We start from the raw sequence: 144179 nt of genomic DNA, 5'->3' as shown, positions 1-144179 counted from the left end.
AAATTATTTAAGCGGCTCATTGTTTCTTGCTTGGTATCACTGCTGATGCCTCTATTCTTCCCCACCTAGATTGTGAGCCACTTGCACCTTATTGATCATTTTATATGCATCCCAGTGTTGAGTACAAAATAAGCAGTCAGTAAATAGCCCCACTATAAGTGATATGTTCACAAGATGCTATGGGTAGCTGAGAGTCCATAAGAGCCAAAATGTAAAAAAAAAAACCAAAAACCCAACATAAAAGCAATCAGAAACAGATTTCATATGTCATTTTTGTCAGCAGCAGCAGCAGCATCTGTTGATCATTCAGTGAATCAATCGATGGTATTTATTGGGTGCTTACCACGTGTTAGGGCACTGTACTATGGCTTAGGAAAATACTATGCAACAGAGTTGGTAGACGTCATCCCTGCCCATTAAGAACTTACAACTACAGGGGGAGACAGACATTAAAATAGATTAGGAAGAGAGGAAATAGTACATTATAAGAATATTTATGTAAGTATTGTGGGTCTGGGATGAGTATCAAAGGGCTCAGTCAGGAACACAATAAAGTTTATAATCTGTGCAGAGGGGAGGACAGATAGAGGAAATAAAAGGTTTAGTTTGGGAAGACCTCTGGGAGGAGGTGCCAACTTTTCATTTTAATAATTATGGTATTTGTTAAGCGCTTACTAAGTGCCAGGCATTGTTCTACGCACCGGGGTAGACACAAGCTAATCGAGTTGGAAACAGTCCCCGTCCCACATAGGGCTCACAAGTTAATCCCCGTTTTACAGATGAGGGAACTGAGGCACAGAGAAGTTAAGTGATTTGCCCAAAGTCACACAGCAGACAAGTGATGGATCCAGGATTAGAACCCAGGTCCTTCTGACTCCCAGGACCTTGCTCTTTTGAATGTGGGTCGGGGGGAATGGGATGGGTTTTTTGACATATGGGGATTCAGGGGATAAGGTTCTAAGAACTAGTAGGTCACCATTTTAGGGGTGTTCAAACCTGTCTGAAAACTCTCCCGCCTTGATTGAGACCTGGGACGACACCAGAGGCCAGGAGGGAGGGCAGCTCCAGAGCTATGGGGGGGTAACATGGCACCTGTGCTGTGTGCAACGTGTTGGAGAACACGTTCCCTCGAGAACAAATACAGACGAGGGAAAGATCCAGTCCCTGCAGCAGAGGAGCTTACAGCCTAGCGGGCGAGACCAACGGCCACTAAGTGCCCGAGTCTATCACAAAGCAGAGAAAAAGCATGGATAAGAAGGACTGAAACAAAAGTAGTCAATTAAATAAACAGACACATGTGTGCTAAGGTGGCAGGCGAGGCAGTATGGCTAGAAAGTAGAGGAGGTGTTTTTTCAGGAAGGCTTTGGAGGTAGGGAAGTGGTGTGGTTAGCGAATTTGAGAAAGGAAGGTGTTTCACGCCAAAGGAAAAGCGTGATCAATGTGTTGGAAATGTGAGCATTGCTCACTGAGTACATTTAGAAGTTTTGTTTGGGAAAAGCAAAGAGTGTGAACAGGGATGGTGCAGGAGAATAAAATGGATAATTAGGAAGGAGTATGCTGATGGAAAATCAGTGACGCACATTGCCTAGTGGCAAGAGTTTATTTGTCTATCTATTTATAATGTCTGTCTTCCCCCTCTAGGCTGTATGCTCGTTGTGGGCAGGAATGTGTCTGTCTGTTGTTACACTGCACTCTCCCAAGCTCTTAGCATGGTGCTTTGCATGCAGTAAACACTTGATAAATATGATTAAATGGATGAATTAATGAAATAGCACTGGCCAGGGAATGAGATGTGTCATTAGGCCACACTGCTTCTCCCCCAAGTCTTCCTTGTTCCCACTGAGGGTTTAAGGTCGCAAGGCTTTGTGTAACATGATGGCTAAGCTCTTTTGTAATAACTGTGTGAAGTCAAATAGCTTCTTCATCAGGCCCAGCAGTTCTGAGTATTTCCTTGCTTGTAGTAAGAATACTTTCCATGGGCTAACCCATGAAGGCTCTTTATAGAATGATCCTTTCTGCACAGCCCATAGATGACTAAAATCTTGTTAGAAGGCCCATCGTTGAGGAGGAAGTGTGTTTTTTGGTCTGTCCTATTGGAAAAACTGATCTACATGGTCTCTGGAAGGACTACCCACTTTAGAGACCCCATCAACAGTTCTTCATCAATCAATCAATCGTATTGAGTGCTTACTGTGTGCACAGCACTGTACTAAGCGCTTGGGATTCTTCATCAATCAATCAGTCGTATTTATTGAGCGCTTACTGTGTGCAGAGCACTGTACTAAGCGCTTGGGAAGTACAAGTTGTTGTCATTCCCATCTTCATCAACTCCATTCGGGCCAGGGCGAGTGAGGTTTGGTGAGATTTCCAGGCTTCTTCAGTAAGACGCGTTTTAGCCTCTCTCAAGTTAGCACTTTAGTTTTCCCCCCGACCATCATCCCTCAAATACATAAGCCTACTGTTGGGTAGGGACTGTCTCTATATGTTGCCAATTTGTACTTCCCAAGCGCTTGGTACAGTGCCCTGCACATAGTAAGCGCTCAATAAATACGATTGATGATGATAATAAGCCCTTCAAGGCCCTGCTGAGAGCTCACCTCCTCCAGGAGGCCTTTCCAGACTGAGCCCCTTCCTTCCTCTCCCCCTCGTCCCCCTCTCCATCCCCCCATCTTACCTCCCTCCCTTCCCCACAGCACCTGTATATATGTATATATGTTTGTACATATTTTTTTACTCTATTTATTTATTTATTTGATTTATTTGTACATATCTATTCTATTTATTTTATTTTGTTAGTATGTTTGGTCTCTGTCTCCCCCTTTTAGACTGTGAGCCCACTACTGGGTAGGGACTGTCTCTATATGTTGCCAATTTGTACTTCCCAAGTGCTTAGTACAGTGCTCTGCACATAGTAAGCGCTCAATAAATACGATTGATGATGATGATAAGCCCTCATGAAGAGGGGCGGTGGTAAATACATGTCAAACATACCCCGTTGCTCCACTAGGTGGTAGGAGCTTTAAGGAATAATAAGACTTGTCTTCCGAGTTGCATCGACTTGGCAAAGAGCAGCTGAAATGCAAACACGAACGTCCAGTGAAGGACAAGGGTTTTAACTCACATGTGCCTGTGAATCAGGGTTTTAACTCACATGTGCCTGTGAATCGATATGATTACCTTGCCCTGCATTTCCCCCTGTGTAGTGCAGTTTATTCTTCCAGGCAAACAACGCATTAAGAATGTGTTTCAGTCAGGGCATAACGGCCCAACTGCCGAAACTATTTTAATCACAGGTTTTTGAGCGGAAACATATGTGTTCCCTGCCTTTTGGGGAGGGGAAAGGGATGGACACCAGAAATTCAAACAGAGTTACATCTCACCTTTCCCAGTTATTTGAGGGATTTAAAAACACTGGAAAGGGAGGTATGGCAGATGGCACAGGTTTACCGGTCTTCAGCGCTCGGCTTTCTCTGATAATACAGGAAGAATCTGGCCATAAATTCAGCCGTTTGCATTATGCCCCTCCAAAGCGAAGGACACCTGACATCCTAAAGCTCAGTTCTCATTCAAAGCTAGGAATCCACACTAGGACTTGGAGCAGTGTTTGGACGTAGCAGTTGTACTAATATTGGCACCGGATTGGAGCTGAAGCAACTTGAAGGGCAACTAGCAAACCTGTGGCAGATTGAAGGGAAGCAATCATTTTCCTCTGTGTGAGGTTTTAAGTTGAGAAGCATCATGGCATAGTGGATAGAGCGTGAGCCTGGGAAGCAGAAGGTCATGGGTTCTCATCCTGGCTCTGCCACTTGTCTGCTGTGTGACCTTGGACAAGTCACTTCATTTCTCTGTGCATCAGTTACCTCCTCTGCAAAATGGGGATTGAGACTGTGGGTCCCACGTGGAACAGGGACTGTGTCCAACATGATTTGCTTCTGTCCACCCCAGTGCTTAGTACAGTGCCTGGCACATAGTAAACACTTAACAAATACCGCAATTATCATTATTGTTATTCTCTAGTTCTCAGTTACTTCATCTGTAAATGGGGATTGAGACTGTGAGCTCTATGTGGGACAGGGACTGTGTCCAGCCCAATTTGCTTGTATTCATCCCAATGCTTAGTATGGTGCCTCGCAAATAGTAAGCGCTCAACAAATGCCAATACTGTTATTATTATTAAGTCCTTATGTCTCTCACTCATCAGGAAGTGCGTTTTTAGATTGATTCAGCAATTTGACTGTAAACTCCTTGAAGCTAAAAAAACCGCAGCTTTCAATGTTACCATTCACTTCTATTGTACATTCTCCAAGCGCTTAGTACATTGCTCTGCACAAAGTAAGTGCTCAATAAAAACGATTGAATGAATAAGCCATTAGCATGGTGCTTTGCTCAGTAGGTACAGATGAGGACGCAGATGATGATGGTAGTCCTCATCCTGCTCCAGAATGCACAGGGCGTCCTGACATCGTGCAGGACGGTAGCGAGTGTGGTTCTGCTTTCCATCCACTCGAAATAAAAACATCAGTGCCACCTCTTTCTACTGAGCACACCGGCTCCTTGCTGACTCCTGGCAGCATGGTATAGTGGATAGAGCACATGCCTGGGAGTCAGAAGGTCCTAGGTTCTAATCCTGGCTCCACCTCTTGTCTGCTGTATGACCTTAAACAAGTCACCTAACTTCTCTGGGCCTCACTTACCTCATCTGTAAAAAATGGGGATTAAGAATGTGAGCTCCATGTGGGACAGGGGCTGTGTCCAGACTGATTAACTAGTACCAACCCCAGTGCTCAGGATAGTGCTTGGCACGTAGTAAGGGCTTAACAAGTACCGTGATTATTAATACTATCATAGTCATCTGACTGCTTCACTGAAAGAGGAAGGCAGAGCTCTTCCTTACAGCCAGTGAGGAATGGGAACCACCAGTTAACTCCACAAGGTAGAAGTCATCAGGCCTATACAAGAATAATAATAATAATATTAATCATGGTATTTGTGAAGTACTTACTATGTGCCAAGCACTGTACTAAACATGGGGGTAGATACCATTTAATCAAGTAGGACACAGTCCTTGTCCCATACAGGACTTACAGTCCAAGTAGTAGGGAAGAACAGGTATTGAATCCCCATCTTACAGAGATAGAAACAGAGGCACAGAGAAGTTAAGTGACTTGTCCCGGGTCACACAGCAGGTAAATGGTGGAGCCGGGATTAGAATCCAGGTCCCCTGACTTTCAAACCTACGCTCTTTCCACTAGGCCATGCTGCTCTTCAAGACTCTAAGACCCAAGAAGCCGAAACAAATAATAGCCTAGTTCCAAAAGTGTCTGGCATGGTAGGAGCAGAGAAGGAGAGATCCACTGATTGCCATTTTTTCTCTAAATCAGGTGTTTGTGGTTTATTGGATATCAAGGTGCACAGGACCGCTCACTCCTGAGTCATGGCCTCTTGGGATTCCAATGTAACATCAAAATGACGTATCCAATGTGTGTGGCTGCTGAGAAATTAGTCATGATGCTAGCTCCTTGAGAACTATAAGCTTCTTGAGGGCAGGGATCATGTCTACTGTACAACTCTATTGTACCCTCCTAAGCACTTTGCACACATTCAATGTACTCCATAAATGCCATTAATTGACTGAATTTTGAAATGATTTATATCACCCAATTCTGAATGATAAAGCCGTTGCCATAATCCTCTTCTCCTTTCTAGGTCAGATATGCTTTGTGCTCACTGCCTCGCAGGAAGTTTGCAAGCTGTCACAGGAAATCAGCCTTTGGAATGAAGTTTGACAGAGTGGTTTTGCCTTTGCCGGTGTCTTGGGTACCTGGAATTAATATTCATAGGTAAGGAAAAGATCCTCTCCTTTGTTTATAGAATGGTCCATTTTCAGCCGAAAGTGAACTTTTTCATTAAAAAAGAAAAGATTTTGGTCATTCCACTTGGTGAGCCAACTAGACTCACGTTTCCATACTTTTTTAAAAGCTCAAAGAACTAACTAATCATTCGTATTAATCCTTAGGTAAACTGATTTGAGAATGAGGATCAATCAGGTGAATTTATTCTCATTTGTAACTCTATAGTCAGACAGCAATCAATCAATCAATCAATTGTATTTATTGAGCGCTTACTGTGTGCAGAGCACTGTACTAAGCGCTTGGGAAGTACAAGTTGGCAACATATAGAGACAGTCCCTACCCAACAGTGGGCTCACAGTCTAAAAGAAGATTTGGGGGAGAAGGTTTTACAATGAAGTAGTAGTCTCCCCTGGATGTTACATGGAGATTGAGCAAGTAGAAAATCAGCAATGGGGCTAATAATAATAATAATAATAATAATCATGGTATTTGTTAAGGACTTACTATGTGCCCATTGTTGGGTAGGGACCGTCTCTATATGTTGCTGATTTGTACTTCCCAAGCACTTAGTTCAGTGCTCTGCACACAGTAAGCTCTCAATAAATACAGTTGAATGAATGAATGAATGAATATATGCCAAGCACTGTTCTAAGCACTGGGGTAGATACCTATATGTTGCCAACTTGTACTTCCCAAGCGCTTAGTAGAGTGCTCTGCACACAGTAAGCACTCAATAAATACAATTGAATGAATGAATGAATACAGTTTATTCAGGTTGTCCCACATGGGGCTCATAGTCTTCATCCCCAATTTACAGATGAGTTAACCGAGGTACAGAGCAGTTAAGTGACTTGCCCAAAGTCACACAGCTGATAAGTAGCGGAGCCGGGATTAGAACCCACGACCTCCACCTCCCAAGTCCAGGCTCTTTCCACTAAGCCACACTGCTTCTCTAGAATGTCAACCTTCCCAGGGCACAGACAACAGCAGAGTGATGGTGTCCTAACTTTCCTTCCAAACACCTTGTTCAAGAAGTATCTAGCTGAACAGATTGCAACAGTAGCTCTACCCCCCAGGTGCTTTCTTCAGATATTTGCAAATGCCAACAGGCCTCTGGCGTTCTTCAACGACCTCAGCTTTGCTTGAGGGTCTTATCTGTCAGACTCTAGGTGGCTGCTGTTGACTTCCCATCTACCAGCTCTCAGAATCATTTCTGGGCTAGGAGGAGGAGATGTACAGATTTGACCCATAACCTTTTCATTGTCAAAGACTGACTGGGGGTTTCACTTCCTGACTAGCCCCTGACAAGGTCTTAAGAAAAGGAAACAAATCATGAGTTTGGGGCTGATGAGGGCCTCCTGGCTCCCAGGCCAGTCTATCTCTTCCGATGGTGCATTTCTGTGAGAGAAATACTCTGAAAAGATGCAGGCTAGTTTCAGCCCTAGAGGACAATCCTGATGCCGCATTTGTTTCCCTAGACCAGAGTGTCGTGGGGCTGAGGGTGCCCAAGAGATATTGTTTGAGGATGAACTGGAGGAGTATGCTTCTGAGAAGCTCTGGTGTGGGTTTCAATGGAGACAGGGTCTTAGGGAAAAATGCTCGGTCTTGAATATGAAATAAATATGAAATATGAAATAAATGAATGAATATGAAATTTCATATTTTTCAATGAAAAAAATGAATATGAAATAAAAGTCAGTAAACCACCTCAACCCAGAAATCTTCCCTCCAACCTGCAATGTGAATCTCGTTCCAAGAGCAAAGTACGCAGCCAAGGAGGCCGGATGGGAGATCTGCAGTGGGGATTGGAAAAGAGAGTTTTGCCCCGAGTTTGAAGGTGTTATTTTTCCCATGGTTTGATTTGCCTGGCATTCTCTGCCTGACATTTTTTTTTTCCCTTTTCCTTTGCTAGGAAAGGGAGAAGTGAGTAGGGTGAGTTGCTGACGAAGCCAAGAAGGTGCTTGGACCATCTGGGTTTATTGCTTTTGGCTGGTGGGCACGGTGGTGTGGTTTTACTTCCTATTTGCAGAGCCTTTCTAGAAACTGGTGCTCGGCATACTAGCGAGTCCTTCTTGTTGGCATGTAGAAAAGAATCGCAGCATCTCTGAGAGAACATTTGGGAACAATGGCCGTGAAAGGCAGTGAGGCAGTGGACCAGAGGGCAAGTTCCAGTTGAGGAAGAAATCCCCCCGAAACACATGTCTTGGCACCCAACTCAAGGGCAGCTTTTACTTTGGACAGAAAGCCCACAGGTTATTATCCATCTTCTTTGGCCTCCAACACTGGACCATCCATTTCTTAGGCCACTGGGAAGATTAACTCTCAGCTGGCTGAGCTAAACTGTCTCTTCCCCAAATGTTTGAGTGGCCAGCTCCTCTTCCTATGGAAGTCTGACCTGCAGTCACCACTTCATTCCGTGGTCCAAGCTTAGTTCCCCAAATCATTATCTTTCTCAGTATGCAGCTAGCTAGAAAAATATTCATTTCTTGGCCAGATTTTCTATTTTGAAAGCAGAAAATGCCCTAGGAAAAGGTTGAAATGGTTACAGTATTGTATAACTGCCCACTGCCCCACTGTGTTACAAGTCTAACGAAAACAAGAACCACTTATTGGATGCCATAAGCCAAATCTTGAATGTAATCTCAAACTAGAAATGTCTCCAATCTATACAGACAATCTCTCTCTCTCTCTCTCTCTCTCTCTCTCTCTCTCTCTCTCTCTCTCTCTCAATTTCTATAGGGCCATACAAGTGCAGCAAAATGAACAGAGGTAAATGTGTCTATATATTTAACATACTTCTATTTTACCTGTACAATATTTACATGACGATCTAATAGGGAAATATGATTGTAATAATCAGTGCTTTTAACTGGGAGGATTTTGCTGAAATAAAATACTGTCTATATTCAGATAGTAATCTTGTTCCTTTAGTACATGTCGTTCTGCACACGATTCTTTGCCACACACCTTCATGGGGAGGTAAGTGAATTAGCTAGTAATTGGTGCAGAGTGACTTTTGAAAGCCTAGAGGGAGAAGGGAAAGAAATAGGAAAAGGTGGGGGTGGGAGGGTGAAGGGAAAAGAGAATGGGAGGGAGAGGTGAGAATGAATAGGGGAAGAAAGTAAAGGGAGGGAGAGAGAATTCGCTAAGGAGAGCAGCTCCCAAACAAAGACTGAAAAGTACTAATAATTTCTTTGTTAATTCATACGCAAATGAATGCATTATTATTAAATAAAACATAATGAATTTGGCAAATGGAACTATCTTTATTAATACTTGGCTGTTACAGTGTGGGCACATGTCCCTAGAGGTAGGGACAGAGGTCCAAATTTAGGGAAAGGAAAAGGCAAGAAAGGGAGAGAGAACCAAAAGCAGGGAGAGTTCTCTCTAAGTCTCTCTTTCTCTATCTCACAGTCATTCGCAAGCACACACACACACACACACACACACACACACACACACATAGTTATATATATATATATATATAGCCCCATAACAAACCACACCACACAGTGCTGATCTGGCCTACTGAATTTTGGGGAAGTCCCGATGGGCTAGTGCCCATAAGGGCAGTGTTGATTGTTTTGGAGGGGATTAGTGGTGGGACAGAGCTATCTTCAACTGCGGGACTGCCCGGAAACTACAAAGAAGTGCATGTGAGCGATAGCCAGAAAGTAAGGTGCTCCTGCTCTTCAAACTGCCCCTCCTACCCTTCCCACCTCAACCTACTCCATTCAAGTCATGTCCCATGGCCTAGTGAAGGTTTCAGAGGCAGTCTAGTCCTGGGGGCATGCATACAAAAATGCCAAACACATGCACATGCGCATGAACACACATGCACACACTTTCTCAATTGCATTGTAGATATTCTCTGTCTCACGTCACACACACTTCAAACTCAGAAGTACGCACACCCAGATGGCCTTAGCAGAAAAGGAAGACACACAACTAAATGTGCCGTTTTCCCGCTGATAGAAGCCTAACTCCTTGCTGCTACTGCTGAAGAGGTCACTGCTGGCCCCGCTGGGAGGCAGCTCTCAGGGAGAGCGGATCCAAAGTCATCCCCTGGGCCCTTGGTGACCAGCTCCCAGTAACTGCCACGGTGCCCGACCTTCAGCCCACAACACGAGCCAGAAGCCAAACTGCTGGCAGAGGTAGGAGAGGAATGAATGTGGTTCCCTGCTCTTGCTGGATCTCCTGTGCAAGCCTCAGGCAACCTCCCAGCGATACTTAGGCAACCCACAGTCTACAAGTTCGACCAGCCTGCTCAGCAGGGTCAGGACATATTGTGCCTCAGTGGGGTCAGGACATTTTATGCCTCCTGACGTGTCAAATAGTTAGAAAACCATTTGAACCGTAGTGGATTTTCATAAACACCTTTCCTTTTCCTCCAGCAGCCACACGGGCCTGGCCAGAAGAGAGTGACCAGATGGCCTGATTATGGTGGGGATGGCTACATTTTTGGGGTTTCTGTTCCGCCACCCAAGAAGCCTAAGGTAGGACTCCTTTGAGCCCACTGTTGGGTAGGGACTGTCTCTATATGTTGCCAACTTGTACTTCCCAAGCGCTTACTACAGTGCTCTGCACACAGTAAGTGCTCAATAAATATGATTGATTAAGGTGGTGGAAGAGAATGCCCCCTTAGCCACCGTGGTGGGGATGGGGGAGGGAGAGAGGCTCTTCCCACTGCCAAATATTTTGCCAACTTGTACTTCCCAAGTGCTTAGTACAGTGCTCTGCACACAGTAAGTGCTCAATAAATATGATTGATTAAGGTGGTGGAAGAGAATGCCCCCTTAGCCACCGTGGTGGGGAAGGGGGAGGGAGAGAGGCTCTTCCCACTGCCGAATATTCTTCCTACTCTTCCCCAGCGGCAGCTGCCACCACCATAAACATTGTAACTGAACCAAGCTTTCTGGGCTGGTGATAGGATTTTCCAACATAGCTGGAAAAATGCCACCCAGCCAGGCCAGGAAAATTGCATCACTGGGCAGAAAGGGCCAGTTCTGGTGTGGTCGGGCAGCTGGGTGGCCAAGGTGACTGACGGCCTCCAGTCCCCCACTCCTGCCAGGCGCCACTCGCTGACTGGGTCATACTGGTAGGGTTCCTGGGCAACGCTCCCAAAGAAGGGCAAATTCAGGTCTTGCCACTGCTGCTACCACTTGGGCCCTGATCCACGGGCTTCTCTGCTCCTTCTGCCCCCGGGGTCCTGACAAGCCCACAAGCTGGGGATCAGGACAGTCTCCTAGAAGAGCAACAGCAATGGGAGGGGGGAGAGAGAGAGAGAGAGAGAGTGTGTGTGTGTATCATTTCTCTTCCCTCATCTGCTTGTTGCTCACCCTCTCTGCCATTCTCTCTCCCTCTGTTTTCTTTCTCTTTATTTCCTAGTGGAAATAGCACAGGCCTAGGAGTTGGGAGATCTGAGTTCTAATCCTGGCTCCACCATTTGGGAAAATCACTTAACTTCTCCGTTTTTCTGTCCTGTGAGACCCCTATGGGAATGGGTCCAACCTGATTGTCTTGTATCTACTCTAGTGCTTAGTGCAGTGCCTGTCACATAATACACACTTCACAAATACCATTAATATTATTATTATCATTACTCTTTCTCTCTGTCTCCCCATTTCATTATCTCTCAAGCTCTCTGCATTTCTGTCTTTCCTTCTTTTTCAGGGACCATATGTTTTGGACGCTTCCTGATCCCACTCCTGTCCTAATTCCCATTAATCTGGTTACCTCACTCCAAAAACTGGAGATAAACAGAAGCAAGGCCAGAGAGTAGCAGCAGTGGCACTAATGGTAATAGTGTTTATTGAGCACCTAGTGTGTGCAGAACACTGTATTAAAAAACAATGCACAGGTGTCCTCCTGGGGCTCATAATGTACATATTATGTACATATCTATTCTATTTATTTTATTTTGTTAGTATGTTTGGTTTTGTTCTCTGTCTCCCCCTTTTAGACTGTGAGCCCACTGTTGGGTAGGGACTGTCTCTATATGTTGCCAACTTGTACTTCCCAAGCGCTTAGTACAGTGCTCTGCACACAGTAAGCGCTCAATAAATACAATTGATGATGATGATGATAATGTAAGGATAAGGTTGAGAGGTGTTTGGGGACGGACACATTAGCGAAGAAGAAATAAAAATTTAAAAATTGCATAAAAGAGAAAGACCCTCAGAGTCTCTCAGTGGCTGGAACACTGACCCTTAGTCAAACCAGCCCAATCAGTGGTATTTATCGAGTGCTTTCTGTGCACAGAACCCTGTGCTAAAGGCTTGAGAAAATATGTTACGACAGAGTTGATAGATGCATTCCCCGTCCACAGTCAATCAATCCTATTTATTGAGTGCTTACTGTGTGCAGAGCACTGTATTAAGCACTTGGGAGAGTACACTATAACAGTATAACAGACACACTCCCTGCCCACAGTGAGCTTCCAGTCCAGAGATCTTTCCTTTTGGAGGCCAAATATTTACCGTCTCTGTCACGTTTCTTCTCCAATCAGTGCTCCGACTTGCTAGGGCGGCAATTTGAGTGCCCACATCCTGTGGGCCAGGCTGGGGGCTGCTACCAGAGAGGTCGGCTGCCCACCGTTAGAATTATCCCTACAGTGAGCTGTTTTGTAGTAGTAAGCATCCCCTGGCTGTTCAGTACGCTGTACTAGAATGTAAGCTCATAGGAGGCAAGAATCATGCCTACCAACCCTATTGGTACTCTCCCATGCACTTAGAAATAATAACTGTGATATTAGAAGCAGCGTAGCTCAATGGAAAGAGTACGGGCCTGGGATTCAGAGGTCATGGGTTCAAATCCCGGCTCTACTACTTGTCAGCTGTGCGACTTTGGGCACGTCACTTAACTTCTCTGTGTCTGTTACCTCATCTGTAAAATAGAGATTAAGACTGTGAGCCCCATGTGGGACAACTTGATCACCTTGCCTCCCCAGTGCTTAGAACAGTGCTTTGCACATAGTAAGCGCTTAACAAATGTCATCATTATTATTATATTAAGAGCTTATAGTGTACCAAGCACTGAATGAATGCGGGGATAGATCCAAGACAGTCGGGTTAGAAACTGTCTCTGTCCCACTTGGGGCTCACAGTTAAAATAGGAGGGAGATCTCGTATTGAATCATTCATTCATTCATTCAATCACATTTATTGAGCACTTACTGAGTGCAGAGCACTGTACTAAGCTCTTGAAAAGTACAAATCGGTAACATATAGAGACAGTCCCTACCCAACAATGGGCTCACAGTCTAGAAGATCTTTCTAGAAGGAGTCTAGCTCACTCTAGAATCCCCGTTTTGCAGACAAGGAAATTGAAACGTGGAGACTTTGAGTGACTTGCCCAAGATCCCACAGCAGGCAAGTAGAGCATGGGTATGGAAATCACAAGTACCTGGGTTATAATTCTGTCTCCACCACTTATCTTCTGTGTGACCTTCTCTGTACCTCAGTTTCCTCACCTGTAAAAATGGGGATTGACTGTGAGCCACATGTCGGGCAAGGATTGTGTCTAGCCCAGTTTGCTCATATGCGCCCCAGCACTTAGTACAGCACTTGGCACAGAGTAAGCATTTAACAAATGCCGCAGTTATTATTATTATTACTATTGCTGTTATTAAGTGGTGGAGTCAGAATTAGAACTCAGGTCCTCTAACTCCCAGATCCACATTCTTTCCACTAGGCCATACTGCCGCTTAGTTCAGGGCTCTGCAGACGGTAAGCACTAGTAAATACCATTGATTGATTCATTATTAAGCCCTTGGGAAAGAACAGAAGCATGACAAGGATTTCCTTGCCCTTAAGGAGCTCATACCCTAATGGGGAGAGAGACCGAATCACGCCTGGATGCCGGGGCAATCAGCTTCGATCCCAGTGAAAGCGTTTTCTTTATCGGAAGAGGCAAGTTCTCTTCCTAACCTAGAAAGGAAGCAAGGGCAGGAGCCGGAGCTAGGGAATGTCGGCTGACAAGACTGGGATCGTCAGGTGGGGAACCCCATTTTTCTGAAGTGATTCCCTCTCCTGTCGGCCCCCGCCCAGGTAGCTTCTCTTTCAGATGAGGTACAGGGAAACCTGGAGGCCGCTCTTTACGACATCACACTTGGCTACATTTCAGAGATTAATGAACAGCATCATGTCAGGTTTAATGTATTGCACTCGGAGAGTTTACTTTGACGACGCAATCATAAATCCCCTGGGTGGCGAATTACACCTTAAGGACCTGTAGGGTATTTCAGAGAGAAGGAAAGAAGCAAGAATGGCCATAAAATATTAAAAAGTGCCAATTTCGAGAGAAAACTGTAAATTTTCTAGAACATTAGGTTTCAAAAGAAGGATTACACACAGACTAAACAAAGTAGAAGTCATAAAAATTTAAAGACACCACAAAACATAACAAAAATAAGATCCTTTTTAGGTATGACAGAATTCTGAAAGGAAACTTATACCAAATTATGCCACCCAAGCAGAGCCATTAATTAACCTAATGAGAAAATATGTTCCATTTCCATGGGTCTAAGCATGTCAGGAAGCTTTTGACATTTTAAAATGGAAAAAAGAGGCAATTGCACCACTCTGAAAACTTCCAAATGTGAACTTCAGGTTCCCTTAGGTACTGTTGATAACAGTCTCCCTCTGGGGGGATCCAGTAATTGTTGCAGAAGTATAAAATGAATGACAAAAGCAGAGGAAATAAGCAAACAGTATTAGGAGAGAGAGCAGAAATCCTGCTTTTGCTTTCTGGCTTTCTGTCCAGACCAACCCAGACAAAGCATAGTGGGCTGAGCAATTAACTGGTGAATTTGGACAATGTCACTAACTCACTTCATTCCTGCTGCTCTCCCCCGACCTCCCCTCCTTACCAGAAAAAATCCACTTCCGGAGGCGTAAGCCCAGCCTCTGAGTGACCCTGGGCAAATCATTTGGGTCTCAGCCTCTTTCCATCTGGGAAGGAGACACTCGTTTTTCTCTTCTGTTTCACAAAAGTGGTTTCAAGGATCAGTGAGGTAATGTGGATTGAGTGCTTTGAGGTCCTTAGATGAAAGGGGCCACAGGGTCTCTAAAACACACTTGAAAAGGACTTAGTTATCTTTATTCAATTTTCGATTATGGCTACACATCCTGAGTAGCAAAATGCTGCAATCTTGCACTGACTAGGTTCTGATTATAAATGAGAAGCTAATAGTCTTCTGTGCAGATTTTTATCCTTCTGCCGGCTGTTTTCGGGCAAGTTTGCAGAGAGCACATTGGGGTGCGTGAAAACACGGCGTTCGTTCTTGATTTTCAAACTAAGGAGACTCACAGGCTGCCTCTTTTGGGACCTTGAACTTAGCTTTAATTCGACTTTAGGAAGCTGATGGTTCCCACTAAGCAGTCGCTAGAAATTTGGGGGAAGACCGATGAGTAAATAAAGTTACTTTGAGGTTGGTAGGTCTGATATACGTAGATGGGTCCTCTTCTGTTTTCTTACTGGTATCCCTACCCTAGTGCAGAAAGTCAAACACTATAAGAAGAGGAATAGAGAATGTGGGCAAGTGAGGGAGGGCAAGTGAGAGGTAGGAAAAATGAGAAGAGGAACAAGAATATCTGGCAGCTCTCGGGCTCTCCTTGGGTGGTCATTTCTGGTCAGGAGGCCCGGGCAGCAGGGCTGTGACTATTTTGGCCGCCGGACCAACTTAGTTCCTCCTTCTTCTGGAACCACTAGTCTATGTGTAGTGGAACTTACGAAATGGAGACCGGAGATGAAAATTTGGTTTTATGTGAAATCTGAAGTTTCAACATGTCATTGCATGGCAGAGAATCAAATTCCCTCAAACTTTTCTGTATGAATTCTGTAAATAGACTTTCTCTCGGGATATTAAAAAAAAAAACCCAGAAAGTCACTAATTTTGCTTACTCCTAATTCAATTCAGGGCCTCGCTTCTTTAGAGGAACATGAGTGACAAGAGGAGAACATGATGCCTTAAAGAAGGAGTGTGTGCACTCAGGGTCATAAATCCCAAAACCTCTTACCGAAGGAAACCCTCTGGATTCTGGATTGGCCTGCATCAGTATCCTATCTTTGGCATGAGTGAAGTGATGCTGTGCTGATTGGTTAACACTGGAGGTTACCAAGGCCGGGGTATGCAGCTTTCAGATCCAGTATTAATAATAATAATAATAATGATGGCATTTGTTAAGCGCTTACTATGTGCGAAGCACTGTTCTAAGCACTGGGGGGGATACAATGTGATAAAGTTGTCCCACATGGGGCTCACAGTCTTAATCCCCATTTTTACAGATGAGGTAACTGAGGCTCAGAGAAGTTAAGTGACTTGCCCAAGGTCACACAGCAGACTTGTGGTGGAGCTGGGATTTGAACCCATGACCTCTGACTCCAAAGCCCGGGCTCTTTCCACTGAGCCACGCTGCTTCTCTTTGGGTGGTACATAATCCCAGCTTTGCCATTTACCACTGTGTGACCTCTGGGCAGGTCACTTAACTTTTGTGCGCCTCAGTTCCCCAATCTGAAAAATGGGAATTCAATACCTGTTCTCCCTCCTGCTCCCAGCGCCGCCACTTCCGCCACTTGTCAGCTGTGTGACCTTGGGTAAGTCACTTCACTTCTCTGAGCCTCAGTTCCCTCATCTGTAAAATGGGGATTAAGACTGTGAGCCCCACGTGGGACAACCTGATCACCTTGTATCCCCCCCAGTGCTTGGAACAGTGCTTTGCACATAGTAGGCGCTTAACAAATGCCATCATTATTTTTTATTATTATTATTAAACTGCGAGCCCCATGCGGTATAGGGATGTGTCTACCTGATTAACTTGTAATAATAATAATAATAATAATAATTAATAATTATGGTATTTGTTAAGCACTTACTATGTGCCTGGCACTGTATTAAGCAGTGCTTAACAAATACCGCAATAATAATAACAAGCAGCGTGGCTCAGTGGAAAGAGCACGGGCTTTGTAGTCACAGGTCATGGGTTCAAATCCTGACTCTGCCAATTGTCAGCAGTGTGACTTTGGGCAAGTCACTTAACTTCTCTGTGCCTCAGTTACCTCATCTGTAAAATGGGGATGAAGGCTGTGAGCCCCCCGTGGGACAACCTGATCACCTTGTAACCTCCCCAGCGCTTAGAACAGTGCTTTGCACATAGTAAGTGCTTAATAAATGCCATTTAAAAAGCATATTATTTATTATTATTATTATTATTAACACCTTGACCATATAGCTTTTTTTAAGGGTACTTGTTAGGCTAGTTCCATGTGCCAGACACAGTACTAAGCCCTGGGACAGATACAAGCTACAACATACAGATTGGACACAGTTCCTGTCCCGCATGGGTCTATAGTCTAAATTGGAGGGGTAGGTGAGGTAAGTGAGGCACAGAGAATAGTAATAATAATTATTGTACTTGTTAAGGGCTTACTATGTGCCAAGGACTGTACTAAGTTCTGGTGTAGCTACAAGATAGTCATGTTGGACCCAATCCATCTTAAAAGGAGGGAGTAGGATTTAATCTCTATTTTACAGATGAATTTTGCAGAAGTTAAGTGAATTGCCCAAGGTTACACAGCAGACAAGTGGCAGAGCTGGGATTAGAACGAACCCCCATCTTCTGACCCCAGACCCGTGTTCTTTCTACTAGGTCACACTTCTTCCTCAGCTTCATTATGACGCCAAGTAGAAGGGAGAGCCATCTTTGGTAGGTTTCCAATTAGCCTTTAAACAAAGGGGAATTGATACCAATAAATGGTGTAATTAATTCAATAAATTAAACCTAATTAATTCAATAAATGAAACCTAATTGGAGTGGGCTAATGATTAGTGAACTTTACAGCAGAGCGACTTCTTTGCAAATGTGTAAGCATCCCCTTCTTGATGGCACCCAATTCCCCGGAGACAGAGCTTAACCTGCAGGAATGTTTTTGCTCCATTTAGCTTCAAGTTGATAGGAGAAATGTAAATACTTCGTGGGGCTTCGTAGGAGTAGCAGGAGAGAAGGAATCCAGGTGTCCCACATCAAATCACACAACTCCCGTGACTTGGGAATACTAAAGAAAAATTATATGAAAATGAAACGGTTATGATAAGAATGAGTCGGCTGCACACTCTCACCCTGGCTGAAGTTCCTAAAATGTCTGTAGAAGGCTTTTGGAAGTACAACAGAGAGAAGCAGGTAAGATATTTTTTGTTCTGTCCCTTTTAGGTCAAGACCTGAATGTTCTTCTCAGGCATCCCCTCTGGAGCCCCCCAGGTATCCTGAATGCCTAACCTTTTTCCTAGTCCATCACTTCGCGTCCACATTGGAGCTAATCCCAATCCTGCAGCCGGACCCCCCTCCCCAGAGACCACTTTAGGCTCCCTGCTCAGGAAGGCCAGTCCAGCCTTTGCTACTCAAGTGGCCTCTTCTGAGTCCCCTAGGCAACCGGCAACATCACTCACACTGTCTGTTGAGGGCTGAGGCACCAAGGAGGGAAGAGAGGCGAGGGAGCCCTCCTGCCTTGCGGATTCTGACAAAGCAGCGACCACGTTTCGCCCGCGACCAAGCCGTCTTAAATCTGGCTGGTGACTTGTTCTTTCCTCTGAGAAATGTTCAATTCCTGGCGGGAGAATGTTAGCCAAGGATTCTAGCCTCCCTTGGTTTTTGATCTTTGGGTGCCCTGCCCCTCCTTCAGCTTGAGAGTCTGGTTAAACTGCTGGGGAAGTGATGCGGAGTGAATGGCACTCACTTTGGTTCCAGACATGGCTTTCTAATTGGCCCCTTTACACTTCGGATGGAGAGTGCAAGGGCTGGTTCTTAGGGATGCCTGCGACGAAATGAAGCCCGTCTGTCTCCTTAATTAATAGCAGTGTGGTGCCCTCACACAGAGCTCCTCACACAAAGATTCTTTGCAATATTAACCTCCCCATGACTCATCTGTAAACAGGGAAGATATGAGCCGTATATCCCGGACTGAGGCGATGGTAGCTTGGAGCGCTGAGGTCCAGAGTTTCAAATCTAAACTCTAGATGTCTCATCTTCTAGGTCACGCCTGGAGTGATTTTTGGTCTAGCCCTTTCCACCTGGTGTCCGGGGACGATGTCCCAGGGAAAGGTAACTGAGGCTGTAACTGGGCCGTACTCCGTGCCCCTTTGCAGGTGGCCGAATTGTTTAATTGTGAACAATATTAGAATTTGCAACTCGCTGCTGCTTCAGAGAGGGAACAGACAAAACAATCAAAGGCAGAGTGGGATTGTTGAATTGGAATCAGTAGTGATGAGGAGCTGAAGCCATTCTGGACAGGAGTGTGGTGGCAGCTTTAAAGAAATAGCTTTATTTCTACTTATTCTGATGACTTGACACCTGTCCACATGTTTTGTTTTGTTGTCTGTCTCCCCCTTCTAGACTGTGAGCCCATTGTTGGGTAGGGACCATCTTTATATGTTGCCAACTTGTCCTTCCCAAGTGCTTAGTACAGTGCTCTGCACACAGTAAGCGCTCAATAAATACAATTGAATGAATGAATGAATGCAGGCAAGCCATAGAGCTAGTTCAGTGGATAAAAATAGTATTAATAATTGTGACATTTTTTAAGTACTTACTATATGCCGGGCACTGTCCTAAGTGCTGGGGTAAATGCAGGATAACCAGGTTGAACAATTGTGGTATTTGTTAAGCACTTACTATGTGCCAGGCAATGTTCTAAGTGCTGGGGTAGATACAACATAATCAGGTTGGACACAGTCCTTGGCCCACGTGGGGCTCACAGTCTTAATCTCCATTTTACAGATAAGGGAACTGAGAAATGGAGAAGTGAAATGACTTGCTCAAGGTCACATAGCAGACATGTGGCAGAGCTGGGACTAGAACCCAGGTCCTTTTACTCCTGGCCTGTGCTCTATTCACTAGGCCACCCTGCTTCTCTAAATGGATGGAAAATGGCAGGCAATGATGACTGATGCTTCCATTATTAAAAAGCTTTATGCATTGGAATCACCCCCCTCCACCCCCACCCAACGTAGACACGAGAATGAGTATTATCTTGCTCAGTACAGTGCTCTGGACATAGTAAGTGCTCAATAATATACTGTGGGTGATGATTTTGCTGGCCAGATGGGGTACAACAGCTATTGTGTCAGTACTGTTGGAGACCAGAAGCTTCACCTGAAATCCAAAACCATGGATAATTTGGTGATAGCTTAGAGTGGCACCAATGGCTCGGTCCACTTGATTCCCCATGGGGTGCATAAGAACGTTGATTGCAGGTGGCCAGATGTCTTGAGTATATGCTCCCAAGCATATTGTACTCTCCAAAGGATTTAGTACAGTGCTCTGCATTAGGAAGTGCTCAGTAAATACCATGATTGACTGATTGATTGATTGATCCATCCCACTCCCTATTTTAGGTTTTCCAGGATATATTCATGTCCTTAAAAACCTAAAGAAAGAAAAAAGGATAGTTGGCTGAGGGGGGGGGGGTGTGTGGGGTGTGTGTGTGTGTGTGTGTGTGTGTGTGTGTATAACATCCCCACCAGGCACAATCACATGGCAAAGGAGGAGCAGTTGAAAGAGCAGAGAGAGGAGGGAGGCCATAAGTTTCTAGCCTGGGCCATCCTGACTAATTAATCCCCAAACCTATCTGAAAAGTCCAGCGCTTTGGAGGAAGTAAAATGTTCCCTCCGTTCTGCAGCGGTTGTACGTTGTAGTAAGGCCAACAAAGCTGGCCAGCTCTGGAAACACAACCCAACCGGCTGGGTTCTTCCTCCCTCTCTTTGGGGAACCAGAGCAGACACCACCTGGCGAGTGGTTTCTGAGGGAACAACAGGACTCTGCTGGGCAGAGGGAGCCCAGAATATAAGGCCCAGTGCCTCCCATTTCCGGCACACATTTTCATCCTTGGCACTCACTCCCTAGGCGAGGGGCTGGAGCAGAGGTCAGTAGGGGAAGGGGCTGCCCTGATGGGCCCCCAACAGTTCGTCCGGAGAAACCGCCCCTTCTGCCCAAAGGTGAAATTAGCCTGTGTTGAAGTCACTTTTAGTATTAAATTAAGAGGAGAACTTTTGAGGTTATGAGCTGTCCGCAAAGGCCAAACCTCCAACCACTCATTTTATCTTCAGATTGATTCTCTGTCAAGACACTGTCCGCTGCATCACTGCCCCCGATCTTCTTCCTCCTGCGAGGGTTTCACCAATCCCCACTCTCCTCCTCGCCCCCACAGGCTCCCAGAGTCCAACCTTGGGGTCCGCGGGGCTTGGAGGAACGGGCCCTGCCTCTCAGCCCTGGCCCATCCTACCACTCCCAGCAAGGAACTGTTTAAACAAAACAATGTGGGAAGGATTTGCTGTCCTCGTTGTCCCAATTCAAGTGTTCCAAAATCAGAGCGAACGTGCCATGTTATTGCTCCAAACAGGTCCTAGCCTAAAGGGAGGTTTGCTTCAGGGGCACGGCTAGCCTGTGCCCTCTAAAACTAGGATGGCACGGCCTTGGCCTTGGGATTTCACGCTGCATTGATTTGGTCCCTTACTTTTGGGAGGAAGGAATGCAGCATTGCTGGTATCCCCTGTGTGGTGACTGCCTCTCCCTCGGTTACAGCACCTCGAGTGTCTTGTCTTTTAGACTGTGAGCCCACTGTTGGGTAGGGACTGTCTCCATATGTTGCCAACTTGTACTTCCCAAGTGCTTAGTACAGTGCTCTGCACACAGTAAGCGCTCAATAAATACGATTGATTGTAACTGCACTGTCTCTCTAAGGGATCCTGCATGTCTCTGGGCTCAGGGGACTGGTGCCGGCTCTCTGCGTTCAAATGGAGCTCGAGAGAAAGAAAAAGATTTAGGGAGACGTGTTGTAGAAGACATGTAAGCTGTAGACACTGAGCTCCTTGTGGGCAGGGATCGCGTCCTTCCGTTGTGTTGTATTGTGCTTTCCCAAGCATGTAGTACGGTGCTCTATACACAGTAAGCTCTGATTAAATACCATTCCTTCATTCAATCGTATTTATCAAGCATTCACTGTGTGGAGAGCACCGTAGTAAGTGCTTGGGAAGTACAAGTCGGCAAGAGATGGTCCCTACCCAATAACGGGCTATTGATTGATTGATTGATTGAAAGCCCTGGGTTAAGCCAGACAGAATGAAATATAGTACAGCCATTCGAGCTCCCATATGTCTGTCTGACATGAGGTTGAAGATTCCAAAATTAGAAATCCCACAGAACCAAACTCATATAAGAGGCATCACCAGTGCGGCAAAACAGCACATTCCAAAAAAGAGGTGGAGTGTTTGCTTTGTCAGAGGAACAGAGTTGCAATCTGGAAGGTTGCTTAGCTTTTCTTGTGTAGTAATAATAATAATAATGGCATTTATTAAGCACTCACTATGTGCAATGCACTGTTCTAATCGCTGGGGAGGTTACAAGGTGATCAAGTTGTCCCATGTGGGGCTCACAGTCTTCATCCCCATTTTCCAGATGAGGTAACTGAGGCACAGAGAAGTTAAGTAACTTGCTCAAAGTCACACACAGCTGACAATTGGCAGAGCCGGGATTTGAACCCATGACCTCTGACCCCAAAGCCTGTGCTCTTTTCCACTGAGCCACTGCTTCTCTAGCCTGATAGGCAGCCAGGGTGCTTGTTGCGGGACCCCTGGGACTTTCTTTTTTACCAAAGTTGGTAACATTGTGAGTCCAAGTGATAATAAACAAACTCTATGACAAGCGTGCCTGCCTGGTAGAATGTGCAACTCAGCCCCACACTGCCCCAAACAAATGTTTGGAAACAAAATGGGAGTAAATATTACCATTAACTTGGCAGTCATATTGAAGGAGGGAAACAGAATCTTGGCATTTCAGAATACTGAGAATTCTAACTCAGTCTAAAACAATTTATTTGTTTTCTGGGGATGGGTCAATTTAAATAAAGAAATTCCTTAATTCTGATTACTGTCTCTTCGGGACCGTCCATTTTATGGCAATGAATGCCAATTTGGAGTGGGTGCAAATTGCTGATAATCAAATTCAGTTATGCTGAGATTCAAAATATTTCTGATCACCAAGATGTTTTTCTCCAGACCTTCCCACGCTTTGGCTCCTAGGGTCATAACTATGTTGCATTTCAGGGCAATGAAAATCAATGTGACTCAAAGTACCATGTACCCAATACCATATACACAGTAGCAATGCTCAGCCAATTTTAAATTATTACATTTTTTAAAACCTATTTTTACTTTGGCTTGGGCCAGTTTCATTCAGGCCTAGAGATGGGGGACCTATATTAATTTTATTGTGTATTTTAATTTCCCATTCAATGCATTGTGAGGTCTGAAATGGAAATGACCTATTGTTTTCTGCTTTCTTTAGTCAAAGCCCTTTGAGAAGTGCACCTGAAGGCCAAGGCCCTGGAATTTGGGATGGGAAATAGCTGTCCTTGTTTTCATTTGCAAGGTAAGTGCCATCTCTTCATTGATGTCTTTGGGGTAGTATTTTTCCAAATTTTTCAGATTGATTTATGAATGAATATATCATGGTTTGTCTCAGTATTCCTATTGCTTTCTAGTGAAGCATGACTTTTCCTAGTGGTTTTGGCCATTTTTTCCCCTTCTAGATTTCCCCCATTAGACTGCAAGGTCCTTGAGGGCAGGAATTGTGTCTACTAATTCTTCTGAGCTTTCCAAAGTGCTTAGTACAGTCTTCTGTGTAGAGTAAGCATTCAATACATGCCAATGACTAATTCTTAGGTTAGCCATGAAAGAGGACTATCCCATGGATAAAATAGGCAATGCAAGTCCAGGGAAAAGGAAAATTGGGCTTGGGCTTTTCAAAATTCCCTCCATTTTCACAGGACCAAGGCAATGTCACTTTACTGGATAAGGGCTGGGAAGGGCATTGCTCTTTGTGAGGAACACCAGCCAAGTACGCCCAGTGACTCTGAAAAATGCTACCACATTCTGCTGTTGTTTCCCCCCATCTACAGGACACTCCATTCATGTCTCTCCGACTCCTAAGTATTTTCAAATAGTTTGATTTTTAAAACATAATCACCCTAAGTGGATAGACCTGTATCACCTGGATTATACTGCTACAGCTCTACAAATAACAGGGCTTTTCTGGTTGTAATGCAGAGATACGTAAAAGCAGCGAGAAACCTTACTGTGAGGTTGGACCCCTATTTTTTTAGAAAGACACTCAAGTGTTTTGAAATCAGAAATAGGATGCTTATTTTAATTTTTCTGTTTTATCACAATAACCTGTATTTGTAGTCTTCCTTCATTTGAGTTCTCGACTGAGACCCAGCTCATAAGTTTCCTGTTTTTATATACCCCACTGTAGCATTGAGAGATTTAATATAAATTTGAAGCTGGCTTATCTTTCCTTTCACGGGAACACTGTGCCCCAAATTCCAGCCTGCCGATTTTAACTTGACTTTTTTAAAAATAGAGGGCCGAGTGTGCCTTAGCTTAGCCTTAACTGCCCAGAGGGTCCCGCCACTGGTGTCATCGGCCTCTACATCCTAAACTCCTTGGAGGCAGGGAACATATCTACCAACTCTGTTCTATTGTCCTCTCACAAGTGTTTCGTATAGAGCTCTGCACACAGTAAAGATGACTTGATTGACTGATTGATCGATCAGCCACAGCTCATGGCACTGGGGCCTGCCCCTATTGACAGAGGAAGATGCCCCCACCTGCGGGGAAAGGGTCTAAGCAGGCGTAGAGGGCTCTCCCGGCTCTCAGTTGTAATAACAGAAGGACGGGGCACCTCACTGCTCTCCATGCCCCCAGACCAGGGGGACTGGCTCCCACCCGTCTTGTCCTGCTTGCCTTCCACTGCCCTCCTGGCACTGCTAATCAGAACCAAAACCAGATGTTCAAATTCATACACTGTAAGATGGACTCCTGCTGCAGGTTTGCCAGGTCGGGCAAAATAGTTGAGTTAAGAATCAAGGAGGCCCAGGAGCAGTGTAGGGAAGGTTTCCAGCATTTCAGGGATAGATAAGAGGGCCGAGTTTTCAGAGGGCACCAAGTCAATGAGCTTGGGAATGGCAGACTGTTTTCGAGAATTTGGGCATCTTTTCAGCCCCACTCAGAAACTCATATACTTCTTTTACCTCTGCTTGAAAGCTCTCAGGTCTTATCGGAGACTTCAGGTGGGAGTGGGAGTCCAGCCCGGAGGGCTGTGGGGGAAAAACAATGGCTGGGATGAACCTCCCAGATTGATTCTCAGGGAGGCCACTGTCCCCATTGCTCCCACCAGGCTGAAGCCTATGCCAGAAAGTATAGGGATGAGGAAAAGTGGGAGAAAAAAAAAGAGCCGAGGGAGAAGAGGGGTAGGCAGAGTGATATAAACAGAGTGATATAAACAGGGTCCTTTGCCCAGTCGTTAAAAAGAACCTAATCACGTCACACCCGAAGTCTTGGCTTTAAAGCTGGAAGTCCATCTCAGGTGTCAGGGACTGTAGTTAGGCTGTCAAACTTCAAGAATGCCTCTCCTGGAGCCCAAGCAGCCCTGACTCAACTAATGTCTTTGATCAGGGAGTAGAATGTCCATAACTCCTTATGTAAAATTCATGTGCTCTAGGTAAGAGTAATTAAAAGTACCAGTTTAATTATAAGGCTATAAACATGTCAAAGGGATCTGGCAACATCTTACTAAATTACGAGAGTGAACGCAAGTGGTTTCTGATGTTGGCAGAGCCACCCTAAGAACAATATTTATAGTCAGGAGCTACACAGGGTTTTATAGTTTGTTTGGTTCTCATCATATAAAATGCCATGTGTGAGCCTGAACGTAAATCAGATTATGAAAATAGAGGGGAAACGTTTGTCCTTTCTTGTTCCTCTGCCCGCCCTGAACCTCCCCGCTTTTTCTCAAATTCTTCTTCGTGAATGAAGCCAGGAAATCAGAACCACACAGAAAACCTGTTTGAGTCCCCAGGATTTATCTACATTGCAGATCGTGGGTGGGCAGATTGTGTGGGGTGTGTGGTATGTCACTGGGGTTGCGGGGAACCGGCTTCCCCTGGAAATGGCAACGGCTAACTTGGAGCTGTTACGACAAGGAGTGAGGGGGTGGGATTGGAATTGAGGTTCCAAACTGGAAAGGGAAAGCCAGGAGGACAGTGACTTCCCCCACCACAGTTCTCCGGAAAAGACAGATGCCGGCAGGCAGGGCTAGCAGAAGTTAAAAGGATGGAGGCAATTCACGCTGCTCTGTAGCTCCGCTCAGATCATCCCGTAAACATGGAACTGAGAGCCTCGTGGGAACGCAAACACCTTCCCCCCCCAGCGGCCCACGACACCCCCACACCGCAATAGCTGGTCCTTCTCAAACAAAGATTCATAGACCTGATCAAAATGCATTTTACTCTGATTTATCTAGGAAGAAGAGGGCATAGATAAATATATTTTTACTTCCCAAACATAGGTTATTAGCAGCTTTTAAAATCACATTTGCGAGAGCAGATTAGACTTCATACAAATGAAACGGGCATACATTTCCGAGAATATTTTGACTTCCGGGTTTGAATATACGAAAATTACAAAAGGCGAGGTCTGTCGTGAGAAGGAAATGGATGCAGACTGCTTTCAAAATCAAGGTTTATAAAGTCGGCCCGATTTTTAACACTTTAAATGTACTTTAAATTATTTAGCCATAAAAATTTAAAAAAATATTGAAATAAAAATAATTTTAAAAGTAGCACATGTACATTAGATCATAAGATAAAGTTTAATACATTTTTTTTATCAGTTTAAAGGACACAGAACAACACCGATCTAACCGGAACTTCAGGCATGCATTTCCATAAATATATTAAATTAAGAAAAGAAATTATACACTTAAACAACCTTTTGTCTAGAAATCATTAAATCCACAGATTAACAATAAATCCAATTTTATGCATTTACCACTTCAAGATACAACTGTTTCATTTTTCAGATAATACACAAATACACTTGTTAGAATTTATATGCATTATACATATATTATATATTACATAGATAGTGTGTATACATATATAGTGTCTCTACAAGTAAATAAGTTCGTGTAGTATGGTGTGGGTGTGTATGTGTACGATACACACTTATGTACTCTATAGAATATGAACTGGTATTAATCTATGCTGGATCAAAGTTAAAATGGAGGCAGCTTAGTTCCAAATTGTCCCTCATTTCAAATGTCTTTTTGCCTGTTTTATCATCACAACCAGCACGACGCGATAGCCGGGAGATCACTTGTGTTGTTCCATCCAGTGACCAATGTGTTACCTTTATTTGGTTACCCAAATCAGGTGAATTGAAATTGAATCACTAAGGTAAAATGAACTGGAAATAGCTTCAGAGATGGTCTGTTGCTCCCGGCCTCCCCCATTCAGTTCCTGCCTCAATAGCTTCTTCCAACCACTTCCTATATCTCAAAATAGCAACGGTGCGGATAGTCGCAGTTTCTGAAACGACAGCCTAAAGCTAATACTTCCTGAAGGCCTGCAGATATCAGATGCTCATTACCTGCTTGGAAATACAGTGATTTAGAAAACATTCTAAAGAAAATGATACCTAAGATAATCAAGCCAGCTACCTAGAACAAATTCACGAGAGAGGGAAAGACAGAGTCAGGAGACAGATGCAAAACTTTCACTTCAAATTTATAATCGACAGGTTGATTGCTTTTAATCCTAGCAAGCATCGTAGTTTTTCCGTTTCTTAAAACGAATGTGGGTGTTGGTTGTATGCTAGCCGGCTGACTGGCCAAATTTGTTGTCTACAGTCTGGCCTTTTCAAAATGCAGACGATCTCAGGTAATCCCTGGAAATTTTTGACTATAATTTGAAAGTAGATGAAAGTCAAAAACAAAGATAACTGCCTTAATAATCAGAAAATAATCTACTTAGGCCTAACTTGCTTTTATGGATGGCAGTGAAAAGAGCATTGGCTGGGAATCTTGAGACCTCAGTTCAAGTCTTATTTCTACCTCTGATCCGCTATGTGACCTTTGAAGTGTCTCAGTCTCTCTCTGAGCCTGTTTACTTGTCTTTAAATGGGGATACCGTTTATTGTGAGCCCAATGTGGGACAGGGCCAGTGTCAGATCTCATAACTTTCCACATACTTCAATGATTTACCCAAAGTAAGACTTAAAAATGGTATAATTATTATTAATATGGAAGGAAATGATTTACTTGTGGAGGCATCAGAGCCTCCCTTGGGAAAGAAGAACTCACTTTATACTGTAAGCCAATGTTCTCTCCTATCCTGAAATGCAGATTCACTGATTCCAGTATTTGGATCTTGCCCCTGGGCTCGTATTTGCCAGCAGACCCATTCTTGGAACCACATTTTTGGGATGAAAACCAATACATCAGCCAAGCCTCGGGTGAGCTCTCCAACTGTGGAGATACTATACATTGTTGAGGCATATTCTGTCTCATTACGTACACACACATCATGGATTCAGAGCTACATCCATCTTTTATCCCATATGTGACAAACCTTGAAAAAGCTCAAATTGCCAACTTGGTTATATACAGTCAGAAATACTTCAGTGACTCATACTAGGCTTGATTCAATATCTTTTGTGCTTGAGTCAGCAGACATGCTGCCTTGGTAAAGATTACAGGCTGCAGCTATTTGTATTCTCTCTATGCAATTGAGGCCAATGTTTATTGTCTCATTTATTTGTTTTCTTTGGTCCCTTTCCTCATAGGGATGCCAGATTGAAAAATTTATGTAAGGAGAACAAACAATTGCATACCAGCCTGCATTCATTTTAGGGAGAAATTTAACAAAACCCCTTGACTGATATGTGACCAAATCCACCCTCAGCAGACTTGTTTCTGACCAGCCTCGATTAAAACAAAGACCTCAAAAAAACCTCATCCAGTATTGAAATGCTACCCCCACAAGCTCCCTATCTCATTGCTGAGTTCCTTTAAGATAACAATGGTTAAAGGGGCAGGGAAGTTTAGATAGGCTCTGATGCTAATTTTCATTTCTAGGTTTCTTCCTGTTGATTGATTTCCTGTTGCAATCACTTAATTTATTAACTTGAATGTAGACCTCAAAGTCTAAATTAACCTAGGAAGCACAGCGATATAGTAAACTATTTGGAATTGGATGCATACAGTGTTCTCCAGTCTGTGGGTATGTGTAGGTGTGTATTTGTGTGTGTGTGTGAGAGAGAGAGAATGTGAGAGAGAGAGGTACATGAATGGGAGAGCTCTCCAAGTTCATCCCTAAAATCAGGCAAGGAGATATGATACTTTGAAAAGACAGACGTTTTGTCCCCTCTTTTTCCCTCTGGGAGTGACCTCGGATCTTGGAAAGCTTTCTTCACGATTAACTCCAGTTGCTTATGTAAGAGACAGCTGCTAACTCTCCCCACTGTAGCCAAACTCCCTGCCATTGCTGAATTCCAGGGCTTTGAGGCTGCTCTCCCCAAGCTACAGGACGTAGCCAGGGCCGTGCCACCAACTGAGCCTGCTCACACCGCCTTCTTCATGTGATATAGGTTCACCCTGCGACTTTATGCTGCTAGGTCTCGTCACACAGAATTGAATTTGATTTCTAACTAGTGGGATATTTTTCTGTGATACAGATTAATAAGAATGGAACCAATGAACAGCCTACTTTTACTAGGGATTTTGTGAAGATGTCTCTCTTCAGCCCAAGATTTTAGAAGTGGAAGGTGAGGATGAGGGGGGGAGAGACCAAGACAGAGATTAAGATTTTATGAATACGATGTCACTGATCACGAGTAACAACTGTTGTCCAGTGAATCATGGCTATTGGGCTGTAGTTTTCCCTAGCATGTGATTGGTTTTCTGTGTGTTTTCTTTATCTTCTGTTTTGATACAGGAAAAAAAAATTGAGAATTAACTTTGTCAGTAAACTTTGTTAAAGCTGGAATTAATAAGCCAATTAAGACAGAACAGAATGTAACCTCAGGGGTGCCTAAATAATGAGGCTGCCTCTGTATCAATAATAAGGGAGTAAACAATAATTGTGATAATTAGGACAAAAAATCTGATTAAGAACATGCACTTTGGTTTTCAGGAAGAAGAGGGAAGAGTGAAATTTAAAAATGGAATTGTTTGCCAGACCATTTAAGATCAAGGGCCCAGTTACGGGCAGGTGATGCGTATGTGGGTTTTATTTTCTCTTCTTGTTGAGGGAGGTCAAAAATCTGAAAACACTTGAGGTCTGTGTCTCGCTGAAGGCAAAGAATATATTTCAAAAGAGCCAGAGGAAAATATAGTGTCTGGCACTATCTCTTGAGCCTCTTGGTATCCCATTTTTATTTGAATTATTTGTATGTATTGTTTCCTTCTAGTTCCACAAGAACAGGAGCATGTACCTCACAGACTAAGGCTTTTTGCATGTGTGTATAGCTGAGTCTCTACCTGCAAATTATCCAGATCAATCAACTTCTAAAATACACTTTGGCTTTCATTATGCAGATGTGTTCAGCAGATGCATTTCTTTGACCTGCAGTATCTAGATCATTTGGGCCTAATTGAATTTTCTTTGGCTTGGATTATCCAAACAATTTGAATTTATGTGTGGCTCCATGCTGTAACTCCTAAGCCAGAATGCAAGAAGTCTTTGAAATGTTCAGACTCCGGTTTTGGTAGAAGGAGATCCTTAGTAAAATCCCCATTCTTTTCAGTAATCACTCGACATTTTCCCCCCGCTTTTACTATACTCACAGCTGTTCGATGTTTCCACTGAGGGTACCTCTGTTCCATTTTAGATCATGGACTTTGGGAGCTAAAAAAAGAGAGGTCTAATTCCATGTGATGAAATAATTTGTCAGAACTCATATATCTTGCCCTATTCCTACCTTGCCACCAATCATAGACCATTTTCGGTCATTTCCTGGAAACTAGTTTAAAATGTGGATGAAAGAATGGGTCAAATAGATTTGATGAATTAGTGAGTTTAAATGTTTTAATTAGGTATTGATGTATACTTTTCCCCCCAAGCACAGAAAGAAGTGGTTCCAATTACTTGACTTTGTTTTAGGCTAATGTGTGGTTCTTGTGCTCATCCCATTAGAAGAATTTAGTCTTTTATTCTGAAATAATAATTACACCTGGGGCTCACACATGTAAGCAGGCAGTGAAGGCCCAGCTTTCTAGGTCACTTGAAACTTTCAGTGGGGAAAAGCAAAAAACCCCCATATATATATTCATATACATATATATGTATATATATATATATTATGTTTCTATTAAGTTCTGAAATGGCAAATACCAGAACTGGCGTTCAACTCTTTTGGTTGTTGCTGGAAAAATCTGCGAATTTAGAAACCTTGGAGTTCTCTCATTTTGCTAAAAACACTGCATGCCCCTATTGATTTAGCTGAAACTATGAACGGAATAATGTGTAATAAAACTGCACTATTTGACAGATTTAGACAGCTGCCTCATTCACAAGAAGCTCACATTTGGTTAATGTCACCCATCTTGAATAAGGGGAGATTAGATGGTAAGGTCAATTTACAGAAATGGTTGTCAAGACATTTTTTTAATTGTAAAACTTTTTGTGATGGAATTCAGTGGAAGGGCTATGAGGAGAAAGCCAAGGAGACAAAAGGCTGCTATTAACCTACAGATGCAGACTGCTGTGGGGTTCCCTGCAAGATTTGTCACACTGTTAGCCAATGGAATAAGGGTGTGACTAGAAGGGACCACCCCTTTTCTGGGGTAAAAGGGCAATTTGGTCTTCATGCTCATTTAATCCCGAGACTTCTCTGAATAGACTGTCAATTGAATCTAAATTGTGCAAAATTATGCATGCACTTTTTAATGCAGGCTATTGTTCACTAAGCACTGAACCAAGATTTCTCAACCAAATTTCCATTTGGCATGAGGTCACTTGAAACCCAAGCAATCATATACTGAAGGCAAGTCCGGGGTTACCATTCACCCAACCACTCTTTTTTACATTGTCGTTTAGCCACAAGTACCCAACGTGCTTTAGTTTCAGTAGAGAGCTCCAAACTATAATATTGGTTGGTTTTCACTGACCCTCTTTCCCTCTAAAAGTGCAAAATGGGCCTCATTGGAGAAATCAGTCTGCACATTCCAACTACACTACTGTACTCTTTAGGTTCAGGAAGACCGAATAATCTCAGGAACAGCGTGGTGGAATGCTGGTCTCCGAGAAACGCATCTTTCCGGGGTACAAAGAATACTAATCCATTGTGGAAAAAAAAAAAATCACACCATAGAGAACTGACCACTAACTAATATTGTTGACAAAAGACCAACCAGCCTATAGATGTTTGCCGCTAATTTAGGGCTCTCTTTTTTTCCCTTAAATTTAATAACACTATTTCCAGAAAATGCATTGACTAATTAGCCAATGCAGAGGCCTTCTCGGAACCCTTATGAAACAGTTACGCTAATGTCATACTTGGCAATACTTATCGTTTAAAGTACTTTTGAACAACTGACATCATACACAGCCATGACTTGTTAAAAATGAGCTCTTGTCCAGTGAATGTCCATTCGGTGTGAAATCGGTAACACTCTAATCACAAATAGTCTGGTCAGTCCTGCTATGGAGGAAAGCACTCTGCAAACATTTAATGCTGGAATTTTATCACGATTGGTGGTTTTCTTGTTTTTTCATCCGTCGTTAATGATTACATGTTGACACAAGGATACATTGCTAGATTAGATCCACAGCATATTAAAGAGCATGTTCGCTCTCTCACTCCCCGTCATTCCAATTAAGTTGGTGAAAAATGTAACTTTAGTATTTTACAGGACATGGTAAAGCTGTTTCATCTAGGTGATGTCTATATTATAAAAATAAAATAAAATAATATAAATATGTAACATGAACCCAGTGCCCCTTATTAAATAAAATATATGATAAAAAGCAGACCTTCTAGGATGACTGGTTTTGAAATAAGCTGATATAATTTAATTATAATACACTTGAAAACAATCTTGAGAATTAAGCAGGGGTAACCAGATTTCTATGCCAATAAAAGGTAAGTGCATAATAACAATCTGTGATAGAGTACATTGATGAAGGTGAAGGTTACAGTTTACAGCAAGTTGCCCATTTAGAAATGCAGCAGGGAGTTATGAAACATTATCTCATGTTGTCCTTAAATTTTTAAAAGTTACAATTTTTTTTTATTAAATTCATCAGTTTTGCACAGTAATGTTTCAAAACTCCATTTAAAAATTGCTCTACTCTGTTTTTACAGACACAAAATTGTTGGGACGTCAGAGAATCCATTCTGGCAAAATAAAGTTCATCGATAAATTTACAGTGGAAATACTTTGTAAACTACTCTCACAAGGAAATATTTTTTTGAAAATAAAAACACTTGTGGATGTGCGCATGTACATATATATGTACAAACGTGCATACACAGTTTATCTGCACATTCTGAAAATTATTTTTAAATTAATAAAAGTCAATGAAGTCACAGGAACTTGTAGCAGGATAACAGTCTTTTTTTTCTAATGACAGGATTAAAAATAAATGCCCGTTGAAATTGAAATTTCAAATAGTCCCAGAAACTATACAATGTAACTTGTTAGATCCAGCAAATAGGATGTCATGTCTATGATCTGATCAAGAATACCTGCCCTTGTCACTCTTCGGATGTTTCTGTCCACTTGTTCACATTGGGGGCCAAGGTATCCTTTTTTACATAGGCACTTGTTTGGTCTGACACAGACACCTCCATGGCGACAGACTGGCTCACATTTTGCTGGAAAAAAAATGGATGTATTTATATAAAATAAATCCAACTCTTCATCTAACATAGACATGGGAACCATAAAAACTAGGTCATGACACAAAGACGTTCTTTGGTGGTAGTGGTAAACAGGCTAACCGTACACAGGCTCATCCAAAAGTATTTTTTTTTTCCTGACAAAGACAGTCCTGGATGAGAAACAGAAGAAGCAGAATTAACGGGAAAAGTTGGCAATCCCCCAGGGAAAATGCTATGGAAATCCGCTAGGGATTATAGGAACACCCAAATATTTCCAAATATTGTGGGTGGAAGATAAAGGATTTAGATGCTGTGGAAAAATACTCTGGGTGAAATCTGGGGGTCACAGGTTCTATTAAAAAAGCAAGGTTGAAAACCCCTAATTCGGCCAGTCGATTTAGATGCTGTGGAAAAATACTCTGGGTGAAATCGGGGGGTCACAGGAATACAGTTCTATTAAAAAAGAAAGGTTGAAACCCCCTAATTCGGCCAGTCCCCTGTGACACCTGTGCAAAACGGTTTTCAAAGATTATGAAATTACCTGAGTATATCTGTTTACATATTTTTTGAAAAAGATTCTTCCCATAGCCTGCCCATTCCAGGGTATTTGGGGAGAGAATCACCGTTCCTTATTGCAAGACTGTTCTGTGCATGTATTGATCGCCCTGATTAAAAATAATCTGGAACAGTCCAGACTAGGGCATTGGTAAAGCAAGAAGGACCAGTACGCCTGTCCTGGAATGAATTATTGCCAAGTGGATGCTTTGTTCTTCTTTGTTGCTGAGTCCTCTAGACCAGAGACTCCATGGCTGGGCAGGGAGTTATTTGAAGTGTGTCATGTAGAGCCCTCGGGAACCCTAAATCTCTGAGCTTCAGCCACGACCGACTAGGGTCCTGAAACTGCACCAGGCGATTCTGGTCAACATCTAGCTGGGACCAGGAGTCGTCTCATCAGCTTAAGGAGACACCAATGAGCATGTCAGAGCGTGTGTGTGCACTCACCCCCGCCCCCCAACCTACACACAACCCCAGTAGTAGCAGTAATTTCACCCTTTGCATACTGCCTGCCCCTGGGCCCCCAAAGAAGTTCACGAAACAGTGCAATGTGGCTACTTTGCTGGAAGCCCTTAAAGCTCACAGTAGCTGGGAAGAACAGGAAAGAGACTACAAGGACATTTTCCCTAGGACAACGTATTCTTAGTGTCTTCCCCAACCCCAGGTGCAAAAAATCAAGACCAGTGATTCTAACTAAATTCATTTTTCACCCTCTTTTGCACTAATATTTCTTGCCTGATCATCCCTTTGCATATACACTCCAAAGCTAAATGCATCTTTTCATTAACTCAGAAAAAAAACTTCCACATTGTACTCTTGTCATAATTGAGCCTCCCTATAGCTCTTTCAAACATATTTGAGTGCTTACTGTGTACAGAGCACTGTACTAACCTTATGGGAGAGTATAATATAACAAAGTTGGTAGACATGTTCCCTGCCTGTATCATCTCCATCTATAAATGAAATTCAAAGGGTAACCCCCACTCCCTCTCTCGTTACCGGTTTTTAGAATCAGATTGGCAAAAATGGACTTTTCATTGAAAATGGTGAAGATGCTAATTTGAGTAAGCCAAAAGGTTATGTCCTATTCTCCCCTAATATAGGGGAGAGAGAGGCATCTTAAAATGGGGATAACTGTGCCTTGTACTGGAAGGAGAATCACATTCCCCAGCTTAGTTTGCCTAGGGTTATTCACATTGCTCCAGTGTCAGGTTCTCTCTGCTGCCTGCTCAGTTTCTTTCTGCCCTCCAGCATGGCCAAAGCCAGAGCCCCCAAAGCCTTGGTATGCTTGGCTACTTCCTACCCCCTAGGCCTGTTAGATTTTCAGGGTGGCCTCAGGGGCTCCTAGGCTAAGCCCTCAATGGATTGGGGAAGGAATGTGAGAATATGGACTGGAGAGTTGTCTTAGCAACTGCCAATAGGTGACATCCTCTTAGTTCCCCTGGGAGGTACCTGCTGCAGTGTACAAGGATCATCACCTGAAAAACTCACGGATTGGGAAGAAATCACTTGGACTTTCTCTGAAGTGCTGGTCAGTTCACTCATTCATTCAATTGAGCACTTATTGTGTGCAGAGCACTGTACTAAGTGCTTGGGAAGTACAAATCGGCAACATACAGAGAAGGTTCTACCCAACAACGCGTTGGCCTTGTAGCAGCAAATGCAAAATATTACTGATTTGTTAAAAAAAAATCTATATGATGAAATATAGACTGTTTGATTCTATCCACACTGGGATAGGTTCAACTCAGTGCCAGTCAATATGGTGGGCATTGTCGTTGGCTATCACCAGGGGACAGTAAAACCTGTTAACAGTTTTGATGTACTTTCAGAAATAAAGTTCCCCGAAAACTATGTTTGCTCAGTTATACAAATTTCTGAAGATTTCCAAAAGGACATAAGTGCCCCAATTAGATCACTAATCATTTTTGCTGCCTTTCTGAGGTGGTCACAGATCTGAGCTGGACACACAAAGTGAAAAAAAGTGGGAACAGAACAAATGGAAAAACAATGTGTATTTGCCCCGGGGGGCATTGTAGACTTGTCTTTTCATACAAAATTTAGCATTGGGGAATTCAGTTATTATTTGAGTGTGCTGCACTCACTAAGCATGTACAAGCACAAGAGGAGGAAGCTGTGAAATCACGTGAGTTTTCAAGTCCTCTTGCATCTTAGCTGACTGATAGCCACAGAAATGTCATACTATGAATTAGGAATATATGGGGGAACCATTTTAATAGTAGTACAATGCTCAGCACATAGTAAGCATAGCATAAATACCATTTATTGACTGATTACCAATTTTGGTCATCTGTATAAAATGTAACCACGTTTGGTTTCCCCAAGTTTTTTTTTTTTAAAGAATGGCAATCTAGCAGTGCCTGAAATACTCACCAATTCGGCAGAAGTCACCTTCCCAACCTTGATTACAGCAGCATTTTCCAGTAGGGGTGCAATAACCATTCCGACAAAGTCGTGAGCATTCAGATGTCAGTGTCTGGGCAGGCTGAATGGTGATTCTGCATTCTTCTGGAACTAAAGGCCTATAGAAAAAAACATAACAGCTAAATTTGTATTCCTATGGGAAAGTCATTCATGGAAGAGAAGAGAAGCAGCATAGTCTAGTGGATAGAGCACGGATCTAGGTTCTAATGCTGGCTGTGTCACTTGTCTGCTGTGTGACCTTGGTCAAGTCACTTAACTTCTCTGGGCTTCAATGACCTCATCTGTAAAATGAAGATTAGGACTGTGTCCAACCTAATTACCTTGTATGATGATGATGGCATTTATTAAGCACTTACTATGTGCAAAGCACTGTTCTAAGCACTGGGGAGATTACAGAGTGATCAGGTTGTCCCACGGGGGGCTCACAGTCTTCATCCCCATTATACAGATGAGGGAACTGAGGCCCAGAGAAGTTAAGTGACTTGCCCAAAGTCACACAGCTGACAATTGGCGGAGCCGGGATCTATCTACCCCAGCGTTTAGTACAGTGCCTAGCAAATAGTAAGCACTTAACAAATACCATTTTTTTAAATAAGAGAGAGAGAGAGAGAGAGAGAGAGAAACCTGACTTTCACATTTGAAAAAAGGGCAGAAAAAAGATTATTTTTTTTCACTCTGGCTCCCAAAAGTAATTTGAAGTAACCCTTCAGAAGAAATGTTTACAGCTTGATACAAGGAATACATACGGAAAAGAACACACTGGTCTAATGGAAATACACAACAATTTATAGTCACTTGATTAAGAAATGCATAAATAAAGCTTCCACAGAGGCAGGATAACTCTCATCCTCCTAAAAAGATGCTTCTTCCCTAAGGTATTAATAAAAATTCAGCCTTGAAGATAATTTTTAAAATCTTCAAACCAGGAAAGATATACATGTACAATCTCTCAGTCTGCAAATCATTTTCAAAGCAGTGATGTATCTGATGGGAAATAGGACACATAGAAGAATAAAGTTCTGTTGCTATGAGTTACATTTTCAACTGTTCTTAAATCCACTTTGCCCACTGCCGTTTTCTTTTAGGGTCAGAATAATTTATTTCCACGTCTAGGTCCACTAATTTGTGTGACATCCATGAAAGAATAGAAATATTGCTTTAATTCAATACAATTCAGATATGATAAGAGTTAATAGTAGTTAAGGGCTTCTTAATTTTAAATTCCTTCAACTAACAATTTTCCATAATTTCTCACAATTGGGGCATTTATAAAAGAAAAATGATGTTTCAGTGCAACAGCAGGATGGCACGTTATAAACATTTTCCTCCTAAAATGTTGTCACTAGCTGTCAGAACTGGAGTCATTTCCCAGTCTCCGGAAAAAAACGTGCAGTGATACTCTTTTCCATCAGCCACTGTTGCACCGGGCCACACTGTGGTAAAAATGCTCTTTTCATTTGGTGACTATAAACAAGATGCTTTCCCCAAAAAGCAACTGGTCACTAGTGGTAGGATCGGACTGTTTGTTTGTTTTGGGGTTTCTTTTATGGTATGAAGCAATTACTATGTGCCAGTCACTGTACTAAGCACTGGGGTAGATACAAGCTAATCAAGTTGGATGCAGTCCATATCCTGCATGGGGCTCACAGTCTTTATCTCCTTTTAAAGATAAGCTAATTAAGGCATAACAGAGTTAAGTGACTTGCCCAAGGTCACATAGAAGACAAGTGGCTGAGCAGGTATTAGAACCCAAGTCCTGCTGACTCGAAGGCCTGTGCTTTATCCACTAAAGGTGAGTACCACAACAAAGAAAACACAGAGGTGAGAATTAACAGGTCATAAAAGATGAATTACACAACCATTCAGAGATAAACAAAACAATTAAGCCAAATAACTCACTTCCCTGAAGACAAACAACCTTTTTATGTTCCTGTGGCATAAGGATACTGATAAAAAATGTTTCATAATAAAATAGCGGGATTTCAATGATACCTGCAGTTGTTTCATTGGCACATTGAACCGTACAGTTGCAAAAATGCCACGGAAAGTATTTGTTTATTGCACACAAAAGTCCAATATGTACTATCAGAAAATACTGTATTTTCTGCCCTTCATCAAGTAACATACTACCTTAAGGCAATATAAACGTAGCTAGAGACTCAATATAATTCTGTATCCTGCATACACTTTGTAGTTCTATTTCTGGAATGTTAATCCTATGTGGTGGAAATGCCATAAGCAATTTCTTCAAGTAAATATTTTTTTTAATGAGATCCCTTTATCAGGCCCTACTCCCCATCTCCTTTCACCATTTTCTCCCTAAAAGGTCCAGAAAAGGAGAATGTGTTGAGTTTTTTCTATCAGTGCATGTTTCAGTAACTATATAGTGTGAGCTGGCAGATAGCATCATGTGGGCTCTGCCATGGGCCACCATTTCCCTGATCCTGACAGAGTCTTCAGTAAGCCACAATGATACACCAGGTTTGTCATTTATTTCCATGTCAATGACACAACGTGCTTATTTACAACACTTCAACAGTCAACAGTAGCTGTGATTTGAGGAGAGCCTATGGAAGGTGAAGTTGCTAGATCAAGAGATACGATAGAGGGACAGAAGACTTTATTAAACTTTTGTTGTTAAAGAAGCTTTAATAGTCGATTATTGGTTTGAAAAGGCACATAAAATATGATTAAGTGAACTACACAGCAGTTGGAAACAAACAGAGAAAGATTTTGATGGCCCCAGATTAGGGGGTAGATCAGGGGAATGAAAAGGGTTTTGGAACTAGCACTTTTACTCCCAACGCAATGATTTCAATGATATCAATGATTTCAATGATTTCAATGAAGAATGCTCACATTCTTCCCCCGACCTGAAACTTCCTCCCTCCCTTAATATGACAGGCCACAGCTTTTCCCATATTCAGATTCCTAAAATTCTACCTCTTTCAACAAGCCCACCAACCAATTCTAGGGCTTTATTTATACCCATCTTCTCTTAGTCGACTGCACATTCAATTATTTCTTTCGATTACCTCATTTGTAAATATTTTTATCTCTGTCTCCCCAATTACAGTATAAGTTCCATGCAGTCAGGGAATGTGTTACTTCTCCATTTTTTACTTTCCCAGAGATCAGGGCAGTGCACTGCATCCTGTGAGTGCTCGGAATACTATTACTACTACTGCTATTATCCAAAACCACGTTGAACTTGTGGGGAGAGACCACCAGGATTGTGGGGATGTTTCCTAGAACATCCCAGAACATCCTAGAAGGCTAACCAATGTCCAGGAGTGATAGCATCCTGTTCTCTGCTGTCACTCTACCATCACCCTTTCACAATTTTAGGATTTGGTGGAAATCTTCTGACCAGTAATAGAGTGGAGGGAGAGTGAGCTCCACGTGGGACAGGAACTATATCCAACCTATTCTGTACCTACCTCAGGGGTTAGCAAAATGGTTGGCCCATATAAAGTGCTTAACAAATACCACAATTGTTATTATGGGATTGAAAAAAATCTGAAACATCCTCTATCCTCAGGTGTCATGCTGACACTAGGTTCCACAGACGGCTCAGAAAGAGGAGAATGGCTGCTTGTCTTCCTAACGTTTAGTCTACAATGCTTTAAAGCCACTATTGCTAAATAGGCATTGAGCGTTAGACTTATGTGTAGAAAAGAGCCCCAGATAAAGTTTCTAGTGGAAATTGTATCTGTACACAACACCAGGTACTCCTGCCTCTTCCATTTAGTCATTTCTTACTAGCATTTACTGAGCTCCTCTCAGACATTAGAATTGACTTTTAGGAATAAGAAAATAATGATAATAATAATAATGATGATAGTGGTATTTGTTAAGCACTTACTACGTGTCAGGCCTTCTACTACGTGCTGTGGTGGATAGAAGCAAATTGGGTTGGAGACAGTCCTTGACCCACATAGGACTCACAGTCTTAATGCCCATTTTACAGACGAGGTAACTCTCAGTTCCTTAATATATAGTAGTCATACTAGGAAAACAAACTGGATATTTATTTGACATAAACTTAGATGTTTCCCTCATTTGAGTCCACCTTTCTTGGGGAAACTTAAGAATACTCTCATTCGTCATGCCATTTTTCTCAGCAAGTCGACACAGATGGTCTGCGCACATAATGCTTTGGGTCGGGGACAGCACAAATGCTCTGTGGGCCCGGAGACAACGTTCCCCAGCATCAGCAAACATAAAGACAATACAGGGTGAGCAGCTTAAGCCGAAGTTGTTCCCAAGACCCACAGTTCCAGGACTAGAGCACGGGCACTAAAAGCCCCCTCCACTTTCACAATGCCTCTGCTCCATACTCCAGTCCCTGAAGCCTGGAAGTCTTTGGGCCAACCTGGCTGCCTAGACTCCCCTGCCCTTGAGACTCTGGGGCAGCTGCCCTAGTGTTAGCTCACTCTGTTGGGGCTCCAGGTTGGGAAAACAGCTGTAGAGATTTCCTTGAAGCTTTTCGATCAATCGATAGTATTTATTGAGCACTTTCTGAGAGCAGAGCACCGTACTAGGTGCTTGACAGAGTACAATTCAATCGAGTTGGTAGGCTTCAACTACCATCTCTACACGAATGATTTCCAATTTAACCTCTCCAGCCGTGATCTCTGTCCTACTCTGCACTCGTGCATTTCCTCCTGCCTCCAGGACATCCCTACTTGTATGCCCCACTGATGCCTCCAACTTAACATGTCCAAAACATAGCTTCTCGCCTTCCCACCCAAAACCCTGTTCTCTCCCTGGCTTGCCCATCACTGCATACACAGCACCACTATCCTCCCTGTCTCACAAGCCCTCACTGTTGGCATTATCCTCGACATCTCTTTTTCAACCATTAAAACAGTAGCCAAATCCTGCCCTATCATAACCACTAAACTTTTCCCTTTCCATCTAAACTGCTACTATGCTGATCCAAACACGTCATATCTTGCCTTGACTACTGCATCAGCCTCCTTGCTGACCACTTTTGCCACCAGTCCCATTTCCCATTCCAGTCTGTACTTTGCTGCTCAAATCATTTTTCTAAAAAAAGTTCAGCTCATGTCTCCCCACTCCTCAAAAACCTCCAATGGTTGCCCATCCACCTCTGCATCAAACAGAAACACCATACCCTATGCTTTTAAGGCACCCACTGGGCTCTCGCTAGCTTACCTCACCTGGCTGATCTCCTACTACAACACGTTTCACTCCTCTAACACCAACCTATTCAAGGTACCTCAAATTATTCCACTACCGACCCCTTGCCCACATTCTCCCTCTGGCCTGGAATTCCCTCCCCCTCCATAGCCAATAGACCACCACTCTCCCCACCTTCAAAACCATCCTAATGAATCACATCTCCTTTAAGAGGCCTTCCCCAGCTAAGCCCCAGTATACTACTTTGCTTGTGAAATAAGACTATAATTTTAGCACAGGCCGTATATGGGAAGATGCTCCAGGGATGACATCAGGACTAGATGAGATTGTTCTAAGAAGGAAAATGTGGGAAAGAATTCTTTCCCGGAATAAAGAGCTGTTATTGTTCCCCTATAGTATGTTATCATTTTCAAGAGCTTCAGTGAACACGCTGGATCAAGACACATAAGGTTTCTTACTATTCTCTCCCTGGCAACTCCTGGGTCAAGACAGATGACGGTTTCCAGATGCTACAGATCGGTTTTCCAGTGATTCTATCTAGAGATACCATTTAAAAACTAATAATTATTCTTCACGCAGTACTAAATGACCAGTGAAGAACTGAATTCGAGATCCTGGATGCATTGTGATTGGCTAAATAATTTATTTGCACCCGTTTAGAAATCACTAGCAAAATTATGGTTTATCTGCCATGATTCTTATACTTGCTTATTCAAAAGAACACGTGGTTCTATTCTAATTGGGATGGCAGGATAAACATAGTGCATACCTCATCATCATCATCAATGATATTTATTGAGCACTATGTGCAAATGCACTGTGCTCAGCACTTGAAAAAGTACAACAGAGTTGGCAGACATGTCCCCTGCTCACAATGAGCTTACAGTCTAGAGGAGGAGGCAGACATTAATATAAATGATTTATAATATGTAGTTTAAAAATATGTACATAAATACTGTGGGGCTGAGGGTGGGGCAAACATCAAATTCCCCAAAGTCACAGATCCAAGTGCATACCTGGATATCTTTCCCCTTGAGGTAACCAAATGTCTGATGTGAAGAACACTGTTTGCTCTTGTTAGGATTTTATGGAAGTGTAGATGTTATTCATTCATTCAATCGTATTTATCGAGCGCTTACTGTGTGCAGAGCACTGTACTAAGCGCTTGGGAAGTACAAGTTGGCAACATGAAGAGACGGTCCCTACCCAATAATGGGTGTTATGAAACAGAGTAGCTGCATGCTTCTTTCAAGTATTCAAAATTTTTTATGAAATACAATACTTTAGAAGGCACTGCATGCATTCTGCACTTGTGGAATGACTATGGTTTTCGCTTGTAACCCTTTCTTGAATACAGATTTTTAGACATTTTTGACATGACTAATTCAAGGACAGCTGCAATTCTAGGCTATCTGTTGTTCAAGCCACGTTACTGGAGTTCTACGCCAAGGACAAAATTCAAGAATTGTTCTTAACAGAATATTAGAAGCAAGATACAGAATGTGTTCTGCTTTGTAATTAAATGTGTTACATGATGAAGAATGTTCTGGCCCCAGATGGAACAGTAGTAAAATGGCTCCTGACTCCAATGGCCATGTCTGCAATCCTCTGTTACTCCTGGAATAGGTCCTGGACCTAAATCCTGAGCAGCAGCTGGTCATCTCTGCTCCAAAGAAGTTTCTTCCATGGCTAAGTGTGGTGATGGGAAGGCCTCAGGTCTGCTGGTGGAAGTCCAAACACCAGACTGATCTCGTCCATCTCAAACTCATCCTCACCTTCTATAACTCTGTCCCCTCCTCCAGCAACAATACTTCTCCATCCTTATCAACTCCCATGACCATTATCCACTCTAGCTGTTTCAGACTTTTAACTCTTCCTTCAAACCCCACCCTGTCACATCCCCCATTTCTTGCCTCTAATGATCTTGCCACCCATTTCATTGATAGAACTGAAGTCAGATATAATTTCTCTAAAATCTCCCCTGCACTCTACAGTCCCACCCTCCTCCTGTCCCCTTTTCAACTTTCCCATCACCCCAGCAGTATCTCAAGGAGATATCTCACCACCTCTGACAACATCTCTTCACATCCCGTCAAAACCCTTGCCCTTTTCACTCCACTCCCATCTTTAACCATTTACTTTCCTACGGCTCCTTACCCACTGCTTGCAAACATGCCTATGTATCCATTTTTCTAAAATAACTTTCCTTGTACCCCACGGTACCCTCCAGGTATTATCCCGACTCTCTCCTAGTAGCCCCTCCAAAATCCTCCAGCGAGATGTTTGCACCCACTGCTTCCACTTCCTATCCACCAATTCTCTCCTTGAGACCTGGCAATTTGGCTTCTGCCCCCCTCCTCCCCACTCCATGGAAACTACCCTCCCTATGGTCACTAATGACTCCCTTCTTGCCAAACTGAATGGCCTCTACTCCATCCTAATCCTCCTTGACCTCTCAGCTGTCTTCGACACTGTAGACCAACCCCTTCTCCTGGAAACACTAGCTTAGAAACAAGCCCTTAGTACAGTGCTCTGCACACAGTAAGCGCTCAATAAATATGATTGAATGAATGAATGAAACACTATCTAACCTTGGCTTCAATGACACTGTCCTCTCCTGGTTCTCCTTCTAGCTCTCTGGCTATTTCTTCTCTGCCTCTCACCTACTCCGATCTGTACCCCTTCAGCCCTCTGATATTCAACCCCCTCCCAGTACACAGCACTTATATATACCCTTATTCTCTGCCATTTTCCCTTATCTCTTAATGTCTGTCTCTCCCTCTAGGCTGCAAGGTCCCTGTGGATGGAATCTTGTCTTCTAACTATTGTACTGCACTTTCCCAAGTGTTTAATACAGTGCTCTGCACAAAGTGCTAAGTTAATACCACTGATAGATTATTTTATAAAACATAAGGATTGATGAAAGAGGGAGGAAAGAATGGAGGAGAAAGAGTGGAGGAGAAAGAGTGGAGGAGAAAGAGGCTATTGGCACCAGGGCCTGGGGGTGCCCACCAAGTGCAGGAGTCCAGATAGGTCTGGGGATCTTGGCTGGGGCAAGGAGAAAGGCCAGGGGCACAGGTTTTGGATGCTCACTGGTGTGGTGAAGGAAGGTCTAGTGAGGATAAAATCTACATAGTTGGGCCTGAAGCCGAGCTTGAGGCCATTCACTCATTCATTCAATCATATTTATTGAGCCCTTAATGTGTGCAAAGCACCATACTAAGCGTTTGGAAAGTACAATTCGGCAACAGATAGAGACAATCCCTACCCAACAACCGGCTTATAGTCTAGAAAGGGGGAGACAGACAACAAAACAAGTTCCTCCCTTTGTCTACTGGGTGACCTTGGGCAAGTCCATTCTGTACCTCAGTAGCCTCATCTATAAAATGGAGACTCCTATGCATCCCCCTGGGGGCCATGGACTACACTGTGCCCAATTTACGTCGCTTGAATGTTTGCCAGCGCTTGGTTCAGTGCCTGGCTTCCAGTGAGGGCTTTAATAAAGGCCCTTTCAAAGATCCAAAGGGCCCGGCATTCCCCCTTGGCCATCCTTCCCATTGTGCACCTCTCCCTCCCCTCCTGTCCCCCAGCCATGACACGTTAAAGACACGAAGTGAAGATGAACCAGACACAAATGGACAAACGCACGTGGAGAGAGTGGAAAAATAAAGGAGCAGAGAGAAAAGCCCACTCCACCCACACTCACTGAGGCCACCCTCAGAGAATAGAATAGAATATTGGCCAAGAACCCTGGAGGGGAAAAATCCATATAATATTCCCTAGACCCTAAAAAGAACAAAGGTGGGGCAATAAGGGTTGAAACCCTGGCCTGAGGTTGTCGGCAGGATTATGGGGAGTAAAGGTTGTAGGAAGCTGACATTGTAGTTCCATTAGAGAAGCAGCGTGGCTCGATGGAAAGACCACGGGCTTGGGAGTCGGAGGTCATGGCCCCACCAACTGTCAGCTGTGTGACCTTGGGCAAGTCACTTAACTTCTCTGGGCCTCGGTGACCTCATCTGTAAAATGGGGATTAAGACTGTGAGCCCCACGTGGGACAGCCTGATCAGCTCGTATCCCCCTCCGGCGCTTAGAACAGTGCTTAGCACATAGTAAGCGCTTAACAAATGCCACCACCATCATTATTATCTGTGCCACTTTCCTCCGAGGACTTCTGCCCCCTGGTGGCAGAATCCAAACCTGACTGTAATATGAAGTACAGCGCTTTCCCCGGTACCTTGGCCACTCAAATATATTCAATTGAACTAAAACAAGACCCAGTAGTATTGAGTCTGATTCAGTTTATCCAAAAAGAATGAATTTATTGAATATTGTAATGCTGAAACTTCTAATTGAGATAAATAATTCAGAGCACGGGCCCAGAAACACAGTGACTTCCAATGGCAACCTGCTCCATTACGCTTACTGTGTTCTGGGCTGAAAGCCAAAGCAGAGTTGTGCCAATCAGCTCCCTAGAATTCTCTCTATAAAAACAGAGTATTGAAACATTCAATAGACTGCTTATCTATACAGGACATAAAAATAATTGAAACCAAGTGGGCAAGTGTTCTAATTAGGATCACCCACAAAAGAGTCTTAGAAAACAGCAATTAAAATTGGGAGAAATGTTTAAATACCTCCCTTTCATTGATTTATTTTAATTTTCACTGCCCTTTATTTTTTCGCTTTGAGTTACACGATTTCACCAGTGACATGTCGTCTGGTTATTAACCTGAAAAAAGTAACCGGGGAGTTCCAGGTCGGAGGCAGGATGAAGGCAAGAGGTGGGAACTGAGACAGACGAGATCCGAGGTATAGTTGGCAGATTGATGGTGGAGGAATGAAGCGTGCGGGCTGGGATTTAGTAGGAAATCAGTGAGGTAAGATAGGCTGGGGCCAGGTGACTGAGTGCTTTTACCGATCATAAGGAGTTTCTGTTTGATGCAGAGGTGGATGGGCAAACACTGGAGGTTCCTGAGGAGTGGGGAAACATGGATTGAAAGGTTTTGTAGTAAAATGATCCGGGCAGAAGAGTAACATAAGGACTGGAGTGGGGAGAGGTAGGACACAAGGAGGTCAGCAAGGAGGCTAATGCAATAGTTAAGACGGGATACAATAAGTGCCTGGATCAGCGGAGTAGCAGTTTGAATGGAGTGGAAGGGGCAGATTTTAATGATGTTGAGAAGGTAGAACTGACAAGGATGTGGTGACAGATAATAATGATGGTATTTGCTAAGCGCTTACTATGTGCAAAGCACTGTTCTAAGCGCTGGGGAGGTTACAAGGTGATCAGGTTGTCCCATGGGGGGCTCACAGTTTTAATCCCTATTTTACAGATGAGGTAACTGAGGCACAGAGAAGTTAAGTGACTTGCCCAAAGTCACACGGCTGACAGTTGGCGGAGCCGGGATTTGAACCCATGACCGCTGATTCCAAAGCCCGTGCTCTTCCCACTGAGCCACGAAATGAATATTGGTGTTGAATAAGAGAGATGAGTTGAGGATAATGCCAATAATAGAGGTTTGTGAGACAGGGAGGATGATGGTGCTATTGTGATGGGAAAATCATGGGGAGGACAGTGTTTGCATGGGAAGATGAGGACTTCTGCTTTGGACATATTAAGTTTGAAGTGTCGGCAAGATATCCAAATAGAGGTGTCCTGAAGGCAGGAGAAAATATGAAACTGCAGAGAAGGAGAGAGATGTAGATTTGGGAATCATCCACATAAAGGTGGCAGTTGAAGGGAAGCATATGACAATACATGTTTGTTCATAAAACCAATTTTAAATAATTTTCAGTCACGAAATTCAACACTTTCATCATCCTGTGTTCTACTACTGAGTTTATGTCTCACATATTTTGAAGGGCTTTGAAGTTCACCTTAGGAGTCCCAAGGATCAACTCCAGGGAGGTCACAAGGGGCTAGTGCTACCATGGGTTTCTGGATACCAAGCTACTGCTTTTGGCCACAAAACTTTATGGGCAGATCTTCCAGTCTGGCTTATCCCACGCAGGCCTGCAAATGGGGTTAAAAAGACTCAAAACCAGGTCCGATACTTGAGATTTTTTTTATGGTATTTGTTAAGGGCTTACTATGTTGTGGGCACAGATGTGTCTGTGAATTATATTCTGAATAAGCTGAATGGGTTACTGCTTTTACAGTTTAGCATCTTTTCTGTTCAAAATGCAGATGAATACAGATCAATTTGTTCTCAATATCAACTGTAAGAAACTATTTCCTCAAATTAAAGTCTCTCTGTCTTACAGTCTATCTGCAAAAATTGGATATTTATGTGTCTTGAAGCAGCGTGGCTCAGGGGAAAGAGCACGGGCTTGGGAGTCAGAGATCATGAGTTCGAATCCCGGCTCTGCCACATCATCATCATCAATCGTATTTATTGAGCGCTTACTGTGTGCAGAGCACTGTACTAAGCGCTTGGGAAGTACAAGTTGGCAACATATAGAGACAGTCCCTACCCTTGTCAGCTGTGTGACTTTGGGCAAATCACTTAACTTCTCTGTGCCTTAGTTCCCTCATCTGTAAAATGGGGATTAAGGCTGTGAGACCCACGTGGGACAACCTAATTACCTTGTACCTCCCCTAGTGCTTAGAACAGTGCTTGGCACAAAGTAAGTGCTTAACAAATACTATATTATTATTATTGAATGATTCCACCTTTTATATTTTTTTCTTAAGTGCAGTGACATGATTTTGGTTACTAACACACATTATGGTGCTTATAGAAATAAAATCCACATTCAGACGCAATTCCGCAGGATTTTTGATGTTCTGGGTTCTGTTATATTTTCCGGAGATATAAATGTAATAGAAATCTGCCCTTTCCTCTCCAGCCAAACTGCTACCCTGCTGATCCAAGCACTTATCCTACCCCAGCTTGACTTCTGCATCTGCCTTCTCGCTGACCTCCTGTCTCTCTCCACTCCAGTCCACACTCCACTCTGCTGCATAAATCATTTGTCAACAAGAACGTTCAGTTCATGTCACCCAACTCCTCAAGAACCTCCAATGACTGCCCATCCACTCGTCTACCTTGCTTCCGACCCTTTTTCCACATCCTTCCCCTACATATACTCGGGACCACTACTCTTTCCACCGTCAAAGCATTACCAAGGTCAAATCTCCTCCAAGGGGCCTTCCCCAATTAAGCCCTATTTTCCCTGGCTCGCTCTCCCTTCTGCGTCATCTGTAAACTTCAATCCATGTCCCTTGGACACCCACCCCCAACCCACAGCACCTATGTACATTACTTAAAATTACATATTATAAATTACTTAGTCATATTAATAAATAATAGACTGCAAGCAGGGAAGTGTCTGCTAATTCTGTTGTACTCTCCCAAGTTCTTAGTACAGTGCTCTGCATATAGTAAGCGCTTAATACATACAACTGATTGATAGAACTAGATTTCATTAATAACAACAGAAGGAATCAATCAATCAGTCGTATTTATTGAGCACTTACTGTGTGCAGAGCACTGTACTAAGTGCTTGGGAAGTACAAGTCGGCAACACATAGAGACAGTCCCTACCCAACAGCGGGCTCACAGTCTAGAAGGGGGAGACAGAGAACAAAACCAAACATACTAACAAAATAAAATAAATAGAATAGATATGTACAAGATAAATAGAGTAATAAATATGTACAAACATATATACATATATACAGGTGCTGTGGGGAAGGGAAGGAGGTAAGATGGGGGGATGGAGGGGGGACAAGGGGGAATAATGTAGGGTTCTTCATAATGTGGTTATTTGGTCTGTTTTCAAGTAGACACTAATAGACTTTATTCCAGGAGCACTGAATTCACACTGAGGTTATGCCACCCTGCACTTCATTCCATCTTTATTAAACACATTTTGACAACAACTCACAATTTGCCATTTGGAATGAATTGTATATTTACTATAGGAGATTTTAAAACTAATGAGATGATTTTAAAGAACTTGAGCCCACAAAACAGGTTTTACCCTTGGACTGCTGGGGTCATATACTGTGAGCCCGTTGTTGGGTAGAGACCGTCTCTATATATTGCCGACTTGTACTTCCCAAGTGCTTAGTACAGTGCTCTGCACACAGTAAGCACTGAATAAATACGATTGAATGAATGACTATATCACATTGCAAAGGAATAAAATCTGCCCTCAGAAATCTTTAATCTAGTATTTCCTCATAGATATAGCCTTATGTAATGTATACAATGTACTTTGAAATCATTGCTATTTTTAAGTATTTTTAGAGTACTTGTTATGCGTTTATAATAATAATAATAATGATGGCATTTATTAAGTGCTTACTATGTGCAAAGCACTGTTCTAAGCACGGGGGAGGTTACATGGTAATCAGGTTGTCCCACAGGGGGCTCACAGTATTAATCCCCATTTTACAGTTGAGGTAACTGAGGCACAGAGAAGTTATGTGACTTGCCCAAAGTCACACAGCTGACAATTGGCAGAGCCGGGATTTGAACTCATGACCTCTGACTCCAAAGCCCATGCTCCTTCCACTGAGCCTGCTTCTCCTATGGTTTACTATGCCATCTAAGCACTGGGTTAGACAAAAGGTCATCAGATCCCATATGGGGCTCACAGTCTAAGTACGAGGGAGCAAAGGTACTGATCTCCATTTTGCAGTCAAGGATCCTGAGGTACAGAGACGGAGTGATCCGTAACTTATTTATATTGGTGTCTGTCTCCCCCTCTAGACTGTAAGCTTGATGCGGGACGGAATGTATCTGTTATATTGTTATATAATAAACACTTAATACAGTACTCTGCACACAGTAAGTGCCCAATAAATACAACCGATTGGAGCAACAGCTCCATACAAATGCCCACGGGTATGTACGGTACATTTTCACCAAAAGATCATATCACCCTATTCACAGACGTGTGAAACATCCTGCCTTTGCAGTGTTTTTCACATCAGGTTATGACTGTAAAATGCTTCACTTTTTTATGATTTGCTCTCTTCATTATAAACATATATTTGATCAATAAAGGATGTTAGATGCCAGGTAATGGTGCACAAAAAATGCTATTTGGTTTCGAGGTTTTTAATTCGTAACACTGAATAAATACATTCAAGCAGAGTCTTGCTCATGACCTCTAATCCTAAGAAATTCTGTCATGTTTGAAAACTAGCTCCCAGTGGGGCCTGCATCTCGATGTTAATAGTTAAGAGGTCAATGGAACTGCTAAACAGTTTGTATTACTGTCAGGGTGGTCGTGAAAACAACACCTGCTCCATGAGCACTTGGCAGCTGGGTCAACAGGCACTGTGGGAATTTATCAACTGAGGGGGGCCACTTGCATAAAACTTTGACTGTGAATTGGGAAAAGACTGGCTTATTGGGCTAAAGCTGCTCTATTATGTATGACTCTGTAGGCTGGAAGAGGGATTCGCTGACTTCAGAATAAAAGCGAAAGATAAACTGAACTGTTTTCCCTTATAAAGCGATAAACAACCGAAGTCTCTTTCGTAGCCATTATTACAAACAGTAAGATGAAGATTTAAAAAAAAAATGCAGTAGTGGACTGATTAAATGAGAGGAAAAAAGACTCTTCCTAAAGGGGTTAGGAAAGACTTTGTGGGGGTAAATAAGTTCTGAAAAAGGAAACACTCAAGTCTAGATTTTGCAAAGATTATTAATTCATAGGCCTCTTTTAGGAATGGTTTTGGCATTATGAGTAGGTAACAGAGATAACACCCGATGTACTGACATGCTACAGTTATGATTTAAAATAATGTTGCTCTTTAAATACTTTCAAGAAATAGCACTGGGAATAGTTCAGACGAAGTGAAGTTATTTTTCCCACTTGGGTCTACCTAAGGCAAAAAAATCAATTATAGTTGCCAACAACTGATGAAATCTTCAGACCATTTGTGTAAAAATCCCCTGGAGTTGTCTTTCTGCTGCTGAATTAAATACCCTTACCAACCTGCCTGCAGGGACTACCTAGAATGTGTACTTAATTTGGAAGTGAATCCCAAAATATCACATAAGGATCAAAATGAACATCCTGAAATCATACATTATTAGCACCGGAGACATTTAGAAGCAGAGTGGCCTAGTGGAAAGAGTACAAGTTTGGCAATCAGAGGGCCTGGGTGCAACCTTGGGGAAGTCACTTAACTCCTCTGTGCCTCAGTTCCCTCACCTTCAAAACAGGGATTCATTCATATCTGTTCTCCCTCAGACTGTGAGCTCCACGTGGGACCTGATTATCTTGTATCTAACCCCGCTTTTTGTACAATGCTTGGCACGTGGTAGGCAGTTAACAAATCTTATTATTATTAGCAGCAGCAAGCCATCATAACCTGAAAGGTAAGGGAAATGGTCAACTGTAACCCTTAAAGGTTTGGAATTAAACTACTAATGATTATAATGCCACCTGCGATTTGTAGAGTTGCTTTCTTCAGAAGAGCTCAGTAAATAAAGAAATTACGAGCTTCGCCTAGGGCCACACAATCTATCGGCAGCAGAGTGGAGTTTAGTAACCAGATTACTTACGCCAAGCTTTATCCACTAGCATTGACTGGATCATCATCATCATCAATCGTATTTATTGAGCGCTTACTGTGCGCAGAGCACTGTACTAAGCGCTTGGGAAGTACAAGTTGGCAACATATAACTGGATCCTCTCCCAAAGCCAGCTACCAAACTAGCAATTTTATGAATACAGGCTCACAGCACAAGGTGCTAGAAATCAATGATCTCCTTTTAGGTTCAGGGTATAGAGAGATTTCCATATATATTTTAGGTTAAATTGTCCTCCCAGGCTTACTAGACCAAAGAAGCACCAGAGGTAGAGCTCCTGGAGGTTACTGTTGGTTCTGAGTTAGCCCATATCCCTCCTTTGATGCCATGGGATGATGATTTGGGTGCACTGTTCTGCTTCGACTGGCCTCTGCATATGAAATAGAGAAAACCCTAAACTGGCAAGGTTAGGGTGTTCCAGTCTGCATGAAGCAGGATTGATGTTCAGGTAGATTCTTCCCTACACTGACCAACATGATCAGGTTTCCTCCAACCAGTAGGCTAGACAGATAAAGCTTCCTTTGGAAGGGATAGATATGAGGCTGCTCTCACTGTAATAATTGTGATATTTGTGAAGTGTTCACTACATGTCAAGCAGAGGGGGCTCATCGTCTAAGTCACATTCTATCCTCCTCTCCATCTCCTCTCTGGCAACAAGGTCAAATCAGAAGTCTGGCCATCAGGAAAATGCCCAAACGGCTTTGGGGTAGTAATCTCTTTTGGCAGGCTTTGGCTAGAAAAATCTCAGAGGGAAATTGGAAGGACTGAGCATTCCCTGGTGGCCTGTTAACCCCCAAGTGACCTTGGATCAATTACTTTGCCTTGTTTCTCAGTTTTCCCAGTAAAGTAGCATTTAAATTACATAATAGACCATTCATTTCCTTATTCAATGCTCCAACCCGTGGGTATAAATGGCCCAGTGCTCTCTGATCTGGACATCCAATTCAGTTGATTTGGTATGATCAAAGGTATTTACTGAGCACTGTGCGTGCAGAGCACTGTATTAAGCACTTGGGAGAGTATGATGTAACAGTGTTGGTAGAGACATTCCCTACCCTCATCGAGCTTAAAGTTTAATAATAACTGTGGCATTTGTTAAGCGCTTACTAGGTGCCAAGCACTGTTTTAAGTGCTGGGGGAGATACAAGGTAATCACTTTGTCCCACATGGGGCTCACAGTCTTCATCCTCATTTTACAGATGAGGTAACTGAGGCACAGAAGTGAAGTCACACAGCTGATAAGTGGCGGAGCCGGATTAGAACCCACGACCTCTGACTCCCAAGCCCGGGCTCTTTCCACTGAGCCACGCTGGGGAGACACATGAATATATATAATTTATAATATTTACTTTATGGGTATTTGCATCAGTACTGTGGGGTTGAGGGTGGGGTGAATAGCAAATACCCAAAGGTCACACATCCCAGTGCAACCCATTGGTAGCCATATAAAACTGTTCACATGACTGGAAATTTGGCAAGTTGGCAACTCGGTGGCCAGTCTTTAGCTGAATACCACTGTGAGATCCCAGTAAGCGGCTGCTAGCATCTATCATGCTGATGCAGAAATGGACATAAATCACAAAGTCAGCAAGGATATTAGTCCTACTATATGCCCTACAGAGCATAGTATTTGATATGGTTGATATGTATGAAACCGTGAGCAAATCTAGAATCCCTCTTTAAACGCAGAGTTCGTTGTGACTAGATTTTCCTATGAGGAGATAATTATTTAGAATCACATTAGCTGGTTCTGCAAATAAGCATTGTGTTAAAACTTCTCGAAAGCTTTTGAAAAAGATGCAAGTCTGAAGCATAGCACCTGAATGCTACTATGCTCAACCAATTAGCTAGTGTTTCAAATGTAACATTGTTCACATGCTGAAGTGTCTGCTTATATAACTTCAACTCATCTGAGGAGAAATACTACAATAATAAACTTTGGTGCCCATATCAAAACAGCATGGGTTTCTCACCAAATGTTTATGGAAAAGTGGTTGCTTTGCCACAATCAGCTGAATTTTTAATTTATGCCTATGCCCAAGGACAGTGTCTTTAAGACTCTAATTTCTTCTCCCCTGAAACCAAACACAAATCTTCACCCTTGCCCCCCACATGAAATAACTAAGCAGAAGCACAGTAATGGGAGGTCTGGCCTCTCAGGTATGTCATTTGGAGACCACCCTACTAGCCAAGGTCACGAAACACAAAAGCCAAGGTCACGTAAGGCAGCCTCAGTAATTAGATCCTAATAATGGATTTAAGGTGTAAAATTCACCAAAACTCAAACCAAGACTAAACAATTCAAATGAAGAGAGCAAGCATGAGGGGAGGAGGTCACGGAGAGAGAAGGGAAAAGTATTAATACCATTAAAGCGGACACTCAATGTTCAGTTGCCTAAGAGCCTGAAGAAGCAACATCCATTTTTTAATTAGTTCATCAGAAATTATTATCATTAGCATTTGCCTGTAATTTATGCATTATATACAATTATATGTTTATTTCTGATTCTTTTACCACGAAGTTGGTGGTCATCAATTATCTGAATTTTTGTCTCTAGTCCCAAAGAGAAAACTCCTTTTCCAATCATTAGTAAATAAAGTAACCACGGTATGCGCCTACTTTTCCTGAGTGGGCCCATCTATTTCCACATCAAACAGAAACTCCTTATCACTGGCTTTGAGGCACCAAACCAGTTCTCCCGCTCCTGCCATATATAACTGATCTCCCACTATAATCTAATCCTTATACTTTACTTCTCTAACGCCAACCTACTCACTGATCCTCCTCAATCTTCTCATCAACCCCTTCCTCACATAATCCCTCTGGTGTGGTACTACCTTCCTCTTTACACCCATCAGGCCACCACAATCCCCACCTTCAAAGCCCTACTAAAACCATAGTTTCTCTTAGAAGCCTTCCCCCATCTCCCCAAGCTAGTCTCTATTTCGCCTATGAACTTGGGACTGTACCCACTGAGCACTTTGAAACTCACCCCACCTCCTTAGTGAACCTATCGTTATACTCAGCCGCTTACCCTATCTGTAATTTATTTCATTTCGATTGTAAATTCCTTGAGGGTAGGGATCCTGTCTTCTGCCTCTATTGTACCGTACCCTCCCAAGTGCTTAATACAGTGCTGTGCATTCAGTAAGTGCTCAATAAATCTCAGCTGATTAATTCATTGGGTACACAGTGAATGTAAACTCAAGATAATAGCTTAAGTGCTAGGGGTAGTAATTACCAAGAGGGTGTGTATTTTATTGAAGCAACCTAGTATTTATATGGGGACATATCTGTTTCCATAGGAAAGAAGGTGTTAAAGACAGAAGAAAGACAGATTCATTATTCACTTAGACTGCTTCAGCTCCTCTAGTCAGAAAACTACTCGCTTCCCTGGAATTACTCTTCACAAGGGAAAACTTGTTTATGGGTTTAACAAGAACTTGCACTTTTTCTTTTCTGATATCATTTACTGTCTTGACTCAGAAATTGGACTAGTATCTTCCAGCATTGGATGATAAAATTGGCTCTGATAAATCAATGCAGAAAGCATGTGTGACTCATAGGGGTGACATGTGACATAATTCCAAGATTAAAAAAAGGCTGCTCTTCCAGGGGAGGGGAAGGGATTATAATCAAATTCCTTAGGGAAATATTGGTTAAGTTCTATGAGGTGTCCCAGAACTCAGAACCATTTCAAAAATATGGTCAGATCTATATAGCACTGTGCAAAAGACCTTAAAATAACACTTGTCACTCTGTTACGGGTACACCGAGATTAATTTAGCCCATTAGGTTTTGTCCTGACGGTAAATAACAGCAGGGAATCTTGGATTTTACATCATTATCATGATGATGATGGTATTTGTTAAATGCTTTTCATGTGTGAGGCACTATTCTACGTGCTGGGGTAGATAATCAGGTCAGACATCATCATTGTCCCACATAGGACATCACAGTTTAAGAAGGAGGGAGAACAGGTATTGAGTCCCAACTTTACAGAGTGAAAAAACTGAGACACAGAGAAGTAAAGTGACTTGCCCAGGGTCACACAGCAGGCAAGTGGCAGATTTGAGATTAGAACCCTCTTCCCTTGACTCCCAAACCCATGCTCTTTCCCTTAGGCCACGGCACCTTTCAATCCACAAGTTCAAAGACCTTTGACCTCTACTACATTAACTATCATTACCACTTATCTGTGAAGTAAACAATTATTTTTATGAATTGAAAAACTGAAACTGACAATGCTAGAGTGGAGGCCACACATTTAGCCAATGAAAGAGCTGGTTACCTGACAATGTGGAGATCACAATAAAACTGCCTAAAGTTAATAAACTTATCCTCTTTGCAACAGAGGTTGTAGAGTCTGTCAGTGAATGCTTACCTTTATCGCTCATTTCAGTTAATTTCCTTGTGATTAATTTGACATAACTAAAACATGGTTGCTTTTGGCGGACTCAAATACATATGAAAAATGCTTACCTTTTAGGATCAAAAATCTTATACAGTTTTCCATTGTGAGGCTGGGTCATACTTTTACTGCTTGATAAGATGTAAACCTCACCTGTAGGAGAAAATAAACGAAGTTGAGTTAGAAATCAGAATATTATCAACTGTGGTCCCATACTCTGCAGTTACACTTGCAAAAATTCTTATTAAAAAAAACTTCACAAGTTCTAATTCTTATACTCACTGCCAGACTGTGAGTATAATAGTACATTATTATTACCATTATTATCTGGAAATTTCAACTGGTTACAGGAAGTAAAATGGGGAAGCTGCTTGACCATGAAAATTAAATTGCTTCCTGGATCACATGATTTATAAACGATCCATAAATCTAGCTGGCTCTCCCGGATTCTAGCCTTTCTTTCCAAATCTCTTCTATGTGTTTCTCCAGACTGGTATTTTCTATTTTAGACCTAAAAAACTAAGTAAATCCATTTTATTTTACTTTAGGGCTGTCAATTTGGCATCAACGCTTCTGCTCATACTGACATGGCTGTGGCACAGCAGTAGTAATGTATGCATAGGGTCTGGGATGGAGATGTGAAAGACAGAATCCCATTACAGACACTCCACAGTTCAATCAATCATATTTATTGAGCACTGCATGCAGAGCATTGTACTAATCACTTGGGAAAGTACATTACAAAAGAGTTGGTAGACACATTCCCTGCCCATGAGTTTACAGTTTAGAGGAGGAGACAGACATTAATATAAATAAATTACAGATATGTACATCAGTGCTGTGGGACTGGAGGGGGTGGTGAGTAGAGGGAGCAAATTAGGGCGATGCAGAAGGGAGTGAGGGTAGAAGAAATGAGGGCTTACTCATGGAAGGCCTCTTGGAGGAGATGTGCCTACAATAAAGCTTTGAGGATGGGGAGAGTGATCATCTGTTGGATATAAAGGGGACGGCATTCCAGGCCAGAGGCAGGACGTGGGTGACAGTCGGCAGTGAGAATACGACTGAATGAATGAGGAAGATGAGATCACGGAACAAAGAGTAGGTTGGCACCAGAAGAGCGAAGTGTGTGGAGCTAAGAAATAGAAGTAGAGTTGGATAGATATGGATAGAAATCACTCATTACTGGTGCCTATTCTAAGAAAGAAAATTTTGATATCTGCCTATGCCTTCAAAAGTTTTTTTTCCCCATAAGATAGTCTAGCTGTACAGGGCAGGTAGGATTTCTGTGAGGCAGGATTGCATCAATCTCAAACCTGTACCTTTTTGGGTGTGTCTGAAAAGATGTAAAGTAAGGGAAGAAAGATCTGGGAAATATTCCCTCAGTTGTCTCTATGTACCAAGCATTTCACTAAGAGCTGCAGTAGGTACAAGACAATCAGGTTGGATACAGTCCCTGTCCCTAATGGGGCTCACAGTCTAAGTGGAAGAGAGAACGGGTATTGAATCCCAATTTTACAGAGGAGGAAAATGAGGCACACTGAAGTTAAGTGACCTGCCCAAGATCACAGCTGCCAAGATGGTTCTTAAATCTACCATCTCTAGCCCTGATCTCTTTCCCTCAATGCAGTTTCACACTTCCTCCTGCCTTCAAGACATCTCTACTTGGATGTCCTGCCATCACCTCAAAAGTAACATGTCCAAAAGAGAACTTCTTATCTTCCCACCCAAACCCTGTCCTCTACTTGGTTTTCCTGTCATTGTAGACAGCACTACCATCCTTCCTATCTCACAAGCCCGTAACCTTGGTGGTCTCCTCAACTGATCTCTCGCATTCAACCCATGTATTAAATCTATAACTAAATCCTATTAATTCAACCTTCACAACCTCGCTAAACATCTACCCTTTCCTATCCATCCAAACTGCTTCCGTGTAATTTCAAGCACTTATGCTAACCTGCTTTGGCTACTGCATCAGTGTCCTTGATAACCTCCCTGCTTCCTGACTTTCCTCACTCCAGGCCATACTTCACTCTGCTGCCTGGATCATATGTCTGCAAAAACGTTCAGTCCATGTTTGTCCACTCCTCAAGGGCCTCCACTGATTGTCCATCCACCTTTGTATCAAACGAAACTTTTTACTATCAGCCTTAAAGCACTCAAATCACCTTGCCCACTCCTACCTCACCTCACTGCTCTCCTACCCAGCCAGCACACTTCACTCCTCTAATGCCAATCTACTCACTGTACATTGAGCTCTTTTAGACTGTGAGCCCGTGGTTGGATCGGGACTGTCTCTACATGTTGCCAATCTGTACTTCCCAAGCGCTTAGTACAGTGCTCTGCACACAGTAAGTGTTCAATAAATACGATTGAATGAATCTCACTGCCAAGCTCTCGCCCACATCCTGCTTCTGGCCTAGAATACCCTCCCTCTTCATAGCCGACAGATAATTACTTTCCCCACCTTCAAAGCCTTACTGAAGGCATATCTCCTCCAAGAAGCCTTCCCTGACTAAGCCTTCATTTCCTCTTCTCCCACTCTCTTCTGTGTCACCTGATTTGCTCCCTTATTCACCCCTGCACCTCCTCAGCATAATAATAATAATAATGATGGCATTTGTTAAGCGCTATGTGCAAAGAACTGTTCTAAGCGCTGGGGGGGATACAAGGTGATCAGGTTGTCCCAAGTGGGGATCACACTCTTAATCCCCATTTTACAGATGAGGTAACTGAGGCACAGAGAAGTTAAGTGACTTGCCCAAAGTCATACAGCGGACAATTGGTGGAGCCGGGATTTGAACCCTTGACCTCTGACTCCAAAGCCCATGCTCTTTCCACTGAGCCACGCTGTTTCTCATGTATGTACATATCCCTAATTTATTTATATTAATGTCTTTGTCCCTCTCTAAACTGTATATTCACTGTGGGCAGGGAATGTGTCTACCAACTCTGTTAAATAGTTATATTGAACTCACCCAAGCGCTTAGTACAATGCTCTGCATACAGTAAGTGCTCAATAAATACAATTGATTGATTGATCACCCAGGCTCTCTAACTCCCAGCTCCCTGCTCTTTCCACAAGGCCAGACTGCCTCTTTTTGTGGGCAAGGAAAATGTCACTTCATTATTCCGTATTGCTCAAGCTCCTAGTACAGGGCATCATACTAAGTGGGCATAAATGCTTCTACTATGTTACTTAGCCAGGGAAAAGAGACACCTAATGCGTACCTCTGTATTTTCCATGTCTATAGGAGGGTTGATATGCTCTTGAACGCTCTAATGGTGTGTTGCAAATTAGCATGTGAGGCTTTTTGGGGATAATTCAGCTTTGGCGATGGGAAGGATATCCCTATCTTGTTAGGAAGTGGTTGTTCTAGGTGATCAATCATGTTTTTTAAAGGGCATTTGTTAAGTGCTTACTAAGTGCCAGAGACTATCCTGAGCACTTAACTCTACTGTATTTGAGCCATCCTGTTTACAGAGCACTGTTGGAGATAACAATGCCTTTGAAAGGATGCTGAGCACAGCCTCCAACCACTTTTAAGGGTTTTGTGAAAGTTTTTAGATCCCTTCGCTACAAATCTAAAAGCTGATCACACACATTTGTGTGCTCACTGCCTCGCTAATACTGCTTCTATCTCCTCTTGATAGGAAAGCCCTCTATCCCTGGGTGGCTGAATATGCCTAGAAACCTGCTGTCATACCCTCTACCCCCTCTCCCAGCCAACCCCTCATAGGCACACCATTTTCTAACCTCAAATGTTTTCCCTCTTTCTAGGACATACGCCCACCCTGTTCGAGAAACAGCTGCATTGCAGACGGACTACTTGGAAATTAAAAGTGTGAATCCATCCTGAAACAGAAGCCTCGATATGACCATCTAGTGTCTCTACAGCAAGCAAAGGCTATATTGTTCTCTGCTCCAAGAGTTAATTTGTCAAAGGTGAAATGGGAGGAGATTATCTGACACTCCTCTTCGACTAGCCATATTAGAACATGAGGAGTAAAAAGAGAGGTAGCAATTCAATATGAGTATTTGTACAATACCTAATTCATCTTCTCCAAATCCTAATATGTGACCTGAAAAGAATCCTCTACAGGAAGCACTGCTGCCAAGACAGAGTGGTTTCTCTTGCCACTGCTTGGTTACAGGACTCTGTTGGAGAGTTAAAAAATTTCTGCAAGAGAAACACACCAAATAACTTTTTATTGCGTTTGCATAGAAAACAAAGTATAGACTAGTAAGAATTACAATTTTAATCAACAGACTGTGTGCTATATATGCTGATCTCTGAGGGGAAAGATACAACAACCCCAACCTTGCATGAACCCTGAATACTGAAATTCCAATGTGGAATGAAAATATTTAAAAATATACTTTTCTCGGGGGGGTGAGGGGGCGCTACGAGTACCTGAATTTGGGTAAAGCCCTCCCCTTCATCCAGAGCATGACACTTCCTCTCCAGGACTAGATTCCATGCTGCTCTATTAATCAGAGAGAAGGGCAGGGGGAAGAGCAATGGGATCAGTATACCTCTCTAGTTCTTTCCAGAGATCAAGCCTATCAGCTTTGCAGTGTGCCTGTAGGCCCGTGAAAAGGGAAACAGGGGGTTCAATTTGGCTTCCAAACAGAGCGTCTCCTATCATCCGCAAAACTGTGACTTGCTTAGAATGAAAACAAAATTAAACTTTCAAAGAATGCTGTCAACATCCGTCCTTGCAGACACAAACTGAGTTCGGTTGCCCAGCGTCCCAATAAACTGGCAAAGACACTACGTGAAATCTTTAATCTGGCAAAAAAAAACCCCACTTCACTGTTCATGCAAAACATTCAGGAACTGAACACTCCAATTTTGATCATTCTAAGGGAATCCCATTTACCAAAAGTATGGACGAAGGCATGAATCTACTCTTTCAGGCACCATAACAAGAGATTCCCACTCAGACTGAAAATTTCCAAAGAGTAACTTTTAGTACCTTGGGGGCTACAAAGTAAATTTGTGTCCTCTATTGCTAAAAATCAGGAAATGGTTATTAGAATAACCTTGAATCCTAGTCAATGGATGTTATCCAATATATATTTTTTTAAAATCATAAATTGTAATTTCAGGGGACTTACCCATTACGGTCTCCAAACACGTAACTTCCATAAAGTCTTTCAGACTGGCAGCCTCGGTATACAAATCCACCGACTAAAGGTCCATTACTGAATGGCTTGAATTCTAAAAGTGAAGGTTCACTTTCTAAAAAGAAACTATCATAGTATTAGATCAAATGAAATGTCATTTTATGAACTAAAAATAATGATTATAGAGGAAGGAAAATCATCAACTATGCTATAATTGTCTTTTGCAAGACCAAAACTAAAATCAAACAAATAATCAATTGCGGTATTCACTGATTGCCTACTGTGTGCCAAGAACTACACTTAGAACAGAGTTTCTACATATGATCCCAGCCCTCAAGGAGCATATATTCTACTGCGGTCGGGAGGCAGACATCGAAGTGATTTACAGCTAGGAGGAAAGAGGAAAAGGGGATATTTACATGAGTTAGTGCTTAAGTCTGGAGAAAGAGGCCTTTGAAGATAGGGAGATCTGTGATTAATCGGAGGTAATTGTAGGCAGAATTCCAAGATGAGAAGACCACCTATGTCTGCCTAAATCAATCAAGCACTCAGTAGTATTGATTGAACACTTTGTGCAGAGAACAGCCCTAAAAACTTGGGAGAGTACAATACAGTTATTACATGTGATCCCTGCCCTTGAGGAGTTTACACTCTAGTGGGGGAGGCAGGTACTTAAATAAATTACAGGTAGGCTTAGACTGTAGAAGCAGTGTGGTGCAATGGAAAGAGCGTGGGCCTGAGAGTCAGAGGATCTGGGTTCTAATCCTGACACTGCCACCTGTCTGCTGTGTGGCCTTGGTCAAGTCACTTAACTTCTCTGTTCCTCATTTATCTCATCTATAAAATGGGGGTTAAGACTGTGAGTCCCATGTGGGACATGGACTGTGTCCAACCCGATCATTTCTGAGTGAAGTTTTACCATCATTCCTTCATTTTAAGGGATCACGTCTATAGAAATTCTGCTATTCTTGCAAACTGGGATTAGAGTGGACTTTCCTAACTGTGTGTCTCATTACTGTGTGACATTATCAAGGGAAATGTGGTAACAGAGCCTTCCTTAGCACGGCTGTTAATATTGACAAGCTTGGATGAAGTTCATTAAATAGAAATGTGTTTCTTAAAGAGATTTCTAGATTCAGTTAAAATTCCACTAAAGCTGAGTGAATCGTTTCACGCATTATTTCCCAGTTCAACACACACACGGTGCACGAAATATGGAAAATATGAACAATTGCGCTTTTCCAATGACCAGCCTTTCACAAGAGCCTGTGGAACCCCTCTACGTTCTTGCAAGAGGGTAAGTAGAGGCTAAAATGAATTAGTCTAAAAGCCTTGATTCATTTTAACATTGTGTTGTCCTTTAAAATTGTAGCTTGTGGCACTCCTTTAAACTTAATCACATCCCTGGCTATTCCCTGGATGTTGCTTCTTGAGAACAGTATCTCTCTGCTCTGTGACAGAGATGGGAGGGTGTTCTGTCCACCTCCATAAGGTATGAATCTAGGACTTAAGACACCTCACAAAGGTAAGAATTAGGCTCAAGGGTAATATTTCAGACAGTAAAAAACTTTTCTTTTAGTCTTTGCAAACTCAACAGGGTGCTTCATTTCTACCCTGTCACATACAATCCGTCAATCAACGGTACTTATAGCAGTTAAGCACTTGGGAGAGTGTAATACAATGGAGTTGGTAGACATGAGCCCTGTCCACAAAGAGCTTAACATCTAGAACAGTGTTATAGGGCTGAGAGTGGGGTGAATATCAAGTGCTTTGGGGGTATAAGTGTATCAGTGCATAAGTGATGCAGAAGGAAGGGCAAGTAGGGAAATGAGATTTAGTCAGGGAAAGCCTTTCTTAAAAGAGATGGGATTTGAAGAAGGCTTTGAAGCTGGGGAGAGTAGTAGTCTGTCAGATATGAAGGGGGAGGGAGTGTGAGGCCAAAGGGAGGACATGGGCGAGGGATCAACAGCGAGATAAATGACACTGACTTTACAAGTTGTAGTAGGATATCAGCAAAATAAGATAGAAGGGGGAAGAGGTGATTGAATGCCTTAAAACCAATGGTAAGGAGGTGTTGTATTTTTTTTTTTTGATGCAAGATTTAGAGGTTTTTGAGGAGCATGGAGATATGGACTGAATTTTTTTCTAGAAAAACGATCCTGGCCATTTTAATGCTACCTAAATGCTTCAGCAACTTTAGTATTTACTCCTTACATTAAATGCAATTCTATCGAGTTGGTACCACTGCCATAATTTAGGCACGCCGTGATTACACAAGTCACATTAAATAATTTTTCAAAATTAAACATATTCAATGCAGTTGCATCACTGCTTGATGGAAGGTGCTTTGATCATAAAACTTCCCACTTATACTTCATATTTGTCTCAACTTGCATTCCATATTATAAGAATTTTCTTGTGAATGATAGTACTTTCAATATTTCTTTGTATAAAATGTTAAAACATCTCTCATCTTGTTCTAAACAGATAAGCTTACTGGCACCCAAGGAGTAAATTGTTCAGGTCCATTATCTCTCTTCTGCCTCTAGGGTATCATTTAGTTAATTACCTTTTCCAGTACACAAAATGGTAGCCTAGGGGCTTGTGGGGCTTATTGGACTTTCAAAATGTGAGCAATTTACTCCTGCTCATGAGTTGAATCAGGCTTACTATTTCCTTTTTTTCCCATAGGACCGTTTGGCTGGATTTCATTTTCATTTTCATTCCATATTCTTTATAAAAAAAATCAAGTTGTATTGTGCTTACCATAATCTTTCCCCTTTATGATTTGTAGGATTCTGGCTGATGATCTATTCTTTCCATTTGAATCTGAGCAAAGTATAGTTAAATTAATATTTACATCTGTGGGGTGGCGATCCACTGCACATCTAAATAACAAATGATAAATGAGATATTAATTTTTATATATGCTAAAGTTCAACCTAACTGGAGAAGGCAATATAGTATCTGTTTGATAGAAAAGACCCAGTAACGAGACAACCCATCACCAACAGTAACTGAACATCCACTGTGTTTTGTGCAGAAGAGAATTACAAATAGAAGATCCACGCCACGTGTATGTTCTGAACAATGCCGAGTGTTACCATTCACTAAATATCAATCAACTACATCTGATGCTGCTCCTCTGGCAGATGGCAGACCATAAAAAATGAAACACACCTGAAATTTCTAGGCTTTTTTTTTTTTGAAGCATGACTTCAAAAAGAAATGTAATACTACTCCTCCCCAAATTGTACACGTTTGCTTAGATTGCCACCTTTAGAATTTGCATTTTCGATTTTAAAAGTAACGGTTCCACTCAACCTCCAGAATAAACCAACTTGTACTTCCCAAGCGCTCAGTACAGTGCTCTGCACACAGTAAGCGCTCAATAAATACGACAATGAATGAATAAACCCTTTTTCATTTATTTTGCATCAACATATCCACTGGTATTCAAGTAGACTATCTGGATGAATTCCACGACTGCAGGATGGGTTTCTTAGTAATGATACAGACACATATGATGTCTCTCCATATTTTCCCCATTTGGTCACCCACACTCCACTGACTCAACTCCTACCTGTCCAATTCTTCCTCCCTGCCAGCCAATCCTACTCCCTCACCCTTTTTACAGTTCTTTGAAATCTCTTCTGCTGCCACTTCCCTACACTTCAAAAACCTCAGACTTCTTCCTCCCAATCCCCAATCACCCTCCTTGACACTGGCCTCACTTCTCCAAACAGACCTGCACAAACTCTTAAAAAAACCCACCTCATCCCACCTATTCCAACTTCACTTTTTATTGTTCCAATTAAACCCCCAAAACTGCAGGGATGGGACAGGAACAGAAAAGGGAAGGGACAGTGGTGGTCTGTTCCCAAGCCGCCCTGACCTTGGTGTTTTTCTGCCAGGATGGAATGGAATGTGCAGAGATGACTCATAAGAGGTAAAATGTACAAAGGATCCAACCATAGCAGCAGCTGAAGTTAGTTAATTGGAGGTGGTTGAACATAAAATGGAGAAAGAGCAGCGGCAGGCTCCTTTATTGGGTGGGATTGGATAAGCGCTTAGTACAGTGCTCTGCACACAGTAAGCGCTCGATAAATACGACTGACTGACTGACTGACTGAATGAATTCCAGTTCCCCAGAACCAGCAGGCAGGTGAGTTCCAGCCAGAGGAAGAGTTGGGAAAGAGGGAGGATGTAAGAGAGGAGAAATAGAAAGACTACTGCAGAAACGTGGATGGGAAGGAGAAATGGAGAAAGGGAGATCGACCCAGGCTCTCTTGTTTCAGCTGGAGCACTGCAAGTAGCATAAGGAGGTGGTGGGAGCATAGGAAAAGAAGATAGGCCAAGTTGGAGGGAGAGCTGGCCCCGGAGAAACACTTTGCAAAGAAAAATGTGTGGCTAGGGTGGGTTTCAGGGGACGGCTGACGAGCGGTCAGTCCATAGTGGTGGGCTTCTGAGTGATTATGTCTCTCGGCATTAGGCTGGAGTAAGCAAAACTATCGATCAGATTCCAGAGTCAAATCCCTTTTTGACTTGAATCTAAAATCTGAGGTATCGTGATTATTTATGGAGGAATGGCGGAGTAAAATTAAATAGGGTAATTTAGTAATTTAGGTAATCATCCTCTAAAATGACCCAGACTCAAGTCTGTAGTCTATATCTTTTTCCTGACTGAGCCTGCATCCAACTAGGGAAAATAACAAATTGTTCCTGAAGAGGTAATGCAAGGCCTTTTACTGCAACCCAGGAAAGAGGCTGATATACTGCAAAGAACCTTGGAAGAGGCAGAATTTACATAGTAAGCACTCAATAGGCAACACTGACTGACAGTGTTAAGGAGGAGAGGGAAAGGCAGGATTGTATAGGAGTTGATAGCCAGGGGAGCATGTAGATGACAGCATGGGATAAAGCGTGACTAATAGTTTCAATTATTATGTATTTATTGAGCCTGGGGACCATGTTGATGACAGCATGGGATAAAGTGTGAATAGTAGGTTTAACTGCATATTTATTGAGGGCTTACTATGGGTCAATCACCATGTTAAGCACTGAGGGAGGTACAAGACAATCAGATCAAAACAGTCCCACATGGGTCTTGCAATCTGAGAGGTATGGACAGCAGGTGTGTCCCCATTTTACAGATGAGGAAACTGAGGTTTAGAGAGGTTAAGTGACTTGCTCCAAGTCTCACAGCAGGCAAAGTGGCACAGCTCAAAAGACTTCTTATGTACACTGTCACTAAACGATTACCATGCTGAAGTGTGTATATTGGATAGTTTCCAGTGTAAAGTCTGCAGAATGATCTTTAGGATTATAATATATAGTATCTATCTGATTTCATCCAATTGCTCCTTTCCTTGATCCCTCCCTGCCCCCCACAAAAAAATCATGATTTGTCTTTTGGGGTTTATATTCCCCCTCTCAAAAGTTTTGAATGTTGGGAAATATTAATTAATCTTCCCTTTAATGGGGCCGGCGTTGACACTGAGTTTTCTGAACTCTATAATTTATTTTTGTTAAACCGTTTGAAATTTTTCTTAATACTTAATATCAATATTGTCCTGGAATGAATAAAATATTTAATTTGAAGTTACCAATAACATAATCAAGTTATGCAGGAGGGAAACCAGCATAGGTCAAATTCTCTCCTCAACACATTCTTTAGTAATTATTTTTTAATCCCTCTAAAAATATCCCAGGAATATCGTAAGGTTTAATGATTCAATCGGAGAAAGTGCTCACAAATCTTGGGAATGCCCCGTGCAGATGTGAATGAAAATTTAGAATGGGTTTAGAATCTTAACCAGATTTTAGAATCACCTCAGATCCACATTTCTTCCATCCTCGTACTCCATCTGCTTTTAGTTCTTCTTAGACCTTTAAAGTGATTCTGGAGATCCTCTCGTGACCTTCCCGGCAGCTTCAAATCAGGCAAGGCTCAACTTAGACCTGATTATATCATACCTACTCCTGTGCTCAGCAAAGTGCTTGGCTCAGAATAAGTACTTAATAAATACCCTCTTCCCCTCCAAAAAGGGAACAAAGAAAAGGGAACATAATTGCTTTCTTCTCCTCCCCACCTTGGTGGACTCTCCCAGTGTAACTACTAAGGGGGACCGCCCTCCCTTCAAGAAGGAAATATGTTGTAATGTTGCTTTAAATAACCAAAGCTAAACAGCCCCCTGGTCTCGAAGCCCATCCTTCCCAAAAGGGTGCTAACTCTAATTATTGTTATGACATTCCCATGAACTGTACAGAGCCAATGTCAACAGTTCCAGCTTCAGATTAATAGTGGTTGGGCTTCTGAAACTGGTAGGCCTCTTTCTGAGATGGCAACTAACAAGTCACTGGCCTCTCAGCCCTGCATTCTGATCTCTTCTATTTCTATCTACCCAAGCACATAGCACAGTGTTTGATATACAATAAAAACTTACTTATTTCCACAACCAAATGCATTAATATGTTTTGAAAAATGTAATAGAGGAACTTTCATTTCTAGAGAGAAGACCTGGCCAAATTCATCAAAGCTGAAAATAAATACTAATGATTAATGGAGACATCCCAGCCTAGAGACCTATACCATTTCCTTGACTTCAGTAAATGAGTCAAAAAGCAAAAGCACAGAGGAAAAGGGACCATGTTTAAATCCCATCTGTGAGTTTCTTCCCAGGATTTATATAGTGCTCTGCACACAGTACGTGCTTAAATACTATTACTACTACTACGACTTTCTGCGGCTGCTACATTCACCACCCCCACAAAGAGCCCACAGGTGCAGAGTGCCGCAGTAAGCAGCTATTGACCAAGGCCAATCTCCCTGATGGGCACTGAAAATTAGAGAGAGAAAAGATTAAACAAGTCCATTTTCTTACCTGCCTGGGTTGTGGAGCCCGTGAGCAAAAACTTCAGGTGGTTGATTCGTGCTGTTAAAGTGTGGGTTGCTTCTCGGTATGGAATAAGGCACATTGCACATGTCAGTATCAACCTCCAGCCGCAACACTGAACCTGTAAAATCACTGAGAAAGTTGGAGGACAATGAAATTGATTTAAAGTGGTTCCAGCTGATATATTTTAACTAAATGTATTGCACGGTGGGTTCCGGGGGGAAGCAGCCTACTAAATTATTGCACTTGGAGGTTAAATTATTAATATGCCAAAATTAAAATGTCCATTATTAAAATAATATGTTTTAAAAATTCAAGTTTTAGATATCTGCAGAAAACATGAAAAAACAATTTATTTTATTGTAATTTGCTCTTTTGTGAGTATATGTGTAACTTTCTGGGCTAAAATCTGATTACGGAGGTGAACATTTTGGAAAACATTACATAGGGAAAAAAGCCCACTGATCATGACCAATTATTATTTCAATATTTGAAATACTATTGCAAGAGATGTTTGCACCAATTAGTCAAGAGATGCAAGGTTTAGTATGAAAATGAAAATGGGGGAAGGAATTTTCTCACATCTCCCTCATTAGAACTTCTAGAATTGTACCATCTCAATTCACTCATTCATTCAATCGTATTTACTGAGCGCTTACTGTGTGCAGAGCACTGTACTAAGCACTTGGAAAGTACAAGTTGTCAACGTATAGAGACGGTCCCTACCCAACAACGGGCTCACAGTCTTGGAATACACTCTGTCATACATTGCTACTGAGATCCTAATACCATATATTCTTTGGCTCATACTTCTTGTACTGATAAGATGAAATGATTTATCTGAATGCATCAGCTCTTCTTCAATCACTACAACTAAGTACAGCTATTCTTGAAAGAGGGAGGAACAGCACCAGCCCAAAAAATGGAAGCGGAGATGGTAGAGGCCAATATTAACTTGCTTTTTTCCCTTGTTTATCTAACCAGTGACTATGGGGCAAGAGTGTAAGATTGCAGGGGGAGAATTCAATACCTCCCCTTCCTTGAGCAGGTCATGTCTCGAACACACTGGTTTCTATAGGTAGATGTGACCTTTTTTTTTTTTTGAGGAAGAAACATCTTTACTTTGGGATATCATCTGAATCTATTGTGATATCACTCTCCTGATTCATGAGGAGGAAAATGAATTTATTGTCTAGAATAGACTGTATTTGATCATCATAACTACCCAAAATAATAACAGGGGCACCTTTTTCTATTGTCCCTTTCATACACTGACATTTGAAGAATTTCACAATAGAAACAAGGATTACTTTCATCTTATAGATGGAGCCCAAAGCTCAGAGTGGTTCACCCAAAGAGCTGGATGTAAAATTGGGACAATGCTAGAAAATGATAGCTAATGCCAATGGGCTCCATCTTTTGCTCATTTATTTGGCTATTTCACTCCGAGTATTATTTTGCCTGAAAATATCCTGATAATTACAGCCAAAGTGATTTTTTTACCTTGGATTTTTCCAGATAGCTTGCTAGATTAACACTTGCCTGAAATTCAGGCTTCAAAAGGTCAGTACACTCTGCTGCATTAAAATTAGGATAAGAAAACTGGTTATTAAAAGAGCCTGAGCATTGATTATTTTTTTGTACCTTAAACCATCCATCTCCTCCATATCATCTAATGTGATCATTCCATCTCCAAGAAAAATGTATAAGAAACCATCTGGACCAAAGAGCAGTTGTCCTCCTAGATGTTTTCTGTGTAGTTCTGCTACTTCAAGAAACACTCTTGCTGTTCTCATATCAACTTGATGGGGATTTTTTCTGCATCGGGGAAAGAAGCAAGACCCACATTTGTAAATCTGGTTGAGTTAATGAAATTCCTACAACATTCGTTTACTCGCCACCTCACAGGATGCTCTCCCCACTCAGCTTGTTCAGATTCAGTCCAGTTCCTTCCCATAGTTAGAGGAGCTGGATGTAAGCCAGAACTGGTTGGACCACAGCTCCAGTATAGGAAAGTCCTGGAATGGTTGTTTTGGAACAGTGGCCCAACTTTTATATACATGCATACACACACACACACACACACACACACACACACACACACACCTGGAAAGACCACTTGCCAATGGGGCTGTCACCCACCTCTCCCCACTGGGAAAGCCTGCCGGCCACTGGGTAGTGGAAGCAGCCACCACTGTCAATCCCGTTGGGACTTTTTTTTTTCTTTTCATACTTTCAGAACAAGAGAAAAGCAAACTATCGCTAGACCACAATGTGCATGGGATCGGAGAGGGAGTGGCAGGATGGTGTCTGGGACCGGGGCTAAGACTAATAAGGCAGGCTCAATGTTGTTCACTTGTTGAGTGAAAAGATCCAAGTTCACTTGGCTCTTGTTCAGTGTTTGCTCTGTCTTTTCTATATCCCTGTTGATAGGCTCCCTCTGAAGGTCTAATTGCTCCAAAAGTGTTGGGACCACGTTTGGTAACTCACTCTGAATAGTGCCTAGTAAAGTGCCTCACACAGACATGCCCTTAGCTTTTCGATGCTAATCCCAGAAGAACAATTCAGGAAATATCGAGCAAATGCTTGATCTGAAATTATGCCGCATTTACATAAGTTTTGAGATATTCTAAATCGTATAAAAGCCAACAATCTTAAAAGATTGTATTTAGGAAAAATCTTTTAAAGTTTTTTCAGCTTCTGCTATCTATTTAAAGCCATGGATGAACTGCTTCTACTGGAAAATATGCTGGAAGCAGAAGCTCTACAACTACTTTGCTTTTCTCTTTTGGAGGCCGCAAAATGAGAATGAGAAGTTTTGACATTAAAGCTGTAGCATTTTTAACAATACCTGGAGACTGTGTATTCCACAACCCTGAGAATGTGGTCGTGAGGACCCATGGCCCACCGTTCTTGGTTGGTGGTATAAGAGACATAGAGCTTTCCATTTTTCTTGTAATTGGGATGGAATGCAAGGCTTAGCAGTCCTCTTTCATCTCCTCCCTGCAGTCAAATGAAAAACACAAAGAATTGTGAAGTTAATTATGTTCTTTATTGTGTTTCCGCTGGAACCCAAAAAAAGTCTCTTTCTTTCTTCTGGATAATCTTTGCCCAAACTCTTTTCTTTTCTTCCTTGACTACTGCACAAAAAGGATTATAAAACGTTTCACTTTGTAACTCTTTAGGAGTTGGAAGAAGACAATTGTCTTGTGTGGTTATCTATGCGCAAGGCTCTTACACCACTTTTGTGGAGTGATTTGTGTATGTAATCTTCGGGAAGCCATGAAGACAAGTTTAAGTGCTGTGAAGAATTCTTTGCTGGGTTACTAGGTTGCTTGTAGTTCGCTGGAGACAAATAAAGGGCCCATAATCAGCAGTCGTTTCTAATCCAAGTACCCAAAACCTAAAAAACGGTGTGGGCTGCCAACTCCCACTGTCTTGGCAATATGTTTAGAAAACAGTTAAATTGCTTGTGTAATATGTAAACCTTTGTTTTACCCTGGAGGCATCTACATCAGTTGTCACAACGATGGTGGTCTGTTCATCATAGCTAAGCTTACTGTAGGTAATAAGCAGCCTTGAGTCTCTCCCCGTGTAGAAAGCCTAGTTTAATATGTGGTCTGCTCTCTCTGAAGAACTTTTTAAATAAAAACAGAAAATCTTGAGACAACTTTCTTTTGTTATTACATGAACCACAAAGGTTAATGCTACGTACATTAGGCAGCGAACGTACAGAATGTTTCCCTAACGCTGCACATATCAGCATATTCTGAAATTGAAAAAAAAATTTTGAGTCCATTTTCAACTCTGTCAACTCGGTGTATAATTTTCATTGGACTTTTCAGAGATGAAACACACACTTTATATTCATCTTGTTCACACGGCAACCTTGGAACATTTCTATAATAATGATCAAGTGCCTAAAAATACCCTCACCCTGATTATTCTACTGTATCTTAACTGTCCAGCATTCAGTGTTCAAATGAATCATCTCAATCTAGGCCTTTAAATAACAGGTATCCCGACAGATGAACAATCAATCCAAACATTGCAATATTAGTACTGGCTCTACTTTCAACGACGTAAAAATTGAGAGCCAGTAGGGTCACCCTTTGCGTTGTTATAACATTTACTTTCCAAACTCTCTGCAACCATTACCTGATTAAAAATCTCAATACCCTGGTGAGGGCGAAGACAAATGATTTTAATCCTCCTTTTACAAACAGGCAAATTTAGGTGCATTGAGTTTAGGTGAATAGTCAGAGGCCTCTCATTGAGTCAGTTTCAGAGCTGGGAATAGGTCCCTGGACTCCTCTGAGTTGCACAGAGCCCTTTTCACAGGATCGCACTGCACAAAAACTGAAATACCCCCTTGTCTTTTCTCCTAGAATGCAGCATGCCATTAGGGCAGCATGGGAAAGTTTTTCAGTTCTACGTAGTCAGTAGACAGAAGATTTGAGTTTCCACTCAGATCAACATGGCAGTTTTCGGAGACGCTGTTAACATAAGGTTTTTCCAGCTAAGGAAACAATTTTTTCTTGCTTTTTCAAATTAAGAGGCAAAATTAAAACTCTAATATAATGTCAAAATAATGAGAAAAAGCGGCAAATAATCTTGAAATATAAAAGGTCTTCTTCAATTCTAAAAAGAAACCACGATTCAATATAGTTAATTTTTATGTTAACAAATGAGAAAAAAATATCCTCACTGGTAAAAGAAGCCCACAGAGAGATTATGATTTATCAATGAACTATTGTTGATAGGGGAATTTTTAGGATTATTTTTTTCAGGATTAATCTGAAATTGCCTTTTTTTAAAAACCAGGTGTTTTTTTTTGTTTTTCCCCACCAAACAACAACCTCATAGCTTTTTCCACCGGCGTTAGTAGCTGGGTTGTAATGTCAAATTTCATTTTAGAGGAAAGTCAGTCTGCCAACCAAAATATCTTTGATAGATTCTTTAGGTGTGGGGCCTACAAGGTAAAAGTTGCATTTTACTTCCCCTACTTTTCTGAAAGGTTGTTGAACCACAACAATCACTACTTTCCCACCCTTTCGGTGGCAATATTTGGGAATCTATTAACTCTGTTATATTGTACTCTCCCAAGCGCTTATTACACAGCTTTGCACACAGTAAGCACTCAATAAATACCACTGGATTCATGTGATTGACTGCAGCTTCTATCCATCCTCTCCTAGAAGTAGCTTCTAGTCCAATAATCTTGAAATATTAAATTGTAAAGCAGCATGATTTTAAACTTTTAAGCTGTATACAATGTTACGTGTTAAGGGTAAAGGCCGCCTTTAGGATCTCATAATTCAAATCTATTCCCCAACAATTTAAAAAGCTTTCAGCAGTAAAACTGTTATACCATGTACAAATAGACTTGAATCCCATTTCCCATTACCCCTGCATGCTCATCTTATTCAAATATCTATTTTATACCACAGTTTCCTTTCATCTTAACAGAACTGGAGCATTTTATTATGCTATTTTCATATTTATTGAAACTAGAAGTGTGTCAGGTCCTGTACAGAAACATTTAATTAGGCGTTATCTTTCACAGTAGTATAAAACAAGATATTGCCCTTTGAAACCATTCATTCCTGAAATATCTTTTGGTTACAGGATTAATGTTTGGTTTATGACATGTCGCAGGCCTCTTGATGTCTTTTTGTAGCTAAACTCCTATGTGGGAAGAATGAGCCTGCAAATCTATGTATTTTTTTTTTCCCCAAAGTACTGTGACAAATTCTTGTCTTCTGAGTCACGAAATAAAACGCTATTACCCACTTGAAAACCATATTTATCTAGCCTAATTATTTCTTTACAATGAGGCAGCCCTTCACTAGAAAGCCTTGGGCCTGGAATTATAAAAACTAAAATTCCCACATAGCTGTCAACATTGCTGTGGTGTAATAAGGGCTGAATTTTTAGAAGTGATTGACATACATTGATCTTAAACTATTTTTTGTGCCTCTAAGCCAAACTTGTCTTTGGGATCCGTGAGCTCCTTGTGGGCAGGGATCCTGTCTACCGACTCTATCTTACTGTACTTTCCCAAGTTCGCAGTAAGTGCTCAATAAATACCAATGATTGATTGTGTGATCAGAGGCATGATAATAGTTCCTTCTATCTCCCTTGAAGTTCTTCCCTCTGATATTTCTCATCATCCATCAATTAGTTTCTTGCCTCCAGAGCTGCTGCCCAAAGTATTCTATTACTTAACTTTAAACTTGGAAGTAATCATTCTTCAATGTACCAACAACAGCTGAATGTGTGTTTTTATATTCTGGATTTACGGCTACAAACACATGGAATTTGAATTTTCTAACTGTAGAGCAGGTAGACAGCTTAAAGAATGGGCAGATTCTTCAGGTGGGAGTGCTAAACTCCTTGAGGGTAAGGATTGTGCCTCTTACCTCTGTTGGACTCTTTCGAGAACTAAGTGCAGTGAACTGCTCAAAGTAGGGGACGCCTAATAGATAGAGCACAGGTTTGGGACTCAGAGGACTTGGGTTCTTACCCCGGCTTTGCCACTTGCTTGCTGTGTGACTCTGGACAAGTCACTTACCTTCTCGGCGCCTCAGTTTCCTCATTTATAAAATGGGGGTTAAATCCTACTCCCTCCTACTGTCCTCCTACAGGCACTGTGTCCAATCTGATTTTTTTGCATCTACCCTGTAGGTTAGTACATTACTTGGCACAGAGTAAGTGCTTTATAAATTCCATAGTTATTATTAAAGTAGGTGCTCAGTGAATGCTATTTATTAATTTGCTTTAAATAAATCCCAGCTTAAAGACAGGTTAAAACTATGCTCTCTATCCATTTTTCTTACCTTCCTTCAGATTCTTTCCTTTCTTATTACCCCATCAATATAATATTGATGCAACGGAGAGTCAGAACATTATTGCACGCAGAGTTGTGAAGCTTTCAAAGCTCCTTCTGGAATTCCTGGAGGGGAGGGTTGAGGAGCTGCCTCTTTCCCTCAGGCACTTTGCAGTCTGCTTTTTCCTCTCTCCCTCCTTCTTCCTCCCCAAGTAAGAGTAAAAAGTGACCTGTACCAGAATGAGGGGTGGGGCCCAGGTACCTTTAAATGCCTGTTTGTTCTAAGCAGCATGGCCGAATGGAAAGAGCACAGGCCTGGGAGTTAGAAGACTTGGGTTCTAATCCTGACTCTGCCAACTGCTTGCGGTGTGACCTTGGGCAAGTCACTTAACTTTTATGTGTCTCAGTTCCTGCAACTGTAAAATGGGGATTAAGTACCTGTTCTCTCTCCTACTTAAATTCTGAGCCCCATGTGGGACAAGGACTGTGTCTGACCTAATTAACTTGCACCTTGCTTACAGCAGTGTTTGACACCTAGTAAGCGCTTAAAATACCATCAAAAAATTAGACTGGGTATCACGTACAGGGGGAAGAGAGCCAAGCAAGGCGTTCAAAACTGCAGCTGCAGCCCTAGGCGGAAGAAGAGAACCAGAGGGGTGATCCTGCCGACTGTACGAATAAGAGCCAAAGGAGCTTGCATTAGCTTTCCCCAGTTTGCACCCAGGAAGGGCCCTCAGAGGTCCTGGTAGTGTGCTGATGATGCCTGGCACACTACAACTTGGGTCCTGTGCCATGGCTTCAGAGGAGCTGGTGCTGCCTAGGCCAGTCAAAACAGCCCGGCCCTTGTGTCATAATGGAATCCTCAGCTGAGGTGGCACCAAAAATAAATAAATAAATAATAATAATAATGATGGCATTTGTTAAGCGCTTACTATGTGCAAAGCACTGTTCTAAGCACTGGGGGGATACAAGGTGATCAGGTTGTCCCACGCAGGGCTCACAGTCTTAATCCCCATTTTACAGATGAGGTAACAGGCTCAGAGAAGTGAAGTGACTTGCCAAAGGTCACACAGCAGGCATGTGGTAGGGCTGGAATTCGAACCCATGACCTCTGACTCCAAAGCCCGTGCTCTTTCCACTGAGCCACGCTGCTTCTCTAAGTCCCCCCAAAAGTCCTTGTCAACCAGAATGGGCTGGCAGACACTAATTTTTTTTTTTTTTTACCGGTGTACTGTTTAGAGTCGTTCTGCCTTACTTCCACTCCTGCTTCTTTCCCTTCCCTTTTCCTCACCATTGTGTTTCCTGGTCTCTTCATCCCCCACCCTCTGAGAATGGTTCTAGCAGTAGTGGTGCACTTGTGTCTATATGTACATATCTATAATTCTATTTATATTAATGCCTGTTTACTTGTTTTGATGTGTATATGTCTATAATTCTATTTGTTTATATTAATGCTACTGATGCCTGTTTACTTGTTTTGATGTCTGTCTTTCCCCTTCTAGACTGTAAGCCCATTGTGGGCAGGGATTGTTTCTATTGCTGAATTGTACTTTCCAAGCGCTTAGTATTCATTCATTCAACTGTATTTATTGAGTGCTTACTGTGTGCACAGCACTGTACTAAGCGCTTGGGAAGTACAAGTTGGCAACATATAGAGATGGTCCCTACCCAACAGCAGGCTCACAGTCTAGAAGAGGGAGACAGACAACACTGGACATGTAGTAAGCCCTTAAATACCACAATTATTATTATTATTATTGCTGAAGGGAAGGCAGAGAGAGGGAGATGAGTATGAAGGTGAGAGAAAGAAAGTAAGTGAGGGGGGCTCAGTCATGCTTCTGGGAGGCCATTCAACTGGTTTTATACCAGGTGGTCTGACTCTCAGCCAATCAGCCCCCTGTCCAGGGATATGGCCTAAAACGCCCCTCACTCATAATAAAAATAATAATAATAATGATGATGATGATGGAATTTGTTAAGCGCTTACTAACATGTCAAGCACTGTTCTCAGCACTAGAGTAGATACTAGACTGTCAGGTTGGACACAGTCCCTGTCCCCACGGGGCTCACAGTCTTAATCCCCATTTTCCAGATGAGGAAACTGAGGCCCAGAGAAGTGAAGTGACTACCGTGCTCTACACACTGTAAGCGCTCAGTATATGATTGAATAGTAGTGTATTCATAGTATTAAGCTCTTACTGGGTACAGAGTACTGTACTATTCACTGGGAGAAAATTCAGAGGTGAGAATTACATCTGGCCCCTGTCCCTCAGGGACTCTCAACCTAAGAGTGGTACATGTGTTCAAGTTTCTCTGGGCTTTTTTTTTCCTGTTGGAAAAGAGTGGAACTGTGAACATACAGGGCTGTAGGAAACCTCAGGGGAGAGAAGATAGGGAAACCTCAGTGGGTAGACTCTGAGGCTGAAGAAACTTGTGAAAATTTTCCTGAGTTCCAAATTATTTTCTCCTGTTTCCTTTACCTTATCTCTGGGAGTCTTGTAGTACTTAAACATAAGAAACCATTTTTTAGGCAATTAGTTAAGGAATACAAGCATGGCGCTTTTCAGGAAGGTTAATTTGAGACTTGGCACTGTCAATTTTCCTTCCTAGGGAGTTTTAGTAGAAAATCTGTCCTTTTCAAAGTATGCTCAGCCAGATTAAAGTGAATTTTGTACATTCAGGAGTAGCACATTGATTTTTCCCCTCGAACTCATTACTCTGGAAGTTATTTTTAATCTAAGTTTTTAAGATGCAATACACACTCTTACATCTTTTCAACTTATAACTCATTCCTTTTGCTTTTCTTACCTTCATTGCTCTCTGGGGATGAAGCCAGCCACTACATGCTCGACCTGCTACTTTTCTGGACCTAATTTCCCCCATTTCTTAAATAATTCCCTTACTCCAGATTTGGCTGTTGGACAAGTCTTTAACTTAATCCAATTAGCTCTCTTGATCTCCCAGATAACTCAATGCAGAGGCTCTGTTTCTCCTCTTCAAGGCCTCACTTCTGTCTTGACAATTAATTATCCATTGTTTCCCTTCTCCTAACAAAAGTACATGAAATTCACAAATCTAGACAGGGACATAAAATTGTTGCCCCCCCCCCCCCCCGCCCCCCGACCCATCACACTCCCCTAGTAAAGACATCTTTTCTGCTTCACATGAAATAGGAAAGCTGCTAAAAGGCACTTTGTAATTCAGCCTCATACAAGTGCATCATCTTACTGGGAATGTGATTACTACAGGTGGTGAGATTGGTCCATGTCATGTCTTTATCCAGATTTGTAGTCTTATGCCTACTACCTTTTGTACAAAGGTTTGAGGAGGAAGGGAGTATTAGACAAAGTAATGATCAGAAGTGAAGATCAGTGAAAAAGAAAATTCCCAGTGATGGATAGTCATCTGCATAGCAGACTTTTCCTCATCATCAGTGCCAAAAGTAGCTAATGTTTCTCAATATTGCCAACCCATTCCCATCCCCACCCCAACACTGCAAACGACCAAAGAATTCAGACCCTCTAGATGTAAGTTTAACTCCCTCTTAGCAATCAGATTCTGGATGGCCGCTTTATTTGGAGATAACTCCTAGTTTTACAATCTCTTGGCTCATATTAAAACATTACCTTTGGTCATTGCATATTGTAATTGTAAAAAAAGAATCAATAACTATGTTTCACATTTTCAATACATTATGTTTATAACAGGCTTTGGGCAATATAATACATCAGAGTTATCTTTTGTAAATGACCATATTCATTTTCCTAAGATGTTTCTATCACTGAGGTGCATGACATCTGAAAGAAGAGTAGATGTAATGTAGAAGCCCATATTCTTCATCACTGAATGTAAGAGAGTACCAGTATCACAACCACCATATTGAGTTCTGCCTGTCCCTTCCCCTAGCAGAGTAATATGACAAGAGTCCAGGAAGTTGGAATCAGAATTTATTTCCAATTTCTCTGAAAACTTTCTCCACATAACAGGCTATGACCATCATCAAGTGCTTTTAAGACAATAATCTAGGAACTGCCGTATGAATTGCTTGAGGTGCATACAGCTGACAGGCAGATGACTATGAACCATTTTAAGGAATTAACGTATAGTTATGGACTGGTAAGTCTGAAGAAGTTGGCAGTCATACAAATCTCCACCAAGAAAACCCTATTCAAAGCCGAAGGCTTAATGCTGCCCCTAAATTCTGTTACCTAGTTTGTACCCTAACTTTTACATGCCATAGGAAAATAAATTGAAAAGCCAGATCGAGAAAATCAGCCGGATGTTTGGGAGTGAGAATTTGGCCAAAAAAAAAAACCAAACAGGTATCAAAGCAGTCACCTCACAGGACCACAGAACTGCTTTGGGGCAAGGATCTATGGCAGCAACTCAGCTCCTTTGCTGCTGCCTTGGATTCTGGCCCCAAGGAGGCTGGATTTGCACAGCCACAGCTGTTCTGGAGTTAAAATCTCAGTCTTCAATGGATCCCCTAGGCTGACCAGGCAGGGGTGAGGCAGGTGGCCCCAGTGTCATTTGGGGACTTTAAGAATGGAGGAAGAGGAGGAGGAGAAGGAATAGGAGGAAGGACAGAGTTGAATAGGATCTTTTCCCCTTTTCTCCCCTTCCCACTCCTCTTCTTCCCTCCTCTTACTCCATCTTTCCCTCTCCCTTTTCTTCCCCCCTCCCCACTGTATCGCTTCCTTTCTTATCCCCTCAAAGCCCCACTCCAATTCCCCACACACTCAGTTCCCAAGTTCAGCCCCAAACTCAAAATGAAAACTTGGCACTCACTCCTGGTTGGAGGCAGGAGAGTCAGTCGAGAGCAAAGACCAGCTCTAAGGGATGCTTGAGAGGAGTGCAGAGTGGCACACATGCACAGACAAAATGGAATTTTAATGGCCTGAAAGAGTGAATATGCTTCACACTAAATGCTTATCTTACCACAGTAAATGACTTTGACAATAAAATTTAATATATTTCTTTCTGCATATTCTCTTTGGAATGTATTATGCATTTGGACTGGTGAGTTCTAAGGCACTCACTGCTCGTATGCACATGTAACTGCACCAAGTGGAACGAACTGTCGAAACTCACCATTCTAACCCTCAATTACGCAGGATTCACAACCACTGTTACTAATGGATACATGATAGACTCCCAAGTGCTTAGAACAGTGCTCTGCACCCAGAAAGCATTCAATATGTACTTTTAGGCACTTATAGTCATCCCACGCTCAGCCCCACAAAACTTACCTTATTTGTTTATATTAATTCCTGTCTCCCCCTCTAGAATTCCCCTAGGGGAAGTGCCTGCCAACTCTGTTTTATTGTCCTCTCCCAAGTGATTAGTACACTACTCTTCCCACAGTAAGTGCTCAATAAATGTCATTGATTGATTGATGACAACCAATTCAATAAATGCAGGGCAAAAATTTCAGTTTTAAAACTTAGAGATCTCAGTAATTCAATGAACAGAATTAGCCCTTAACCCCCACCCCCACCAAACAGCAGAACAAAATGGATATAGAAAGTTTGGTCTCTTTACTTTGGCTAATTGTCTTGGTTAATTGAAAAATGAAAAAACTATACCTTTACTTATTACTTATTGTTGAAACTTGTATATAATTTTAAGTTTATGAAAAGCGACAAATTTAAAATAAGCTTCGGAAAGTAAGAGTAGTCAGGAAAGGTAATTCACATGTTGGTAAAATATTACCATCTCAAACAGTCAATTGGCCTTTAGGAGAGCAAAGAAATTGAAAGCAAAATCCATCTTGCTTTTCAGAGCATAATTTATTTTGTGGAGGTGACACAAAAGGAGAGGAAAAGCCCAATGATCCCTTCCAGTTTTTCATCTTACTTCAGTGATATTATTCATGAGTAAGAGGTATCTCTTCAGCAAATTGTATATAAACTGGTGGGATCATGTTCAGTAAGAATTTAATCACCTTCAAGAATGCAACTGTGAAAAATAGTAAGCATAGTAAGGGGGATGGGAATGTGAATGTGGTAAAGCATGACCTATTCAATGCATAAGGAATGCATGCAAGTTATGTTGAGAAAACAGCATTACCTTGCAGCCTATCATGCAGAGAACTTTTGAACTACAGCAAATTGGAGGCATGGAGAGGCATATTTCTGATTATATTTAGCATCAAGTGCCCAACATAGTTTTGATAAGGATCTGCCATGTAACTCTAACAATTTTAGAGAGCATGTGTTACAAGTGGTTGTTGAGGAATGACCTGCCAAAGACTTGATGCAATCTGAATTTCTGTTGCAAAATTAAAATATGCTTACTGTAACATTTCAGGAGCATAGGTTTTTTTTTTTTTTCCCTGAGGGAAGACTGTTATTCTCTCTCAGTTTCAAACAGCATAAACAATGCTTTTGACTTTGGGTAGGGTGTCTTACACAACTGTACTGTCCCCCAACCCTTAATACAATGCTCTCCTTAGTAGAAGAATAATGCCAAATGGAAAAAGAAGAGATTGTGGGCATAATCCAACCACGATCTGTGTCTGAGTGCGTAAACCAGAGTGATGGTGGCAACCCATAGCAGTCATGACATTCACATTCCCACAGAAAAAGCATTCTGTAAGGGTGGGGCTTCACTAATAATGAAAAGAATGCCTGACACTGATGAACAGTTGCACAACCTGTAACTAAGGAACAAGTATATTTAGCAATGGATAGCCTGTTTTGCTTTTCATATGCCTGGTATTTCTTGAACTGAAACAGAGCTGTGACTTGATAATGATATGAAAGAAGAGTAAGAATGTGAAAAATATTCAAGGAATGTTTGAGTGCATGCTAAATGAAGACACACTTCCTAATGACTCTATTAGATTTTGTTTCATGGCATATGGGATACGGGAACATTTTTCGTATTTTGGGAGATGTCTCTTGTGGAAAATTAATACTGAGAAATAAATTCCTTCTTTTAAATCTAAAAGATTAAAAAAAGGATGCATTAAGTTCGGTGGTTGGTATCTGAGTGAATGCCATGTACATTAAGAGGTGCACTAATTCCTTCCAAATATGTCAGTACTTTGGAGTGATGAAACGGACTGAGGGAACTCCCTAGGCTTTCAGAGAAACATCCGGAATTCCTCTCCCACATCCTCTCCTTCACTTAGCCAACAGAGATGCTACTGATATACAGTGAGCATGTTCGGATGTTCCTCCGTGGCTAAGTGGGAGCATCCAACAGCAAGGTTTTCACTTGTCTGTGCGTTGTATGTTCACGTTAATACAAGTGTTGGCTTACAGCCAGTTAGAGACCATATCTGGAAAATCTAGAGCTCACGTTCCACCTGGCCTCCCCCCACAACCCACCATGCTCCACCCAGATCCCTCTTGACATGAGCCATAGTGTACTTCTGTGTGTGTGTGTGTGTGTGTGTGTGTGCATGTGTGTGTGTGTGTGTGTGTGTGTGTGTGTGTGTGTAAGAGAGAGAGAGAGAGATATTGGGAGAGGGTGGTGAAGGAGGGAGAGGTAAACAAGGTGAGGAAGGGAGACGGGGAGAGAATAGGTGTCCTGCTTCCGCATCAATAGCTTTAGTGATGCTGATGTCCTTCAATGGAAACCCACTATCCTCATGGTGGGAGCAAAGAATTGGGGTCAAAGTTCCCACAAAATTACCTATCAATCAACAACAGTGGCATATGTAGATAAATAATAATAATGATGATGATGATAATAATTATAATATTTGTTAAGCACTTACTATGTGCCAAGCACTGTTCTAAGCGCTGGGGTAGATACAAGGTCATCAGGTTATTCATTCATTCATTCAATCGTATTTATTGAGCGCTTACTGTGTGCAGAGCACTGTACTAAGCGCTTGGGAAGTACAGGTTATCCCAGTGGGACTCACAGTCTTAATCCCCATTTGACAGCTGAGGGAATCGAGGCACAGAGAAGTGAAGGGACTTGCCCAAGGTCACACAGCAGACAAGTGGCAGAGGTGGCGTTAGAACTCACGTCCTTTGACTCCCAAGCTCGTGCTCTTGCCATTAGGCCATGCTGCTTATCATTATTATTATTATTATTATACTTGTTAAGTGCTTACTATGAACCAAGCACTGTTCTAAGCGCTGGAGTGGATAGCTGTGAGCCCATTGTGGACGGAGATTATCTCTATTTGTTGCTGAACTGTCCTTCCCAAGCGCTTAGGACAGTGCTCTGCACACTGCAAGTGCTCAATAAATAAGATTGAATGAATGAATACAAGGTAGTCAGGCTTGATTAAGACTCACAGTCTTAATCCCCATTGTACAGTTGAGGGAACTGAGGCACAGAGAAGTTAAGTGGCTTGCCCAAGGCCACAACAGACAAGAGGCAAAGCTGGGATTAGAACCCATGTTCTCTGACCCCCAAGCCCAGGCTCTTTCCACTAAGCCATGTTGTTTCTATAGTACAAATTGGTACTTCTATTTGTACTGCTTAAAGTTGTAGTTTTTGAGGCCTCTAGAATGTGATTTTTTTATTAGAACTCAAAAAAATGTAAAAGCAGGTCTATTTAAACGTAAATTTCCTACATACAAAAGCTTGGTCTTTTAAGCGGAATATTATTTCAATTGACTCGGGCTTGCTTTCGGTTAACACATACCTTTCTGCTTTGTTGTCAATAAAGACTAATTCCCAGCAGGAAATTTGGTTATTTCAATTGAAAAAAGCATGCTACCATAAGAAGACAATGCATGGCTGTGGTAGAGTGTATAATTGTTTTTAATGAATTTGACCTTTTGCTTTAATAAAGTTTTTTTTATGATGTGTAGCTAATACAGTAGTCATGCGGCTAAAAGCATTATCTTCACATCATTATCATGAAACTTAATACTGGTTTCCTTGGCTTTACCAGTTAGGCTTCTCTACATTCTGACATTAGGTATTTTCTAATGTAAATCTAAAAGAGAAGTTAAATTAACCTTTAATACAGTAAACATTGAATAATTTGAAGCAACAATCACTACTTTGAAAATGAATGTTATGAAAAAGCTTGAAGACCACCAAGAAACATCAATAAATTTAAGGAAATATGAGGTTTCCACCATGTGATTTCCCCTGAAGAGTTATGCAACAGATTGCTGGGAAATAAGGGTCATAAATTTTCTTTAAACTGTGGTACATTTTATATAGGAGATATTTAGAGTTTCTATTTATATAACGCCAATAACTTAAAGGCATGGTTTTTAAAACATCAAATTAATATCCATCTGAAAGTTTGATTAAAATATATATGACTCGGTCATTTTCGTAAAGCAAAGCTTAATGGAATTGTCTATATCAAGAATAGATACAGAATGATTAATTATTCACGGTGTTCATTCTTACTTGGAAAATATTCATTGTTCAATGTCCATGGGGAACAGTCAATGTATTTCCTGTCAAAAATCATTTTAATTTATATTGGGAACTTGATTTGAGAAGGATAGCTGTTCCACCTCTTGACATCTTTGGGAAGCAACATCAAAACTTTCTAACTAAATTCCCTTTTGAGAATAGGATGTAAATAATATTTTATTAGTATTGTTCTCAGACAAATTCAAGTTTAATTGCAGAAAGGCATGATATTGGGATGTTTTTAAAGAAACTTGAAGATACAAGAAACTTGTTTCTATCCCTGAGATTTTAACCCTTTACTTTTCATGTGCCCAGAAAGAGTCAGTTCAACAACATTTACTGTGGGAGCTGTGTAGTAAATAAACAGAGAAGTAGACAATGCAGCTGAAATAATGGTGCCTTGGGTGTACCATCAAAGTAACTGATGGCAACCCTCTAGACTGTAAGCTCATTATGGGAAGGGAATGTGTCTGTTCGTTGTTATATTCTCCTTTCCCAAACACTTAGTGCAGTGCTTTGCACACAGTAAGCACTCAATAAATTTGATTGAATTTAATTGAACAAGGTAACCCTCTTCTCCCACCTGGCATTAGTCTGGGTTGAGGTATGAATACTTTAGGAGACCTGGACCAGACTATTTGCCCTGTGTGCTCAAAAGAGCAGCCTGTTGAACCCAATGAGCTGGTGGTGAAATGGATTCCTGACTATTCTCTTCTGCCGAGACAATGCTTCTCCCACGACCCGCCTCCTACTTTCCTTTGAAAATTCACATATCTCACTAAAGGAAGAAATAGGCCTCAGAGAAAATTAAGATGCTCTCATTCTTTATACAGAATATACCATGGCATTGGAGAGCAATGGATAGAAACAATGGAAAAATGTAACATCCCCTGGCATTTTATAAGATTATTAATTCTACTGCAAAAATTAAATGCCTACAAAAATAGTTAAAACATGTTTAGGCTAATCCAAGGTGCAGTTAGAAATTATCATTAGTAATTATCTCCCACTTCATGTGTTTTAAATAATTCTTGATTTCCAAATAAAATTCATGTTTTATGTCAAATGTGTAAGAGAAAAGCGAAAGCAGTTCTTATATTATTGCACAGCATTAATCATTTCAACAGAAAAACATCAGCAAGGGTGTTAAGGAGTAACAGGTATAGAACTTGTTTTTCTACATCAATACTTGTCTAGGATTTCAAAGCAAAACCACTAATAAAATTCAGTCATCATTATGATGTCATTCTACTGATTTCCTTGAAATAAACTTGCAAGTACAAATAATATTTGCAATGTGTGACATCATCTATGTAGTTTTCCACTGCTCAAACTTGGGTTTCTCTGTAGTGATTCTTCCTGTTTATTATAAAGAACACCTTCTACATGGAATGGAATCCATTAACAAAATCTCTCTGAACTCAAATCATCTTTGTAAATGTTAGGCTTCTATTTTGTTTTTTAACCCGTCAGGCTAGGAGGGATATAAGAATCAATTCACCAGTTTATGAAAACCTTATGAGCTGCTGCGAACCACACTATCTAGGAGATGCTCACTGAACACAGAAATGGATTCAGTAACTTCTTTTCTGCGTGACTGAAGAAATCATAATCACAAGACAGCTCCACTTGTACGTCAAGCCTACAAAAACAACCTAACAATACAGTTTTGTTCCCCAAAAGATCGCATTGCAACAGATTTTGCCTGGCCTGTATACCTTCCTGTCTTTTGTTATGAATCTTTGGCCTCTGCCCAGTTCCAAATTGCCTTCAGTGTATTTGTGATTGTTGCCCAGTCACACAGGAGAAACAGGCCATTTAAGGACAGGAGTGATGTGTGTCTGTGCGGTGAACTTAATCTTCCCCCTTCAATATATCTCTAAAACTATATTTTCCTGTTCTGTGGTTCGATAACTCATTGCATTTTGGGGAGGCAGTGGAGCCTAGTGATAGGTGCATGGGATTAGGAGTCAGAAGACTCAGTTCTAGTTTTGACTGTGGTATCTGACTGCTGTGAGGCCTTAGGCAAGTCGCTTAATATCACTGGGTGTTAATTTCCTTACCTGTAAAATGTGGATAAAATGGTTGTTCTCCCTCCCTCCCTCTTAGATATAAAATAGCTTGAACATGGTCCTCACCCATCACATGACTTGCAGTCTATCTCAGTGCTTAGCACAGTACCTGGCAGAAAGTCAGCACTTAATAAATACCATCGTCACTTTTATTTTCACCTAGAAGACTGACACGAGCATTTTACATACCATTTTCCAAATGTATGCTCTGAACTCCACTTTTCAGCTAACTGGAAATGTGAGACCAGTGTTTTTTATGCTAATACTGATTTGGAGGAATCCACAAAGGGCCACGGACGTGAGATCTCCTAGTACCCTGGCATCTGACCACTCAATCCCTGGCCGGCTCTGTGGCTGAACATACACTAAAACCAAGAAGGCACGCTCAGTCCTGGAGAAGTTCATGCCTACAGTCCGATAGCCCTTCTAGATTTACAACTCCTCAAGGGCAAGGGCTGGGCTTTAAACCTTCCTTGTAACTTGACCAGGATGTAATAAATTAAGTCCTCTACATAAAATGGGTGCTTAATGAATACAGCACCCTACTCTTCCCAATACCCCCCCCCCCCACCATAGAATTCAGTTAAACCCTAGTTCGTTCCTCCATCCCATACTTTTCAGACACTCTTTCTCCAGTCTCCAATTCCTCCCTCTTTACCCTGGCAGCATTGTTTGGCCTAAAAGACCCCCCATATATTGGGAAACACTGAATAAGATGCATTCATTTTAAAGTATTCTTCTTAAGCAGTCATGCCAAACGACCATGATTTCCTAGCATTCCCTTTGGGCTGTTTCTAACCAATTTCCTCACTTAAAAAAAAAAAAACATTTTAAGTTTAGTGTCATAATGCTACCTCTGAGAAAGAATCCCCAGGGAGGATGCTGAATTTAATTATATTATGGTCACTGTAATTTGGTGGGTCAACCACACTTACTTCCGTAACCAATTCATATGTTACCCTGGACTAAATCAAGAGTAGCCTCTTTTCATGCTAGTAACAAGCTGTTCCAAGAAAGCAGTTGTTTATAGTATTGAGAAACTGCTTCTCCAAGCCTCGTCCCAATGTAATATTCAGCTGGCCTCGAGGAAGGGAGTGTGTTGTTACACAAGGAAATCTGCCTTTGCGACCACCCAGGAGACCAGCAGAAATTAGGCACCTAGTAGAGTTGGTCTTTTTTTATAAAGGTCAAGTTTAATTTTACTGGAAACCTTGGGAATACTGAAAAGTGATTGCTTAACATAGTGAATTACATAAGTTAAACGGTCTTGACCTAAAAATTCATGCGTATGCAAACTCTATCAGCTACACCTGTTTGTGATTTTCACAAATTCTAGCCCACTTTACTGAATGCAGAGTGCTCAATTTGACTCAGTTGAATTAACTTATTTCTACAGAGCACCAACTTTTAAAATCCCTTCGATTTTAGCATTTTGGTTGCTCCAACATGAGCAGATAAATAAATTATGACCAGCCAGAAAAACAAGATTACAATTACTAAAATAATTCTGTTATTTAAGGACAACACTTGGATACTATCACACCCCAGTCCCGTAGTGCTTAGGTACATATCCTTATACTCTGCCATTTCCCCTAGCTGCAATTCATTTTGATGAATGTCTTTCCAACTAGACTGTAAGCTCCTTGAGGGCTGGAATCGTATTTACCAACTCTTTTGTATTGTATTCTCCCAAGCATTTAGTACAGTATTCTGCACACACTAAGGACTCAAAAGCCATTGATTGATAAATAAGAGTTGAGTTCTATCAAAAAGGGAAAATCCAAGTATGTGAATATGGATTTAATTCCTATAGAAGATTCTAGAAATATTTTCATAAGCATTGAAACATGTTTATAGAAAACCCAATGGCTTTAGCTGCATGTACTAGGAATACTGTTTGAAGACACTTTTTCAGTAGAAAATTACATTTTTGGCCTTGATCTTCATGGGACGAATGAATATAAGGTAGCATACCTGGACCACGTTTCTGTACTGCTCTTCCTGCCAGTAGCCAGTCCTGGGAACAGGGACATCATGTCCATTTGACGAAACAGAAACATTCCCCCCACCTACTTCTTTCCCCTTCCTCCCCATTCTATTGCCACTCTGGATGGCCCCAGGGCCAACTGGAGATTTCAAGCAGATTGCCCAGCAGGTGAGGAGAATACACAGGGCTGTCAGAACTCCTGGGCAGCAACTCTTAATTGTCCTGACTCCTGAACTTAACAGGAGGCAGGCTCAGAGATACAATCTCACAAAAACAAAACTAAAATTCCTTCTTCACAGCAGTTCAACCTAATGCTTCCCAGTATTCTCATGATAAATTGTGACCAACCTCTCCCCACCACCCCCCAAAAATACAAGTCTCCCTAACTCTATTTTTTTTTAAATGGTATTTGTTAAATGCTTACTATGTGCTAGGCACTGAACTAAGCACTGTAATAGATACAAGCTAATCAGGTTGGACACAGTCCATGTCCCATATGGGGCTCACAGTAAGTAGGAGGGATTGAATCCCCATTTTACTGATCAGTTAAAGAGAATCAACTTGCCCAAGGTCACACAGCAGACTATCTTTGTTTAGAACCCAGCTCCTCTGACTCCTGGCTCTTGCGCTTTCCACTAGGCCATACTGCTTCTCAGTTATTAAGCTGCATATTCTCAAGACCATTAAAATTCAGGGTAAATGCCATGATTTTTTGTCAATCTGATTTTAGGTTTTTCCTTTGCAGGAAGGGCTGGTATTGGAAGAAGGAAGAAAGAGTCTAATAGAATGACACCTGGGCTCCAGTCCCACTTTGTCACAAACTTTGGGACCTTGGGTAAGCTACATACCTTTATAAGTGAAGTTAATTACTCTTACTTCTACCAACCTTATGGGAATGGCATGAGGTCAGTGAGATAATAAGTTCAGTTGTCCCACATTTCCAAGAGTAATACGCTGAGGTGGGGGGGGGGTGGTTTGTAAAGCTGCTATAAACTAGAAGGTAGTAGTGAGTTGCCTACGTTTACAACACCTTTGCTCCACATCTTCACACAGAGCTAAACTAGCCTTCCTTCAATATACACAGAATCAAAAAGTGAAAAATCTTTGAACTTTTCATAACCTTCTTAATTATTGTTATTACTGAGGAATGACTTCACCACCCTCTTTGGAAGGAATTCCTTAGTTTAACTCTTCAACAGCTCACTTTACCTCCTTCCTTTCTTCCACTATTTCCATGTTTGGCATAAAAGAGCTATTGTGAAACTACCCAAATACTCAACATAAAGCCAAGGGTAAAATCATATTCAGCTAGCAGCACGGCGGACCTGAGAGTCAGAAGAACCTGGGTTCTAATCCCCACTCCACCACTTGTCTGCCGTGCAACCTTGGGTGAGTCACTTCACTTTCCTATGCCTCAATTACCTCATCTGTAAAACAGGAATTATGACTGAGAGCCCCATAAGGGACATGGACTGAGTCCAATCTGATTACTCTGTATCCACCCCAGCGCTTAGAACAGTGTCTGGCACGTAGTAAGCACATAAATATCACTGGAGGTTGGACAAAGTCCATGTCCCACATGCTTACTCTTAGATTGTGAGTCCTCTGATGGATAGGAAAATGGGGATTAAGACTGTGAGCCCCACGTGGGACAACCTGATCACCTTGTTTCCCCCCAGCGCTTAGAACAGTGCTTTGCACATAGTAAGCGCTTAACAAATGCCATTATTATTGTTATTATTATTATTATTCATCCCTCTTTCGATCTACTTCTCTGGGCCTCAGTTACCTCATCTGTAAAATGGGGATTAAGACTACGAGCCCCAGTGGGACAACCTGATTACCTTGTATCCCCCCCAGTGCTTAGAACAGTGCTTGGTGCATAGTAAGCGCTTAACAAATGCCATCATCATCATCATCAAGAGCACAGACCTGGGAGTAAGAATTCCAGGGTTCTAATCTGGGCTCTGCCACATAATAATAATGATTAATAATAATTATGGTACTTGTTAAGCACTTACAGGCACTATACTAAGCGCTAGGGTGGATACAATTAAATCGGGTTGGACACTGTCCCTGTCAATCAATCAATCAATCAATTGTATTTATTGAGTGCTTGCTGTGTGCAGAGCACTGTACTGGGCACTTGGGAGGTACAGACTGGCAACATGTGGAGACAGTCCCTACCCAACAGTGGGCTCACAGTCTGGAAGGGGGGGACAGAGAGCGGAACCAAACATACTAACAAAGTAGAATGGATGGAATAGATAGGTACAAGTAAAATAGATAAATAGAGTGATAAAGATGTACAAACATGTATACATGTGTACAGGTGCTGTGGGGAAGGGAAGGAGGTAAGATTGGGGGGATGGAGAGGGGGATGAGGGGGAGAGGAGGGAAGGGGCTCAGTCTGGGAAGGCCTCCTGGAGGAGGTGAGCTCTCAGTAGGGCCTTGAAGGGAGGAAGAGAGCTGTCCCACATAGCGCTCACAGTCTCAGTCTCCATTTTCCAGATGAGGTCACTGAGGCCCAGAGAGGGGAAGTGGCTTGCCCGGGGTCACACAGTAGACGAGCGGTGGAGTCGGGATTAGAACCCATGACCTTCTGATTCCCAGGCCTGTGCTCTATCACTACGCCATACTGCTTCTCAAGGATACATAGCACATATTTGCTGTGTGACCTTGGGCAAGTTACTTCACATCTCTGAGCCTCAGTTCCCTCCTCTACAAAACAGGGATTCAAGACCTGTTCTCCCTCCTGCTTAAACCATGAACCCCATGTGGGACCTGTTTCTCTGGTATCTACCCCAATGCTTAGAACAGTGCTTGACACATAGTAAGTACTAAACAAATAAAGCAGACATGGCTTAGTGGAAAGAGCGGGGGCTTGGGAGTCAGAGGTCGTGGGCTCTAATCCCAGCTCCGCCACTTGTCAGCTGTGTGACTTTGGGCAAGATGCTTAACTTCTCTGTGCCTCAGTTACCTTATCTTTAAAATGGGGATTAAGACTGTGAGCCCCACGGGGGACAACCTGATTACCTGCTCAATAAATACGATTGAATGAATGATTGAATATGCGTATATTCTGTTAATATGTTTTGTTCTCTGTCTCCCCCTTCTAGACTGTGAGCTCACTGTTGGGTAGGGACCGTCTCTCTATGTTGCCAAGGTGTACTTCCCAAGCGCTTAGTACAGTGCTCTGCACATAGTAAGCGCTCGATAAATACGATTGAATGAATCCTCCCCAGTGATTATATAGAATAAATTGAGAGAATCAAGATAATTGCACATTTCTGCTTTATCCCACTGGCGATGGGAAATGAATCAGACAGTATACGCCCTGGTCTGACCAAACCAAGCATGCTGTGCGAAAACTCTCAGATTCTTAATAAACTTTTCAGAGAAATCAAATTAGCGGTCTCCAGTGTTCACATATAATGACAGTGTCAAGTTTGTGGGCAGAGAATGTGTCTGTTTGTTGTTATACTGTACTCTCCCAATTAGTACTGTGCTTTGCTTGCAGCAGGCACTCAATAAATACAATTGAATGAAGTGAAAGCTGTACAGTGATCTTCGTGCTACTCCCTGCAGAGATCATGGATAGGATAATAATAATTGTAGTATTTGTTAAACGCTGTTCTAAGCGCTGTGCTGTCATTGTGCCATCTTCACAAAACAAAGGATGGCTATTAGAATATATATGTATTCACATCATGCAAGTGTTATTCTAGTTATCTGAATTACCTTCCCAAAGTAAAAATGTATGCAGAGACAAAACTTAATTGATCTTTTAGGACATCATAATGTCTTGCAACAAGTGTACAATTCTTTGGTTTATGTATTGAGAACATATATATGATGATTGTCTGTGTAATACTTTACACTTAGCTTTAGTTTCAAACATAATTGTATTTTAAGGTAATCTTAGTTTTAATTTCTGGAGTCAACCACTGTTACAACAGCCATCTTTCACTATTTCAAGTACTACTAAAAATCTAAAAATAATTGTTCAAAATGATACAAATTTTATTTTTTAGCTTTCTAGCCATACATTACACAATAAATAAATCAATCGTATTTATTGAGCGCTTACTGTGTGCAGAGCACTGTACTAAGCACTTGGGAAGTACAAGTTGGCAACATATAGAGACAGTCCCTACCCAACAGTGGGCTCACAGTCTAAAAGAGGGTAAATGCATTACCCTCTTTCACTATAAAAAAACCAAGAAGGAATTTGTTTAGCTTATTTATCCTGAGCCAATATTATGATTTTGGAATCTCTGTAGCTTTGATTAATCCAACCCCAAATTTTTCTCATACAGTAAACTGCAACTACAATACCACAGTATATGTAAAGTGTCTGATGCAAAATGATCAGGTTTCATAATTCTGGATATGGAAAAGAGATATTTTGGTTCCAAACTCCAATTAACATAACAAGATTCTTAAAACTAGCCCCTTCACTAATTTATTTCCTTTCCATCCTCCAAAGTATTCAAAATACTATAAATGCAAAGGGTGAGTGAATTTTACAAGGAAGTGAATAAAAGGCTAAGCGCATGACCCAGTGGATAAAGCATGGGCCTGGGAGCAGGAGGACCTGGGTTCTAGTCCCAGATCTGCCATTTGACTAGTATGTGACCTTGGGCAAGTCATTAACTTCTCTGTACTTCAGTTTTCTCAACTGCAAAATGGGCATTTGATACCTTCTCTCTCTTTCCTAGACTTTGAGCCCAGTGTGAAATAGGGACTATATCTCGCCTGCTTAACTTGTAGCTACTCCAGTACTTAGAACAGTGCTTGACACATAATAAGTGCTTAGTACACATGCCTGACTGCACCTCCTATTTTACTCTTTGGAATGGAAAGGCCGGGAAAGGTTTGCTGATTTTAGTTTTAAGAACATGGGACAGTAGCTGCAGTCTGGTTTAGCCTGCTTTCTGCTCTTGTGGAGGGCCCCAACCTAACCAATCCAATATGGGGTCAATCATGGGGCCTCATCAGCCCGCTCTGGAATAATGGGATGACACTGGTTATGAGCAGTGCCTGAACCAGCTAGAATCTGACCACCCTCAGAAGCGCCCATCTGCTTGGATTGGGCATTTTTGACCTCTATAAAGTTCTTGTTTCTGCAGAGAAATGTAAATCTCTCACGGACAAACTCTGTTGTACTGTACTTAGCCAAATGTCTTGTACAGTGGTCTGTGTACAGTAAGTGTTCGACAAATACCATGGACTGATTGACAAACATTAGAACTAAGAAACTCAGTAACACAGGCAGGTTGGGGGTATAATCAGCAGCAGCGAGTAAAAGGTTACAAGCTTCCACTAAGGCCTACAACTACCAGTAACTTCAGCAACGTTCCCAGAACATTTAACCAAATTATCCCCTTTGAAACACTATCTCCCACAATCAACTGATCAGGAAAACACGAGTCTTGGTACAGAAATGCCACCTTTGGGGTCATTTGATTCAGACTTTTCATTTCCTCCTATTTCTCCTCATTCATAAGAAAATAATTTGACTACTAATGCTTTGGTAACTCTTCTGAGTGACATTTAAACTATAGTTAATGCTCAGTTCATTTACAAACCCATCTTCATCAAATTTTCAGTTTACAGGCAAGAGTTCGCTGATCTCTTCCCAATTAGAGTAACAACTGAAGCATTTGTAATTGCCTCCTATCCACTCATGTTGCCAATCCACTCAGAGGGCCTGAAAAGCAGCAGTGTAGACTGCCAACTTCCCTGCACTGCCTGGGCTATAATCTGAAATAATTTATTTAAACAGACCTTAAAGTGTTCACGGTTTAGTCTGTGCATTACCATACCTAAACAACGTCTCATAGAAGATGAAGTGTCATTTTCATAAAAATCACCTCCAATGATTTTCCAATCATGTCTTTGTGCTATACACAGTCTTATCCCACTTCAGTTACAAGTAAAAAGTGAGGCATTAACTGCTTATCTTCAGGAAAGGGCAAAAACATCAACACCAAGCTATTTGATTTCTACTAAGAATTTGCAAGGATGAAAAAGCAGAAAAGATACCAGCCTACACTTGGCAAGAAAAGTTAAAAACCTTGGCTTCTCCAGCTGTTACAGGCAGGGATGGTGCCTAATGACTCCGTTGTATTGGACTCTCCCCCAGGTGCCTAGTATTGTGCTCTGCACACAGTAAGTGCTAAATGAATACCACTGATGGATCGATGGATATGAGACCTTTGTAACTTTTAATACAAACCTATCCATCACGTTATCTTTTCACTTAGAAGAATAACCAACAGAGAGAGAAAAGAGATAATCTCCATCCTTACAAGAAGTTACCACTGCAACTGCTGAATCCAAAGTTGGATTTCAATTCCTACCTGAAATATGCTCAAATGATGATTACTAGGCCAGGATAACACATGCCCCTCCACTAGCCTTATTAAGACAAAAGTAACTGTGCAGTGTCCTAGGGTGTGGCTACTTCTTTAGTGGTTAAACATTCAGTATGGTGCGAATAGTAAAAATAGTAGTAAAAATATTTATTAAGGGCTTACTGTGTGCAAAGCACAGAGCTAAGCACTGGAAGAATATACAAAAGGTGGGGAATTAAACTCGGTCCCTGTCCCTCATGAGGGTCATAATCTAGAAACGGATATCAAGCAGCCAGCTGCTAAATCAATATTTCCCGAGTCCTAACTTTGTACAGAGTACTGTATCAAGGGCCAATCATTCATTAACCCGATATCCAATGAACAACTTCTGGAACTTTCCCCAAAGTTTTGTATTAATTTAGGGAATTTCTCAGGTTCAATAAACTGCCTCTGGTGCTTTCCAACATGCTCAAAATTTTGCCAAACCACCAGAGCAAGAAACCACTCAATGACTTCCAGAGTAGTACCTACTGTAAAATATTGATAGTTCAAATGTTTCACAATCAGTCTGTAAAATGTAATTGTTGAATTATGCAGCTTACTGATAGATCCCTGGCAAGTAAGATGTGAGTGTATGCAAGTTGAAAAAGAAATGCCTGCTGTACTACACCTCGAGTCTAACGTCTTGTTTAGATGAGAATTTTCCATTCGGCATGTTAAACACCACAGGATCACACAGATAGCATGAATGTGGCTCAATTTTCCCAGTGTACTCTGGAGATTGAACAAGGAATTAAAAGGTCGGAAAAAAAACAGAACAAAAAACAACAGCAACAACAAAACCCCTCACCAGCCTAATGGACACATTCCGCAGGATAAAGTGGAGCACCCTCTCACAAACAACTGGGGAAGTGGGTTGGGGGCACGAGGGTGGTATTTACTCCTCTTCAGAACACATCATACAACACTGTATGTTTATCCATCTTCTCCTCTACAGACCCACTTTAAGAAGCACTACTGACAGGGTAAAAACAGGCCTTAAACTACTCATACAAAAAAAAAAAAATCAAATGACTTTCATTATTATTTCTCATATTGGAAGAGGTGGCAGTACGGGTAATAAGACATAACAGAGATGCAAAAATGCTGAATGCCAGAGATCATATATTCTCTTCTCAAAACCGAATACAAGAATGGATGCAACTGAAATGTATATGCTATGTAAAAAATGACAAGCTATATAATAAAAATGGCACCAATAAGTGTGGGCTGTTTTATTTTGAACTATTTCTCTTATTTCTGATTATTTTTTTCCAGAAGGGGAAAGTCAGTTGACGATATTCCAAAAGAAAGGAAAAAAAAGGCCCCATTAAACTAGAAAGTTGAATTTTAGGAAAAACCATAGTTTCTCTTTAATAATAAAAAAACACCTTTTCTTATTTGCTGGTTTTCATCATTTTGAAATAAAATGTTTAGCTGAAGTATTAAACAGAGATGGCCTTTCTACATTTTTAAAATTACTAAATGTTCTAAAAAGGATTTGTGCACATAACCAAATTAAAACAGGGATTATCTAGCACTGTGTGTGGGATACAACTATAATCTATACAGTGCATGGAAAAGAAGCTGGCACTCTCAATTGCACTGCACACATCTCAGTAATAACAGGGTATGAGGCATACAATTTCAAGGAACACCCACAATGAAAATTATTCTTTCCAAACAGAGAATTGTTTTGGAATAACTTAGGTTAATTGGCACCATGGGATTTCTCTCAAGGAAACACAGAACACTGAAATCTACACATGTGAAAGTTAAATGATAAAGTATTATCTTCTTTCCTTTTTCTGTTCCGTAAAGCTAGTACACTGCCTAAAATCAACTGAAATTATACTTTGTTGAATCAGATTCCTTTGAAATAAACAGAAAGTTTTCCCTGCTCAGTTTACCACTGAAAGATTGTGTTCCTCAGTTGGTAATGTCAACTTTAAAAATTTAGTTCACTCTCTATTATCACTATAGGCAGTACAACTGCAATTACTACATTGTAAGTTACATATTTTCAGAAGGAAATATACGCAAAAAACTTCCTAAAGCAGCAGGTTCTCCTTACTACAGATCATTAAGCACTACTAACTCTCTTAATACCAAAGATTGAAAGATTGAAAGAAGTATATATATATATATATGTGTGTGTGTGTGTGTGTGTGCATCTGTACATAATATATGCATCTCTTTCACCTGAATTATAAATTCCCATAATATAACTCTTTTATGGATTTAAGATGGTCATGTTTTGTTTCTGTGCATATAAAATACAGTGATAACTATCCTTATAAAAACATACCACTTTACAAAATTCTACCTTCATCCTTCTAAAAGTGCAAGTGTGAGTGTCAAATAATTTGATTCTACACGTGCCAGTTATGTACCAGCAATGCTGTTCTTAATATATTTTAAAAATAGAATTATGATTTAATCTGTTATTTACACACGACATGTTGGGGGTTTCTCATCTATATTAGGTAAACATTTTATTTCTCTTCTGCTATTCTGAAAACGTGGAGCTATAGTTTCTAAATTTTTTTTCACACTATTCAACTAGCAAGCTTTTGGCATGAAAAAACTTCTTGGTCTCAAATGAGTTTGAGAAGGCCTTATTATGGTAGCCTAGAGGAACTGGGTTTATTAAATCTAGAGAAGGAAGGGCTAATGGTGTATGTGATGGGGGGGTTTATAGTATTATAGGGCAGACCCAAGTCATCTCCAACCTCTGCACTGACAGATGTTTGAGAAGCAGCATGGCCTAGTAGAGCACACGCCTGGGAGTCAAAAGGACCTGGGTTATAATCCAAGCACTGCCATTTGTCTGCTGTGTGACCTTGGGCAAGTCACTTCACTTCTTTGGGCCTCAGTTACCTCATCTGTAAAATGGGGATTAAGACTGTGAGCCCCACGTGTCAGAGACTGTGTCCAAACTGATTAACTTGTATCTAGTTCTTAGAACAGTACCTGGCACATAGTCATAGTAAGCACTTAAATACCATAAAAAGAAAAAAATTCCAGATCTGGTGAAGGAGAAAAATAGAGTTTACTTCCATAAATAATAATAATAATGGCATTTGTTAAGTGCTTACTATGTGCAAACCACTGTTCTAAGCGCTGGGGAGGTTACAAGGTGATCAGGTTGTCCCAACAAGGTGATCAGGTTGTTCCACGGGGGGGGGGGGGGGGCTCACGGTTTTAATCCCCATTTTACAGATGATGTAACTGAGGCACAGAGAAGTTAAGTGACTTGCCCAAAGTCACACAGCTGACAGCTGGTGGAGCCGGGATTTGAACCCATGACCTCTGACTCCAAAGCCCATGCTCTTTCCACGGTGCCATGCTGCTTCTTTAAAGATTTACTGATTTTTTTTTTAATATCATGCTATGGCCCTGTTAGTGTATGGATTTCTGTAAAATCCACAGCAAACCACTGATGAAGGGTTTATTCTATGTGTGGTGAGGAGCAGCCTTTCTCTATTTCCACTAAGGACATCTTGAGAGGAAAAGGAGAATTTAAAAGGAAAGGAAAATGAATTTAAATGAGAATGAACATAAACAAGAGAACTTCACAGAGTGAATGTATAATACTGCTGGCAAGAATTTATTGAATAATGGAGGTAATGATCTTTAAGGGTAGTCTTGACCAGAAGCATGGGGTTAAACTAGGTCACTGACTTTTTTTTTTGCGGGGGGCAGGGGAGGGCATGGGGGTTGGGGGGGAGCTAAAAACATTAGATTACATACCCCTTATGGGCAGGGAATGTATCCTTTTCTTCGAATACCATCCTCAAGTACCATTATTAGTAGACTCGAGTGGCAAAAAACCCTCTCCTTTACCCCAAAAGAACACAAAAATATGCCTATCCTGCCTGTCTGATACACCCTCTCTTAATAACATTAATGATAATGGTGGTTTTTGTTAAGTATTTACTATGTGTCAAGCACTGTACTAAGCACTGGAATAGGTACAAAATAATCATGTCTCTAAGTAGGAGGGAGAACAGGTATTAAATTCTCTTTTTTCAGATGAAGGAACTGATGCACAAAGAAGTCAAGTGACTTGCTCAAGGTCTCCCAGCACACAAGAGGCAGAGTCAGGATTAGAACCCGGGTCCTCATTCTTTCCACTAGGCCATACTGCTAATTAATCCTTTTGATTCCTAATGTTAAATCTGCCATGTATATTTATACAATATTAGATAAGACAGATTTTTCTGCAGGAAAAATATTTTTCCAAAATAGTTACCCTGTGTAGATGTGAGCAAAGTGGGCAGACTACCGTTCAGATTGACAGAGACCTGAAATATTGCAATGACAAAGAGTAGTTGAGATGACAAAAGACATCTCCCAGACCCAAAGCTTCTGGGTTAATCAGATGGCTGCAGATTAACCTGGGATGAGCCAGTATACAGCTGTTCATTCTGCATAATTGGAAGTAACACACTTAAGTCTACATACCTGGGATTTTTAGCTATTAATTTCCATTTGGTTCCACACCTATTGAGGGGCAGGAGGTCGCTGGCTCTGGTAGTATTAGTCTGACCCAATTCAACAATAAAGGCTGGCTCAGAATTCCCCTGGGGTGGGGAAGGACAAACAGCCTCCGAGCACAAACTTCCAAAAGTTAATCTGCTTTTTCTTAACTGCCCCCGCATTCAAAATGACTATTTTTGATGAGGGTAGGAGAAAATTAGAGGCAGTGAAGAGCTGAGATTGATAATAGGATAAACAGCTTTTCACCTACAGGTCATGGGTTTGATTGAGGTCCAGGTCAGCCATTGATAATCTGACAGATGTTTGGTGACAGGTGTGTAGAGGGGAGGCTAAGTCGTGGTCTACTTCTTATTAGACACGTGTCTCCATCAAAAAGAAGATTTCAGTTGGATCCCTAAGGCCATTTTACAAAAAGGGGATGGATTTAATGGGCCTGGAAACCTAACTGGGCTTGCTTTTACGGCCCTAGCAGTTTTCTTTCACCCTCAAGGAGTTTTGACTTGGCCCAAATATGATGCTGCTGGGGGGAGGCAGAGAAAGGGAGATGGACAGATTTCCAAGCAGACAAGTACTTTAATTCCTCTTATTGGCCATATGGTGTTTAAAAGAGATCATACAGATCAGGAAAGAGCTAGAGTAAAAGTTATTTATGATCTTATAGACTAAAAGTTTCTTCCATGTAAGAGAATGATGATTATTTATGCTTTTATTACAATATAAATGGAAAAAAACTCCAAAGGTCTAAGAGGAAAAGAATCTTTCAGTATCTGGAGAGGAAAAAATATTTTAAGACTGCAATTCAAATAGCACCGGCCCCTTTTTATAATGCTGTATTGTGTAAAAGGTCTAGCTTCAGTGACCAGTACTAATAAATGTAGTTAAGTCGTGTGATTTTTAAAGAGCTAGAAACAATTTCAATTGTTTCAGTGTCCATTTTTAATTTCATCTTCTTTCCCCCCTTCACACAATTATACCCTATTATTTGTTGGTAATAAAATCCGCCAAATTCTGTATGTCTTTTAAGGGTCTTAAAAGATCCTCTGACAAGGGCCTTTCATGACTCTGAAATGTCTGGATAAAGAGTAGTTTTATCATCTTTAAAAGGCTCCTATAAGTAGTCAAATTAAAGTAAAATATTTTAAAGGTTAATCTGTGGAATGTCCTTGGAAGATTAAATAGGATTTTTTAACCACGTGATGAATGATAAATTTTCTTTTAAAAATCAAGTTGTCTAAGAGGCATCATATTCCCAGGTGCTTAGTACAGTGCTCTGCACACAGTAAGCACTCAATAAATATGACTGAATCAATATTCTGAATGATGCTTATATTATATCCCAGTATGATACATTCTATTTCACTAATAGTGAAATCTCCTTTTTTGCTAAGGAAACTACCATCTTAAAATGAGCCATAAGGAGCAGTCTGTAAATTTTTGTAACAAATTTGCTAGTAAATGAATATAACAGTATATTATATCTGCAAATTACATGATGTAGCCTACTCACAGTATTTAGTATATATGGTGTATATAAATATGCAAACTTTATTTTAGCAAAAATACCTTCAAATAGAGCCAAGTTATAGACCAAATAACCTCTTTATAAACAACTTACATCCCAAATCATTGTCAATGCTGGAGAAAAATGTTTCAACCTAATTTTAAAGTTATAAATGCAATGGCTCAGCTTGAAGTAAAATGTCCCAACTCTTCACTTGTTATGAATTCTGAAAAGTAAAAAGGACTGTTTTATACTTAATCTTCCATTTAGAAAAAATTTAAACTAGCTGATCATGCAAATAATGAATTGCACTAAAAATTTTTTAAAAGGATAAAATTAGAGCAAGAATGCTAAAGATATTACACTTAAAATGTGAAATCACAGAATGGTATTTTAAATATCCATTATTTAATGGCTGACAGAAAAAGTTAGAAAGAAACAAAAGAACAGATGTGGTTTAAGATTTAGGAAACTTTCTATAAAATGTTAAGCCAATGTAACAGGGAAAGGAGCCTGTAGCCTGGGGTGAAAGCAGAAGGTGGTTGAGGTCACCAAATCTAACTCACATAATCTTAATAGCCTATCTTCAGTATCACTTCACTAACATATGTTTTCTATTCTTTTTATTAAAAAAATGCACAAATAAAGCTTTAAGACCTCAATAGCTTTCTCTTTTCTTTCCCCATACTCCATGCAATTTTATTCACAATTTTAACATTCGCTTAGTAGTACTATCTCTGCACATGACATATGTTCAGTTTCCTGCAAATTTATATTCAGAGATCCTAAATCGGGCCCTTAGAGCAAGAGATGCCAAAGGGAAAAAAAATGCTTACTTGTATCTTGGTCAAATCTTGCAATGTGCTAACTACCTGCCATATAAACACAAACTATATTTTAAAACACCAAATGCCCATTACAATAATGTCCAATTTAAGGGTACAACATCACAAAAGCTAGGAAATTCTGATTAAAGGTGCTTACATCCTAGTTCCTTGGTGGCTAAATCATCATCCTCTTGACTGTAAACTCATTGTGTGCTGGGAATGTACCTACCAACTCTGTTACTTATATTTTCCCAAGCACTTAGTACAGTGCTCAGCACACAGTAAGTGCTCAATAAAAATGATTGATTGATTGTGCATTAGACCTGGGAAACTCTTCAGCCTTAGAAGCTTTTTAGATTTTTAGGAATGGCTCAGATTGCTGCTTATTGTTACAACTATTTTCTCCAGTCTCATGCTGACGGTATAAAGAATGAAACGAATATTTTCGCCAAGTATTATCACATGTTTTTACAGGTGTTTTATACTTTCTATGGTTTATATTTTTCATTGTAAAATACTGTTAACCTGATTTTGACAAAAGATTTCTGTTACGATTTCACAGCGAAAAAACGACACACACAAATGTTCCATATGTTTTTACCACCTAGTTTAGCCTATAATGCAGTAAGAGAATTAGTAACGTTCCTCTGACAACTCACATTTATCTGGATAAGCAGTGTGGCTTGGTGGAAAGAGTAAAGGCTTGGGAGACAGGAAATCTGGGTTTTAATACCAGCTCAGGCACCTATCTATTGTGTGACCTTGGACAAGTCACTTAACGTCTCTGTGCCTCAGTTTCCTAAACCGTATAAGCGATAAAATACCTATTCTCCCTCCCTCAGACTGTGAGCCCTGTGTGGGATAAGGACTGTATCTGATCTGCTTGTATCAACCCCAGTTCTTTAGTAGTGTGTGATGCATAGTGAGCTCTTAAATTCCACAATTATTAGTGTAAAACGATGTGATGTCCAAAGAAAAGTTGGGCACATGTGTGCAGCAGTCAAAATGTGCATACTACAATGGGAGTTTTTCCTTTATGCATTATGCATCTAGAACATAAACCTGTATCACAGGTAAAAGGCACTGTACTAAGCAATTAAAACAGTACAACACTAGAAAGACCAATGTTCCTTAACATCAAGGTCACATCCAAGCCGTGACCAAAACCTGCCGGTCTCAGCTCCACAACAAGATCCGCCCTTTCCTCTCCATCCCAACCGCTACCCTGCTCATTCAAGCTCTCATCCTATCCCATCTGGACTACTGCATCAGCCTTCTCTCTGATCTCCCATCCTCGTGTCTCTCTCCACTTCAATCCATACTTCATGCTGCTGCTCGGATTATCTTTGTCCAGAAACGCTCTGGGCATATCACTCCCCTCCTCAAAAATCTCCAGTGGCTACCAATCAATCTGTGCATCAGGCAGAAACTCCTCACCCTGGGCTTCACGGCTGTCCATCACCTCGCCCCCTCCTACCCCACCTCCCTTCTCTCCTTCTACAGCCCAGTCCGCACCCTCCGCTCCTCCACCGCTGATCTCCTCACCGTACCTCGCTCTCGCCTGTCCCGCCATCGACCCCCGGCCCACGTCATCCCCCGGGCCTGGAATGCCCTCCCTCTGCCCATCCACCAAGCTAGCTCTCTTCCTCCCTTCAAGGCCCTGCTGAGAGCTCACCTCCTCCAGGAGGCCTTCCCAGACTGAGCCCCTTCCTTCTTCTCCCCCTCGTCCCCCTCTCCATCCCCCCATCTTACCTCCTTCCCTTCCCCACAGCACCTGTATATATGTATATATGTTTGTACATATTTTTTACTCTATTTATTTTATTTGTACATATCTATTCTATTTATTTTATTTTGTTAGTATGTTTGGTTTTGTTCTCTGTCTCCCCCTTTTAGACTGTGAGCCCACTGTTGGGTAGGGACTGTCTCTATATGTTGCCAATTTGTACTTCCCAAGCACTTTGTACAGTGCTCTGCACATAGTAAGCGCTCAATAAATACGATTGATTGATTGATTGATCAAGGAGTTTAAAATAAAATAAAATAAAATTTTGTCTGTCTCCACCATTATCTGAAAGGTGAACCTGGTGAAAGAACAAAGATAAAACAAGGAACAGGATAAAACAATAAAGAATAATTGTGGGATTTACTAAGCACTTACTATGTGCCAAACACTGTATTGAGTGCTGGCACAGATACAAGATAATCAGGTTGGACACAGTCCTTCTCCTTCATTGGGCTCACAATCTAAGTAGGAGGGAAAACAGGCAAATACTGTGGGCAGAGTGATGTATTAGAAGCTTGGGAGAGAACAATAAAATAGAGTTGGTAGATGGGCTCCTTATCCACAAGGAGCTTACACTGTAGCTGAGGAGATAGATGTTAAAATAAATTACAGATAGGGGAAATAGAGCGTGAGGATATGTGCTTAAGTGATGTTGACCGAGGGTGGAGTGAACATGAAGTACTTAAGGGTAAAGATCCAACTATTTAAGTGATGCAAGAGGGGAGGGCCAGTATGGGAAATGACGACAGTCGGGGGAGCCTCTGGAAGACATGTGATTTAAAGAGGGCTTTGAATGTGGGGAGAGTGGTGGTCCCTCAAATATGAAGTGGAAGGGATTTCTAGACCAGAAGGCAAATGTGGTCAAGGGATCAGAGGCAGGACACACAAGGTGGATTAAATATGATTGATTGAATGAATGAATACAGAGAGTAGGCTGACAGAGGAGGGAAGTGGGTGGGTTCAGCGAGGTAAAGCAGCGTGGTTCAGTGGAAAGAGCCCGTGCTTTGGAGTCAGAGGTCATGGGTTCAAATTCCGGCTCCACCAACTGTCAGCTGTGTGACCTTGGGCAAGTCACTTAACTTCTCTGTGCCTCAGTTACCTCATCTGTAAAATGGGGATTAAGACTGTGAGCCCCCTGTGGGACAACCTGATCAACTTGTAACCTCCCCAGCGCTTAGAACAGTGCTTAGTAAGCGCTTAATAAATGCCATTATTATAATTATTATTATTATTATTAAAGTACGGGGAGAGAGCTGATTGAGTGCCATAAAGCCAATGGTAAAGAGCTTCTGTGTGATGCAGAGGTAGAGAGGCAACCATTGGAGGTTTTTGAGGAGTGGGGAGATGTGGACTGAACTATTTTTTTTTTAAAAAGGAAAACGATCCAGGACTGAAAATGGGAGAAACAAGTGGCAGGGAGTTCAGCAAGGAGACTGACACAATAGTCAAAGAGGGATAAGATAAGTGCTTGGATCAGCATGGTAGCAGTTTAAATGGAGAAGAAGATCCTTTCTTGCTCACCTCCCTGATCCTCCGTTTTCACTCAAGGAATAGCATCATCATCATCATCAATCGTATTTATTGAGCGCTTACTATGTGCAGAGCACTGTACTAAGCGCTGAGCACTGTACTAAGCGCTTCTGCCCGAGCCCAGTTCTGCTTCGACTTACCTTCTCGACATCCAATTCTTAGCAATCCAACATCTACCTGCCACACTCACCTCCAATTTACACATGCAAACTCCAGGGGGTGAAATGTTTGGTGGATGCGCATACCACTGACTGGGATGGGCCAATCAGAAGAGGCCTCATTCCATGAAACCGTTTTAAACAAAGCCTGTAACAAACTGGTCTTCTTGTCATTGAATCATTGAGCACATATCCATAAAACATATTGTTAAATCCTTCCTTATACTGTTCCCTCATCTTTGAAGGGGAGCGATAGAGCCAATGCTCACTATCTAGGCTACAGCCAAACTTAAACCTGATAACTGTCACCACCCAATGGCTTTTGTTAACTACAAGCCTCAGTTTCTCCTCCCATCTGGGATTAGTGTACTGAAGAGGACCCAAGTTGAAGCCACCACAGGTGCAAAGGAAAAGCTAGTTGAGGCCCTCTTTTTTGTTTCTTTAGTGATAGGTTTCAAAGGGCCTGCTGCTGCCTCCTCACTCTATATAGAACTTCATCAATGGAGTAAACAAGGCTTCAAAAGCTTCTGAAAACAGTGCTTCACCCTTCTTTTTTCTAACCCATGAGATATGACGTTTGTGTTAACGCTCTTGGAGTAAGCACTTAGTACAGTGCTCTGCACACAGTAAGCCCTCAATAAATACGATAATGAATGAATGAATGAATGTGGAATTTCAATAAACCTGGACTTAGAACTTGCAAGGTAAGTAGAAATGATGGCTGAAGGTTCATCTCAAATGACCAATTATAGAAAAGGCGGCAAAAGCTTGATGAAAACCATGATGTCTATTTCTTCATCTCTTCAATGGCACCATCAAGCAGATTTAAAGACCCTCCTTTAAAAAAAATGAACTTCTGATCATTTGAAAAATGATCACTTGTTAAGTGATCACTATGTGTAAGCACTGTTCTAAGCCCTGGGGTAGATACAAGTTAATCAGGTGGAACAAAGTCCCTGTCCCACATGGGGCTCACAGTTTAAGCATTCAATCCTCATTTTACAGTTGAGGAAGCTGAGGCACAGAGAAGTTGTGACTTGCCCAAGGTCACACAACAGGCAAATAGCAGAGTCAGCATTAGAACCCAGGCTCTCCAACTCCTAGGCTCAGGCTCTTTCCACCAGGCCACGCTGCTTCATTTTCTTGTCCACCCTTTCCAGAACAAACATGGATATAGTACTGCCCACTTTGTAAGAGTATTAAAATGGAAGGTTTTTCCTTCTTAACTGAAGAGTGCATGGCATTGTGGCTCTCTACCTAGTATTTCAAAGAAATACAAGCTTGGAAACAACTTTTACCTTAGCAATTTGCAACAGCATACTACAGTTTGCATATGTATATAAATGTTTTCTTCAGGTTATTTTAAATGTTTCAAACCAATCAGTAAGGCAAAAGCACTTCAAAGAGAGGCATGGCAATATGTATATTGTACACACACATATATATGTATATATATATATGTAGATAGATATTTAATATGAAGTCTTTAGTAAAGAATGTGTTAAAAAAAAGCATACAAGTTGTTCTAGAGCCTTCCCTCCCCCATCCAAAAAAAAAAAAAAATGGTTTTAAGATCCAAAATTTTTGCTTTAAAATGTATACAACATTTTAGCCTAATGTAATTTGCTACAGCTAGAACTTAAACCACAAAAATTAGGGGCTTGGAGGCTTTATTATGGAAATGCTTATTCAGCTTTAACTTGCTTGTACTACAATAATACCGTATGTATTAATTATAGTACATGTTCACCCCTGAAGCTCTTCTCCTTTTTTAAAATTTACTCACTTGCATCTTGTGATGTCCTCATCATACTGAGTAGGTGAGAGCATTCTTTTTATGATTTGCATAGGCACCATTCCCAAGAATGTAGCAGTGCGCTTGAGTATTTTGGAAAATATTTTGCTCTTTCCTCTCAGAGAAAAAACTAAGTTGAAACATTTTTCAAACCGAATACTCTTCATATCACTCACAAATGCTACTGCACCCTACATGTTACTTTATAAAATAAAAACCAATTCCTTATGATTACTGGGTTTCTACTCGTTTACAAGACTTGCATTTTAGTATTCCATTCTCTCCTATAAAATTCAGTCAAAGTTAGGGAATAGATGGGAAAAAAAGTTAGTCCTTGGATACAACTCAGGATGATTTCACTGTACCTTCTATTCCCAGAGGACAGATGAGCATCTGAATGGCACTAAACTTGTGGCACTCATAATGATTTACTTGATTATATGCACGTGGAATTAGGAGCTGCCCCCTAAGCACTGGTGCACTCTGCACCACTCTTGCACATGCTCCTGTGACTTTGGGGTCATCCCGACTGCAATATCTCAGGAGTCCAATCTCAATGTGCTCAGTCACCCAGTTAATCAGCAGCTTCTGGCCATACGTCCTCTCCTCCCCAGGGTAAAAGGCTGCTTAAAAAGCATCTTTTGAAACAGGGATCCAAATAGAAGGAGAGGAGTGAGAGTCAGATAACACTATTTCACTAATAGACAAGTCTTTCTGCTTTGTCCTCTGCATGATCAAGTCAAATGGACGAAAAAGTTGGGCCCTATGAAAAAGGAATGTGCCTTCCTGTTGTCACTGGGCTTCAGGTGACAGGTGCAGACTTGTCTTCTCTACCAGATGTCAGTAAAACCTAGGCTAGCCTTCTGTTGCTTACACAACCAACCCACTCAAGCTGTGCGAAGTGGAATTCCAAAATCTCATCCTGATGCTTTCTACAGTTTCTACAGGAGCTAAGACGTGAAATACACAAATAGAGTTTTGAAATGCTCGATGTTCTGACACTTGGCTATTGATTTTCTACCAAAGTACAAACCGCTATTACTACTATAGTCTGGTGCACAAATTAGAGAGGAAAAGAAAAGGAAAGAGAGTGGAATAAGAGCAATGGGAGAGAATTACATTGTTGGCCTTTTAAAAGATCATCCATGGAAATGTATGCATTTTCAAAAGAAATGCCCTGATCCATGTGCCACTAGGCAATGGAAAAGTCAAATGAGCAGACTAACAGTTGAGTGTCCAGATCCCCCTATTGACTGTAAGCTTCTTACAGGCAGGAAACGTGTTTGCCAACTCCGCTGTACTCTCCCAAGTGCTTACTACAGTACTCTGCACATGGTAAATGCACAATAAATTCCACTGATGATGATAGTCAATGATACTGGGAGAGCATCACAATGAACAGCCTTCTGTTCTCGCCCCTGGGTAAACTATCATGAATGCCCACTCAATAGTATTTGAGTGGTTGCTTAGTACAGTGCTCGGCATAGAGTATTGGGGAGAATACAGTAGAGTCAATACATGTGATTCCCTTCCTCAAGAAGAGGGAGAGACACACTAAAATTATAAATAATTACATTTATTGAGCACTTACTGTGTGCAGAGAATAGTACTAAGTCCTTGGGAGGGAGTGGGGAGAAACGTAACCTGTCCATAATGAGCTTAGAGGGAAGCAAGTGAATTGAAAGAGGAGATGGCTTAGTGGCAAGAACACAGGCTTGGGAATCAGAGGTCATGGGTTCTAATCCCGCTCCACCATTTGTCTGCTGTGTGACCTTGGGCAAGCCACTTAACTTCTCTGGGCCTCAGTTACCTCATCTGTAAAATGGGGATTAAGACTGTGAGCCCCACGTGGGACAACCTGATTACCTTTTATCTACCCCAGCGCTTAGAACGGTACTTGGTACATAGTAAGCACTTAATACCACAATTAATTAATTATTATTATATGTACATAAATGCTCTAGGAGGCAAGGGAAGGAGCGGGAGTATTCAAGCTCTTAAGTGATCCAGAAGTGTTGGAATTACAGGAGAGAGGGAAATAGGGTTGGGAGAGATTAGTCAGTGCAGGTTACCTGGAGTAAATGTGATTTCAGAAGGGTATTGAAGATGGAAAGAGCAGTGAATTGTCAGATGTGAAGGGGGAGGGCATTTTAAGCCAGGGGAGGATGTGAGCAAAAGGTCAGTGATGAGAGATAAGAGAAAGAGGAACATTGAGTAGGTTGGCTTGAGAGAAGCAAAGCACACAAGCTGGTTTGTAGTGGGAGAGGAGCCAGGATAAGTAGCAGGGAGAGAGCTGATTGAGTGTCTTAAAGACAAGGGTCAGGAATTTCTGCTTGATACAGAGAGGAACAGAAAGACACTGGAAATTAGGGAAGAGTAGGAAGACATGCACAAAGCCATGTTTTTGCTTTTTAAAATGATTCAGGCAGCAGAGAGGGGGAGAGTCTAGGGGCAGGGAGGGGATTTGCAAGGAGGATGATAAAGTAGTCGAGTCAAGATACGACAAGTGCTTTGATCAGTGTGGTGGCAGTACGGATGGAGAGGAAGGGGCAGATTCTGGGGCTATTGTGAAGAAAGAACTGACGGACTGAATCTAGGGGTTAGGAGAGGGAGAGCAAACAGAGAGGGAGAAAAGAGAGTCAAGGATAATTGGGGAATTGAGAGGCGGGGAGGATGGGACTCTCATCAATATTTAGAGGAAAGTTAAGAGGAGGAAGGAATTGACGAAGAACAATGAGAAATTCAATTTTGTAAACATTAAGCTTGAGGTCCTGGCAGCACATACATATATAGATGTCCTGAAGGCAGGGAAAAAATGCAAGATTGCAGAGAAGGAGGCAACTTAGGCTAGTGAGTTAAATTTGAGAATCATCTGCCTAGAGGTGTAGTTGATGTCATGAGACCATTTTATTTATCTTTCCATCAGTTAGTCTTCAACCACATCGCTGCTCACCTCCCACCCAAGGTGGCTAGGAGGTGAAACCTAAATCAGTCTATATGTTATTTGTTAGCAATTACTGATAAAAAAAACTTGGAAAAATATCTTTAAATATACTAAAGACGCTGTTTATGGACTACCTATAGATTACAATCACTGGGTTATCCCTATCCCAAACAACCACGGGCACCCAAGAGTTGCCTTTCATTCATTCATTCAATTCGTATTTACTGAGCGCTTACTGTGTGCAGAGCACTGTACTAAGCGCTTGGGAAGTACAAGTTGGCAACATATAGAGACAGTCCCTACCCAACAGTGGGCTCACAGTCTAGAAGGGGGAGACAGACAACAAAACATATTAACAAAATAAAATAAATAGAATAGTAAATATGTACAAGTAAAAGAGTAATAAATACGTACAAATATATATACAGGTGCTGTGGGGAGGGGAAGGAGGGGGAGAGGAAGGAGGGGGCTCAGTCTGGGAAGGCCTCCTGGAGGAGGTGAGCTCTCAGTAGGGCTTTGAAGGGGGGAAGAGAGTTAGCTTGGCGGATGTGTGGAGGGAGGACATTCCAGGCCAGGGGGAGGATGCGGGCCGGGGGTCGACGACGGGACAGGCGAGATCGAGGCACAGTGAGGAGGTTAGCGGCAGAGGAGCGGAGGGTGCGGGCTGGGCTGGAGAAGGACAGAAGGGAGGTGAGGTAGGAGGGGGCGAGGTGATGGACAGCCTTGAAGCTGAGAGTGAGTAGTTTTTGCCTGATGCGTAGGTTGATTGGTAGCCACTGGAGATTTTTGAGGAGGGGAGTAACATGCCCAAATCGTTCCTGCACAAAGATGATCCGGGCAGCAGCGTGAAGTACAGATTGAAGTGGGGAGAGACAGGAGGATGGGAGATCAGAGAGGAGGCTAATGCAGTAATCCAGTCGGAATAGGATGAGAGATTGAACCAGCAGGGTAGCGGTTTGGATGCCTTGTTATGTACTGCACATGAGATGTCTTTTGCTGACCTCTATGAAAAAACAAACCTCCTACTGCACATTTATTCTCAGTTTAAAAAGGAGGAAAATCAATTTACTGAGCGCTTACTTTTGCAGAGCGCTATATTAAGCACTTGGGAGAGTACAATATAATAGGCACATTCCCTGCCCACAACAAGCTTACAGTCTAGAAAGCAGGTTTCTTCCCACATGCTGATATTTTGGTTTAATGGAACTTGTACACTGATGTTTCTTATATCTGTAATACGTCAAATGTTAGAAGTAATTTTTTCTAAAATGGTATTTGTTAAGCATTTACTATGTGCCAGGTACCATACTAAGCACTGGAGTAGATACAACCTAATCAGGTTGGACACAGTCCACGTCCCACATGAGGCTCACAGTATTAATCCTCATTTTACAGATGAATTAACTGAGGCACAGTGAAGTTAAGTGACTTGCCCGAGGTCTCACAGCAGATGTTGTTAGAACCCAGATCCTGTGCTCCCAGGCCTCAAGGCTTCCCATTCTTGTTCACATATCAACTCAAACTATTTCACCTAAAAACCATACAAGATGACAAAACATTCTATTTTAATTTTGAGTGCTTATCACAACAGGCATAGGTCCAAATGAGGAAAGTCTGCATGAGAAACTGCAGAAGTGATAATTAACAAACTAGAGCAGTTCAGATCAAGTGAAATACTTGACCAGTAGCCTCGGATTTGGATGATTTACTGTACTTACCCATAACTGCACTGTGTGGTCCACATGGAGCATTTTCATTCCATAGCCTCAAGAACTGAGACACGGAAAAATGTTTGCAATTATTTAAGTACAGAGAGAAGTTTACTTATCTGCTTATAAGTACAGATGAATATATTCCATATTTTGCTGTATATAAATATGGGAGGCTAAATTTGGGAATGACATTTACACATGCTATGTAGTTTAATTTAGAATGCATATGGCACAAAGCAGAAAGTGAAAACAACAGAGTCATAAGGTCCAGAAAGCTGCAAATCATACATAAGCAATACTAAAACTTTTTCAACTTTAAAATTTGCAATCTATGGCCAGAGCACACAGCAACGTAATTAATCCTGAAATCATCCAAGAAATAGGAATACCAGTATCACTTCATTGAACTGAAGTGTTTCTCCCTTCCCCTGAAATCCCCTGTGATTTCTTTTGGGAGCAAGATTTTAATTTTCATGAAAAGAAAAATAAAAGAGAATACCTTCAACAAGATAAATCTAAGCAATAAAGGAAAAACAGCAACAGGGAGGAAAAAATTAATGAAGTTTAAGAAATTCCAACCTTTATTCCACTTTGCACAAGTTTGTGAATGTCCAAAAAAGGCTCTTTGACAATTTCTCCTTCAGGGGTGAAAATCTTCACATATCCTTCCTTTTCAAGGATGAACAGACGAAGGGATCCATCCCCACTATGCAGAGCTCCAATAGGCTGCCTTAGTCCACTTACAACCTCCTGAAGGCAGAAGCAGTTGTGTTTGTGCTTTCTAAACAAATTAAAGGAAACCAGTGAGAATTTTTTGGCTGAGGCAACAAACACCTTTTTCATAACACGTCTCCTTAAAAACCAATGTTTTGAGAGTCATGAAATACTAGGATTAATATAGCTGGGAAAGAAGTTAGAGTTCAAGTGCATTTTTTAATTTTCTCAGATCTTTTTAATGCATGACAACAAAACTATGAACTCGATTTATGAGCCAAAATATACAGAAAATCTTTAAGTTCCATAGACTGTGATTTGCCAGTAATTAAAGATTATCCTGAAGAGTTCTATCAGACTGAAAGCTCACAACCATAAAATTCAACCTTAAAACTACACCTATGAAATACACATGAATCAGAGAGAAGCCAAGCTCATAACACATGATTGGTAACCTAAATATTAAAAGATATTTGAGCTAATGTGATTTTCAAAAAGCAAACCAGCAGCAGTGGGAAAAAAAAACATCTGGAGGACACAGCTGCTGAACATAAGCACAGACTGAGTTGATTCACTGTCAAAACCACAAAGATTTGTCAGTTTTTTTTAGATTAAACAGCATTTATCTTTATGAACCTGCTGAGCTCTTCCACTTTGTCATATTCTTCCATCTGATCCAAATAGTTTGACGCTGGGCCTCGCACTTGTTTCCTTGGAAAATCTGGAAAGCACAACCCACCATCTTTTCTTGCATAGTAAAAACAGAACTCATCAACTGTTGTTAGAAGGAAACCTTAAAAACATAAGTGTAAATAAGAAATGTTTAGTGAATTATCAAACCATACCGGATTCAAGAAAAGATAACAAGTCACAAATAAAGCTCATAAAATTTTGCCAGTATAAGTTTCTGTAAAGACAACTTAACTAAAAATTTTGAAAAATGCCCTTTTTGCTTGGTTTTGCTTGGTTTCGATCAGGACATTACAGGAATAGCAGTAAAGCTGAATGTTGAGGAAGATATTTTTACAAGACACATGTACGAAATAGAGTATTAATTGCATTGTTAAAACAACTTTCATACCCTCCAAAGGGATCATATGCTGTCTGTAAGCATTTTTGGCCTTATTAATACTACTTCCTAAGCACCAAATTGAACACCTATCAAAAAACTACTGATGAAAAGCAAGTATCCTTATAAATGAAATTATAGCTATTGTATAAATTGAGAGCTAATCATTTATAATCTAATAGTAAAACTTACTATTTCCAGAAGGTCATTATAATTAATGGTGTTATTGAGTGCTTTCTGCTGAATTCTGCCAACAGTACTCTAATAGGCGGTGACAAAAGTAATTATTTTAAGCCTTAAGCAAATTCTACCAGATTCTTCCATTAGGCATGTTGGAAAGCTGAGTGTTACCCCAGGGAAGCAAAAGAATGACTATCTCCTTTGAGATATCCCTGGCTAAATGGCCTTACTGGTAGAAAGTGACAGTTGAGACCAAGTATTTTAAGGACTTATCAATTATTGCCCAAAGCAACTTTGTGAGGTATGTAGGTATGGATATGCCTACTTTATCAGAGAGCCGCTGAGGCCAGAGAGGTCACACACTTACAAAGTGTAGGGACTGAGAAGCCAAATGATATATTGTGATCCCTAGTAACTGTTTGGAATGTCCTCAAATTCCCAAGGGCAGAATGATTATGGTCCCCTAGAGGGATAAGTACTGTGGCTAATTCCCACCTGGGCATCATTTCCCAACACTCAGTACAGTGCCCTGCACACAGTAAGCACTTAATAAATACCACAACTACTGAGGGGTGGAGAGAAACCTTGTAGTTTTTCCAGTTGTGATTTGGAAGGTTAAAATTAAAGATCAATAATGAAAATTAGGGACTTCAAAATAGGGAGATGGGGAAAGAGTTTGATTTTTTTTTTCCACCTAATAACCAGTTCTCTAAAAAAGATAAATTAACTGAAATGAAAGAGAACTTTCAGTACACTAGAAAAATAGCACTGTGATTAGTTCCTAAAACTTAAGTTTAAAAAGTTTGTCCACAACCAAAGTTTGCTACTCATAGAGAAGTATACCATCAAGTTTCATTGTTCAACTATGAATCAGTCACTGTCAAAGCCCTCCTGAGATCACAATTACTTCAGCAGGCCTTCCTTGAGTAATGTCTAATCTCCCCACTTTCTATCGTGCAACTGCCCCTTCAGCCCCTCTAAGCACTTATATATTACCACATCCTCTTATATATGCATTTTATATGCTCTACATCTCTTCCTATCTCCCAATTAAAAGAGTGTCTGCCTTCCTCACCATACCCAAACTGAAAAGCTCCATGAGGGCAAAGATGATCTTTTCTAAGCCTTTTATACTTTCCCACTTAGAACAGTGCTCTGCATACTATCAGTGCTCAATAAATGCTACTGACTGATCAATGTCTTATTCTTATCATAATCCCTCCCTACCCTGGAACTTAATAGTTTGGCATATAGTAGACACCTAAAAAATGGTTTTACTATTACTAGGGTTGTCATTTAGCATGTGATAATAATGCCCTATGTCTGGCATTCTCCAACTTTAAGATTGATTTTTGGCTTGAGTTTCTGAACATAATAGATGTGGTGTAAGCATTACTTCAACCAGTTCATTCATTCCTATTTATTGATCGCTTACTGTGTGCAGAGCACTGTACTAAGCGCTTGGTGTCTCGGTAGATAGCACCTGATGTGAAGATTCACAAGAGAAGCAGTGTGAGGAGAAGATTTCTAAGGAGAGTACAGTCATCAAGAATTTACCAAAAGTATGATTTTTTCATCTCATGAATTTTATTAATCATGACGTTTTGATGTTACTGATTCACAAAATGTAAAGCTGGGACTGGGCTTTTAAGGGCTTTCTATAGAGAAATCTTCTTCTGAATAGTGTTGCTTCATATTTTCTGCTGGGTGGGTACCGCAGGCTTTCCCAAATCCCTACAAACCCCAAATGTTTTCAAATACCCATGCCCAACTGGGTCAGTGGGTTGGAACTGGCATTGCGAATGAGGCAAGTGAAAGCAGATGCCAGGGCATGGGGGAAAAGAGAGAATAGGACTGACAGCTGGGAAGGATACTTTCTGGGAGGGGTAAAGCAGCTGGGATGAGGTTAGATCTTTTGTAAAGATAAAGAGGGATTAGTAATTGAAGAGAAGAGAAAATTGAGGGATGAGGCATTGCTTTATCTCCAACCTTTCACTGACACTTAGGAAATGCAGCTTTAAGGGTTAAAGATACTCCCACAGATTCACAGCTCCAATCAGGCTAGGACCTTTAAGTAATTATTTTAAGACTATAAGAAGAAGTGAAGCTGTGTTGGAAAAAGCAAAGTTTTAGCAACTTAATGGATCCAAAATTTGCAGTTGGAAGTTTATGAATCTGAGATCAGAGCTTTTCATAGTAGTTGAACATGATAAAATTTAAAAACAAGATTTGATAGCTGCCTGTAAGCACTTATTTTTAAAGAGAAATCCATAAGAGATTCAAGATTTCCTCTTAGGAAAATATATCTTGTTTTATAGTGCAGCATTACAGCCTGCAAACTGAGACCATCTTCAGGGGAAATTGGTGAACAATGCTTATGGCTGGTTCCAATTTATAAAGGCACTAGGCAAGGGACAATCATGAGGAAATGAGAAAATTTTCAAGTGGAACAACGGAAGATTAATGGGGATACATTCATATAAGTTTTCCAAGTTTTAAGAAAAAATACTATACTCTCCCGTTCACAAATGAATGAGAATGTTGAGTCATGACACTAGATGTCTTAGAGTCCTACTGAATCTACAAGAGCTAGTTTATTACTGTAAATGCAGTGGGCAATGTGATCTGTTTATTCTTCAGAAAAGATTTTAACAATGAACAGTTGAGAGAGAGAGAGAGAGAGAGAGAGAGAGAGAGAGAGAGAGAGAGAGTGAGAGAATTGTATTTAAAATGATTAATATAACTTCAAATTAGTAGATCTGATTCTGGGGTGAGCAAAATTATTTTGGCAATTAATGATCCACATATGCAAGAAAAATGAACTTTTTTTAGTACAAAGGCTACCATTTATTGCTGGGGAAGAGACAATTTACCAAATGGTATCCTTATGCCTGGAAGAGTGAATTTATCTCACAAGAGTGAGCATTTTAATTCAAGAATGTTTTCCCGGATCACCATAAGACTGGGTTTGTTAATGACTATATACTGATGATCAACTGCATATTCTATTACTCCAGATGTCTTCTGGCTCACTTACATGCCTAAGTTTTGAAGGCCAGACTACAAGTTGCTAGAGCACTTTTTCATGCAATCATATATGAAATAAAAATGGTCTTTGTGGGTGTGAAAGTCCATTTTTTCCTACAGTATGGATTCAAGAGAACAAAAGGAAGCTATCCTAGGGATAATGATAACAACATTTCAAGTCTTTCTGAGCTCATCAACTGTGACTATCAGATACCCTATAAAGCACAGACAACTTAACATGTGAGAATACTTCTCCCAAATATTGAGGAATTCACCATTGCACGAAAAGCCATGAAAAGCGCTTAGGCATTTACACTTGAGAGCATACCTCTCGAGACCTCTGCACATGGAGGGTACCCATTGCTTAAACGTGACATGAGCCTTTCCTCAATAAATAGAACTTTTTGGAGATGTCCCAGGATTCCAGAAAAAAAAAAAAAAAAAGCAAAAACTATTCTCCTCATCTTCAAGAAAATAGCCTAAGAGCAGACTGGCTAGTGTGGCATAGTGGACAGAACACGAGCCTGGAAGCTAGGAGGACTTGGGTTCTAATCCCTACTCTGCCACTGGCCTTCTGGGCAATTACTTCACTTCTCTGTGCCTCAGTTACCTCATCTGTAAAATGGGAGTTAAGACTATGAGACCCACGTGGGACAGGCACTGCATCCAACCTGATAGCCTTGCATATACCCCAGTACTTAAAACAGTGCTTGGCACGTAGTAAGCGCTTCACAAACACGATTGTTATTATTATTATCTTGCCAGCACAGAAAGCATCAAGATGCAATAATAGTGTTTTCAGGGTTTTAAGGAATGTTTACTGAAGAATATCACTGAAGGTGTATTCCCAAAATTGAAATGTGACTTTAAACCAGTGTAGCACCATGAACATGATCTTCACAGCATGTCACATACAGAAGTAGCACAGAGAGCAGTACCAAGTAATGAGAAGCAATTTGGCCTAGTGTTTAGAACACAGGCCTGCATTCTAAAACTGCCTCCACCACTTGTCTGCTGTGTGTTCTTGAGCAAGTCACAACTTCTCTGTGCCTGTTACTTCATCTGTAAAACGGGGATTAAGACTGAGTCTCATGTGAGACATGGACTGCGTCCAACTGGGTTACCCTGGTTCTTCCCCAGCACTTAGAACAGTGTCTGGCACATAGAAAGCACTTGAATAACATGAAAAAATAGTCCTCTCTGCTGTTTTCCTAGACCTTTGAGAGCTTCTGACACCATCAGTAGATCCAGTGTCCAGCAAATGCACAGTAAGTTTGGCTGCTGAAGGAGCTCATCAATATTTTGAGATTGCTCTGCAATGTTCCTTGGGATAGAGCTGGGGTATGTTGATGAAGAAGTGTTTGTTTTGAAAATTCCCAAGAGGAGCATTGTGAAGATAAGGTTTCTAGGAAGGTATGATCAGAGGATCACTAATAATGTACAACAGGGTTGCCTGGTAGACAAAATGGGTTACTGAGAACAGTTACGGGTACATTCTTATTTCACTCAATCGTATTTATTGAGTGCTTACTATGTGCAGAGCACTGTACTAAGCGCTTGGGAAGTACAAATCAGCAACACATAGAGAGACGGTCCCTACCCAACAATGGGCTCACTGTCTAGATGATTTCATGATTTGCATGTTGAGGATAGCCTCCACTGTTCCCTCAGCCATCTGTTGGAATCGCTGTTGGAGACAGAATCAAGAGATAGAATCCGGCTGACTGGACAGGTCTGATGTATTATGACTTTTTATGATCTGTACTGTTCTGGCAACGTGGAATGGAAAGTCACCTATGCAAGAATTTCTCAGCTAAACACATATACAGATAGGGTCTCATCATCATCTCACCTGTCCAAATTATTCTATGCCGTAATAATGTAGAATGCAAAAGGACTCAGACGGTGGTGTCAGCATGCCCTTCTAGGCAAATTCTTCCACTCACTAGCCTCTGACCATTATTCAGAATGTAAGAGGCAGTCATTTAAGAGTTGCTCTGCAGAAGACTGGGCCCGAGAAAAATACACCATTATGCAGGTGACTGTGAAACATTTTGCAAGGGGAACCTAGCACTACAGATATATTGACAAATAAGTCTGAAGAAAACTAAAGCTGAGGATCAGCCTGCCCCAAGGAAACCCCACACAAAGCAGAGCTCCTCATTGGTTGACAAAACCAAATGTCATCACAGAATTCTGTTATCTAAGCAGCTCACTCTCAGGAGATGCAAAGCTAGACAAAGTAGAAAATTTGAATAAAAAAGGCTAGCAGTTCCTTTGAGCAAATATGAGCGCATCAACCATCAGACCAAATTGCAGGTCCACAGATCTTAAGTGTTATTTAACCTCCTATGGTTAACCCAAGGATGCAGGAAAGAGCAGGGTCCCTTAATATGGCATCACACTTGAGAGATGAGAGACAACTTTGGCAGGCAAAAAGACAAGCTTCAGGTACTATAATCTTTTGGGCCAGAAACATCAAGAAGATTGTGTGAGAGAATAAAGACTACCCTCTATAAAGCTAGGGATTATGTATTTTTTCCATTTCACACAAAAATTACAGCTGAAAGATAACTATCCTTATGTAAATTGATGAAAGAGGGGAGAAAAATCTAGTAGGAAGAGTGGGGCACACTTGCATTTATGAACGCCCCATAATATATTAAGTAGAATAAATGCCATGCAAGACAATTACCACACTTCTTCCAAGTAGCCTTTGTGCCATTGTCAGAGACAGAATACTTGGTGCACCATAACATTCCTTGTAGTTTTGTGAAGGGAAAAAAAAAGGCAGGGGGACTGGCACTATTTAACCAGGTCTGACAAAATAAGCATGTTTAAGGTGAGCTGTATAATCTCAGGGTCTAACATATATATCCTCCGGATATACCTGGGACAAATTCTGGCTGTTGAATTATTCTTCCAGGCTTCCAGATACCACTTAACTTCTTAATAAATTCAAAATATATTTGGATATTCATGGACAAAAAGTCCGAAATGGGTTGCTAAGGACAGGTACATTCCTATCTCATGATTTGGATGTTGAAGATAGCCTCCACTGTTCCCTCAGCCTTCGGTTGGAACCACTGTCGGAGACACAGTCGAGAGATAGAATTCTGGGCTGACTGAACGGGCCTGACGTATTATGACATTTTTTATGTTCTCCTGCACTGTTTCGGGAAGGATGATCTTTACATGAAAACAGTGTGGAATAGGAAGTCACTTCTGCAAGGATTTCTCAGCTACAGGCACAAATGGATAGGGTCTCACCATCATTCCCCTCTCAGGGTCACATCTGGAGAGCTTCCAGTATGCTATCAGTCTCGACTATGGGAGGAAGAGTCAAGCAGAGTCATATTCATTCTAGTCCTTAGTCAGTGGCTAGCGAGAGGAGGGCCATCTGCTACGAGTCAAAACTCAACTGTGCTGGACAGCAGCAGCAGGGGAGAGAGCTGAGGGTGGAGACTCAAGCCTACTACATGGAAGGAGGCAATGGTAAACCATTTCTGGATTTTTACCAAGAAAACTCTATGGACACAGTACCAGAACTATTGCAGATGGAAGTGGGATGCTCTGGGAGAGAAGTCTATGGTGTTGCTATGGGTTGGAGATGACGAGAGCATAAGGCAAGACTCACCATCGTTATTTTGAATATAAAGGGTGGTGTTTATATAGCCCACACTCTTTTTCAGGTTCAAAGCTGCCTAGAGTACACCCAGACCAGGGAGCCCGTGACTCAACAGGACAGAAATCAATCAATAAGAAGACAGTCGCTGTTCTGTTAACTGAAATAGCACAATGGAGGTGCCAGCATACATTTGAATTTGATACTAGAGTACCAATTAGTATTCTTAGTAACTTGTTGAATGACACTGTAATGTCCTTAAAATATTGGGAAGACTTCCAGAAGTGCCTAATCTAGAGAGTGAGTGGTTTAGGCAGTGGAGAACTTGAAACAATGTACCTTTGTTTTTGCTTCTGACTTTTGTTTGTTTCTTTTCTTTTGGAAATATAAATAGGCCCACTGTTCCTGTTTCACAGTTCAGAGAAATAGGTCTGCTACTTCTTTGCATCTGCTCACGTAACAGCACTTCCTTGGAGCTTTGAAAGTGAAGCTATGGAGTAAGGTCTTCTCTCGTTCTCCAATGCCAAGCCTTTCCTCTCATTAATACAAAACTAAGTGCCAAGAGGAGCGAAGGCCCTCGGGTAAGAAGAGGAAAATATGTACATTTCCATTGTTAAGATGAACACATCAGTAGAAACATGTCTCTAGACTGGATTTCTATGGACCAACCTGACCATATGTGTTTTTTAAAATACTTATACAACTGAAATTTACCACATATCTCTCTCCTTCTTTGAAAAAAAACAAACCATACAGACTAACTTCCTCCTAATGATTTCGACTTTGCCTATGGAAACAGCTACCTGCTTCTGGGATTGGGCATAAAATATTTTCTATTTCTTGTCTGAATAATGAAAAAATCGGCTGTTTAAGAATTTGTGGTTGAAGCACTTCCTAATTCCTTATTTTAAGTCCACGATTATGGATAAATGGAGTACAAAATATGCTGTAACACCATTCATATTTGTTTTTGAAAGAAGGGCTTTAAAATGTTATCAAGAAACTACTTGGAAAATGTGTAATAAGGGGGAAGGGGTGGGGGGAACCATGTCTTAATACATGAAGGAAATGTTCATCTATGTGCCAATGATTACTGTGCTTAAATCAATTAATGTCACTGGATATAAGTAATGCACCAACTTTCTGTTATTATAGCCCACTGGCAGAACAAGTATTTAGAATTATTAGCATCCGATTGATGTTGAAAAAAGCCTATTTTAGTTGTTGCTAAAGCATGTAAGTTCTTTCCTGCAAGCCACACTGCTCTGTCCAGTGCTAAAGTTATGCTTTCATCTGGTTATCTTTCAAGGCAACCTGGGTGGCCACAAAAAGCACTTGACATCTTGATGCACTTCAGCAGTTTTACATATACACAAACTTTGTAGAAAAATAAATTTGTCATTCGTCACCACATATGTTGATCTGGGGAGTGAGGTTCCTGAAACTCCAGCTCCTGTACTAATTAACCTATTCCCCCTCCTTCTTACGATCTTATAAAAAAAAAATCCTCACAATTTTAGACTTAAAATAAAGTGTGAATGTTGATCAGAGATGTTAAGTATTTGTCCTGCTTACAGCTTATGGTGGACAGAAAAATCTTCATGACTTGTAGTTAGGGCCAAGCATTTATGATATCTAATCTGTTATCCCTTCTCAGCAGGCAGTCTTGGCAACTATGACCTATTCTGCTTTACTTTGGGGAACGTGATAAAAAGTAAGAAACAGCTGGTTAAGAAAGTCACGGAAACATCTCTGCAGTTTATAAAGACAATAATAATATTTTCATTTTTGAATGGGTTTAAGATACATATTAACCACACCAAAGGGAACTAGCAATTCAAAATGTTTTCTCAATCAATAAGAAAACACTACCAAATAAAAAAAAAATCCATGTACCCTGGGAGTATGAAAAAAAATACAGTAACACAAGTAGTTTTAAAAGTCTGCTGTTTTTCCCAATTTATGAAGACTTAAAGAATTTTCACTTAGAAAATAGTTTACATATGCTTTGTGAGACTCCGCTTAACTTTGGACAAGTATGCCCTATTTAGCTTTACTCCATTTCTCAGCACCTTCTCCGAAATAGGACTAAAACTGTCGCCTGTTTAGTTCTGACAATGAAACAGTCTGCTCAAGGATATCTACTCAGGACAAAAAATGCTCATGATTTAATATTAGGTGTAAAGGAAACACCTTTCAACTTCAGCACCTTATTGTTTATTGCTAGCAACAACTATTTCAGCACTAACTGAATAAGACTTCTTAAATACTCCAAAGACAATTCCTCATATTGAAAAGTTTAACTGTTTTTACTTTTTTTTTTTTCCATCTGGTTGGGTCCCAACTGCATATTTTGATTCTGCACACAGTTAGGTAAAAAAGTACGAAAACTGCAAAGGTTTTTAGAAGCCAACGGCCCATTTAGAGGACTAAAAAGTCACAATATGTTATTAAGCAGTGATAAAAAACCAAAAAAACCTTACAGACCCCAGCACAAATAGGCATTTTGAGAAAAAATTCATACATAGTTTGGATGTTGAGCTAAAACATGTGCAAGCATTTAAATGTAGTGTCTTTCATCCTAATATTCTGCAGGAGCTTTTACCTGGAATGTGACCTCTGCAAGTATAATAGAATTCTTTACAATAGTCTTTGCACAGCAAGGGAAGAGCTATTTCTCTTTCAGTCGCTTCCCCTCTCTCAGGTGAATGGAATAGATTCTGAGCATGTGGTGAGCAGTGTGCACATTTGATTTCCTCCAGTAGCTTCACACATTCTGTGTTGTTGATAACAGAAAATATCTGCAAGCCATAAACCAGAGACAAGTAAATACATAACTTTCTTCCCTGTTTGGCATAAACAGATCATTTATTAAAATAAATCATGCTAATTTAAACCAGTGTAGTTGTTTATTGGTACCATTGCATGACAGTATAAAATACCTTGAGGAACAGAAGAACTGAACGCAGACATCATTTCTATTAATAATAAACCATCTGCTCTTTCGAAAAGGGGTACATGGAGGACTAAAGAGTGCTTACCTTTGCAACTAAAAAGAAATCTATTTCCCAATACAATTTTTTTTAAATCCTAAAATAATCGAAGTCCCATATTGGTTCTGAACAACGACATCCTACCCCACTGTCAAAAGGCAGGATAAAAATCATATCCAGGTACAACATTATATATGCCAGCCTTGAATCACAGGCTGATCTTACTTTTAAAACCTGGGGAATTTTCCATGGGGTTTTGGGGAGCCTTTGATTTCCAATGCAATTATATTCATTTCATACATTATGCTAGTTCATAGAGACAGTGTGTCCCAGTGGAAAAAAACAGAAAAAGAAATTTTTGATTTCTAGTAAATAATACCTGAAGCAAATAGTCCCAAACATTATCAGGTACATTTCTTACTATTCATTGCATTCTGGCCTTTGGGCGTGAAAAAACTTCATAACTGTCGCAGCAGGTATATTACACGCATGAGTAAACACAAGGATTTAATGAGAGCAATGTCATAGCATTCAGTGAATTTTAATGAAAAACAGCATACTTTTTTATTGCTCATGCAATGTCATGCACTATTATGCACTTTCTACACCCTATTGAGAAACATTTGGCTTTTTTGACCATTGAAGGGCATTATACAGACACAAAGCAGGGCTCCAGCTCACTACTGGCTTAACCAGTTAAAAAAAGAGGCTCTAACCTCAAAGCTCTTTTCAACAAAACCAAACATTTGATATCACCATCAATTAAAATATTAATTTTTACAGACACTGACTTTCATCATCAAAATGATCTTATAAAGGTTATAAAAAGAACTACAATAATCTTACAGGATGAACTGCTCATATTTATAACTCTTTTAAGTCCATACGTCATTATGTTACAACTTTTGGGATTTTCTTAAGTACAGACTTCAACAAAAATCTTCAACTTCAGTAGGTTGCCAAACAAAGCTCGTATTTTGTTTTCAAAGCTAATATCACGTTATTATCGTTTGAATAGTGAGTTTGAGTACCTTAATTCTTTGATATATTCATAATTTACCAAAGACTTGAAGGCAAATATTTGTTCATTTAGACATTTTACTCTTGAAATAGGTACATATGGGTGTCAATTTTTTTTTGCAAATTCAGAATTGCATTTATTAAGGTTTGTCATTTTTTGATGTATTTTTAAACGATACTTTAATCATTAAGGTTTTCAAAGGTGAGATATGCTCAAAAGCAATGCCTGCATTCAAAATATTTTTAATTGCTTTAATTGCTTTGATTGCATCACCTGCATAATACAAACCCAATACAGTACCCTGCGGATACTGTTTTTATTTACTAGGCTTTAGCATGTGACTGATAGATGGGACATAAAAACAGAATTACAAGAAACCCAGCTACCTTTCTGACTTTGAGGAAACTGTCCAGCTACATCTGATTTTATTCAATATAGGTTTGCTTCCATTTTTAATAACTAAAACAGAAGGATCCCAATCCAGCCTTCCAGCTGCCATCCATGAGGAGTTTGATTTTAGCGCTTGTAGAATTTAGCCCTTTGCAATTTTTGGAATGCATATTGGCCACAAAATAACTCAAAGGACTAAGGAATAGGATTCAATAAATTATCTGAAATCAAGTACAATATTATTCTTTTTTAAGTTTCATGCTGTTCCAGCACAGCGGGATGGTAACATTTTGCTCTGTGTGAGGTCTGCAGTGTAAATACCTATTTGAAGATAGATAGAGCCATCATTCTAGCTTTGGTTTCAATGAACCAATAGTCTTACTTAAGTCAATTAAACTGTCTTAGCCCAAAGCTGCAACGTTATTTTAGTCTCAGAAGCATGTGTAGGTGACAGAAATTTGTTTCTTCTGTTTGGCACTTAAAAAAAAAATTAGAAACCTTTACCTTCAAATTTGACAACAGTTTCAATCTTATAAAGACATTTATCTCATTTCCTGTTTCCATTTTAAAAAGCTATATATGAAGCCATCAAATTACAGTGGTTTAAACCAAGTATTCTGGGAAACCATGTAAAACTTTGAAACATTATTACAGCATGCTTAGTGATGATTATGCCTGCTGCTGACTAATTTATAACATCTGTAAGGTCATCCTTTAATCTTCAGTCAAATGCAAGTAAGACTGGTACAAGAAAGGTAAGAATTACTGGAATTCAGAAAACAGTGAGATCTAGAAGTACAGTTTACGAAGAGTTACAAAAATACAATAAATAATCAAGTTGGATGCTTGGGGATCTCTCTTACTTGATTTACCAAAATAATACAGTGAGGCAAAAGAAGATAGAAACCCACATGGTTTAAAGAACTGATAGGGAAAGTTAGAGGAATAAATATTGAGATGCTGCATTAAGATTCCTTGGTATTCATGCAGACCTCAGATGCTGCATTAAGTTCCCTTGCAGTCCTTAGGTTACGCATTAAATTATCTTGGTGTATATCTGCAGTCCTTAGACGTTGCACTGACGTTCCCTTGGTGTCTAAATGCAGTTATTTCTAAAAATCATATGCCTACAAGGTTGTTCAGCTGTTGAGTAGAACACATGCTTCTCCTGGGCTATAGTGCTGGATTATGTCATTAAAGAGTTCAGTTTCAATTTTAGGCTAATATGTAAATAGATCATTGTACCAAGGCAGCTGTTAAAGGGACCCCAGGATGAGTTATTTGTTTAGTTGGATGTGTTCAACAATAGCCTTTGTCCCAGAAAGAGCCAGAGCAAACAAATGATTGTAAAAGGGCACACTTGAAAACAATTACTTTTCACCCATTCCTTGACAGCCTTGGCTGTGAAACCACCCAAGGTAGAGAAGCCTTCTATGCCTATTTGGCTCGAAGTAAAATTTTAGGAATTATGTCATTTCAAAGTTGTTTCGCTTTGGCAAATGGGATATTCCAAAAAATTAACTTAAAAAGAGGAATATCAAAAATGCTCTAAAAAAACTAAAAAAACCCAACAAAATTACAGTGCCCTATTAATAGGCCAAGTACTCTTAACTGAAGTTTGGGGTCTTTTAAAAATACCAGTATTATAACTTATAGGATTGAGTCAAGGTGGACCTCTAAGTGTAAAATAGATGACTCCTGGAATTTAGGGGGGAAAGTACCTACTGAGCATGCTCAAGAACTTTTTAAAATTTGAATTTAAATATTCCTTCTTAGATTAAGACCACTCCTGCTACTGCCTGTCATGGCATAGGATTTGAGTACCTCATCTTGGGTTAAAAGATGCTTGGAAAATAAAGAAAAAAAAATAAAATGTGTGAGTTTAAAAAGCTCTTGGGATGTGTTTTCCAGTAAAGCGGTTATGACTGATGTATTATGAAAAATAATCCAAGCACTAATTTACATAAACCAGTAGCCTAAAAAGGAGACAGCACTAAAAGTTTGCATAAATTTGTTCTTAAAACTGAGTGTAATCATAACAGCATTAGCAAATGAATAACATTTTTCAAATTAAATATTATCTACACAATCTATATTCAATAAGGGCAGCTATTAGATTCTACTGCATCAATTTAGCTATGCATGGTGTGACTTTAAGGGGTGTGAGGAAGAGAGCTTACTTAATAGATGTCATGCTCAAGAAAAAGTAATTAAACCACATACACACAAAAGAAACCCCCACGAAATTAATGTTCAAGAATTAAAAAAATCTCGAAATTGAATTAGGGTAAATTTCCATGCTGTTTTCTTCAATGAGTCCAATGAGGAATCTTCAAACCGTTGCTGTCCTTCTGCAACCCAAACGCTGCTCTACCTAACAGGGTGAGCTAAGGACATTTTTTCCGCTCTTTGCTCTGCATTTTCCAGATCTTTTTGGATCCAAGCCTGACCCTTAGGGTTATCTGAATGTAGTTATTTTGGAGTTTAATTCAATTTCCACACGGGAGTTTAATGACTGTGTTTCTGGAGAACATGAAGGACTATCTCTTCCCAGAATCTCCAACTACCGCCGCATATGGGAAGAATAAAATAAAAAGAGAGGGAGGGAGAGCTGCAGCTAAAAACCTGCAGTAAGACAGTTCTCACTCATCTGGGGAAAAGAAGGGATAGGACAAATGCTCTCTCAAAAGGCATGAACATTTGGACAGAGCTGGGGACTGAAGGAGAATGATGTTCTCTAGTTTCACCCATTAGTGAACCAACTAACAAACACAATGGTGTTGTTGTTATTCTTTTGCCATAAGCAACAGGACTCCGTGTGTGGGCAGCAGTTTAGTGGGGAGGAGGAAAAGTCGACCCCTTTTTGTCCTATTGATTTTCTCCTATTTGCATGACTTGAGCAAATTAAATGATGCAATATGGCTTTTTGTTACAAAACAAAGTGAGAGATACCACCCAGACACATATGTTGATTCGGAGGAGCTGTTTACATGAGAATAGAGTGAAATCTACCGTGAACTGAGCATAAAAATTAGATTCAGCCTGGGTATTTTTTTATTATGCTTGGGCCAGCAAGACTGAAACACAAGTTTTCCAAGAGTCTCACAGACCTTGACAACTGCAGTGTTGTAACGGAGGAATTCTTAATTAAACCTAAAAGGGGAGGGGGAAGGGAAGAGAGGGGGACGACACCTGATTGTTTATTTCACGTGCAGTGATTGTTAATGACATGATCCTCCTGCACTTTTTCCCCTGAGGATGTTCACTAGATACCACACACTACCGCTGCATCACATTCCAAGGAAGATTTTGTACAACTGAAGTGAGCATTTAAAAAACAAAAAACAAAAAAAAGGGAGAGAAAGAAAAAGAACAGGGTAACTTTCAGTCTTTCTCCTTAAAAACAATGCCCCCAAAGGAATAAAAACTACCAATATACAAAAATTACAGCAACTACAGAGAGCCTTCTTGTCAAAACACATACAGTGGCATGTGGTGGGAAAGGATGATGTATCCGTTCCCTATTCAGTTGAAGAAACGCTTGACAGCAAGAATCTTTTAGCCCGTGTTTTTTTTTTAACTTGGGAGTTCCAATGAATCTCTTTTGGCTGGTAAAACCATTGTAATGCAAGAGTCCCCCGTCCCCCCCACCCTCTTTGAAGGACTGGAGATCATAAACCAGCGGTGTTCCAACATCCCTGACCATTCAAACCATACCCTGATCAGACATGTGGAGAAAACTGTCCAAGATCTTTTATCCCCAGAAAAATAAACCAGTAACTACGGGCACCTTAATTTAGTTTCACTGCAGCCAGGGCTTCCCCTTAATCCACAAGAAACTGCTCAACCTGATTTTTTTTCCCCTTTTTAACCCCACACAAGGTGATTACACCTCCAGAAGTTGGTCTTTTCTGGCTCAGAGACTACTTAAAAGCACTAAGCGCCAAGTGGCCGCAGTTCCCATGGTGGGAGAAGTACACAAAATTAGAGTTTAATGCAGTCTTCGTCGATTCTTTTTTTTCTTTTTACCCCACACAAGGTGATTACACCTCCAGAAGTTGGTCTTTTCTGGCTCAGAGACTACCTAAAAGCATTAAGCGCCAAGTGGCCGCAGTTCCCATGGTGGGAGAGGTACACAAAATTCGAGTTTAATGCAGTCTTCGTCGATTCTTTTTTTTCTTTTTACCCCACACAAGGTGACTACACCTCCAGAACTCAGTTTTGGTTCAGAGACTACTTAGGCGCCAAGTGGCTGCAGTTCCCACGGTGGGAGAACTACACAAAATTAAGAGTTTAATGCAGTCTTCGTCCCTTCCTTCACCTTCCACTCTCTCCCCCCATCCTCCTTCCAAAAAATGAATAACCACAAGAAAACACACGGCCAGAATAAGTGCCGCTGGATGGCATCAGGCGTTAGAAGGATGGTTGATAAGGAGTTGGCATCCCTGGGAAGGACGGGTGCCTACCTTGGTCTCCATGTGTAGCAATCCTTGATTGTCAGTCCTGGAGCAGCAGGAGAGTCGGGGATAGAGCCCGCCACACACCGTCTCTCCCCCATTCCTAGGTTCCAGCTGGGACATCATCCTCCTGTCCCTCCTTTTCAGCCGCCTCGGGGGGTTTCCATTCAGGCACCTTCTCCTCCTGGCCAGGCTCCCTTCGTCCCTCTCCCCAAATTTGGCATCCCCCTCGAAGAAGCACAGGGCCACGGCCACTAACAGCAACTTAAAGGAAAGCATCTTCGGCAGCATCCGCCTCCAGGAGCGGGATGGGAGCTGGGGGTGTGGGAGAGTGAGGGGGAGAGTGTGTGTGTGTGTGTGCGGAAAAAAAAATAAGAAGGCCCCTTAATTGGGAGCACTAAACAGCAACTAGGGAGGGCGGGGGGGGGGGGGGGGTAATAAAAAGGCCAAGAAAAGGGGATGGGGACAGAAGCAGAGAGATGCAACTTTGCACAGATCTAGGCACTAAACAGCAACTAGGGAGGGCAGGGGGGTAATAAAAAGGCCAAGAAAAGGGGATGGGGACAGAAACAGAGATGCAACTTTGCACAGATCTAGGCACTAGACAGCAACTAGGGAGGGCAGGGGGGTAATAAAAAGGCCAAGAAAAGGGGATGGGGACAGAAGCAGAGAGGTGCAACTTGGCACAGATCTAGGCACTAAACAGCAACTAGGGAGGGCTAAAAAGGCCAAGAAAAGGGGATGGGGACAGAAGCAGAGAGGTGCAACTTGGCACAGATCTAGGCACTAAACAGCAACTAGGGAGGGCTAAAAAGGCCAAGAAAAGGGGATGGGGACAGAAGCAGAGAGAGGCAACTTTGCACAGATTTGGGTACTAAACAGCAACTAGGGAGGGCTAAAAAGGCCAAGAAAAGGGGATGGGGACAGAAGCAGAGAGAGGCAACTTTGCACAGATTTGGGTACTAAACAGCAACTAGGGAGGGCTAAAAAGGCCAAGAAAAGGGGATGGGGACAGAAGCAGAGAGAGGCAACTTTGCACAGATTTGGGTACTAAACAGCAACTAGGGAGGGCTAAAAAGGCCAAGAAAAGGGGATGGGGACAGAAGCAGAGAGAGGCAACTTTGCACAGATTTGGGTACTAAACAGCAACTAGGGAGGGCTAAAAAGGGATGGGGACAGAAGCAGAGAGATGCAACTTTGCACAGATCTAGGCACTAAACAGCAACTAGGGAGGGCTAAAAAGGCCAAGAAAAGGGGATGGGGACAGAAGCAGAGAGATGCAACTTTGCACAGATTTGGGTACTAAACAGCAACTAGGGAGGGCTAAAAAGGCCAAGAAAAGGGGATGGGGACAGAAGCGGAGAGAGGCAACTTTGCACAGATTTGGGCACTAAACAGCAACTAGGGAGGGCTAAAAAGGGATGGGGACAGAAGCAGAGAGAGGCAACTTTGCACAGATTTGGGTACTAAACAGCAACTAGGGAGGGCTAAAAAGGCCAAGAAAAGGGGATGGGGACAGAAGCAGAGAGGTGCAACTTTGCACAGATTTGGGTATTAAACAGCAACTAGGGAGGGCTAAAAAGGCCAAGCAAGGGGGATGGGGACAGAAGCAGACAGATGCAACTTTGCACAGACCTAGGCGTGCGTGAGAGAGGAAAAGCAGACAGGGGGTCAAATGGTCCTAAGGGGGCCCGGGGACTAAGATAAAAGTTGCGCGGATGCGCGGGGGGGGGGGGAGAGGGGAGAGGGAAGGGGGCGGAGAGGAAGACGGAGGGAAGGAGAAGGAGAGGGAAGCGGCGGCAGGTCACTTGGCCCGGCAACGGCGGTTGCTGTTTCGGGGGGACGGGAGCGGCGGCCGCCCGGGGGTGGGGAGGATGCTGAGGTTTCCTGCGGCGGCGGTGATGATGCTGATGATGGTGATGATGATGATGGTGGTGATGGTGGCGGCGGCGGCTCCGGCTCCTCGCCCGCGCTCTCATGTTTCGCTCCCTCTTTTCTTCTTCTTTTTAACTAGCGCGCGGGGAGGCGCTGCCACCGCGCGCCCCTTGACGTCACCGCTCCCGCGCGCTCGCGCGCGGGCGCGCCCCCGCCCCCGGGGGGGGCGCGCCCGCCGCGAGGGCGCGGGAGCGCGCGCGCGCGCGTCCTCCAGCCCCCCCCCCCGCGGTGGGGGGGGGGGAGGGACGCGGGGCGCGCGTGCGCGTGCGCGCGGGGCCCCCTGAGGGGAGGCGCTTTCCGAGCGCTCAGTACAGCGCCCTCAGCGCGGGAAGCGCCCAATAAACTGGCTGAATGAATGAAGCAGCAATCGTATTTCATCAATCGTATTTATTGAGCGCTCACTGGGTGCAGAGCACTGTGCTAAGCGCTTGGGAAGTCCAAATTGGCAACACCTAGAGACGGGCCCTACCCAACAGCGGGCTCACAGTCTGGGAGACAGAGAACAAAGCCAAACATGCTAACAAAATAAAATAAATAGGATAGGTATGTACAAGTAAAATAAATAAATAGAGTAATAAATACGTACAAACATATATACAGGTACATATATACAGGTTGCAATAGTCATATGTTTGTACATATTTATTACTCTATTTTACTTGTACATATCTATTTTACTTTGTTAATATCATCATCATCATCATCAATCGCATTTATTGAGCGCTTACTATGTGCAGAGCACTGGACTAAGCGCTTGGGAAGTCCAAGTTGGCAACACCTAGAGACGGGCCCTACCCAACAGTGGGCTCACAGTCTAAAAGGGGGAGACAGAGAACAAAACCAAACATACTAACAAAATAAAATAAATAGGATAGATGTGTACAAGTAAAATAAATAATAAATAGAGTAATAAATATGTACAAACATATATACATATACCTCCCTCCCTTTCCCTCCCGATAACAGCATTTATTAAGCACTTCCAGTGGAGTGACTGGACGAGTTCAGCACTTGCTATGTGCAAAGCACCGTTCTAAGCGCTGGGGGGTTACAATCAATCAATCGATCGATCATCATCATCATCATCAATCGTATTTATTGAGCGCTTACTGTGTGCAGAGCACTGTACTAAGCGCTTGGGAAGTCCAAATTGGCAACACCTAGAGACGGTCCCTACCCAACAGCGGGCTCACAGTCTAAAAGGGGGAGACGGAGAACCAAACCAAACATGCTAACAAAATAAAATAAATAGAATAGGTATGTACAAGTAAAATAAATAAATAGAGTAATAAATATGTACAAACATATATACAGGTACATATATACAGGTTGCAATAGTCATATGTTTGTACATATTTATTACTCTGTCTATTTTACTTGTACATATCTATTTTATTTGGTTAATATCATCATCATCATCAATCGCATTTATTGAGCGCTTACTGGGTGCAGAGCCCTGGACTAAGCGCTTGGGAAGTCCAAATTGGCAACATCTAGAGACGGGCCCTACCCAACAGTGGGCTCACAGTCTAAAAGGGGGAGACAGAGAACAAAACCAAACATACTAACAAAATAAAATGAATAGGATAGATGTGTACAAGTAAAATAAATAATAAATAAATAGAGTAATAAATATGTACAAACATATATACATATACCTCCCTCCCTTTCCCTCCCGATAACAGCATTTATTAAGCACTTCCAGTGGAGTGACTGGACGAGTTCAGCACTTGCTATGTGCAAAGCACCGTTCTAAGCGCTGGGGGGTTACAATCAATCAATCAATCAATCGATCATCATCATCATCATCAATCGTATTTATTGAGCGCTTACTGTGTGCAGAGCACTGTACTAAGCGCTTGGGAAGTCCAAATTGGCAACATCTAGAGACAGTCCCTACCCAACAGTGGGCTCACAGTCTAAAAGGGGGAGACAGAGAACAAAACCAAACATACCAACAAAATAAAATAAATAGGATAGTCAATCAGTCAATCGTATGTCTCTATATGTTGCCAATTTGTACTTCCCAAGCGCTTAGTACAGTGCTCTGCACACAGTAAGCGCTCAATAGATACGATTGATGATGTATTGAGTGCTTACAGTGTGCAGGGCACTGTACTAAGCGCTTGGGAAGTCCAAGTTGGCAACATAGAGAGACAGTCCCCACCCAACAGCGGGCTCACAGTAGAGAAGGGGGAGACAGAGAACAAAACCAAACATACTAACAAAATAAAATAAATAGAATAGGTATGTACAAGTAAAATAAATAAATAAATAACTAGAGTAATAAATATGTACAAACATATATACAGGTACATATATACAGGTTACAATAGTAATATGTTTGTACATATTAATTACTCTATTTATTTATTTTACTTGTACATATCTATTTATTTTTTTTATTTTATTTTGTTAATATGTTTGGTTTTGTTCTCTGTCTCCCCCTTCTAGACTGTGAGCCCACTGTTGGGTAGGGACTGTCTCTATATGTTGCCAACTTGTACTTCCCAAGTGCTTAGTACAGTGCTCTGCACACAGTAAGCGCTCAATAAATATGATTGATTGATTGATTGATTTTGTTCTCTGCCTCCCCCTTCTAGACTGTGAGCCCACTGTTGGGTAGGGACCGTCCCTATATGTTGCCAACTTGGACTTCCCAAGCGCTTAGTACAATGCTCTGCACACAGTAAGCGCTCAATAATATGATCGATTGATTGACTGATGGTATGTGTTAAGCACTTACTATGCAAAGCACTGTTAATAATAATAATAATAATAATGATGATAGCATTTATTAAGCACTTACTATGTGCAAAGCACTGTTCTAAGCGCTGGGGAGGTTACAAGGTGATCAGGTTGTCCCATGGGGGGCTCACAATCTTAATCCCCATTTTACAGATGAGGGAACTGAGGCACAGAGAAGTTAAGTGACTTGCCCACAGTCACACAGCTGACAAGTGGCGGAGCCGGTCGTTGAACCCATGACCTCTGACTCCCAAGCCCGGGCTCTTTCCATTGAGCCACGCTGACCTCCCTCCCTTTCCCTCCCGATAATAGCATTTATTAAGCACTTCCAGTTGAGTGAATGGACGAGTTAAGCACTTGCTATGTGCAAAGCACTGTTCTAAGCACTGGGGGGTTACAGTAGTAATATGTTTGTTCATATTTATTACTCTATCTATTTATTTATTTTACTTGTACATATCTATTTATTTTATTTTGTTAATTTGTCTGGTTTTGTTCTCTGTCTCCCCCTTCTAGACTGTGAGCCCGCTGTTGGGTAGGGACTGTATATGTTGCCAACTTGGACTTCCCAAGCGCTTAGTACAGTGCTCTGCACACAGTAAGTGCTCAATAAATACGATTGATTGATTGATGGTATGTGTTAAGCACTTACTATGCAAAGCACTGTTAATAATAACAATAATAATGATAGCATTTATTAAGCGCTTACTATGTGCAAAGCACTGTTCTAAGCGCTGGGGAGATTACAATAATAATAATGATAATAATGGCATTTATTAAGTGCTTACTACATGCAAAGGCCTGTTCTAAGCACTGGGGAGATTACAAGGTGAGCAGGTTGTCCCACGGGGGGCTCACAGTCTTCATGCCCATTTTACAGATGAGGTCACTGAGGCCCAGAGAAGTTATGCCCAAGGTCACCCAGCTGACAAGTGGCAGAGCCAGCATTTGAACCCATGACCTCCATTTCCAAAGCCCGTGCTCTTTCCACTGAACCACGCTGCTTCTCCAGATTCATTACTCTATTTATTTTACTTGTACCTATTTACTATTCTATTTATTTTATTTAGTTAACGTGTTGTTTTGTTGCCTGTCTCCGCCTTCTACACTGCGAGCCTGCTTTTGGGTAGGGACCGTCTCTATATGTTACCAACTTGTACTTCCCAAGCGCTTAGTACAGTGCTCTGCACACAGTAAGCGCTCAATAAATACGATTGATGATGATGATGATGATGAGATTCTGGCCCCCTCTCCCCCAGTCCACCCCCACACTCCACTCCTTATTTCCCGGGGAAAAGACTGAGCGTCTCTGTCGCCGATTTGTACTTCCCAAGCGCTTCGAACAGTGCTCCGCACACCATAAGCGCTCAGTAATAATAGTAATAATAATGGCATTTATTAAGCGCTTACTATGCGCAAAGCACTGTTCTAAGAGCAGCAAACATCAACTGTTAGCTGTGGGACTGGGCAACTCAGTAGTAATAATAATATTTGTTGAGCGCTTACTATGTGCAAAGCACTGTTCTAAGCGCAGTAAACATCAGCTGTTAGCTGTGTGACTTTGGGCAACTCAATAGTAATAATAATATTTGTTGAGCGCTTACTATGTGCAAAGCACTGTTCTAAGTTCAGTAGACCAACTGTTAGCTATGTGACTTCGGGCAACTCAATAGTAATAATAATATTTTTGAGCGCTTACTATGTGCAAAGCACTGTTCTAAGAGCAGCAAACATCAGCTGTTAGCTATGTGACTTTGGGCAACTTAATAGTAATAATAATATTTGTTGAGCGCTTACTATGTGCAAAGCACTGTTCTAAGTGCAGTAAACCAACTGTTAGCTGTGTGACTTTGGGCAACTCAATAGTAATAATGACATTTGTTGAGCGCTTACTATGTGCAAAGCACTGTTCTAAGTGCAGTAAACATCAGCTGTTAGCTGTGTGACTGGGCAACTCAATAAAAATAATAATATTTGTTGAGCGCTTACTATGTGCAAAGCACTGTTCTAAGCGCAGTAGACATCAACTGTTAGCTGTGTGACTTTGGGCAACTCAATAGTAATAATAATATTTTTGAGCGCTTACTATGTGCAAAGCACTGTTCTAAGCGCAGTAAACATCAGCTGTTAGCTGTGTGACTTTGGGCAACTCAGTAGTAATAATAATATTTGTTGAGCGCTTACTATGTGCAAAGCACTGTTCTAAGCTCAGTAGACCAACTGTTAGCTGTGTGACTTTGGGCAACTCAGTAGTAATAATAATATTTGTTGAGCGCTTACTATGTGCAAAGCACTGTTCTAAGCGCAGTAGACATCAACTGTTAGCTGTGTGACTTTGGGCAACTCAATAGTAATAATAATATTTGTTGAGCGCTTACTATGTGCAAAGCACTGTTCTAAGCGCAGTAGACATCAACTGTTAGCTGTGTGACTTTGGGCAACTCAGTAGTAATAATAATATTTGTTGAGCGCTTACTATGTGCAAAGCACTGTTCTAAGCGCAGTAAACATCAGCTGTTAGCTGTGTGACTTTGGGCAACTCAATAGAAATAATAATATTTGTTGAGCACTTACTATGTGCAAAGCACTGTTCTAAGCGCAGTAAACATCAACTGTTAGCTGTGTGACTTTGGGCAACTCAATAGTAATAATAATATTTGTTGAGCACTTACTATGTGCAAAGCACTGTTCTAAGCGCAGTAGACATCAACTGTTAGAGGTGTGACTTCGGGCAACTCAATAGTAATAATAATATTTGTTGAGCGCTTACTATGTGCAAAGCACTGTTCTAAGCGCAGTAGACATCAACTGTTAGCTGTGTGACTTCGGGCAACTCAGTAGTAATAATAATATTTGTTGAGCGCTTACTATGTGCAAAGCACTGTTCTAAGCGCAGTAGACATCAACTGTTAGCTGTGTGACTGGGCAACTCAATAGTAATAATAATATTTGTTGAGCGCTTACTATGTGCAAAGCACTGTTCTAAGCGCAGTAAACATCAACTGTTAGCTGTGTGACTTTGGGCAACTCAATAGTAATAATAATATTTGTTGAGCGCTTACTATGTGCAAAGCACTGTTCTAATCGCTGGGGAGGTTATCAGGTTGTCCCAAGGGGGGCTCACAGTTTTAATCCCCATTTTGAGGGAACTGAGGCACGGAAAAGTTAAATGACTTGCCCCAAGTCATGGAGGCGGGATTTGAACCCGTGACCTCTGACTCCAAAGCCCGGGCTCTTTCCACTGGGCCACACTGCTTCTCTATGCCTCAGTTCCCTCATCTGTAAAATGGGGATGGAGACTGGGAGCCCCCAATGTGGGACCACCTGATCACCTTGTAACCACCCCAGCGCTTAGGACAGTGTTTGCACAGAGTAAGCGCTTAATAAATGCCATCATTATTAGTATAACATGCGACTGAAGGAATGAATGAAGTAAAAGGGAGTCCCGCAGGGGTACATGTGTTGGCACCGGTTCTGTGTGGGGAAGCAGCGTGGCTCAGTGGAAAGAGCCCGGGCTTTGGAGTCAGAGGTCATGGGTTCAAATCCCGGCTCCGCCACTTGTCAGCTGTGTGACTTTGGGCAAGTCACTTCACTTCTCTGGGCCTCAGTTCCCTCATCTGTAAAATGGGGATTAAGACTGTGAGCCTCACGTGGGACAACCTGATCACCTTGTAAATTGCCCAGTGCTTAGAACAGTCCACTGTTACAGAAGCAGCGTGACTCAGTGGAAATCAATCAATCAATCGTATTTATTGAGCGCTTACTGTGTGCAGAGCACTGTACTAAGCGCATGGGAAGTACAAGTTGGCAACATATAGAGACGGCCCCAACCCAACAGTGGGCTCACAGTCTAAAAGGGGGAGACGGAGAACAAAACCAAACATACTAACAAAATAAAATAAATAGAATAGGTAAGCACAAGTAAAATAAATAAATAGAGTAATAAATATGTACAAACATATATACATATATACAGGTAAGAGTGTGGAAAGAGCGTGGGCTTGGGAGTCAGAGGTCATGGGTTCGAATCCTGCCTCCCCCCCCCCATGTCTGCTGTGTGACATTGGGCAAGTCACTTCACTTCTCTGGGCCTCAGTTCCCTCATCTGTAAAATGGGGATTAAGACTGTGAAGCCCCACCTGGGACAACCTCATCTCCTTGTGTTCCCCCCAGCGCTTAAAACAGTGCTTTGCACACAGTAAGCGCTTAACAAATACCAACATTATTATTACTTTGTACATAGTAAGCGCTTAATAAAATGCCATTTTGATTATTATTATCATTATTATCCGCGCACGTGTGTGTGTGTATTTGCCCGAGTGAGAACGCGCGGACATGTGGGGGGATCCCACCTTTCCTGCTCCCTTGGCCCTAGAAATGCCACCTCCTCAGGGCTGAGGCAGGGGGTGGAAAGAGAGAAAATACCTGCCCTCCCCCTCCCAAACACAAACACCATCAGAAGTCATGGGTTCAAATCCCGCTCCGCCCATTGTCAGCTGTGTGACTTTGGGCACTTTGGGAAGTGAAGTCACTTCACTTCTCTGGGCCTCAGTTATCTCATCTGTAAAATGAGGATGAAGACTGTGAGCCCCCCGAGGGACAACCTGATTACCTTGTATCCTCCCCAGCACTTAGAACAGTGCTTTGCACATAGTAAGCGCTTAATAAATTGCCATTATTATTCTTCTTCTAGACTGTGAGCCCGCTATTGGGTAGGGACCATCTCTATATGTTGCCAACTTGTACTTCCCAAGCGCATAGTACAGTGCTCTGCACACAGTAAGCGCTCAATAAATATGATTGAATGAATGAATCAACTCCAAAGATTTGTACACGCTGTTCAAAAACACCTTTTTTCCCCTAATATGGCTCTAAAGTTTTCCAGAGTCCTGTTTGTGGTATCGAAAAACAGAGAAGCAGCGTGGATCAGTGGAAAGAGCCTGGGCTTTGGAGTCAGAGGTCATGGGTTCGAATCCCGACTCCACCACAAGTCTGCTGTGTGACCTTGGGCAAGTCACTTAACTTCTCTGAGCCTCAGTTCCCTCATCCGTAAAAATGGGGATTAAGACTGTGAGCCCCACGTGGGACAACTTGATCGCACTGTATCCCCCCCAGCGCTTAGAACAGTGCTTTGCACATAGTAAGCGCTTAACAAATGCCATCATTATTATTATTATTATTATTATTATTAAAAGGAGGATGTGGGAAACGCCCCACGGTGTCCTTGGCCATCTCGCCCCCCGGCTTTACTTCATGTCTTTCTCCCGAGTTGCTACTTCGGGGATGTTTTGCAGACTTGGTCCTGGGAGAAGGGCATGCCTTCCTGGGCCCCTTAAATAGTATTAATAAGCAGGTGTAAGCCTCTGAGGGGCAGAAAAGGAGGAAGGGGTTGTTGACGGGGCTGCCTCCCACCCTGCAGTGTTGGTTTGGGCCCTAATCAGGAATTAATCATCATCATCAATCGTATTTATTGAGCGCTTACTATGTGCAGAGCACTGTACTAAGCGCTTGGGAAGTCCAAATTGGCAACGTATAGAGACAGTCCCTACCCAACAGTGGGCTCACAGTCTAAAAGAATCTAAATCTAAATCACAGTCTAAATCAATCAATCAATCATTTATTTAGCAGCTGATAGACGCGTTTCCTGCCCACAGAGACCTTCCAATCTAGAGGAAATACCCAAAGCTTCCCTTTGGCAATCTCAGCCAGTCCACCGTAATAATAATAATAATAATAATGGCATGTATTAAGCGCATACTATGTGCAAAGCAGTGTTCTAAGGGCTGGGGGGGATACAAGGTGATCAGGTTGTCCCACGGGGGGCTCACAGTCTTAATCCCCATTTTACAGATGAGGTAACTGAGGCCCAGAGAAGTTAAGTGACTTGCCCAAAGTCACACAGCTGGCAAGTGGCAGGGCCAGTATTTGAACCCATGACCACTGACTCCAAAGCCCAGGCTCTTTCCACTGATCCACGCTGCTTCTCTGTTTTCCTCTCTAAATATTAAATAATTTTCCATTAATAATAATGATGGCATTTATTAAGTGCTTACTATGTGCAAAGCACTGTTCTAAGCGCTGGGGAGGTTACAAGGTGATCAGGTTGTCCCACGGGGAGCTCACAGTCTTAATCCCCATTTTACAGATGAGGTAACTGAAGCTCAGAGAAGTGACTTGCCCAAGGTCACACAACACATATGTGGCGGAATCGGGATTAGAACCCATGACCTCTGACTCCCAAACCCGGGCTTTTTCCACTGAACCGCGCTGCTTCTCTGTAAAGACCAGGCCCAAAGCTACTTCACAGCCACTTTAGGGCTGTGTTAGACATGCCCGTGTGGAGAAAAGAGCCCAGGGTGAGGTTTGCCGAGCATCTGGTGCAGCAGACATTGAACCAAATAAGGCTCAGATCAGTGCAGGAAAAAAAAGGGAATAAGCTCCGCGTGGGTAGGGAACATATCTTCCACTCCTGTTGTGTATTCCCAGAATCTTACTTCAGCCCGTCACACGCAGCGAGGCACTCGATAAATAGCATTATTTCTGCTGCTACCCACTCCAGCTGCTAAGTTTCTACCAGGTGGCCCCTTACAAAATAACCCAAGGGCAGGAGGGTGGGTTTACTGTGCTGGATGACTAACCTGGAAGTAAAAATTATCAGTAAGGTGTTTCAATGGGTGCCCCCCAAGTGGTTTGAAAAACACAGATTGATAGCTTGAATAATGTTACTTTTCAAAAGGCTGGGGAATGAAGGGAGTCTGTCCCTTTAAGGGGAACGGGTCTCTACTCCTAACTTACAGTCCCTTCCCGGAGAGAGTCTGCTCCTTTCATGTTTTTTTCCCTTAAAGCTGCATTTCCCTAGGAGAAGTGCTGCTTCAGAATTAGGCTGGTGAATTCCTAGCCCAGAACAGAAACCCAAGAAGAATGCTGTCGAATTATAACAGTGTTTTCAATGCCCTGTGGAGAAGTCTTTAGCCACCTCGGGAGTGCTTGGAGCAAAACTTCCCGGTGGTTTGTAATTCAGACTTCAAGTCTCTGGAGAATCCTTGATGATGGAATACACTCGGATGACATTTCTTGGGCTGGTTTAGGATCAAGCCTGACCTGGGGGAAAATGGTCATCTAGATTTCCCAAGTCCATGGCACTAAGGTGGAAGAGCAGTGCCAAAACTGACCCAAGGCAGCCGCCGGCACTCTCTGCTGCCAGGGTCATATCCCTGGTTGGCAAGGTCACCGGGACTTCCTTCTGGATCTCCCAGGCTACCCTGTTGTCCAAGGAGGTGGGATGTTCAGAGGACAGCCTCCCTCTCCTCACTTCCTCGCAAGGGGTAGGGAGAGGTGGACAAGACAGAAGCCCCAGCAGAGATAAAGTCGCCGTACTAGGACGTGAGCTTCAAGATGCCGGTAACACAGAATGTGATTAAGCAATGCCCTCTGCCAGCCTTATCCATTTTCAAAATAGTATAAACACTTGGGAACTCACCGCCGAACCTGGGGTTGGGACCCTGTGCGACCTGAATGGGTCAGCGAAAAGGGCCGGCACACGTGCATGCCACTGGAATTCTTTAGCCAGCAGTCTTGCTGAGATCAGCAGCAAAACCTGCCTGCAGGCATAGAATAGCCCTTCCCCAGTGCTGCCTGCTGGAAAATGCAAACACTTTTGGAATGCTTACACTATTTAAATGACTTGTAATTACAAAAAATATGTAGGTATGAAATTTCAGAATGTCTTTGGTTTGGAGTCGCATTAGAAGTGAACCTAGAAAAGTTGCCACTGCCCCGGAGACTCATGCCACATCTCTCGGCGAGGAGATGTGTCCAGGTTGGAGATAAGGCCTCTAGAACCTTCATGGCAGGGGTTTACTTTCCAGTGCCTGGCCCCACCCAAGTTTTAGACACCCGGGCACCCATGTCACTGACCCAGGGATCCTTCTACATCTATCGCCTCCTGGGGAAGCCAGCAAACCAAAGTCGAGAAATCCAGGACTTCAGATGAAGCTTCAACTTAGGAACTCCAGGGCAGGTCTGGGAGTGAAAAGTGGAGGAGCTATTGGAACATATAGGGCACACTGTGACCCATATATTTTGCCACATGCTGAGGAAAAGCTGGGGACTAAAGCAAGAATTGCAAAAGAACTCAAATTCTGGAGCTATATATGGTAATCACATTTCAGGGCAGCCCTGATATTGCTGAAATGTACTTTCCAAGCACTTAGTACAGTGCTCTGCAAACAGTAAGCATTCAATAAATACAATTGAATGAATGAACGAACTTGATTGATAGACAGTATTTTGGGTTTATCCAACCCCAAGTCCTGTTCCTCTATCCTACTGCCCCACTGGAAGCCTCACAGACGTACAAAGTCACCCTTGGGCAACAGCTGTCAATAATGTATACTCTCAGGTCAATCAGTGGGAATGTAGGATAATACACTATCGTGGCCCAAATTCCACATCTGCTGGGCTTAAACAAATGGTTTCCAACTGATCCTGAAATACTACAACAAAGTAGACTATTTGCTCATTCCCCTTTGGTTGGATTGAAAACTGAAGCCACAGGCAAGTGTGCTGTTAAGAAATGAGTGAATTTAAGATTCTTTCACTTTGGAAGAAAACTGATTTTGCTCAATACAGATCTGGCCTACCTTTATGTGTATCCTGTTTCTTCGCTAACTGTTCAGGAAATAGAGTTAATGAAACAGAACTGAGTAAGAGTTGGAGGCAGCATGGTCTAGTGGAAAGAACATGAGTTTGGGAGCTAGGAGCCCTGACTTCTTGTCTCCAGCTCTGCCACTGGCCTTCTGTGTGACCTTAGGCAAGCCACTTAACCTCACTGGGCCTCAGTTCCTCATCTGTAAACTGGAAATAGTGCCTATAATAATGACATTCAAAAAGTATTGATACCTGCTCTCCCTCTCTTTTAGATTGTGAGCTCAGTGTGGGACAGGGACACTGCCTGATTCAACAATCTTAATAGCCACTCAGTGCTTAGCAAAATAGTAAGCACTTAAGTAATCCCATTAAAATAATGTGTAATAATGTTATACAATTTTATAATAGATATTATTTCATAATTAAGTCTTCTCAGCAGTGATGGCAACTCATGAACAATGATCTGGCCACAGTTTCAGAGTCAGGCTGTCCAGCTAGCCAACTAATCGGTTTCCAAAAGCATAGTGCTTAGAACAGTGCTTTGCACACAGTAAGCACTTAATAAATGCCGTCATTATTATAGCAAATAGTGCTTGGAGGAACAGAGCGATGTCTATCCTACTTTATTAGCTCCCAACCCTGAGATTTTTTTCCTCCAATAACCAATTTTGGACCTTTCACTTGTGAGTTGATTCAAAGCTTTTTTTTCTGCATGCACAATTTCTTGGGGAAAATAAAGTTTTATGAATTTCCTATTCCTTGTATCCAAGGTTTTCCTTTATTGATTTTGAACCTTCCACTTTCAAGCCCCCTTGTTCTTCTGTAATAGGATTTGGTGAACAACAGTTTCATGTTCACCCTATCCACACCCTTCATGATTCTATAAACCTCAATTATGTCTCCCTTAGCCTTCATCTCTCTATTGTCCTTTCTCCTTTACTATATGCCAGGCACCGTACTAAGCGGCAAGGTAGACAATACAGCCCATGTCCCACATGGGGATCACAGTCTTAATCCCCATTTTACAAATGAGGTAATTGAAGTACCCAGAAATTAAGTGACTTGACCAAGGTCACACAGCAATCAAGTGACAGAGCCATGATTAGAACCAGGTCCTGTGTCTTTCCACTAGGCCATACTGCTTCTCCTCCAATGTAATACTTCCTTACATCCCTTTCCTCACTTCTCATCCACTCTTCTCCCCTGCCAAAGTCAGCTGAACATTGGTAAAACCTACCATAAAAGAAAACTCACAAAAC

At 41.6% G+C, this 144179-nt stretch overlaps 1 protein-coding gene across 5 annotated transcripts; it reads right to left on the bottom strand.

The window, feature by feature from the left end:
- Positions 1 to 29757: 29757 nt before the first annotated feature.
- LOC119935599 (hedgehog interacting protein) lies at positions 29758 to 129987 on the bottom strand. Of its 5 annotated transcripts, none has more exons than XM_038755009.1 (14): positions 129598 to 129987; positions 123333 to 123528; positions 113463 to 113619; positions 112692 to 112893; positions 71577 to 71728; positions 70370 to 70543; positions 68714 to 68857; positions 64596 to 64717; positions 61821 to 61944; positions 60749 to 60879; positions 56773 to 56854; positions 36517 to 36665; positions 33433 to 33561; positions 29758 to 32628 (listed from the first exon to the last, which is right to left on the bottom strand). In XM_038755009.1, exons 1-14 carry the CDS (start codon positions 129877 to 129879, stop codon positions 32618 to 32620), a joined length of 2055 nt encoding a protein of 684 aa, XP_038610937.1. In that variant the 5' UTR covers positions 129880 to 129987; the 3' UTR covers positions 29758 to 32617. The 5 variants fall into 5 exon arrangements, 4 of the variants coding, with proteins under 4 accessions (XP_038610937.1, XP_038610936.1, XP_038610935.1 ...); XM_038755008.1 differs by having other exon boundaries at positions 33437 to 33561; XM_038755007.1 differs by lacking the exon at positions 29758 to 32628 and having other exon boundaries at positions 32646 to 33561.
- Between the last annotated feature and the right edge of the window lie 14192 nt (positions 129988 to 144179).

This window comes from Tachyglossus aculeatus, chromosome 12 (genome assembly GCF_015852505.1).
Source record: "Tachyglossus aculeatus isolate mTacAcu1 chromosome 12, mTacAcu1.pri, whole genome shotgun sequence".
Classification (NCBI taxonomy): Eukaryota; Metazoa; Chordata; class Mammalia; order Monotremata; family Tachyglossidae; genus Tachyglossus; species Tachyglossus aculeatus.
Note: the sequence above shows the minus strand (reverse complement) of the source record. Positions and strands in the feature narration are given on the sequence as shown.

What these genes read in the sequence shown, in the direction of transcription:
- LOC119935599 (XM_038755007.1), bottom strand. Translation starts at nt 129,879, where the DNA reads ATGCTGCCGAAGATGCTTTCCTTTAAGTTGCTGTTAGTGGCCGTGGCC. An exon ending in TGCTACACATGGAGACCAAG is followed by an intron (nt 123,529 to 129,597) that starts GTAGGCACCCGT and finishes TATGGCTTGCAG; the next exon opens with ATATTTTCTGTTATCAACAA. An exon ending in AAGATTTTTGATCCTAAAAG is followed by an intron (nt 36,666 to 56,772) that starts GTAAGCATTTTT and finishes TTTTTTCTATAG; the next exon opens with GCCTTTAGTTCCAGAAGAAT.